Source organism: Cricetulus griseus, chromosome 3, assembly GCF_003668045.3.
Source record: "Cricetulus griseus strain 17A/GY chromosome 3, alternate assembly CriGri-PICRH-1.0, whole genome shotgun sequence".
NCBI lineage: Eukaryota > Metazoa > Chordata > Mammalia > Rodentia > Cricetidae > Cricetulus > Cricetulus griseus.
Genome location: NC_048596.1, coordinates 53,397,941 through 53,538,764, shown reverse-complemented (window position 1 = coordinate 53,538,764; position 140,824 = coordinate 53,397,941). Strand labels below are relative to the sequence as shown.

The 140,824-nt window shown below is 48.3% G+C and overlaps 6 protein-coding genes, 1 long non-coding RNA gene and 1 other non-coding gene across 13 annotated transcripts in view; 1 reads left to right on the top strand and 7 right to left on the bottom strand.

The window, feature by feature from the left end:
• Positions 1 to 34,441: 34,441 nt before the first annotated feature.
• Positions 34,442 to 37,784, bottom strand: LOC113834936. The gene is made up of 2 exons (XR_003483976.2): positions 37,219 to 37,784; positions 34,442 to 37,048 (listed from the first exon to the last, which is right to left on the bottom strand). It is a non-coding gene; the product is annotated as an uncharacterized LOC113834936 (long non-coding RNA).
• An 11,693-nt stretch (positions 37,785 to 49,477) lies between these two features.
• On the bottom strand, positions 49,478 to 69,221 carry LOC100768591 (FERM domain-containing protein 8). 4 transcript variants are annotated; one of them, XM_027408548.2, is made up of 11 exons: positions 69,057 to 69,217; positions 68,693 to 68,790; positions 67,035 to 67,199; positions 64,120 to 64,221; positions 63,790 to 63,848; positions 63,510 to 63,676; positions 60,122 to 60,346; positions 58,013 to 58,136; positions 56,634 to 56,777; positions 54,013 to 54,217; positions 49,478 to 50,968 (listed from the first exon to the last, which is right to left on the bottom strand). In XM_027408548.2, the coding sequence occupies exons 2-11, from the start codon at positions 68,775 to 68,777 to the stop codon at positions 50,847 to 50,849; spliced, it is 1,398 nt and encodes a 465-aa protein (XP_027264349.1). In that variant the 5' UTR covers positions 68,778 to 68,790; positions 69,057 to 69,217; the 3' UTR covers positions 49,478 to 50,846. The 4 variants fall into 4 exon arrangements, with proteins under 4 accessions (XP_027264349.1, XP_027264348.1, XP_027264351.1 ...); XM_027408547.2 differs by having other exon boundaries at positions 67,035 to 67,202; positions 69,057 to 69,216; XM_027408550.2 differs by having other exon boundaries at positions 67,035 to 67,202; positions 68,693 to 68,862; positions 69,057 to 69,199.
• Positions 69,222 to 72,505: 3,284 nt separating this feature from the next.
• On the top strand, positions 72,506 to 80,586 carry Slc25a45 (solute carrier family 25 member 45). Of its 2 annotated transcripts, XM_027408545.2 has the most exons (6): positions 72,506 to 73,455; positions 74,526 to 74,569; positions 74,750 to 74,821; positions 75,062 to 75,247; positions 79,256 to 79,514; positions 79,628 to 80,586. In XM_027408545.2, exons 1-6 carry the CDS (start codon positions 73,419 to 73,421, stop codon positions 79,894 to 79,896), a joined length of 867 nt encoding a protein of 288 aa, XP_027264346.1. In that variant the 5' UTR covers positions 72,506 to 73,418; the 3' UTR covers positions 79,897 to 80,586. The 2 variants fall into 2 exon arrangements, with proteins under 2 accessions (XP_027264346.1, XP_027264347.1); XM_027408546.2 differs by lacking the exon at positions 74,526 to 74,569 and having other exon boundaries at positions 72,507 to 72,852.
• A 4,188-nt stretch (positions 80,587 to 84,774) lies between these two features.
• On the bottom strand, positions 84,775 to 90,021 carry Tigd3 (tigger transposable element derived 3). 2 transcript variants are annotated; one of them, XM_027408543.2, is made up of 2 exons: positions 88,374 to 90,021; positions 84,775 to 87,498 (listed from the first exon to the last, which is right to left on the bottom strand). In XM_027408543.2, the coding sequence occupies exon 2, from the start codon at positions 87,477 to 87,479 to the stop codon at positions 86,067 to 86,069; it is 1,413 nt and encodes a 470-aa protein (XP_027264344.1). In that variant the 5' UTR covers positions 87,480 to 87,498; positions 88,374 to 90,021; the 3' UTR covers positions 84,775 to 86,066. The 2 variants fall into 2 exon arrangements, with proteins under 2 accessions (XP_027264344.1, XP_027264345.1); XM_027408544.2 differs by having other exon boundaries at positions 84,775 to 87,495.
• Positions 90,022 to 91,445: 1,424 nt separating this feature from the next.
• On the bottom strand, positions 91,446 to 106,986 carry Dpf2 (double PHD fingers 2). Its single transcript, XM_027408542.2, has 11 exons — positions 106,837 to 106,986; positions 101,812 to 101,972; positions 100,986 to 101,093; positions 99,961 to 100,124; positions 99,065 to 99,157; positions 98,852 to 98,930; positions 97,220 to 97,357; positions 96,787 to 96,915; positions 96,537 to 96,649; positions 95,272 to 95,353; positions 91,446 to 92,693 (listed from the first exon to the last, which is right to left on the bottom strand). Exons 1-11 carry the CDS (start codon positions 106,866 to 106,868, stop codon positions 92,617 to 92,619), a joined length of 1,176 nt encoding a protein of 391 aa, XP_027264343.1. The 5' UTR covers positions 106,869 to 106,986; the 3' UTR covers positions 91,446 to 92,616.
• A 2,400-nt stretch (positions 106,987 to 109,386) lies between these two features.
• Positions 109,387 to 117,922, bottom strand: Cdc42ep2 (CDC42 effector protein 2). The gene is made up of 2 exons (XM_027408540.2): positions 117,804 to 117,922; positions 109,387 to 110,864 (listed from the first exon to the last, which is right to left on the bottom strand). The coding sequence occupies exon 2, from the start codon at positions 110,536 to 110,538 to the stop codon at positions 109,894 to 109,896; it is 645 nt and encodes a 214-aa protein (XP_027264341.1). The 5' UTR covers positions 110,539 to 110,864; positions 117,804 to 117,922; the 3' UTR covers positions 109,387 to 109,893.
• Positions 114,052 to 114,157, bottom strand: LOC113831558. The gene has a single exon (XR_003484048.1). It is a non-coding gene; the product is annotated as a U6 spliceosomal RNA (small nuclear RNA).
• Positions 117,923 to 133,584: 15,662 nt separating the features above from the next.
• Positions 133,585 to 140,824, bottom strand: part of Pola2 (DNA polymerase alpha 2, accessory subunit) — a 24,338-nt gene continuing 17,098 nt past the window's right edge. The window contains exons 12-18 of the mRNA XM_027408539.2: positions 140,667 to 140,705; positions 139,711 to 139,784; positions 136,506 to 136,614; positions 136,164 to 136,270; positions 135,161 to 135,220; positions 134,818 to 134,944; positions 133,585 to 134,053 (exon numbers count right to left, since the gene is read on the bottom strand). Of these exons, the coding sequence (XP_027264340.1) occupies positions 133,898 to 134,053; positions 134,818 to 134,944; positions 135,161 to 135,220; positions 136,164 to 136,270; positions 136,506 to 136,614; positions 139,711 to 139,784; positions 140,667 to 140,705 (672 nt within the window). The 3' untranslated portion in view covers positions 133,585 to 133,897. The remainder of the gene's footprint in view (positions 134,054 to 134,817; positions 134,945 to 135,160; positions 135,221 to 136,163; positions 136,271 to 136,505; positions 136,615 to 139,710; positions 139,785 to 140,666; positions 140,706 to 140,824) is intronic.

Here is a 140,824-nt window from a genome sequence, read left to right as displayed (position 1 = left end):
TACTTCCTGTATCTCTGGAGTCTGATCTCAGCTTAATGAAGTAGTTCTGCATACGGCTGCTGTGTCATCCACATAGCCACTCCTTGTGTGTGACCTGGTGTGACCTTAACCTAATGCTGGGGACTTTCAAAGGCTCTCATAGGTTCCAGCCATTTCCCACAGATCTCCCAAGTGCAAGCCAGCACTGTAGCCTGCAGAAGTCAGACAGGAATGTTTATAGTCAGCATTATCCCAGTATGGCCAGTTCTACAGGCTGAATGGTGGGTACTGAGCCCTAGATAGGGGACTTGGGTATCTTGGAGCCAGTAGGAGGATCAGCTCTTTCTTCTACACAGCCTGAATGTCACCATCCTCCACGCTTGTACTTTGACAATTGTCCATCCTATCCTGGATGACATAGGGGGGTTCCATACAGAGTCCCCAAGAGGCCATCACACATGATGCCAGGCTGGTTGTTTATTCCCCCCTCAACTGGGATGATGGCATGAGGCCGTAAGCTGCATAGCACAGACCCTGCCTCAAGGGGTGTGCTCCTGTAAGCCGTAGCTGTCACTACTGTATCCTGCCACCTGTCCAGCCGTTTGTAGCACTAAGCAGTGTGGGGCACACTCCTGATAACAGCAAAAAGCTGCAACCACGGATCATCAATAGATGCCCAATCCCTCCCAGGTCGCCAGAGCTGACTGGAGCCAGGCACACCTTAAGAAAGGGTTAAACATTTCAAGTTACTTTATCTACCTTGAAGCAGGAGGTGGCTGAAAGGTAAGATGAAAATTCAGGCTAGATTCTGGGTGGAATTTTCCTGAGTTCATAAACAGGACCAGTTAGGGTTGCTAAGGGAGAACACCATGGAAACAGTCACGTGTGCCTGACATCTGATTAGTCCAGCCTGGTTCGGGGACCATTACATAGGCTGCTGGCTCTTTCATTGGCTGTCATTGCTCTCGCCACTGAGAGACGACAGTAGATTGGTCCAGGGCAGGACGTACTGGAAACTGTTGTTCTGAGCCAAGGAAGATATAGCTGCCAAAAACATTGCAATAGCAACTGCTTTCCTTTCTGACCCCTGGGAGTGGGGAGTTACCTTCTTTGTAGTTGAAGTACTTTTCCTAGCCTGAGGATGCTGGCTAATTTCCACTGCCTTACCATGATTTCAAAGGCTAACTTTTTCATGTTCCGCAGTGGACAAGGGAAGCCCCAGCTTTGACTATCTCCACACCCCTTGGGATCTTTGCTGTCTTTCTGCCAAGAGATGATCATTCCAAGACTCACATCCTTTCAGGACTGATGGTCTATCTGGACCAAGTTTACAAACCTTGTAAACTATAAGGCTTGTTTGTCCTTCAGTGAACAACTTTGGTGTCAGATGAAGGCAGAACTGACATCTTCAACAAAGTGCAGAGTCCCTTAGGAGTCATATGCCTGCTCTGTGCCTGGGACAATCAACAGCCTCCACAGCCTTCAGGGACTCATTTTTTTTTCTCCTTGGGCTAAATGATTTCTCTTTAGATATCTTCGGAAGTGCATTCCAACTCTGACATTACATAATCCTAACCAAGGCTGGGTGTAGTGGGAACATCTGTAGTCCTAGGTGCAGAGAGCTGGCAGGAAGGCCACCGAGAGTTGGGAGGCAATCTCTGTCTCAAATAACAACAGGCCAGGCATGGTGGTAGACACTTTTAATCCCAGCACTCAGGAGGCAAAGGCAAGCAGATCACTGAGTTTGAGGCCAGTCTGGTCTACCGAGTGAGTTCCAGAACAGCCAGGACTACACAGAAACCCTGTCTCAAAAAGCCAAAAATAAAAGAAACAAAAAAAATTAAATAAAAATAAAATTAAATACCAACTCCCCATCTCTAGCACCTGTTTTTTGGTGTTTTGTTTTGTTTTGTTTTTCAATACAGGGTTTCTTTGTATTGCTTTGGAGCTGTCCTGGAACTAGCTCTTGTAGACCAGGCAGGTCTTGAACTCACAGAGATTCGCCTGCCTCTGCCTCCCAAGTGCTGGGATTAAAGTCGTGCGCCACTAACGTCCGGCTTCTTTTTGGGGGGGTGAGAGGGGAGGGAGTGTGAGCCTTTAATCCCAGCACTTGGGAAGCAGATGCAAATGGATCACAGTGAGTTCCAAGCCAACCCGGTCTACAGAGTTCCAGGACAGCCAGGGCTACCATAATGAGAACTTCTCTCAAAAATAAATAAATAATGATCTGGGGTGTAACTCAGGGACACTGCTTACTTAGCATAGGTGAAGCAAAATAACCAAGCCGTCACCAGCTCTGTAAACCAAAAGCTAGGAACACACCTACCTGACAGGTCCCCTGTGCAGCCTTCCTCCAGTCCCACCACAGCCCTGAGTCACTCTGCACTGAGTCATCCCCTGGCTTCCTGCTCAGAGCTGAACTGCTGATGTCAACAAGCTCCAGGACTAGGGCTGCCTTAGGAAAGCCACTGTCAGTGATTGACAGCCCATTGCACCCCTATGTGACAACATGCTCTAGGGTTTCTTACTCAAACCGGCCAGAACAAAGCTGCCTCCCATGGCACTGGGATGCTTTTTCCTTAAAGATGGGCCTGCTTTTTCTGCCTGCGTGTGTTTATATGTACCATTTGAACGCAATACCTGAGAAAGTCAGAAACAGGTGTCCTATCCTTTGGAACTGGACTTAGAGATGTTTGTGAACCACCATACAGTGCAGGGAGCAGAACCTAGATACTCTGCAAGAGCAAGAACTACTCTTAATTGCTGAATCATTCCTCCAGCCTGCGATTCAGGTTTTGTTGTTGTTGTTGTTGTTTTTGTTTTGTTTTGTTTGTTTTTTTGAGACAGGGTTTCTCTGTGTAACTTTGTAGGCCATGCTAGCCTTGAACTCACAGAGATCCACCTGCCTCTGCCTCCCGAGTGCTGGGATTCCAGCTTCGATTCAGTTCTTGTTTGCTTTAGATGAATTGAGACAGAGCTTTGTGCAAGGCACAGCTGCTAACACTGAAGCAAGAGAAAGCTAAGGCTGCTGCTTCCCTGGAGCTTAGATTCTCACAGAGGAGCCAAATAGCAGTCCCAGGTAGAGATCAGCATTGAACTCACAGAGATCCTCCTGCCTCTGCTTCCCAAGTGCTGGGATTAAAGGTGTGTGCTACCACCACCTGGCCTGAGGAACTGATTTTATGTACTAGTTGGAGAGTCTAAAGACTAGAAGGAAACAACACTGAGAAGGCAGGAAACCCTGACAGAAGAACTAAAGCGGGAAGGCGGGGTCTGGAAGTTGAGTCACTTCAGGTGGGGTCCCAGAGATGTCCCTACGGTGGATGGGTTGCTCCTCAGGAAGGCAGAGGTATTTCTTTTCTTTGTTATTTTGAGACAGGATTTCTCTGTGTAGCTTTGGAGCCTGTCCTGGAATTCTCTCTGTAGACTACAGTGGCCTTGAACTCACAGAGATCCACCTGCCTCTGCTTCCTGAGTCCTGGGTTTAAAGGCATGAGCCACCACCTCCCCTGCTGGCAGAGGTGTTTCTAGTCCATCAAGGATATCCTGGGTCTGGCTCCCCTATCCCATGGAACAGGGGTGAGGGCCTGGAAAAGCCCAAATCTTTCTATTACAGGATGATGTGAGAATAGCCCTAAAATAACCTAGATGGCCGGTTAAGGCCCAAAGCAACACCAGTTCACCGATGTTTTGGATTTATTGAACCCCAGACTCTCTCTCTCCCAGGATTTTGTACACCAGGCTTCACCCAGCTCAGGCCAGCACTGATTTACTGCAAGCATCACAGAAGCCATGCAAGCTAGGGATGGAGAAGGGAAGAAATCGCGCCTGGGTTCCCGGCTACCAGTCTAGAGCGCCAGAAGGAGCAAAGCCCCTAAGCCTTTCCCAAGGCACCAAGCATTAGGGAAGAAGCCAGCAAAAAAGGGTGTGCCCTTCCGCCACTAGGAACCGCACTGCAGAGGGGTGTCGAGCGCCCCTGTCGGGCAGCCAGGGAAGGCTTCGCAAAGGATCTAGGAGGAGCAAAGGATCTAGGAGGATACAGCAAACCGAGCTGTATCCCAAGGAAGGAGAGCCACCTGCTCTGGACAAGAAATAGTGAGGGATGGGGCTGAAGAGATGGCTCAACAGTTGAGAGCATTGGTGGCTCTTCCAGAGGGTCCAGATTGAATTCCCAGCACCCAGCATGCCAGCTCACAGGTATCTGTAACTCCAGTTCCAGGGAATCCAACACCCTCACACAGAGATGCATACAGGCAAAACACCGATGCCCGTAAAAAGAAATACTTATAAAGAGAAAGAGCTGGACATGGAGGGATTGTTGGGAGCCAGCTCGAGGCACTGAGATCCCACTTGAGGTACCACAAGGGTACAGGGCCAGTGCTGGCTAGAAGACAGAGCAAAGGTTCAGCAAACATATCTAACCTGTAGGTCACTGGCCACATGCATCCCAGGATAACTATGAATGTGGCAAAACACAATTGTAGATGACACCTTCATGTCATAGTACCAAAAGGCTGGACACTACTGCCTGAGTCTTACTCTCAAGCTTAGCCTTACAACCCATTCTCAAATTTGGAAAACTCTCCCTCCAGTCACTCCTGGCCACTCTGGGTTTGGAGCCTCCTCAGTTTTCTCATACGAGTGGTGCAGCCTGGTCTGGGGACTCCAGGGTCACTCCTTCTAGAGTCCCTTTCTGCCCCAAGGTATCCACTCCCCAGACTGGAGCTCTCTGTGCTGCAAGGGCAGAAGCCTGCCTACTGGTGGTAGAACTAAGCCTCCTATTGCACCCTGCACTGAGACCTGAAAGACTGGCTCTGTCATCTGCTAGATCTCAACAGGTGATATCAGGCTGCATATCCCCCACTCCTAGTGACTCCTAGTGACTGTCCTATAGACACCCTTGGGCCACTTGCACAAAGCCAGATACCTCCCCTACTTGCTTTGGTCCAGGAAGAAGGAATCTGCAGCCATGCTCAGGTCTCAAGGGGCCAGATCTTCTTAGGCTTGAGAGCCATATCAGGCTTGTCCCCTTCAGGAAACCGGATCTGGTCTGACAGTCAGGGTAAAGCAGTGATATGAAGAAGCCAGAGAAGGCCAGGCCCATATGGCAGCACACACCTTTAATGCCAGCACTTGGGAGGCAGAGGCAGGTGGATCTCTGTAAGTGTGAGGCCAGCCTGGTCTGTATAGTGAGTTCCAGGCTTGACATAGCTACACAATGAGATAAGACTGTCTCAAAACAAAACAAACAAACAAAGAATACTATGAAGGTGACAACCCTAGGGACCTGGGGGGGGCACTGGGGAGAAATAGGGTCCCCTTCCCATCCTTATCCATTAAGTTCTCCATGTCTCAGCTCTGCTGATTGTGCCATTATTCCTCTTCTCCTTCCCTAGGAAAGCCCTCCTCCCCAGGTGACACCCTCCTCCCCAGGTGACACCCTCCTCCCCAGCCTTGGGCCCCCTAATTCTGTCTCTGCTATAGCCACTACTTTCTTCCTTGATCCCACACTGTCTGCCTCCAGGATACCTCCATAAGCAGCTTAGGTCCTGCTCCTTCCATGGCCTTCTGAATAAACTCGAGACTCCCTTGGGCTCCTCAGGCCTCAAAGGATTTGGCTGCTCTCTCTGCTGCTCTAGCCTAGAGCTGCCTGAAAAGGCCTTAACCATGTGACTATGCCTGTCCCTAGCAGCAGCCTAGCATGGCCACCCATTCCCTGACCTTAGGGAGCTCTGGTCTGTTCTGCTCTAAGATGGGCCTCCTGTGTGAAAGGCCCATGCTATGTCCAGGTTCACACTGCTGCCACCAATGGTGTGATTAGCCTAGCATCGGCTCAGCTCAGACCAGGAACTCTGTCTGAGAGCCCAAGATACCAAGAGTATCAAAAAATGCAGAAAAGCTTTTGATATAAATACTTCTTCATTAAGTGAAATATCATAACCAAGATATTAAAATAAGAAACTGGGCTTAGTGGCCCACACTTTTAACTCCAGAATTGGAAAGGCAGAAGCAGAAGGATCTTGGTGAGTTCAAAGTTGGCCTGGTCTACAGAGAGTTCCAGAATAGCAAGGGCTACATAGAGAAACCCTGAAGAAAAAAAAAAAAGACAAAAATATGAATTCCAGTCTCAAGGTGGGCCAAAGGGGGATCTTTGGAACTTTGGGGAAGGTATCACAATGATTCATTCACCACTGAGGAGTCCAGATCACAACAAGGGGACTGATAGAATGTAAACAGCCCTGTCAATCCGAAAAGGAGACCAAGATTAAGGGTTTGTCAGGGGGTGACAGTAGCTATTTTTGTATGTGATTTGACTATCTTATTCTAGCACTTAAAAAAGATCTCACTTATATTTATGTGTATTCATTTGTGTCTGTGTGTGGGTTTGGGCATGTACAGCGCCCTCAGAGACCAGAAGAGACCCATGTCTGGAGTTATGACATGGATGCTGGGAGCTGAACTGTCCTCTTGAAGAGCAGCGAGTTCTCTTGACTGCTGGGCCATCCATCCCTCAACCCCCAACACTTTTTTTAGTGTCTCTAAGTGCTTGTCTCTCTAGTTCTATTTACGTTAGCATTTCACTGCAGGTATTTTCTGATGGATGAAGTAATCTTTGACATCTTAGTCAATGTAAGCATTGAGAGAGGTTTTTGGTGGTGGTAGTTGGTATGTGGGGGGGGTGGGGGGATTAAGACAGGGTCTGGCCTCGAACTCACAGAGATCCACCCACCTCTGGCTCCTGAGTGCTGGGATTAAAGGTGTGCACCACCAACAGCCAGCTTTGTTTTGTTTAGAAATAGGGTCTCATAGTCCACAATGGCCTGGAACTGACTGTGTAGCCATGAATAACTATGAACATGGTCTTCCAGTTTCAGGCTCCTGAGTCCTGGGATGACAGAGATTCAACACCAAACCTAGCTGAGAGTCATGTGTTTAGCTTGAAAATTATATCGTGGGCTGGAGAGATGGCTCAGAGGTTAAGAGCACAGCACCAACTGCTCTTCCAGAGGTCCTGAGTGCAATTCCCAACAACCACATGGTGGCTCACAACCAACTGTAATGAGATCTGGTGCCCTCTTCTGGTGTGCAGGTATACATGGAAGCAGAATGTTGTATACATAATAAATAAATAAAATCTTAAAAAAAAGAAACTTACATCATAACACATTTGGACATCGTCCCACTGAGATCTCAACTATTCAGCTGCCACTGGTGATTAGTTTTGCTGCCTGAGATGGGGTGCACCAGCTTCTCAAAAACTCTCCCTCTCTAATCTACAGGTTCTGTCCATGATCTATTCTTGTTTACTTAGAATTGCCAAAGTAGGAAGCTAGGAATGGTGGTGTATCCCTTCACTCTGGGTGGTGAGGCAGGAGGATTGCTTCAAACTCTTTTATTTATTTACTTATTTATTTATTTATTTATTATTGCTTCCAATTCTAAGTAAGCTGGGGCTAATATTGTGAGGTAAGACCTTGTCTTAAAAAAAATTGTTTTTTTTTTTTAAGAGAGCTGGGTAGCCGGGCATTGGTGGCACACGCCTTTAATTCCAGCACTCGGGAGGCAGAGGCAGACAGATCTCTGAGAGTTCGAGGCCAGCCGGTCTCCAGAGCGAGTTCCAGGATAGGCTCCAAAGCTACACAGAGAAGCTACACAGCTCTCGGAGAGAGAGACAGAGACAGAGAGAGAGAGAGAGAGAAAAAGAGAGAGAGAGAGAGAGAGAGCTGGGTGGTGGTGGCACACACCTTTAATCCCACTTAATCCCAGCACTTGGGAGGCAGAGGCAAATGGATCACTGTGTGTTCAGTACCAGCCTTGTTTACAGCATAAGTTCCAGGACAGCCAAGGCTGTTACACAGAGAAGCCCTATGTCTGGGAGAAACAAATCAAAAGGAGAGCTGGAGAATTGGATCAGCAATTAAGAACACCTGTTGCTCTTGCAGAAGACACAGATTCAATTCCCAGCACCCACGTGGGGGCTCACAACCCTCTGTAACTCCATCCTCAGGGAATCTGAAGCTCTCTTCTGATCTTTTCAGGCTCCAGGCACACACATGATGCACATATTTACATGAAGACAAAATACAAATACACATTAAATAATAAACTAATTAAATCTAAAAAATAAAAATATAAAAAACAAAACAAAACAAAAAAACTCAGGAGGCAGAGGCAGGCGGATCTCTGTGAGTTCGAGACCAGCCTGGTCTACAAGAGCTAGTTCCAGGACAGCCTCCAAAGCCACAGAGAAACCCTGTCTCGGAAAAAACAAAACAAAACAAAACAAAAAACCTGGTATGGTGCTGTATGCCTTTAATCCTAGTATGGGGGAGGCAGTCGAACTCTTGTGAATTTGAGGCCAATCTCATCTATATAGTGAGCTCCAAGCCAATCAGAGAGCTACACTGAGACCCTGTCCCTTCTCCCTTACACCCAAAATAAGAAGGCAGTTGGGGATGTAGCTCAGTTGATAGAGTCCTTGCCTAGCATGCATGAAGCCCTGGGTTTGATCCCCAGCACTGAATAAACCAGGAATGAGCACATACCTGGAATCCTAGCACTCAATAAAAGGTCTGAATTTTCCCCATTTACAACTGGGCCTGAATTTCAGTTTCCTAAAAGGACAACGAGAGAGATAGCACGCACACAGAGACAAAGGAGATAACATGTACCAGGCCTGAGTCAGCCTCCACAATACCCCAAGGCAATGACCAAATAGGGACAGGACTTGTCCAAACATGCTCAAAGATGGAAAAACTATAGCCTTAGCCTGTCTCTGCTAGCCCTAGCCAATCAGAAATGAACTGATGTGACTTATGCTTGCTTATCCAATTACATTTTGAGATGACCTAACTGTCCCTGAAACTCCCCCTAGTTGCGCTTAAAAGGAGCCTTCTTGCTCTTCTTGGGTCACCATTTTGCCTTTGTGTTGGATGTGCAGCCCCGATATGCTGACACTCTTATTCTTGAGATGAGAAGTGCTCTTGTTGATTGCATACTTGGATGGTGGTCTTTTGTGGGACTTCTCCAGGACCCTAACACTCAAGAGTAAAATGAAGATACCCTCATGTAAAATTTAAATGCTTGGTCAGTAGGATGACTCAGTGGGTAAAGGCACTTTCTGCGAAGCCTGGGTTCCCTCTCAGGAACCATACAGTGGAAGGAGAGAATAGATTCCCTCAAGTCCTCCTATGACCTCTGTTGTGGGGTATCCATCAGAAAAGACTGCTCAGACATGGGATTTAAGCCAATAGAAAGCCTTTATTAGGGGCTGGAGAGATGGCTCAGAGGTTAAGAGCACACAGGCTGCTCTTCCAGAGGTTCTGAGTTCAATTCCCAGTTCACACGTGGTGGTTCACACCATCTATAATGAGATCTGGTACCCTCTTCTAGTGTGCAGGCATACATGCAGGCTGAATGCTGTATACATAATAAATAAATCTTTAAAAAAGAAAAATAAACTGGGCGGTGGTGGCGCACGCCTTTAATCCCAGCACTTGGGAGGCAGAGGCAGGTGAATCACTATGAGTTTGAGACTAACCTGGTCTACAAGAGGTAGTTCCAGGACAGCCTCCAAAGCCACAGAGAAACCCTGTCTCGAAACGCCCCCCCCCCAAAAAAAAAGAAAAAATAAGGGAAGTTTTTATTAGCTGGTTGACAACTATCCTGGGTGTTTGAGATCCCAGTGTAGTCCCAAGCCTTTCTCAGGTGAACTTTAAAGCACAAAACCATATTCTGGGTTGACATGCTTCAAATAACAAGAACAATTAACCAGAAGCAGAATTACAGAAGCCAAAAAGCAAGGTTAGTACACTGAGAAACTTTCACAGAACTATGGACTTTGATATGTTAGGTCTTTGTTTTTGTTTTGGCAGATATGCTGTCTGCGTGCTGAGTTTTAAGGCCTGAATGGTATTCCATCATGGTCCCAGTTGTGCTAAGGTCCGGGGCCTGTTACAATCTCCACATGTACCACTCACACATACAAACAAATATATATCATACAAATAGATAAATGAAATAAAATAATAGTCCTTGGATCACTGTCTTCTTTCCTACAAGTGTAATAAATAAAGCTGTGATTATTATAGAGACCCACTAGTGAATGGTGCTGAGAAATTGAAGTCAAATTTGAGATTCAACAGAAACAAGGGACTCGGGCTGCTCAGGAGCCCAGCTCTGAAGCTTTTCTTTCAAGGTAACTCAGGGTTCAAAGGGGGACAGAGAAGAATAATAAACACAGAGTAGCTCTTATCACTTTCATCTGATGTGCTCTGTCTGGGGTAGAAAGTCTTAGAGCCCAATGGAGTTGGTTGCATAATGTCCTAGACTGTGCTGTGCTAAGGAAAGGAAACCCAGGCACTCCTCCCAGGGAAGTAAACCAATACCTAAGTAAGCAGGCTCACACAGCAGGAAAATGTGGGGAAATCTATACCCTATGTATGCTACAGTTATCCTGACACATACTCAAAATGATGTTTATACACACACCATGTGACTTATGTGGTGATATTTTGCTTGTACAAATAAAGCCTGTCTTGCCGGGTGGTGGTGGTACATGCCTTTAATCCTAGCACTGGGGAGGCAGACGCAGGCAGATCTCTGTGAGTTCGAGACCAGCCTGGTCTACAAGAGCTAGTTCCAGGACAGCCTCCAAAGCCACAGAGAAACCCTGCCTCGAAAAACCAAATAAAATAAATAAATAAATAAATAAATAAATAAATAAATAAAGCCTGTCTGAAGGTCAGAGAATGGAGCTTGCCACTAGTTAACCATAGGGGTCTGGAGGCCTGCACAGACAGACAGGAAGTGAGGTGGCAGAAACAGGATATAATAGCAGGGAGAAAGAGGAACTTGCTCTCCTGTTGCTAAGGAGCTAAGGTGTGGCAGTGGTTTGCTCCTTCTCTCGTGATCTCAGCATTTTCCTTTATATCTGACTCCAGGTTTTTATTACTTAGATCAGTTAAGAACTCCATTTACAGTTTTAGTTCATCCATGAAGGAATTCAGGGCAGGAACTCAAACATGGCAGGATCCTGGAGGCAGGAGCTGACACAGAGACGATGGAGGGGTGTTGCTTACTTGTTTGCTTCCCCTGGGTTGCTCAGCCTGCTTTAGAACCCAGGACTACCAGACTGGAGATGGGTATCAGATGGAGATCCATCATGAACTGAGCCCTCCCCCTTTGGTCTCTGATTGAGAAAATGCCTTACATGAATCTCATGGAGGCATTTCCTCAATTGAGGCTCCTTCCTTTCTGATGACTCTAGCTTAGGTCAAGTCGACACAAAACCAGCCAGTATATCATCCATATGTTGAAAATTATGCCTGTGTATGTACATACAACACACTCAAATATACGAATACTTAATATGCACAAAATAAAAATTATTTAGTTTCTTTAATAAAAGCTGTTTTTTAGAAATATTGGTCTGTTGGTTTTTGTTTGTTGTTTCTTTTGTTTTTTTTTTGTTTTTTTTTTTCTTTCAAATTTTTTTTTATTAAATTATTAATATTTTCACATGTACTTTCCCTCTCCCTCTCCCTCCCCCACCCCCATTCCTTCTCCCCCACCTCCAACCTACCCCCCACCCCATCCACCCGCCACTCCCCAGGCAGGGTAGGGACCCCAACCAGGGCTCCACCAAGTCCACCAAATCTTCCTGTGCTGGGCCTAGGCCCCTCCCCATGTGTTCAGAGACAGAGCGAATCCCTTCAAGTGGGATGGGCTCTCGAAGTCCCTCCCACCCACCAGGGCAAAATGCCAGTCCATCTCCAGAGGCTCCCAGGAGTGCAGGGGCCTCCCCATTGGCATCCATGATCAGGGGGCTGGATTAGTCCTGTACTGTCCTCCCAAAGAGCATCTGGGGTCGATATGCTTTCCCTTTTTCAGGCCAACTGTTTCTGTGGGTTTCTCCAACCAGGTACAGACCCCTTCGTTCTTCATTCCTCCCTCTCTTCAACTGAGTTCCAGATTTCAGCTCAGTGTATTTCTGTGGATGTCTGTCTCTGCTCTCATCAGCCACTGGATGAGGACTCTGGTCTGCGATGAGTCCACGGAAAGGGGTTCTTTTGTTTTTTAAGGAGAGGGTTTCTCTGTGTAGCCCTGGCTGTCCTAGAACTTGCTCTATAGATAAGGTTGGCCTCAAACTCAGAGATCTGCCTGCCTCTGTCTCTGGAGTGTTGGGGTTAAAGGCATTCACCATTAAGCCTGTCTTGAGATAATTGTTTTCAGTTTGCCTTTTTTTTTTTTGGCCACAGTCTTCCTGTATAGCCCAGGTTAGTTTCAAACTTCTGATTCTCCTGCCTCATCTGCTTTTTTTTTTTCATAAAAGAAGGGTAAGAAATCTGTTTTAGTAATGAGACCTACATCAAACATTTTAAACCACTAACATTGAAACACAAACTACAAAAGAAGCACAAATTGGGACTGTACTTCAATTGGAGCATTAATAGAGGAAAAAGCCCTTGTGCCCAAGTTTGATGACCTGAGTTGGATTGCCGGAACCCACAAGTGGAAGGAGAGAACCAGCTCTGGCAACTTGTCCCCTGAGCTCCACAGGCCTCACATCGTGCTTGTATACATACCCAATGAATGATCATTATTAATTTTTTAACCAGGCATGGTAAGCCTGCTCTTAATCCTGGCACACAGGAGCCAGAGACAGGTCCATCTCTGTGAATCCCAGCTAGCCCAGTCTATCTATACAAGGAGATCTAGGCCACCCAGAGAGACATAGTGAGACCTTGATAGTTCAGGGGTCAAGAGCACTGGCAGCGCCAGGCAGGGGTGGCGCACACCTTTAATCCCAGCACTTGGGAGGCAGAGGCAGGCGGATCTCTGTGAGTTTGAGTCCAGCCTGGTCTACAAGAGCTAGTTCTAGAACAACCTTCAAAGCAAAACAGAAATCCTGTCTTGAAAAACCAAAAAAAAAAAAAAAAAAAAAAAGAAAGAAAATTGCAAAGTCAAGATCTGTCTGGACTATGGAACGTGCTCAAAGTCAGGCAAGCCAATGGGCCCCTGTCTTGAGGAATTAAAGCTGGCTAGGGAATGTAACTCAGTGGTAGCGTACTTGCCTAACATGTACAAGGCCTTGGGTTGAATTCCCAGTATAGCAAAAGATGAACAAAATAGGCTTGTATCTAAAACCTGACAACTGGTACATTTTATAAACAATGAAAATGGGGGGGGGGCGCTGCATTGGTGGCACACGCCTTTAGTCCCAGCATTCTGGAGGCAGAGGCAGGAGGATGTCAGTGAATTTGAGACCAGCCTGGTCTACAGATCAAGTTCCAGGACAGACTCCAAAGCTGCACAGAGAAATCCTGTCTCGAAAAACAAAGAAAAAGAAAACGGTGTGTGTGTGTGTGTGTGTGTGTGTGTGTGGTGGCAATCAAAGTACAAACATACCCTGTCCCAGCAGCATGTTTCCCCAGGGTTCTGTCTTCCCCAGTATAGTTCTGGAATAGGCTTTTGGGGCAGAAAGAAATGCTTCTAGCATTAAGCACAACTATAAATATCTGTGATGCAGCTTGATATGACTGTGGCTAAGGCTCCCAAACCTGCGTCATGGATTGTCATCAGCTGAAGGCGGCTTCCGAGAGCTCTGAAGTGTGTGGGACTTTAATTAAGTCTGGAAGGATGAGTTGTTGGGTAGGTTGGACAGGACATTCCTGGTGGCAGGGTGGTGGTGGTGGTGTCTCTGCCTGCAGGTAGGACAGTCATTTCCTTTTTATTTATTTAATTTCATACATGTGAGAACTTTGCCTGTATGTTTGTACATCATGTGAGTGCCAGGTGCCTGTGGAGGTCAGACAAAGGCATCAAATCCCCTGGAACTGGAGTTGCAGATGGTTGTCAGCCACCCTGTGGATGCTGAGAACTGAACCTGGGCAGTTCAGAGCAGTCAGAGCTCTTAAGTGCTGAGCCATTTCTCCAACCCCCAGGACAGTTATTTGTAATTGGCAGGATCTTGACCAGGGTTAGATTGGGGGCTCACACAGTGGAGAGGCACCAAAAGCTAGAAGCCAGGGTCAGAGCTAGCCCCTGATTGGAGTTGTGGCTGGAGTTCCAGCAGCAGAAAACTATTCAGGCTGTGGACCTTGTGCTCCCTCCAGATGGGAATCAGAAAACTGCCCTTTGTTGCATGGAGAGGTGTATCGCATCCTGACTAGGTCTTTCCAGAAGGTTGAAGCTGGGATCCCACAGGTACAGGAAGCCAGGGCTGGCACTGTGCTGGATGACACCCTGGTGTCTCTCCCATTTCATTAATTGGTAACTAGATTCCACAGCCAGGGTATCCTGAGTGCTGCAAGTCCAAGTTGTGATTCTAGAGTTCCTTGGGGAGGGCCCCTACAAGAGTGAGTCAGTCAGTGGGGAGGCACACTGCCCCTAAGAGTCCATGGGGAGCTGCAGCGGGGTCACAGGCCTGCTTCTGAGCACTTGTGCTCTCTGCAGAGCCAGTGTGGCAGCCCTGCTTGCCTGGAGGGAGAGGCTAGGGAAGCTGAGCCTGGCTGAAGCTCCTCAATGAGCAGGGGAGAGCAAGCAAGACTGCGATTCCCATTTCTTCCCCTCTTGCTTGAGCCAGGTCTTCTGCTTCTGTTTTTCATTTCCTCTCAAAAGATGGTTCTGATATGGCTCTGCCTGAGACTTGGCCAGTATGGTGAAGCCCTGGCTTCACCCCAGCACTACTGAGGGTGGGGAGCAGTGGGGCTTAGCCTGAAGACCTTTATTAATTTGCTCTGTCACACAGTGAAATGTCTGCATTGGACAATGTAGCACCATGTCAAATTTAGGGTTCATGTGAAGCCAATACCCCAAAAGACCCAGGTCAAAAAGGAAGATTCTTTCAGCTTTTGAGAGAGAACTTCTGTCTTTAGGGTGACTGTTGCTGTGTGAAACACCATGACCAAAACAACGTGGGAAGGAAAGGGTTAATTTGGCTTACACAGAACCCACTGAGGGAAGCCAAGGCAGGAACTCAAACTGGGTAGAAAACTGGAGGCAGGCACCTGATTCAGAGGCCATGGAGGGGAGCTGCTTACTGGCCTGCTCATGACTTGCTCAGCTTGCTTGCTTTTTTTTTTTTGGAGACAGGGTTTCTCTATGGCTTTGGAGGCTGTCAGCTTGCTTTCTTATAGAACCCAGTACTACCAACCCAGGTATGGCACCCATAATAGGCTGGGGCCTCCCCATTAATTACTATAATTAAGAAAATGCCCTTCAGGCCTGCCTGTAGTCAGATCTTATGGAGGCATTTTCCCAATTGAGTATTCCCTCCGCTCAGATGACTCTATGTCAAATTGACATAAAACTAGCCAGGACATCTGCCTTCTGTAGTCCAGGCTGGACAAGAATGTTTTATCCTCCTGCCTCAACCTCTAGGTACTTATATCCACCATGCACAGCTGGGTCCAGGTGTTCTCTTTCTGTGGCTCTCTGAGGCTCCGTTATCCTCTGCCTTTGATTTCAAACACAGTAAACAGGAAGCTTCGTTTAAGGTGGTTGAGAGCAAGGCCCATCGGTACTAGCTTGGGGCCCTTAACTGGGAATCCCTGGATTTTACACAAGTAGCTGGTCGTGGTCCTATGTCAGTAACCTCAATGCTAGGGCCGTGGGAGGGCGTTGAGGGGCAGGGAGTGAGGGCAGGTGAATTCCCAGGACTTAGACAATTGGTGAGCTCCAGGTTCATGGGAGAGCCTGTCTCCAAAGAGTGCCATGGAGTGCGATAGTGGAAGTGAGCCTCAGCCTCAGCCTCCCATGCACAAGGTCCCTGAAGGCATCGAAAGGATTCCAAACGTTGTATACAGCAACCACAAACCAGTCTGCAGGGAAAGGTCAGAGGTGAAGACCCAGCCAAACTGTCAGGCCAGGAGACATAAAGAGGGATGTGCCAAGCAAGGAATCAAAGTTCTAAAGAGAACTGAGGTGCTGAAGGTCACTGTGAGCTCAGGAAGTGGGTGACCTGCTGGGGTCTTAGGAGGGAGAGAAGGACAGAGTGGACTTCGGCCTAATTCAGCTGTGAAGCCAAGGTGAGAACAGCCATGGCCATGGCCGTGCTTAGTCGCCGCACTCTGAACTGCAGGGCTAGAAACACAAGCTGTTAAACAGCTCACAGCTGCCTCCTGCTTTCCCAAGCTCCCTTTGTGTCTTGGTTTTGCATGGTGTCTACATACCTTTTCTCATTCTTCGTTTATTTTTTTTTAAGAATTTATTTATTTATTATGTATACAGTATTCTTCTTCCATGTATATCTGCACACCAGAAGAGGGCACCAGATCTCATAACGGATGGTTGTGAGCCACCATGTGGTTTCTGGGAATTGAACTCAGGACCTCTGGAAGAGCAGTCAGTGCTCTTAACCTCTGAGCCATCTCTCCAGCCCCCTTTTCTCATTCTTCTACTACACCTTGTAGGCATTTTCTATAATTTGTCCTGATATTTATTTGGTTTTTTGAGACAGGGTTTCTCTGTGTAACAGCCTTGGCTGTCCTGGAACTCATTCTGTAGACCAGGCTGGTCTTGAACTCACCGTGATCTGCCTGCCTCTGCCTCCGGAGTGCTGGGATCAAAGGTGTGCATCATGACCACCCAGCATTTATTTATTTCTGGTGATACGGTCTCCTTGCATAGCTCTAACTGTCCCGGAACCTGCTGCGTAGAACAGGCTTGTCTCTGACTCACAGAGATCCACCTGCTTGAGCTTTCTCAGTAAGTGGAGAGACAGAATTACCAAATGTCAGGAGTGACTATGGCTTGACATTTTCTTCTAATTCAGCCTGGCATGTGCTATGTCAGTCATCTGACACTAAGCCACACTACTGATACAAATACTGACTGGAACCCAATCACAAAAATAAATAAACTACCCATAGAGACAGAAGTAGGCTTGGGGTTAACAGAGGCTGGGGGTTCCAGGAAGTGGGACCTGTAGCACTTAAAGCCCAGGCCACACTGCAGGAGGAAAGGGACAGAGAGGGGATCAGGAGTCCCTGGCAGAGCCCTGAGCATCTGCTAACACCTTTCTCCTAGTAATTGCTAGGTCCTTTAGGGGACTGGGAAAAGGCCTGAAGCCAGAGCAGAAAGGAAGCAGGGTACTGCGGGGACTCGAACCCCGGCCCAGAAGCATGGGCGTGCCACCACCAGTGCCTTTTGCTTTTTCCTGCTCACACTCTCACAGACATAGGTGAAAAGCAAAACCTGAGCGCGACCATGGGCTGCACTCAGGAAAAGAAACACCTGCGGCGGTTCCAAGTCCCTCCCAGGCTCACTCCTGCCTGTCCTGACACCCTGCCAAAGGCTCTGGGGGACTCAAGTCCCCTTGCCTCCCAATACATGTTCCCCACCCAGATGAGAAGAGCATGAAATCAGACCTGAAAGGTCAGCTACAGGTCATGGCCTGTTTGCCCTAAGACAGCGTAAGTTGTGACAAGTTTTGTATGAGTAGACATTTCCAGAATGTCTATGCCACCTGAGGGGTTGCCTGTGTGGTGGGGCTGGGGAGGAGAGGCCAAAGGATGCTACTTTTGTTTTATACTTTTTCCATAGCTCAACTTTATGCTGATAACTCACAATTAAACAGATCTAAGAACTAGGGAGCCTTCAACATTTGGGTTAGCTCAAATCCTCCAGGTTTGCGGGGTCCCAGCCACCTACATCATACAGATGGGCCCACCTGCCTTCCAGTCTCTGAGCCTGCGGTCAGCAGCAGGAGTCCTTCCAGGGCACTGTCATGGTTTGGAAATGAAATCAAGCTGGAAGCAGTGTCCCCACCAGCTTTCTTGTTGTGATCTCTAGCAGGCCATCCAGGTTCCAGTGAGGGAGTCACTAAGGTCCCAGAGCGAAAAGGTGAACAGAGCGCCCCCGTAAATCCTGCAGTCCTCTTCATGTCATGGGGGACTCCAGATCCCCTTCTGTGAATTTAGAGGCTAAGGAACCCATGTCATCAGCAAGGTCCTGAGAGTCTAAGGGCTGTAAGCTGCCCAGAGCACCTGGGCCAAACCAAGCTGAGAACAGGGTCCTCTCAACTCATGCCCAGGTATCTGACAACCTGTACCACAGGTTCACATGCACACACATGCAAACACACAGTGGCTCACATACACCACAGGTTCACATGCACACACAAACATACACCACAGGTTCACATGCATACATATACAAACACACAGTACACACACACACACACACACACACACACACACACACACACACACACACACACACGTTTGTGGAGAACCATGTAGTCTGGCCCCTGCAGACTGCACCATTTCCATCTCCTCCCCCATCTCCCTGTGTCCCAGCTCTGGCTGGTACCCTTTCTCTCCCAGCCTCCCTTCAGCTCCCCACTGGGCAAAGAGCACTTACTGTAGCAGCAGAAGAAATAGGCATGGTCATCTAAGTCCCAACCTGACTCCTAAAGCTTGGGCCTTACAAGCCCACGGAAATGGGGAAGTCAGAATATACCCTGTAAGATGAGCAAAATATTAATGCAACATGGTGGTGACAAGACCCTCAGCTGTGACTGCAGGAACCCCAAGAGTTGAGCCACATAGGGAACGAGACTGCTGGCTAAAAGGTGAGTGTTGAAATGACTTCTAGGAGCTCCTAGTCAGCCAATGAGCAGAAAGTGAAAGGGTGTGGAAAAGAAAAGAGTGGACAGAAAACAGCCTTCAAGATGGCCGGAGAACCATTCAGAAAGCAGAGAACAAAAAGGCCCAAGAAAGTGCTGTTCCCTTTGGCCAGTAGGGAAGGAAGACCAGGGAACAATGGGAGTGATAAATGCTGGCACCTGCACACCATCTCAGTATGAGTAACTAGGCCCCAAATAACCGCAATCACAGTAGGGTAAAAGAGACTTCAGCTCACTGCAGTCAAGACTGGGTGCATGTGTGGGGTGTGTGTATGGGGACTGTAGCTGATGGCACGGCACCTTAGCAGCACTGATAGAATGCAGGTCAGACCTTTCATTTCACAAGGGTGCAACCATGGATTTGTCCCCAGAACACGGGGGAGGGCTTTATCCAATGTGACAAAGACTGTCTCCTGACATCCATGGAACATTTATAGCCATTAGTGGCTGAGTATGATGGCATATGTTTGTGCTGCAAGACCAGCACTTGAGAGACCAGGGTATGAAGATCATGACTTCAAAGCTCGCCTGGGCTACAAAAAACCCATAACAAATAACAACAGCAAAAACAGGGAGCAGGGTGTAGAGGCACATGGGAGGCAGAGGCAGGCAGATTTGAGTTTGAAGCCAGTTTTGAGACCCTGTCTCAAAAAAAAAAAAAAAAAAAAAAAGAAAGAGAGAAAGAAAGAAAGAAAGGTAGCCAGCCATACGTTCTACAATACAGAAACTGCATTACTACTTCCTTGAGCCACTACACATTGCACCATTTGTGGACTTCAGGAGCTGAGAAATAAAAATTGCTAAGCCCTTGAAAGCTGGAGGGCTAAGTTTAAACCACACAGCAGAATTAGGACCACAAACAGAACAAAGGTAGCAAATCTGTTTCTTAATATAAAAGAGAAACCCTTAGGAGCCCAGGGATCACAGCCAGCCTTGCCCACTTGTCACCTTCATGGCTTAGGCTGTGGCAGGCACTCAGCTGAGGACTCCAGGCCTCCTAAGCCTGGGGAGGCTTCTATTCTCATTCCTGGATACCCTGCATTTTGTTAGAGGGCGACTGTCACCTTTACTCCTGGCTGTGCCTTCATTCACCATATGAGGCCTGTTCCTGTGAAAATTATGGCAGGGCCAGTCACCTGGCTGTGTTCACAGGTCTGCTCAGTGTCTAGGCAGAGGGACTGACGGAATCTGAAACCATGGAAAACAGCTCACTATTTTCCCTTGCTGGAAACCCCAAGCACTTGCTTCCTGGTGGTTTCAAGTGGCCTCCTCAGAGATGCTCCATCAATCAGCAACTGAGAGCCTTCCTGTACCCAATGACCAGAACCAGAGCAAGACTCCGCAACCGCTACCTCCCCTTTCTGTTGACAGAAGTGTGTGACCTGGATGGGCATAAATAGGTTAAACATAAGAATACAAAATCCAAGGAGACCAGGGGAAGAATTAATGAAACTCAAGTGGAACCAACTCTCCACATTAGCAGAGGTCTGGGGACAGAGCTGAGCAGTGTGCCTCATGTGGCCAAGACAAGACCCTGGGTTTCATCCCCAGCACCAAAACAAAACAAAAACTGGAGAGAGCTGCTTGCTTCCTGTAAAGCTTGTAGGGAAAGGCCAAACTGGATGTCTTCAAAGTCTATTCAAGAGAAAGAAAAACCAGGAATTAAACCAGGAGAAAGGCCATTCTTAAGGGGGGTGTCAAACTATGTGTTTATAAAAAACAAAACAAACCACTACATTAGCATGCATGAAATGACAATTTTCTTGAAAATCAAACTTTATAAAGATGACTTACAATGAGATAGAAATATTGAGTAGTCCAATAACCCTAGAACAATGACTTCCAGAGAGCCTGGCCTCTGAGAGAGTGCCAGGCAGGCACCTTGGTGTCACAGGATACCATATGCTGTGCATTGCGAGGACGAAGAGAAGGCTGAGTGTCACAGAGGCATTATTGTTGGCCCCTCCCCAGCCCTGTCACTGTGCTCCGAGACCTCACACTGTATTCATCCCCACTTCATTGTTGAGAAGATGCCTTCAAGAACTTAAGAAATGTAGACTAGGGGTGGTGATGGTGGAGAAGTAGCTTAGCTGTTAAGGGCACTAACCACTCATCCAGGGGGACCCAGGTTCAAATCCTGGCGCTCAAATGACAGCTCATAACCGTTTGTTACTCTGGGGAACTAATGCCTTCTTCTGGCCTCCATGGCCACTGCATGCATGTGATGCACAGACAGACATACAAACTCCTATATACGTACCCAAAAATAAATAAATAGAAAGAAATGTGATAGGCCAGTGGCACCCTGTAGTCCAGATACTTGGAGACTAAAGTAAGAACACTTGAGACCAGAACACTTGAGACCAGTCAGATTTTGTCCCTTAAAAACCAAACAAAATTAAAACATCAACAACTTGAGAAACACCTATGGGCTGTTCCAAACCAGACCTCCCAATTGTCTCTAACAACACCCAGATCCTAACCTTTCCTGGCAGTGTCCTGAAGTCCACGTAGCCTTCAATGTCAGCAAAATAAAACTCCAGGACTGGTGGGGCATGGTGGCACACACCTTCAACTCAGGCACTGAGGTGGCAGAGGAGACCAGCTTGGTCTACAAGTTCCAGGCCAGTCAGAGCTGAATAGTGAGACCCTGTCTCAAACAAACAAAACGGTAGGCCTGGGAATGGCTTAGGTTGAGCAATCATAGATGAACTGGTACATACAGCTGGTACATACAGCCTATATCCCCATGCAGCTGTACCTAAGGAGACAATCCTGTACTTAGGAGCCTCATCCCCAACTCAGTTGTTGCTCAGACAACAAAGCATTTGAAGTATTGGACATTAACTCAGAGTCTTGTTTCAGGGCTAAGGTGCATGCCTGAATATGGAAGCATGGAAAGTTGCTGTTTTTGGAACATTGGTTAAGCTCAGGAATTTACCATTTGAAGAAAGACAGATCCATCCTACAGCTGTAGCATTCCAGTGCTCCAGCATCATAACCACCCCAGGTACTCACCTACCTCCCAGAATAAGCATGGGAACACCCTGATGATGGCACAGCTCAGTCTTAAGAGCCCCGAGGGCTATGTCCAGCATTCAGAAGACCAGCAATAACACACTTGGTTCAGGGATCCAGGGTCTCACATGGAACCCAGATGACTAGAGGGAAATTAAGTGTCTTTGCTCAACTCTAGAAGTGAGGTTTGAAGAAAGAATGAGGGGTACACAAATAGAGCCCAAGTCTAACAGCGTATCAAGACAGGGCTCGACCTTTCTACAACCCAGCAGTTCATGATAGGATACAATTCTTTGCATTTTCCTAATAAAGCTGTTCTTAAGTTTCAAAAAAATAAGTACAAGAAAGGCTGAATAAATCCAACATCACGGTTTTTAAAAATTAAGATTTTTCTGATCAATCAAGTAAAAAAGTGGGTATCTTCCCAGGACTACCAACATCACAGGGCACTGCAGGCAACAGTGTCAGTCACAAAGGTGTTGTCTTTCCTTGCCCTAGACCTCTGGTCTCTGGGACACAGCAGTATGAAATCTGAGCAAACCAAGCGTTTGCTTCCTCTACAGTCAGTCACTTTATTATTTGAGCTATATTCCTAGGCACCAAATGGCTTACAGAACATAGGTTTGGGCCAGTAACATGGCTCAGCAGGTAAATGCACTTGCCATCAAAGCTTGACTTCCTGAGTTTGATCCCTGGACCCATATGGTAGAGAATGAAAACTGGCCCCCACAAGTTGTCCTGTGCCCACACACATATATATATACACAATATATGCATTAATTATGTTAAGACACTATCTGGGGATGTGGCTTGAGAACAGAATGCTTGCCTGGCACGCAAGAGGCCCTGGATTCAGTCACATGGTGGCGGCAGCTGTGGCAGCTCACACTTTGAAAACAAAAAGAGGTCCTGGGTTTAATATCCGGTAAAACACACAGAGACAAACAGACACAGACACACACACCTACTTGAAAAACAAAGGTCCAGGGTGCTGAAGAGATGGCTCAGTGATTAAGAGCACTGACTACTCTTAACCTGGGTTCAATTCCCAGCACCCACATGGCAGCTCATAACTGTCTAACTCCAGTTCCAGGTGATCTGGCACCCATGGCAAAACACCAATGCACATAAAAAAATTACAAATAAATAAGTAGATAAATTAAGAAAAAAACCAAAAAACAAAAAACAAAGGTCCAGCACAGGCAGGGCCTCAAGGCAGACATGCTCCTGGCTGACAGTGCAGCAAAGGGTGCTGGCCCTCATCTGTGCTGCCTCTTCACTTCCACCAGGATGGCCAGAGAGTCAGATAATAACCAGGGCTGGTCAAGTGTCAAGAGCTGGGACCCTCGAATATTAGTAATGACATGGAAACTGGAACAGCACAGGACACAGCTGGCAGCTTCTCAGAACAATTAAGTACCAAGCTACTGTATCATCTGGAAGTATCTCCTCCTATGTACATGAACAATGGAAACATAAAGACTTGAACACAAATGTTCACAGCAACTTTGTTTACATCCGGCAACAAGCAGAAACACTCCAAACCTCCAATGGAATGGATAAACAAAATGCGTAAATCAATGCAGTGGAATATTATTCAGCCACAAGGAGGAATAAAATTTTATCATACACTGCAATACAGATGAGCTTTGAAGATACTATGCCATGTCAGGTAAGATACGAGGAGACAAACATTGCATTGCACTTACATGAGGTACCTAGAGCAGGCAAACTCACAAGGTGGGAAGCTATGGGGACTAGAGGAGGAATGGATAGGATGAAGCCTCCACAGTCAAGCAAAATAGAATATACCCAACCATAGAACTACCACCTCACAATCCCAGATTGTATGAGTTCTATTTTGAATTATAACTCAATTTTCCCAAAAATTAATAATTTAAAAGCATCACAATTTTATCAAAATATAAAACCCTGTAAGTAAATCAAGCCACTGATCCTGTGGACCAAACAGAACAAGGGCTTCTCAAAGCACCATGAATTGAGGGCTGGTATGCAGCTCCCAGGGCTGGTGTGGACCAACACTGGTGGGCTGCGTGGAACCTGCCTGTGATGTTCATGGCTTCTTAGTTATTACAGTGAATCCCAACAAAACAGGAGGACAGATGCATGGAAGATGGGCGGGTCCCATGGGTGACATAACCACCGGAGACTGGAAACCCAGGAGGACAGGCTGCTCCCATGTCAAGAGTGCCAAGCACAGCGTGTTATTTCCCTAGATCTGAGGTAGATGATGGTTAACCTTACAGATGGAGCGGCTGTGGCAGAAGGAGGGTCATGAAGTGACAAGAGACAGCCAGGGTAAGAGCTGGTGTCCTGACTCAAATTCCTGTGATTTTAGCCAATACACTGTTTGCCTCCCCGATGGCGAAGTCAGTGTCTGCACTTCCAGGATGAGTATGTTCGGAACACGTCTTTTCATGTGTTATCATCAGTCCCTTTTACAGAAAAGCACACACAGCCACACACCATAAAAAGTTGCTTCAAGGAACAAATTTCATGAATGCACAAAACCTACACAGAGAGGCCTTGACTCTACCTTATCAATAATGGCTTTGTCTGCATCAGGTCCTGGTGTACTCAGGTTTACCAAGAGATTTGGCTAGCAGTAGGATGTTGACTGACCTTCGTATTTGTTGAAGCAGGAGGGCTGATAAAGAAAACGCCAAGGCTCCTGTCCTGTGCCTGCTCATTGGCATCAGGAACCAGGAGCCCTGAACACATGTGAGCTGCCTGTGAACTGAACAAACTGTGATAACACAGATCGCTGCACACTTCAGCATCAGCACCATTTTCTGTGTAGCAGGAATAGTATCTGTGAGATGCGCACACTGACAGATACCTTTATCATGGTGTAGTCAAAACAGTACCAAGTCAAGAAAGGCACTGGGATAGCCTTGGTAAAGGCAGCTCCAGGCATCTAAACCAAAGACACTCATTATTTAGCTAATAAGTCATAGTGCTGAGGAATCAATCATCTTGAAACAACCAAATTAGATTCTTACCTGATACTGTATCCAAAGCAACTCCTGGAAGCTTAAAGGTTGAACATCAAATGGATCCAGAAGAAAAGTATGGCATGCATGACATGCTAACAGCAAGAACTGCCAGGCCTGTTTCAAAATTAAGAACTATCGAGTGCAGTCTTCAAAGACAAACTGCAAACCTGATAAACACTCTAAAGAACAGCGTCCACAGAGCACCAGTTGGTTGAACTCTTGCTCTCTAACACACACACACACACACACACACACACACACACACACACACACTTCCAGAAATTAGTTGGAATGTGAGATGTTGAGTCCTACTCCACCCTCAGCACCAAACCAAAAGGAAACACAGGAACTTTGTTCATTTTTAAAGCCAGGGAAGAGCAATATCAAAGATGGAGCTGCCAGGGTGAGGAGACCTATTTGCCTGTCATTTGTACACCTGACAACTACAGTTTAAAGTTTTCCAATGGCTCCTAAACTCTGAACCAGTAATTTCACTCCTGAGAACGAACTTCTCCCTGCCCTTTCCCAACAGTAAGCCAGAGAACATTCCAAGCAGAAACAGACTGTTAAAAAGCCCCACATCTCTGTGAGGCACAGACACTCAATCTGACCTCCCAGTGTCCCACTAAGGGAACTGAAGAATCAGCTTGGCCTGGCCCTCTTGCTTCCAGGCACACAATGAGGCTCAGAGAAGAGTGGGTCACCCTAGGAACTGACAGGAGACCCCTACCAGTTAGGGAGGTGACCAACAGTCCCTCCTAGAACACTGGACAAGGTTGTTCACAGTGGCAGGCTCAAGACACCAAAGAGCTGGTAATTTGTAGCCTCAGAAGCTTGGCAAGCACGAGTCCATTTCCTCCTGTATGACTCAGTAAAATGTATGATCACAACAGACTCACCGTCCCCACTCATTACACAAAAAATCCAGATAGAGACAAAGTAATGGGACAAAGCATGGAGTTTACTAAAGAACAGCCTTGATTTAGACCAAGCTTTCTGAGTCAGAAAATGCAGAAAGCAAGAAAAAATTAGTAATAAATGGGTATATATTTATATATCTAAAACAGCAAATAGCAAAATACCATCAAAGGTAAAGATCAGAGAGAAACAGAAGTATTTGCAACACAAATGGTTAGTTTTCTTAGTGTATAAAGAACACATATAAATCAGTAAACATACCAATCAAAACTACAATTAAATACTATTTTGTTCAAAGTTCTAGCAAGCTGGGTGCAGGAAAAGGCGGGTCAGAGTGGAACACAGCAGTCATGTGCTTGCTCTAAAACAACAAAATTCCATTTAGACAACCCAGGTCCACCCAACTTCCCATGAGGGATTAAGGGTACACAACCACACCTGGCTGTTGGGTGCAATTTACTGGGTTTGCATAAACTCATTGGCATTTTTATCAGAACAGTGTGTTATGGAGCATGTCAATAACAAAGGCCACCAACTGGACACTGGCAATAATCGACCACCAAAAATTAATACATAAAAGTGCTCTGTGGGCCACTGAGATGGCTCAGCAGTTAACAGGGGCCTGCCACCGAGTCTGACAAGCTGAGTTTGACTCCTACCACCCACACAATGGAAGGAAAGAGAAATCTGTCTAAAAGTTGAGCCACCATGTGGTTGCTGGGAATTGAACTCAGGACCTCTGGAAGAACAGTCAGTGCTCTTAACCGCTGAGCCATCTCTCCAGTCCCTACAAGTTGTCTTTTGATCTCCACATGTGCCTCAACATGCACCTCATGGCACTTACAAACACCCCGTCCCTCCACACACAATGAGCAAATGAAGAAATTTAAAAGTATTCCATGATAGAAGTAACTGTTTTGGAAGAGACAGGACCTGAAGGGGACAGGATAAGACATCTAGATGCAGAGGTGGACAGACCAAGGTGAATCATGGGTCCTCTAACTGTATGGGCTAACACTGATGATCACATACTTTTCTGTTTGTTTTTAAAACAGGGTCTCTCTACACAGCCCTGGCTGTCCTGGAACTTGCTCTGTAGACCAGACTGGACTCAAACTCATAGATCTGCCTGCCTCTGCCTCCCAACTGCTGGGATTAAAAGCATATACTACCATATCTGGCCCAATCACACGCCTTTTGATATAATACAAAGTTAGGGCCACTGCGATGGCTCAGCAGGTAAAGGTGCTTGTCGCCAAGCTTGCCAACCTATGTTCAATCCCAGAGCTGAGGGGTGGAAGGAGAGCTGATCTGACATCATTGTCCTCTAACCTCTACACTGCGCTCACATAAACACAAGTGTGAAAATATTGAAGTCAGATTAGGTTACGCCAGTGGTGGCAAACAAAAAGACATACCTTATTCTTGTACAGGAAGAAAATCAAGACACCACAAATTAAGGGAAATGATCACACATTAATGAACTCTAGAAAGGTGGAGTTACGGGGTAGGACTGCCCTCACCATACATCAAGGCACTGACTGCAGCATTTAGACTTAGAACTGACACAGGAACACACCAACCAGTGCCCAATGGCTGAGCTAGTCAGTTAAGTCTATCAGCAGGGACTTCCTGTGCGCACATCACTCATTACAACAAAACTAAGTCCAGATAGAAGCAACAGAAGTAAAAGCAAAACCTTAAAAGGAGTGGGATATAGCATGGGATTTACCAAAGAGTAGTCTTGAATTAGATCAAACTTTCTGAGCTCATCATCAAATGCAGAAAGCAAGAAAAACACCAATAAATGAGTGCATGTGTATATTTTAAAAGCTGAACAGCAAAATATAAAATTTAAAAGTCATAGAGTAATGGAAGTTAATTTCCTTAACATACAAAGAACACTTATAAATCAGTAAACATACTAATCAAAGCTATAATTAAAAAGCTATCCTTCACTTCACACATTCATTGACAAATAACCAGATTGAACGACAAGTATTGGTAAAGGTGTGGGGAAAGAGGCCGATTGGAGCCATCTTCCAGAATGCTAGCTGGTAGCATCTTTGTGTGCCCAAGTTCCCCCATGAACATACTTGTCTACACACATGAAGACACATGTAAACAGGTATTGAGCATTTGTAATATGAAGTCAATATTCACTGAAATGGCCCAGTTGTTCAAATGTGCCCACAGCTCCTAACGCCCAACAGCCTAGGACGCAAGACAAGATATGGTGAGCCTGTACCCCTGCTGCACCATGCACCCACAGAATTATCTGGAAAGCAAGCGTCACCGTGTCACCTATGCATTTGCAGTTTTAACATCGAGTATCACTTTAACAAAAAAACTGCAGGAAACTTGCTGAGTGGTCAAAATAACAGCAAGGCCTCACTCAAACACACAGTAGGGTCATATAAGCAGCAGAGGGGACAGTGTGCTGGTCACTATGGGGAAGGGAGGAGCCCAGCATGGCCTTCTGGAGACAAAGAGGCTGCCAGGCAGAAGCTGGCCCCACTTTGGGACCCTGAGAGGCAAGGAAGAGCCAGAGGGAGCTCACACCTGTTCTCCTGGCACCTGGTGGCCTTAGAGACAGAGTACCCTTAACCTAGAAAGTGGCATGAGTGTATTGAGACAACAGCAGCTCAGAAACAAGCCAGATTGAATGCAGCTTTTCACAAGTGCCATGGCGACCTTTAGAATAGTTATCTTTTCAGGTAAGGTTTTCTGTAGCCCAGGTTGCAGAAGCTGGTCTTAACTATCTGGTCTCCCTGCTTCCAGTCCCAGGGCTGGGATGACAAGTATGGATTCTCATGTCTGCTTTGACTTTTGTTTTCCACCTGCTTGGGCTAAGAACCAGGAAGCTGCCTGGGACTGGAAATCCATTATCATCCCACTACAACCTGAGAATTCTGGTAGGGACATGCAGTGGTAAGCACTCACCAGCCCTAACAAACTCCATGGCTGGTGGGAGACCAGGAATTGATTTTGATGAGGAGACAGAGCATGTGTGGAAGTCTGGAGCTGCCAGCTGGGAGACTTCAGCTTCCTTCAGGCCTAGCTCTGATACCCAAACCAGTGTCCCAAGGAATAAAACTCACTGACCACTGCTTGCAATGACCAAAACCCTGGAAATAGCCTGAAGGCATCAGTAGCAAAAGCATCAAAATTACTGTGTCTACATGACAAGATTAAATATTATAGGGCAATTATAAATATAGTACACATTACATAGTTCTATTTAAAAGCAGTAATATTAGATACATTCATGAAGGGGAGATGTCTTAGGAATATAAATCCTGGCAGTTTTCAGAGAGGGACCTCAAGATGACATGTTGGACTTTTTAAGTATTTTACTTCTAAGTTCATGACTAGTGATTTATAAAAGTTGCCACAATTGTACTACACAGCCCCATCCATTACAACAGTAACTATAGAAACACTGGTCCAGGCTTACCTAAATCTGAAAAATTTTGGTCCCCTTAGAAGAGATACTCTGATGCAAGGATAAACAGAGAATGAGCCACAGTGTCACGTGGACATCAAGCTCTAGGCCCGGTGTGCCTAGCTGTCTCATGATGTAAGTTAAAGCAATTATACATCGGCAAATCACATTCTTTTGTATCTTGGACCATGGGGTCCCTATGGTAACTAAGCCACAGTTATTAAATTTACACAGATGACAAGAACCTAACATAACAGGTAGTGCCCATGGGTCACTGAGCATGTGTGACAGAGCCAGGAAAGCAACCGGTAGAAATGTCAAGTTTCATATGTAAAGTGTCTAATAAGACCTAAAACCACGACTCTTAACACTCAGGTACACAGCCCTGCCTATCATTTTGGAGGGCAACAGAACAGAGCACAGCAGATGCCTGACCCACAACTGCTATCCACTCAGACACTGAGGCCAGGGGGTTGTCTCTCAACTGTCAAGTCCATAACATTAGGGGGAACCCTCCCATCACTGGCAAGAATTTAATTTGTGGCACAGCCAGGGTAAGAATGGGGTAGCTGTATGTTCACAGGACTCTATTACTAAGCAAAATTGTGTCATCATGATATAATGGGCAGTACCATTTTAACGTTATACACAAGAAAATATGCAGCCTCTCTCCCATAAAGATAAAGGAACAGGAGGTCAGCAGGACACAGCATATCTGTAATAATGGTCACCTCTGGGTTGTGAGAGCACTCAACTAGGGTTCTGTTTGAGTTACTTCTCTAAGATTCTGTGGAAGAGGCAACCCAGTCAACATCAAGGGGACTCAATGAATTCTGTACACAGCAGGAAAGGGATGAATTCTATCCAATTAAAACAGTTCCAGAAGATTATAGGCGATTCAATTCTTCTACAAAGTAACAAAATAAATGCTTTGAAAAATCATTTGGATAAAGGCTTTTTCAGTGTGACATCGGCCTGAGAGGCCCCCGGGGTGCAGTATGACAGGCACAGGAGGGAAAAGCCTCTCTTCCCACTGCCTTAGCTTTCACATTGATAGAAGAGTCAGATATGTTGACAAATTATTAAAAATAAGGAAGCAAATGAAAGAGCCAGACTATTAACCAAAGATTAAGATTAGCCTCGTCTGTGCATTCAAGTCTCAACAAGAGACAGGGGAGCCCTGAGGAGTGTCACAGTACCTTCCTACTAGCTTTTAAACAGTGCAAGATTGTTAAGATTGTTATTTCATTTGTAAAAACAAAAACTAGAGTCCGAAGTTCCCAATGCTTTAGACTCATAATTATGAAAGACTGGTACTGGGGATATTGGAGCAATAGCTTACCTACCATCATTCCTGGCAGCACGAGTGACTATCTGTGTCCACAGATCAAGCCCAGGCATGAGCAGCTGAAGGAAAATGAGAAGGGACTCCAAGCAACATCAGTTACGGCCAGACTTACACGACCTAAGTCCTTGCATATCACACTTAAGAGGAAAATAAGAATATGTGACAGTACTGGTCAAAACTGACCCTCCGAACCACACAAACACTGCAGGGTCCTTAAGGCCAGAAACAGAAAATGCAGACAGTGGGTCAAGTGATAAAAGTCCCAGAATAAGCAATAATTACAGAAATGCAGATTACAACAAAGCACTTTTAAGGCCCGAGGATGTAACTCAGTGGTAAAAAGTATTTGCCTAGTGTTTGTTTCATGTTTTAAGAAAAAAAAAAAAAAAACAGCAATAACCGAAGGAACAACATACTTTACAATGTTGAATTTGGGAATGATTTGGATATGACACCCAAAGTCCAGGCAACAAAAGCAAACACACATCAAAAATTTCAAAACGTAAAACTTCTGTGGAGAAGACGGTTCAACGGGTAAAGGCACTTGCTGCCAAACATGATGGACAATTGAGTTCAATCCCCTCAGATTCACAGGGTGGAAGAATCTACTCCACAAGTTGGTCTCTGACCCTCAGGGGTACTAGCACAGACATGCCTATATGTGTGAATTCATGCATAGCATAAACATGTACAAAAAACAATACATGTAAATATAAAAAAGAACTTAACAGAACAAAAGGCAACTTTATGGAATGGGGGAACTATCAGTCAAATCATATCTGATAAGACTTAATATTCAAAATACAGACAAATACTGCAGGTCAACAATGGTAATAAATCCATAACCTTTTAAACACAAAAAGGACTTGGATGGACATTTTCCTCAAGAAGCCTACATCAGTAAGCACATGGAATGGAAGACCACAATGAAATGTCACCTTACACCCACCAGGATGGTTATGCTGTATCCTAAATAACTGAAAATACAGTCTCAGAAAGATGCATCTACAGTGAAGTCATAACAGGAATAGGCCAAGGGTAGAGCAACACAAGTGTGCTTATCAGCACAGATACCAAAAAATATACAAATATCCATTACTTAGCTTGTATGAAAGCAAAGAAAATCACACAACCAAGATAAACTGTAAAGATACTGTGTAAGCAAAACAACCCGTCAAGATGAATACTGGCTTGCAGTGGATAAAGTTGCTGGTAGTGCAAGCCAGATCACTTGAGGTTGATCCCCGGGATATACATGGAGGAAGGAGAACACGGACTGCTGCCAATTGTCCTGTGACCTCCATCACATGCCTACACAGTAAAAATAAATGTAATAAAAGGTAAACACTATGAGTCTACGTACATGTGTCTCCTAGAACAGTCACTCATAGAAACATAAAGGAAGGGACTGGGAAAAGCAACCCATATTGTAAGTTGCCTGGTAGGTAGTTTCAGGTTTTGCAAGGTCTAGAGGTCAGTTGATCAACTCAGTCTGCTTAACACCACTAAAGTGTACACTCACAAATGGCTAAAGTTTCTGTTGAGTCTATCTTATCACAAAAATGTTAAAGCCATCAATGGACACATTCAAATAACCTGCTAATGATAACTAAGAGAGCAAAAGATATACACACAAAAATTGGAATTGTAAAACCACCTGTGCATACTGGTCAGCCATACCACTTGGAGTACACACACACACACACACACACACACACACACACACACACACACACACACACACACACCAGCTTCACAGAAGTGCCCACAGAATAGTAACTCAAAAATTCCCTCTGGACAACAACTGAGCAATATGAACCTAACATTAAGACTGGAAGTCATTTCCCTCTAGAAAGCGACTTGGGTATCTCAAAGAAATAAGAGATATGATGAAGCTTGTGAGCTCCAAGTCAAATCATCATTACCTAAAAGGAAAACAATAGCTAAAGGCAGGCAGGTGAGCCTGCCCAGCAGTAAAACGTGCCTGTTGCGAAAGCCTGATGGTTTCATTCCTACAACCAGCTCCTAAAGTCATTCTGGCCTCCCTTCATTTGTCCATATTCAAATGAGATTGTTTAAATCCACAATCATGTAACCACCAAGATGATTTGGCTATCAAGACAAGGTTTTCACTATGTATCATGGGAATCAAGTGGAGGACAGAATTTAAGTCAATCCCACTTTTCATGTAAAGTGCACACATAGTTGATGCCCAGGAAAAGAAAAATGTGAAAAAATATGCCAATAACGCTTGTTAATGGAACATAAATGACTTTCTCCCCCATTTGCTTTTTTGCTCAGGATCCCACCTGAATATCTTTATTTTGGTTTTATTAGTTCTCTTCTCCTTGACCACCCCAGTTTGCACCCATATTTGAGATGAATATACAAATATTAACCTGTTGGAAGCCGCCACATTTCTTCCCTCAATAACAGGAGCTAAGACATGGATACCACCCAAGGTTAACGCTTCTGCGGCCCTTGGCAAATGCTGACAGGTTAGCCCACACTGAAGGTCCTTTTGCTCTATTAACATGTCATAAGACAAACCCAATTGCAGATGTCAGGGTTGAAGTGTCATTCCTTTTTCTAACACGCTACATCTAAACAGTCAACCAACGGCTGCTGTCAGTCCTGTTTATCTTTAAAAGAGTAACACCCTCTCAGCACTACCCAATTCCAGGTCAACTGCTGCCTCTGGGAATGAGCCCATACCCAGACTTGAGGTTGAGGATTTGTGATATTTGTGATAACCCCAGGGCAAAGACCAGTCCTTACAGGACACCATGGTTCATGTCTATATCTCCCAACACCTGGGAGGCTGAGGGAGGAGGATTGCTGTAAGTTCCATACCAACCTGGTTGTCTCAGAAATAACAAAACCCAAACCAACAGCCCTCCAACTCTGTACACAGGGTTGCTCAGCCTCCAGTTATCCTGTCTCTATAACACTTCTAACCAGCCCATTACCACAGAACATCGAGAAGCTTTTAATAGTCTAAAACCAAAGGGTTCTGGAAAGGGGATGGAGGTGCAGAAACCAGGTAAGAAGCCAGGGCAGGGAGACTGGGCGAAGCAGTGCACACACCTCTAATCCCAGCAATTAGTGGATCTTTGAGCCTGGGCTACATGGTGAGACCTGGTCTCAAAATAAGAAAAAAGTGTGGCAGAGAGAAGCCACTCTCATCTGCAGCAGCCCCTACTTTTGGTAGTCCCACAAGTCCAGACACAAGCTCCTGAGACACCCCACTCGGCTTCTCAATACAAGGGAGAGGTCACTGAGGACTAAGGAAAAGTTCGATACACACTAGAGTAGCTGGGACAGCAGCCAGCCTCCCTGATCTCAGGGAGGACAGAAGACCTCCTCACCCTTCGCTTGGACCTCACCCCACTCCAGTTCAAGACTCATCCTTACCAAGACCACAGTTGACTTCACAGTCACAGGCTCCAGTCCTAGCCAGAGGCTGGTCATGTTATATTCTATTTCAAGCTCAAAATCTAAGCAGCAATGTTTTCCAGTTGTAATGATACACCACAGGCCAATTCATGTACAAGTTGGTTCTCATGATGGATGAATCAGTTTAAAGGCATGATAAACAGTTGACACTCCCTGAATTCCAAGGGCTTTTAGTCTTGTTACCAAGATAAATGAAGCCCAACTTCTTAGGTAGATGACAATTACATGTTCTCAATGTAATTCTCAAGCCCACACCAGCTTCCAAAAGAGTGAAGATATGGAAAATTCAGACCATATCATTAAGATGGTTTTCCCCAAACAAAAACCATACCACTTGAAATACAGCCTGGAATGTTCTGGATTACCATGTTCAGAGGACTCCCTTACCTGGACACTCAGACATCAACCTATTGGATTCAGCCTTGCATTTGCAGCCCTTAACAGCTCCCAACAGTGAGCAGCCCCTCCCTCCTGCTGGTTGACAGGCTGCTCAGCCCAGTTATGTTACCTGTTTTAACTGCTTCAAATGATGAGAGGTGGTGCATTGAGTCTAGGCCTAACTATAACATGAAGGCATAGACTTCACCATGTAGGCAAAGTGACAGAGGTGAACAGCCATACAACAATTCTAAGTTTTGATCTCAAACCTTTATTTTGCTGTAAAGGAGAAAAATGATTAGTGGCTATGTACATGTACACTTGAGAATACTTTAGTACAGAGAACAAGTAGTTACTGTTACAGCTCTCTTCAAATTTCCCCATTCCAACGTGACTAACACTGCTGTTCCCATGACAGTGATCATTCCCTGGTCACACCATCTTAAACCACATATACAAACAACACAAAAATATCAATCACCAACCCATAAGTCAAAGTCCCCTAGGTAACAAACAGTATTGGTGACTTGATTTTAAGGGGAAAGACAACACAAAAAGCCATTGACTGCTACCTTTACCACTGCAGACACCCAATGTTTTCAGAGCCGATTTTTGCAGACCATTATCTAGTAAGATGTCCCCGGCAACACCCAGTTTGACTTTTTATTTCCCAAACTCTTTTGACAATTAGATTCCCCCCTGCTCAGGGATGGTTTGAAAACGCCATTCAAGTTAAAGGCACAATGTATTCACTGCAGCCTTAGCAAAGGTACACGGATCATGTTTTCTGCCAAACATCACAGCAATCTCATAGTAAGTGCAAGACTATGTCCCCTTGTCACAATGATTTGTTAGTCAAATAAGCAATCCCTGTCGTGTCCTGACAAACCCCAGAAATTCAGGATGTGTTTCATAAGGCATATTAAATTCCTCAATCAGTTGTATAAGGCATGACTCTCATATTAAAATTCCTGTGTTGTATAAGGCATGACTAAATTCCTTTATATATAACAGCATTAGAATTTAACCACACAGTAACTGATAGGATTTGAATTATAAACCTAGCAAAGTCTGTCAACTTCAAGTGCAAAGGCCAATGCTTTAAGAGCCCACAATGTAGGCATTTACAAGCCCTTCCCCAGAATTCCTCCACAGCCTGACATGTGTTTTGGTATTCTTGATTTGAGTTTGACACCATCTTTCGAGTAAACAAAAAAAAAAAAAAAAAAGATTTTCAGATACAACTTCAGTATTGTCCTTTTTAACAGTAAATCAAAACAATTTTGCTTTTCCTCTTTGTCTTAGGGCAACTGTTACTGCACCTCAACAATTCATTCACCCACATTAAGGATTTACTATCAACTTTTACATTTTCTTTATGTGAGCTATTTAGTTCCCATCAACCCACACATTTCCAACCGCATTCCTGGCCAGCACCCCCAGCCTGTCATCAAGTCTCTGGCCAAGAGACCAGTGCCAAGCTAAACCCTGCTTTCTCTTTACATGTCCTACCTCTGGTGCCAAAAGTATTCTGAAGCCTGATCCAGTAAAACTCAAGTGTAAGCTGGATGGTGAGATTTAGAAGACATCTGTAAACCCAACAGGATGGAAAGCTGAGGCCAGCCTGATACACAGTCAGGCCAAATCAGAAAACCAAAGAACAAAAAGGAGCAAGAACAGGTGGGCTATAAGGGCTGTCACTCAGTGGGGTAGCACTAGCCTACCAGGTATCAAAACCAAATCCACCCACAGAAAAAGACCACTGCAGGCCGGTGCACCATTGCTTAATACCAGTTACCACCCCAAAGCCCGAATTAGATATGCCATCTACAAATCCCATCAAAACTTGTGGCCAACGTGCCCTCCCGTACTTTTAAAACGACACCCTACCCATTTAACAATCGGCTTCATCTCATACTCTTCCATTTGTCATTTACAATTGAACAGCTTTCCCCAACACCCAAAAGTTTTCACACTTAAGAATGCCTTTGACCAATGCAGAGGCAGGCAGGCTGCAGAAGGAAGGTGGGCGAGGTCACTGGGCTCCTCCTGCAAACACCATCTACAAGGTGCTGTGTTGACGACATCAAAGTTAAGTGTTCTACACCTTAAGCAATCTTCTCAAAGCCAAGTTCGTAGCACAGAACTAAAGACTGGAGGCTTGATTTAGAAGATGCAGCAGCTGAACGAATGAATGCCTCTACTCCCAGGAAAGGGGGTGTTGGCTGGCATTCATGCATCCGGAGACTGGTGCTCCCAGAACAAGACATTCATCCGGAACATTCACCGCCGACAGCCCCTCCAGCTGGAAGCATCTGCCAGTCCCCACCCCCATCTGAACCACTTAAACGATGGCCTCCTGAACACAAGACTTCCTGAGTAAGGCCTGGACACATGGCAGTGCAGAATTTCCTAAGCCTCTGGCATTCACTGCGTAGGCATCAACTTAGTTGTCTGTCTCCTCCAGGGTCTGCCCTCCTGCACTGCTACGACTCACACTGGCAGGGGCTCCATTTCTCCTGGTGCCATCTGCTTGCCATGATGAACACTACAGCAATAAACCACGTCCATGAAGCATTTGGGTGACTGAAACCATGACTGTGAGCCCACCCGAGGTCCACATTCAAGCCCCACCCTCTGCAAATCAACACCAACCCTCCCCACCCAGTCAGTAATACCAAAATGCTGAGTCCAAGACTCCACCACCGACTCTATACCTTTCCCAGGCTTACCAGATGACCAGAGGCAAGGTTAAGTGAATGCATAACCTCAGAGTTAGAAGGAAGAGAAGGGGAAGAGTGAGACCACAGAACAGGGAACCACGGAACCTAGGGAAAGTCCAGGGAGGGGACTGCCACCTGAAAAATAAAGCTGTGATCAATGTGGCCCCAAGATGCGCGCCTTCAATCTCCGTGGCCCCAGCCTAGCAGACCATAAACACAACTCCTTGCCTCTACAACCACACCTCAGGCCACCCCTCACACCCAGAACTGGGTGCTGTCTGTCAGGCCAAGCCCAAATTACATACCACCCAGGGCCAGAGCTGTCAGCCCGTGAAGCTAAGTCCACTTTCCATAAGAGCAGGCCTCATCCCCAGGCAGGTATACAACCCCTATCTGAAAAAAAAGGGTCTGCTGGTATTGTCAAGTTCAGAGTTGACCCCTACTGCCCACCTAACCCTGCCCTCACTGCCTAGTTTTCATGAGGTCCAGGGCCTCAAGGGCCCGAGTCCACCTCTCTTCACCACCTGCTCTGCCACTAAGTTAGAGCGCGGCCCATGTAGGACCGTGAGACTTGTGCCCTCCTGGAGGTTAAGTGTCCCCAGTCCAGCAGACCGCAGGGCCAGCCAGGTCTTGAAGGTTGCTGCCCCTATGTGGGTTGTTGAAGGCACTTTGGAAGCTGCCATCCACACGACCACCATCCCAACACCTTGTCTTATTAGTTAATCGCCCTTCTCCCACCCCCAGACTAGTATCTGCTTCTAGCTCTACCATCTCTCTCATCTGAGCCCTGAACTAGCCACTTCCTCCCCACAACTAGAACCAGAAGGCGGCCCTTCTTGTCACTAACTCCTGCTGGTGAGGGACACAACTTTTGCTTTTATAGCCTTGGGTCGCATCACCCAGGCATCGCTCAACGGAACGATTCCTCCACGGACACTTAAAAAAAGAGTCCCAAAGGAGCCCCCGAGGGGCGGGTCACGGCCTCCATGGACGGCCACTCCCTCTGATTGCTCAATGATCCTTAGCATTGCGTCATGGGATGGAGGACATAGCTGGAGGTATTTGGGAAGGGAAGACCATCAGGGACAGATCTCCTTTGCTGCTGGAGTGGGCAGGCCTGACTGCTTCCAGAATGGTCGGGTGGGATGGTTGGGGGGGCATACTGACTGGCAGGGCGGAAGGAAAAGTACAGGTCACACCAGGTCACCACGCCCCGCCGAGGCCCGAAAGAAGGGCCGGCAGAGCGCCTGGAAAATTCCACTGGGTGGCGGAGGGATCTCTGCAGAGGCGCGGGAGACTTGGGGCGGGGCTGGGCGCGTGACTCCCCGGGCGTTGCCGGCGCTTGCTCAGCCGGTGACGTCAGTGCAGGCACCCGGAGGGCGGGGGAGGGGAAGAGCTAGGCCAGCAGCCTAGGGCAGGACCTTTAATATGGTGTTTGGTGAAAAAGTGATCACAAACTCAAGGTTTTTGTACCAAACACACACAGGATGATTGTGTATGTAATGTGAATGGTTACAGGGCAGCCTGAACGGATAAGTGATTTTTAAAATCATTTTCCTTTGGGAGTGAGATGGTGAGAAAAAATGGCTTTTTAAAGCTGCGTTTCTATGAGACAGTTTCTGGCCTGTGGTGGCGTCCAGGGAGTTTGAAGACCACTGGGGGTGCAGGCTGGTTGTCCACTTGGGGTGGGGCCCAGCCCAGGTTCAAAAGCAGACCTGGTCCGCAAACCTTAGCACCTTTCCCAAAGCTGAGCAGGGGGAGACTGGGGTGGTTAGTGAGGGTTTGAAGAGGAAAAATGCCAGTGAAGGGCCCTCATCGGCCCTGGTGCTGCTCCCCCCAACCCAGAAAAATAACTAAGGACAGTACAAGCAAACCGAATTAAAAAGGCAGCTGGCAGGATACCTGCCGGAAGTCTCCTCCCAGGTTCACCACCCACACTACAAACAAAACCACCCTATGACAACAGGCTTCCTTGACAACCAGGAGGGGAAAACCAGGGAGTGGCGGGGGTAGGGGATGCAGAGCGGGGGTGGTGATGTTCTGCCAGTGGCAGATGGAATTTGCAGGCGTGCACCCTGCCCTGTTCTCGGAAAACTGGTGACTCTCTCTCATATGACCAGCAGTACAGAGGGTGATTATGTGGCAAGCGCTGGCTTGTTAACTGATTCGTGCTTAGCCTGGTTCTTATGCCACGTAGCTTCCTTCCCCAGGGTCTGTCCCATCAGTCTTTTATTGATTTATTTTCAAAATATTTTCTTAATTCCAGACATTGTCACCCATACTGGGCTGGAAATCACTGCAATACCCCTGCCCCAATCTTCCCAGTGCTGGGACTACAGGCATTTACCACCATGCCCGCCTTTGTCCCGTTTGCTTTATCCTGGCAACATTTCCGGGCGTGGGTGGGGGAGGGAGGTGACTGTCTTAAAGAACAATGAGTTGCTTGTCAAAATGTTCTAGAAAGCTGGGAGGCGTCAATGCAACCAAGCCGGAGAAACTTCCTCGGAGGCTTTGCAGGACCAGGCTGTGGAGTCAGCCCTTTCTGTCTTTGAGGAGCTCAGGCATTCATTGTTCAGCTGCCTCCAGAGACCATGGTGTTTCCCTCACCTCTAGTGTCAGTCTGTCCTTCAGGAGCCATTCCTCTATCCCAGGAACAACTGGGACTTACTCTTTTGAAATGTAGGTTAGGGCTAATTGGTGCCACACAAAACTAGGGTTATATAAAGCCTGGTTGCTTGGTCACACATAAACAGGGCACTTGTGTGCCCTCTTGTCTGCTGCTGCCCAGTGATTGTCCCCAGTCCCCATGGTCAGTATGGCAGGTTCAGAGGTTCCTGGTCTTCAAGGACAGTTTTCCTTAGGAAGACAATGTATTTGAGGGAAGAGATGAGGACTTGGGGGGCAGGTGCTGTGACCACTCTTTCTTGGTGGACACGCTCTCTTTCTCTTTCATCCCCCTCCCCCCCCAGGTTCTGCTTGCTTGCCCAGCAGAGATAACCTCCACCATGCTCAAGGGCAAGGCTGCACTGCTGCAGCCAATTTCTCGGGATCAAAACAAGCTGTTCTGGAGACTGTTGTAAACAAGGCTGTGGGTGGGGCTGAATGGTGCCTGCCTGCTGAGCTGATGGCCTTACCATGGGATTTTGGGTTACAGGGCAAACAGCAAAAAGGGATCCTTTTTGTGACCTCTGGTTCTAGGTGGGGGCCACTCTCTCCCAAGCCTTTTCTCAAGGACATGGCAGACCTCCCATTGTCCCCGCCCCTCTTCGGAATTCAGCTCAGCCCTGTTGATTCCAAACACAGCCACAACCCAGGGAAAGACCTCAGGGTTTCCTACAAAAATTCTTCGACTTGGGAAAGGAGTGAGATGGGATGGTGCTTCAGGTGTGCCCTAAAGGCAAGACCATGCCGCCAACATTGCTGTTACCACTAGAGAATATTCTATAACTCCAGCCCCCTCCTTCATCCTCCACGAACCCAGTTCCTGGGTTGTAGCCTCTTGGGTTCTCTTGGGTTTTCCACCTCAGCCTGGGCTCCTTCACATTGAGTCCTGAGATGTGGATCAGGAAACTGCACAGTCACTGTGTGCTGGCAGGAAGCCCTCTCTCCTAATCTGGCTTTGCAGAAGCCTCAGCAGGAAAAGAATCTAGGCTCTGCCCCCAAGCCTACTAGGCTCTTCCTGTGTGGCTGGGGTACCTGGAAGGGGGTGTACTTCTCCAGCCTTGCTTTCTCCATCTCTTCCCCCCATTTCACAAATCCGGAAGCATATTGTTTTTATGGAAGCATCTCACCCAGTGGCTTCCTATCCACCTCTAGGCCAGGGTCACAGTCACCTCTCAGTGAGACACTTGGCCCTAGTTATATATCTGTGCCCCCTGAAGTTGATCCATGGGGAGTGGAGTTTCTGTCCATTGTATTCTAGATCTCTGGGCCCACAAGAGTTCTGGCAGGAGGTAGCTCCATGTTGGTAGCTTCACAGTTCATGTTTTCTAAAGGTGACTCTGAATCCTAGGAGGCTCTTGGTAAATATTTATGGATTGGCTTAGGTCACCTGCATCCCATTTTAAGGATTCAGGCATTATGCTGGCCTGCCCCTGTCACCTGGCAGAATGCACTCAGTCAGTACCCCCGTCAGCCCAGGGTTCCATGGTTGCATACTCTGTGTGAAGGTGCAAAGGACCCCTTTAAAGGACTCCCCCCACTTACACTCTTTCCCACTGTTCCCCTGGGGCAGACAGGACTTTTCCTGTCTCCCTCTTCTGTCCTCTGTGTCTCTTTACCTCTTTTCACTTCCTTCCCCCTCCCTCCCCTTCCTAATAAAACTCACTTAAGCTCTGTCTGCCTGGCTTGTTTGTCCTCGCCTCGGTCACCCTCCCCTGCCATGGAATCCCCAAGGTCCCCATGTGCTTTATCATAACAACCATGAGGTGGTGACAGGCTCAAGGATTGGGGTGATTGGGGGAGGGGTACTTTGAGAGGCAATATATTTTTTTAAGGTAAAAATACTCATCCTTTAAAGAATAAAAGCTTAAACTCAGAAAGGTTTTCTTTTTTCTTATTTTTCGAGACAGGATTTCCCTGTGTAGCTTTGTAGAACATGTTGGCCTTGAACTTACTGAGATCCACCTGCCTCTGCCTCCCAAGTGCTGGAATTAAAGGCATGTGCTACCAACGACCAGCTGAAAGGTTTTATTTATTTATTTATTTGGATTTTCGAGACAGGGTTTCTCTGTGTAGCTTTGGAGCCCATCCTGGCACTCACTCTGGAGACCAGGCTGACCTCGAACTCAGAGATCCACTTGCCTCTGCCTCCCGAGTGAAAGGCTTAAAGGCGTGCGCCAGCCACCAATGCCTGGTGAAAGGTTTTATTTTTAAAACAAATGCATTAACACATATCCAAATGCCATATCAAGCATTTGTTGGGTTTCATGAGAGGAGAAAACTGCACTTGGTGACAACTAAAAAGTACAATTTTAGAACAACCACTGGTTATGGTGACATGGATAGACGAACACCGAAGAAGCCTTTTCTGTTTGCAACTGGGTGAAAATGCATGAGCGATGTGAAGAGATGGAAAGTGGATGAGAGCCAAGTTTAAGCGTAAGGGATTTGAGGGAGAGGTCACTGGAGGGTCGGGGAGTTGGGGGGTCTGTTGTCCAGGTTTGTAAGGCCAAGGAGACTTGCCTCTTTGCTCTTATTTTCTTGCCCCCCCCCTCAGGTCTAAAGGCAGGAACGGGAGAGAGAAGGGGTCCTCAGACACCCCAGGAGGCTGCTCAGGTGTGGGACCCCGCCTTTCCTGGGCTTGTGGGAGGACTGTAGGCTCATCTCAGAAGCTCTTTGCCAGGCTCTGGGGGTTGGCAACCCCTTCAGCTAGGCCTCCTGCCATGACTTGCAGAAAGTAATTGGATGATGTCAGCCCCAGATACTCAGAGCTCTTTGGACTGTGTTCCTGGCAGGCCCCACATACATTCCTACATTCTGGAGCACTTAGCCTGATCCAGCCCTAGGTTCTTGGGCTCCAGGCCTCATGGTGTCCTCCTTTCTCAGCCCCTCCAGATGGAACTGGGAGTCTAGCCCAAAGGCCTTTCACCCTGGGCCCAGTAACCCCCATGACCCTCTGATGGTTACCTACTAACAAGGCCTGGCTTTTCCTCAATTGCCTGGTGCACCCCTTCCCAGCCTCCTCTGAAGAAGTCCACCAGAAATCCTGGCAGGGCGGCACGTCCCTCTGGGGCCATCTGCTGACATCCTGTCACATATCACCACAGGTTTCCAAACGCCCTTCTGTTAGGAATTTTGGGTGAGGGAGACCCTGGGGATTCCATGGTGGGTGAGGGACAAACATGGCAAGGCAGACAGAGCTTGAGTGGGAAGTTTTATTAGAGAGGGAAGAGGGGGGGAGAAGAGGAAGAGGGAGAGAGAGAGAGAAGAGGGAGGCAGGAAAGGTCTTGGCTGCCACTTCAGAGGAACAGCTGGAAAGAGAGCAGAAGTGGGTGGGTTCTTTTTTGTTTTTGTTTTTCGAGACAGGGTTTCTCTGTGTAGCTTTGGAACCTATCCTGGCACAGGTTCTTTTCTTTTTAAAGGGTCTTTTGCACCTGTATGAAGACTATGTTGTGACCGCAGCAGCCATGGAACCCTGAACCGACCAGGGTACTGCCTGAGTGCATTCTGCCAGGGGACAGGGGACAGGCCAGCATAATGCCTGAATTCTTACACCTTCTCCGGGACCAGCTATGCGCACACAGGTCACTTAAACAGGAATGTCCTCTTAAACAGCATTGGACCAAACCAAGCCCTCTGAATGTTGGTGCCAGTTAGGAGGCCTGAGCCAGTTATGGGACCTCTGACAGTGAAACCAGGTAGTTATCCCTAGTGTACAAATGGATTTTGGGAGCCCATTCCCCATGGAGGGATACTCTGTCAGCCCAGATACAGGGAGGAGGGCCTAGGCCCTGCCCCAAATGATGTGACAGACTTTGTTGATTCCCCCATGGAAGGCCTCACCCTCCCTGGGGAGTGGATGAGGGGGCTGGGGGTGGGGCACAGGAGGATGGGCGGGAGAGGGAACTGGGATGGATATATAAAATATGTCTCTAAATTAGAAACAAAACAAAAACCCAGGAATGTCCTCCCGCAGGATGCGCTTGCCACTATAGGGACCACACACACTGGTACACTAGGCTACCCTTGAGCTTCCTACAACCCATGAAGTCACAAGGCCAGGGCTTCTCCCAGCTGCACAGTGGGCGGAGTGAAAACCCTCTGCTGATCTTGCCATTGTAGAAGAGGCCTGTACTTATTGGCTGAAGGTGTGTGTCCTTACTGACACCACCACCCAAATGCCAGTGGTGGAGACAGAAGTCCTAGAGTTGAACTGGGACTTTAGTCTATTGTAAATCATATTTATGTAAAATAATTTAAATTTGGGATCAAGTTCCCTCAGTAGTAGAGTGCTCAACTGGGTTCACAGGCCCTAGGTTTGATCCCTGGCATTATTAAAAAATGAAAAAGCTGGATTGAAGCTTGGGGAGGCCTGACTTAGAGAGGGCTGATGCTGGGAAGCAGCAGGTGTGGGGGTGGGAACTGGGTGGAGCACAAGGGAGGTGATTATCCCCAAGGTCTGCCTGCCTCTGGATTTCCCCAAAGTCCTGCTGGCTTTAATCTTTTTGTTTTGTTTTTTGAGAGGCTTTAAATATTTTGACCGAGTTGTCATTTTACAGAAAAACAAACATGTTCCAAAGCAGAATCCATTTCAAGGTCCTGGAACCTGGGGTTCTTGGATGCCTGGGTTCCAGAACCTAGAGGCAGGAGGTAGGTCCTGGCTATCAAGATTCAGTGTATGGGTTCTGTACATGGAGGCACTACTCTGTTGCTGGCCGCTTGGTCCTGCCCAACCCAGAAATGCTGGCTCATGATGCCTGAGATCCAGCAGAAAGAAAGGGAAGGCTCAGCTGCCCCCTGCTGGTCACAGCTGAGCCTGCTGTTCCTCTGAGGACACAGGAAAAAGGTTCGTTCATCCACCCTTTGGCACTGAAATTGCTGCTGAAAACTGAATGTGTGAGACCCAGGCTCAGCCCTGTATTTCAATTCTAGGTGCAGCTGGGTAATTCACCTGTGTTCTCTGAAATGTGGGATGTGTTTGGATAGAGTAGAAATGCCAGGGACTTCTGAAGGGCTTCCCAGCCAGGGACAAGGATGGCACTGGGAATCTGTGCTGAAATCTACTCTTACCTTGGGCCAGGCTGCTCATGTCAGCCATGCTCCTGGTCAAAGCCAGGCTTTCTTCGTCATCTCTCTTCTCTAATTTTTTTTCTATTAGTAGTGTAAAAGAAATTTATTGAGAGAGAATTGATTAGTGTGATATTCCACTAATAGAGGAAGAAATAAAATCCTTAATAATAAGGGAGAAAGTCACACGAATCAAACAACCGAGTGAAGATGGGGCATACCATACGTCACCTGGCCCACAGAGCAGGGCACCCGAACCACTATTATTCGCACAGCTTCCTCCTCCAGTAGCCCTTCCCTGTGTCCCTGAGGACATGCACACTGACTCTGAGTCTGCACTGGTGGCCTCCACACTGATCTCTATGTGCTTGCGCATTGAGCTGTGCTAGCCTGTCAAAGCAAGGGTACCATCAGGCACTCCTAGACTTGGACATCTGGAATTAAAGGCATGTGCCAGCACCACTCGGATAAGCCACAAGCCCGGCATAGGCTGGCTTTTCTTCAAGGGGCTGGAGGTCACTTCTGCCCTCCTCAACATTTTTGTTTTTGAAGAGAGGGGAGACAGGGTTTCTATGTACCTTTGGAGCCTGTTCTAGGACTTGCTCTGTACACCAGGCTGGCCTTGAACTCACAGAGATCCTTCTGCCTCTGCATCCTGAGTGCTGGGATTAAAGGCATGTGCCAGCACCACCCGACTCCAGTGCCCAATTCTTGGGCACTCAGCACCCACAGGTAAAGGTAGAAAACCCATCACCTGCACATGTGAGTCTAAAATAAGAATGAAAAGGACGAATGCACAACTTAGTGCTAGAGCACTTGCCTGGCTTAGTAACTTTCTCCTTAACTGTGGCAATATGCCTGAGAGACACAACACAAAATTGATTTTGGTTTGGTTTGAGGGTACAATCTACTGTGGTAAAGCTATGGTGGCGGGAGGAGACAGCTGGTCACACTGTGTCAGAGATGAACCAGGCTTCACTTGCTTTTTTTTCTCACTGTTTTTCAAGACAAATTTTATCTGTGTAGCTGTGGCTGTCCTGAAATTCATTATGTAGAAGAGGTTGGCCTCGAACTCACAGAGATCCCCTTGTCTCTGCCTCCAGAATGCTGGGATTAAAGGCATGTGCCACCACTGCCCAGCTGCTTTCTCTTTTTTAGTGAACACCACCTGTCAGGCAGCTGTGTGTGAAGAGGCAGCCAGGGTCTGAAAACTCTTGAGAGAACTGGCCATCAATGGAATCATTCCCTATGTAGGGTCCTCCCTAAGTCCCCTTTGGCTATCTCAAGGAAAGGTGCCTGGAATTGATCTACCCTCAAGGCAAAGCACCTTAGCATTCAGCCTCTCATTTGTGCTGTCCTTCTACCTCCATTGTTCTGTCAAGGCAGAGTTGGTATAGTACAGAGTGGGGTACAATGCTCTCAACCCTGCCATCAAGAAAGTGGGTACAGAGAGAGCTTCAAGGTCTTGTGTGGTGCCTGTGTGTATGGGAGACATATTTTGCACTTATACCATGAAACAACCAGAGACCTGGATTAGGTGCTTGGGCAGGACCTAATTGAACTGGGCTGCAACTAAGCCCTGCCAAGGTTCTGAGGTAACTATGCTTCAGAACTCCACATGGTCAAATCCCTCTTATCTGGTCCCTGGCAGTCAGTCCAGCCAGCCCAGTGCAGGGAGTGTGACAAAGCCTGATCAGAGACAATTAAGAGTGCAATGTTGCTGGGTGTAGTGGCATACACCTCTAACCCCAGCACAGGGAAGTAGATACTGGCTGATCTGAGTTTGAGGGTAGCCTATGTAGCCAGAACTACATAGTAAGGCACTGTGTTGTGACGTAATCTCTTTGTACACAGGGGAGATGTGTCACACTGGTTGGTTTAATAAAAGAGCTGAATGGCCAATAGCCAGGCATGAACTCCAGGCACAGAGGATGCTGGGAAGAAGGCCGGAGTTGCAGGGAGACACAGAGGAAGTATGACATGTAGATGAGGTAGCAAGCCATGAGCCACGGGGCAGCACATAAATGAATAGAAATGGGTTAATTTAAGTTATAGTAGCTAGTTAGAAACAAGCCTAAGGTATCAACTGAGCTTTTTTTTTTTTTTTTTTTTTGAGACAGGGTTTCTCTGTACAGGTTTGGAGCCTGTTTGTCTTGGAACTCACTCTTTAGTTCAGGCTGGCCTTGAACTCACAGAGATCCACCTGCCTCTGCTGGGATTAAAGGCATGCACCACCACCGAGTATCTTGAGCTTTCATAATAAGAAATCTCTGTGGTTATTTGGGAGCTGGCTTGTGGGGCAGAGAAAGACGATACAACTCTGTCTCAAAACAAGGGGATGGGGGCTTTGTAGAATACCCAGGCAGTGTAGAGGATGAGTAGAGATAGAGTGGGCACAGAGATGCCCTCTAAGAAGTCTGAATTCTGGAGTCTCTGGTTCTCCCGGGCTACCCGGCTCTTAAAGGTTAACAATCAACTTGACTAGAAACCTCTGAGTAGGCCAAGTGTTGGTGGCACACGCCTTTAATCCCAGCACTCGAGAGGCAGAAGCAGGTGGATCTCTGTGAGTTTGAGGCCAGCCTGGTCTCCAGAGTGAGTGCCAGGATAGGCTCCAAAGCCACACAGAGAAACCCTGTCTCGAAAAACAAAACAAAACAAACAAACAAAAAGAAACCTATGAGTATGCTTGTGAAGGAGCAGTTTCTAGATTTGCCTAAGTGAGGTTGGTGGGCAGCCCCATCCTATGGATTGGGTCCCAGAGTGAACAAAAGCAGAAAGCAAGCTGAGGACCAGTGTGCATCTGCTTCTTGACTGGGCGCGATGGCCCACTGCTCAAGCTTCTGCTGCTGAGTTCCCTCCGTGAGGGCCTGGACCCTGAAAGTGTGAGTCAGACAAACCCTTCCTTCCTCAGACTGCTTTGTCAGCAACAAGACAAGTAACCAATAAAATGGCTAAAGGCAACTAGAGCTACCCAGCTGCTGACTATAGGGACAGCACCTGTCCCCAGCATCATCACAAGGCCCCGAATCACAGAAAGATTGGCAAATGGAAGGTCAGAGTGTGTGATGTAAGGACTGTTTGCCATCACTAGATCTAAGAATGAAGGGGCCAAGAGTCAAGGCATGTAGTGTCCTCAGACACTGGAAGTTAACCAACTGTGCCCTAGAGCCCCAGGAAGAAGTGCTCCCTGCCCACACCTTCATTTAGCTCGAGACTGTGACTTTAAACCTGCACAATTATGAGATACTGAATGGCTAGACTGGGCCACTATGGTAATGATGTCACTGTAGCAACAGGAAATTGACTCTGGTGGCAGGGAACTGTTGTGGAATATTTAAGATGTGTTACATTCATTTATGCTATGGAATATTTGTCTAATGATGCAAAGATGTGTTGCATTCTTTTATGTTGCATTTAACTCTGATAGAAAAAGGAGAAGTTAAAAAGCCCAGAGGCTAAAATCTTTAAAAAAAAGAAAAAGAAAAGAAAAGAAAGTTCGTGTGGACTGGAGAGATGGCTCAGAGGTTAAGAGCACTGACTGCTCTTTCAGAGGTCCTGAGTTCAATTCCCAGCAACCACATGGTGACTCGCAACCATCCGTTATGAGATCTGGTGGCCTCTTCTGGTGTGCAGATATACATGGAAGCAGAATGTTGTATACAGAATAAATAAAATCTTTAAAAAGAGAAAAGAAAAAGCCCAGAGGCAAAACATAGTTAAGAGAAACAGGATAACTTAAGTTAGAAGAGCTGGCTAAAAACAAGCCACGCTAAGCCACCTCCCAGTTTGCACACACCTTTAGTCCCAGCACTTGGGAGGCAGAGGCAGCTGGATCTCAGTGAGTTCCAGACCAGCCTGTTCTATAAGAGCTAATTCCAGAACACGCTCCAAAGCTACACAGGGAAACCCTGGCTTGAAATACAAAAACAAAACAAAGCCAAGCTAGGGCCAGGCATTCATTAACTAAAAATAAGTCTCCCTGTATTTATTTGGGATCTAGGTGGTGGGCCCCCAAGGAGAAAAAAACAAAACCAACCTGCAGAGAACAATGGGTCTGTGTAGGAGGAAGGAGTACCAGGCACCCTGCCATTGTGGCCCAGGCCACCAGTGTGGTTCTGGCCATCCTCCCTCCCAGGTCCCCAGATGCAGAGGTCTAAGGTGCTAATAAAGTATTGCTAACAGCTGCCAGCACATGGAGCAGGCACTGTAGTACCCAGAATCTTTGAGGTCATCCTTGTCAATCAACCTGCTTGAAAGATCAAGAAACAGAGCTCTAAGACTGTCTGTCATGGTAACATCACTAGTCACAGCAGCCTGGCAGAGGGCCACACAGAGTACAGAGCATCATTCTGGCTGTTAGGCATGACAGGTAATATGTCCCAGTTGCAAGATCCATGCCTTAGGAACATATGGCTCCCTTCCTCTTAAATCTGAAAATGTTCACTGAGAAGCTGAATCTGTAGTTTCTGGTGTTTATCCCACAGGGCCAAAGCTCCCATCATTGCTGCCTACCCCACCAGCTTGCTGTGGGGGCCACAGAAAGTCTGGTGCTGTCCCTGTCCTCCATACTGGGTATTCCCATAGTTCCCCATGGAAATAGCCAGTAACCAGAACATCCTAGGAGGCCAAGGGATAGCAAAGGATCCACAGAGCTCCTCCTGGACCCACCTGAGCCCAGATTGTCCTAACCACCTCTTCCTAGACCCTAACAAGTGGCCCCAGGAGATAACAGATGAGACTTTACTCTGGTGAATTCCTGAGACACTATATTCTAGACACACAGGCCATGTGTAGTTAGGATACCCTGTCTATTCCCTATTACAAACCATTCCAAAGTGTGGTAGGCACTGATTTTATTAATAAGTCAAATTGATAGGAAAGACTGAGGACACTCGGGACATTTAGTCACAGTGCTCTGTCCCAGAGGGTTAAGGCACAAGTGATGCTTAATGAAAATGCATAGTTTGTGTACCTACATGCACGCGTCCTGGCCCCTCACATAACATCCGTGGAGCCATCAACAGCAGTGGAGATGACCAAGGCTGTCACCAAGAGAGTGGGCTGGTAGCTCTGGGAAAGCATATGCTACATCACCCTACAGACAGACATTCCAACAGCAAAGCCAGCCTTTTCTTTCTCTCTACTGCCAAGAACTCACTGGGCAGGTAAACTGCTCTCACTTGGAGAAATGTGAGTGAGGCTTTGCATTCCTGTGGCTTTCCACTGTGAAGACAAAGCTAAGTTCTTCGTCTCTGGGACCCCCTGAGAATTCCCAGGAAGTACTGAGAGCTGTGTATGCACCACGGAGGGGCCTGAGAGCTTGGAAAGCTCCCCTCCCTGGACCAGCTCCTCTTGAGAGCAGTCACTGCTGCCAGGGGGGCAGAGCTGGGCCCCCTTTACAATATCCTTAGGAGAGAAGGCTTGAGTTAGTGTGGCCAGCCTCAGGGAAGCCCAGTGTAGTGCTGAGGCTAGCAAAGGGTGAGTGAGTGGCCAGGTCCTAGGCTTTAACCACTCTAAGCAGTTGAAAATCTAACACCCTGACACCCACATCACAGGAAAACAATGGGGATGGCAGGTATGTGACAGAGCCATTCAAGCCCAGGGAGGTGTAAGGGCTTGCCAGGGGGGCTTTTCCTGTGTGGAGTGTGGAGTCATCCCTAGGACAGTTACCATTCAGCACAGAGACCGGCAACACAGGCCACAGCAAGGCAGCCCAACTGCTCAGTCTCTGCCTGCAGAGACTCCCTCTAGTCCCACACAACCTGGGAGAGAAGGTGGCAGCCTGTCCTGGTAGTGTGGGTGGAATGTCAGCAGAAGAAATACAAGATACGGTCACCAAGGTCCCAGAGACCAAAGGCAAACACTAAACTTGGAGGTCCTGAGCTCTGACTTCAGTCACCTGCCACTGGAACTGCCAGCAGTTCCTTCAGAGAGAGGACACAGTTCACTTGGGGTGCACAGAGGAGCAGCTGGGGTCTCTGTCAGCTGCTGGGCCTGGAGTTCAGGAAGAGACAGGCTGTAGAAAGGGCGGCAGGCCAGCTCTTTCCAGTCAGGTTCTGGGCAAACTTGGACAACCCTTTTCCAGCAGACCCTGAACAGCACGGCCCTAGACCCACAGCCTCTGGGACTATTGTGGCTTAGTCCTGCCTAGGGCAGTGCCTATTCAGTCAGATCTAGGGCACCCAGATGTCAGGCATGGCTTCCCTCAGCTCTGCTCCAGGCTGTCGTCAGTGGGCTGTACCACGGTGTAGCTGCCCTGGCTGGAGGAGAGCTGCCGGCTGAAGAAGGACGTGGTGCGCTTTGGTTTCACCCTCTTGATCCCCTTACCTGTGAAGGTGAGAGACACAGGCTGAGAAGAGGGGCTGGGTGGGGAGGCTGGGACAGCTTCTTCTAGAGTTTGTTTGAACTGTGCCTTCCCCTCAGAGCTGTCATCATTCTGAGCCTGTCTCCACTCCTGATCCATCATCAGTGGCAGGACAGGGAACCATGGTCACCCTCACCAATCCCAGACAGGGATGACTCCAGACTGGCTTTGCCCAGTGATTTTCACTAAGTACAGGTGACAATGGGAAGCAAAACAGATGACAGAGGGCAGTGGCGATAGTCAGGGTGTGATGACAATGGCACCTTGGTCTGCCTGCTCACATCCCTAAACCCATCAACTCATGAGGGAAAACATCCAATTCCAACAACAGGCCTTTTACAAAATACTCAGCTAGTATCCCCTCAAACATTCTGGCCAAACAAAGGCATGAGAACTACATGCAATGCAAGGCCAGGGTGTCTGAGAGCCATTTCAAGTTTTGGGTCAGCACAAGCAACAGTGAAGACAGTGTGTATTATACCAACATTAAAAAGAAATAAATGTTGGGGCTGGAGAGATGGCTCAGCGGGTAAGAGCTCTGGCTACTCTTCCAGAGGTCCTGAGTTCAATTCCCAGCAATCACATGGTGGCTCATAATCATTTGTAACTCTAGTTCCAAGGTATACGATACTCTTATTTTGTCTTCCTTAGTAAGTGTAAGTAGTACACAGACACACATGCAGACACTTACTGACATAAAATAATAAACTAAGCTGGATGGTGGTAGTGAACACCTTTAATTCCAGCACTCAGAAGACAGAGGCAAGCAGATCTCTACAAGTTCAAGGCCAGCCTGATCTACAGAGCATGTTCCAGGACAGCCAAAGCTACATAGAGAAATCTTGTCTCAAACAAACAAACAAAAAAATTCTATCAGGGTCTAGTATGAAGCCTTATCTCTTATTTGGCCTGGAACTAACTTTGGTTTTGACTCAGGCGTCCTGGGAAAATTCTCTATCGCTGAGCCACCTCCCCAGCTCAAGATACTTAAAGCTCTGAGATTATATGTACCACACCCAAGTAAAATATGCTTTTTCAGATTATGAAAATGACTTCATCTGGATGTAATGGCACTTAACCTGTAATCTCAGCGCTTTGGAGATAGAGGCATGAGGATCCGGAATTCAAAGTTGTCAGTTATATATTCAAGTTTAAATCTAGTCTAGATAAGAAGGAAAATGTCCAAAACAAGCCAACAAATAAACAGGCAGGGAAGGTGGCTCCCACCTTTACTCCCACCAGTCGGGGGACAGAGGCAGGCGGGCGGTTCTCTTGAGCTCAAGGCAAGCCAGGTCTATACAGAGAGCTCAGAGATACACAGGGAAATCTTATCTAAAACAACAAACAAAAAACTGTTTGTATGTTGGGGAAATGGGGTTCATGCACCACAGGCATGTATGTGGAGTCAAAGGACAACTTTGTAGAGTTTGCATTCTCCTTCCATCAGTGGTTTGGGTTCTGAGGCTGGAACTTATGTCTTTGGCCTTGGTGGCAAGTCTCCTTACCTGCTGAGCCACCTCACCAGTCCCTAGCCCCCAAAACACTTTTTATCTTGGAATAATTCTAGGTGTACACACTCACACCTATCATCAAAGATATTGGATGGAGCAGTCCTCCCTTGTAACCCTTCCCATTCTCAGGAGCCTTCTCATTTTTCCTTAATATATCTCAAAAAAAAAAAAAAAAAAAAAAAAACCGAGATATTAGCAAGCTAGGAATGTAGCTCAGGGGCAAAGCACTTGCCTAAAATGACTGAAGCTCTAGGTTCGGTTCCCAGTACATTTAATTTTTTTTTTTTCCCCCGAGACAGGGTTTTTCTGTGTGGCTTTGGAGCCTATGCTGGCACTCGCTCTGGAGACCAGGCCGGCCTCGAACTCACAGAGATCCGCCTGCCTCTGCCTCCCGAGTGCTGGGATTAAAGGCATGTGCCACCAACGCCCAGCTTTGTTTTTTTTTTTAAGATAGGGTCTCAACCAGGCAGTGGTAGCGCACGTCTTTAATCCCAGCTCTCTGGAGGCAGAGGCAGGCGGATCCCTGTGAGTTTGAGGCCAGTCTGGTCTATAGGGTTAACCCCAGGACAACTAGAACTGTTAAACCAAGAAACTTTTTTTGGGGGGAAGGGGGTGGTTCGAGACAGGGTTTCTCTGCTTTGTTGACTGTCCTGGAACTAGGTCTTGTAGATCAGGATGGTCTTAAACTCTCAGAGATCCACCTGCCTCTGCCTCCTGAGGGCTGGGACCAAAGGCATGCACTACACCAAGAAACTTTGTCTAGAAAAACAACCACAAAAAAAAAAAAAAAAAAAAAAAAAGGGTCTCACTGGGTAGCTCTTTGATGGACTGGAACCTGATTATATAGACCAACCTGCCTTTAAACTCACAGAGATCCTCCTACTTTTGCCAAGGTGTGTGCCACCACACATGGGTAATTTTTTTTTTAAAGATTTATTTACTATGTATACAACATTCTGCCTCCATATATGCCTGCACGCCAGAAGAGGGCGCCATATCTCATTACAGATGGTTGTGAGCCACCATGTGGTTGCGGGGAATTGAACTCAGGACCTCTGGAAGAACAGCCAGTGCTCCCAACCGCTGAGCCATCTCTCAGCCCGGGTAATTTCTTTTTAATTACGTGTTTTTTTCTTTGTGTGTGTCTGGATATATGGGTGTGCCTGACATGGTGTATGTATGTGGATGTCAGAGTCCATTCTGTTCCCTACCCTGTGGTCCAAGGGATCTAACTTACCTGTAAGGCTTCATGGCAAGCATATTTACCCACCAAGCCATCTTACATTGGCCCTAGTACTACACTTAAGAAAAAAAAGGCATGAAAAGTTTCTTTCCTGTTTTCCATGTTCCGGAAGACGCTACTATGGATATGTTTGTCAGGGCAGCGGTAAGATGGGACCAACAGGAAATTTCCCTGAGGGCTGAGGCCCCAGCTCTTCTCCCACCCTCTGGAGTCCCTGTGCATGGTGTGATCAGGCACACCATCAGAGGCTTACCATCTTCCACATAGTCAATGGTGGAGAGATGCTGAATCCGGCTACACACCACACTACCCTGCCTCCGCAGCTTGGGGCGCTGAGTGGGTGGTGGAGAGGAGCTGGGAGCTTCCTGAGGTCCAGATGCACTCTCCTGGGGCAGAGTGGGCTCAGAGGCCTGGCTCAGCTCAATGCAATACTCAATTAGGCCACTCATCAGCTCAGCCTGGGGAGAGGAGAGGGGCTGGAGTGAGGTCACAGAGCAGCAACTGTTGAAGGACATCACGCAGACCCACAGTCCTAAAGCCTTTGTTTCTGGTGAGGGCTGAGGGGAGGGGAGGGGAGGGGAGAACAGGCAGGCTTTCTAAAGACTAGAAAGCAGGGAAGATGTCTGGTGTGACTTCAGAGGTAAGGTCTAGAAAGGAGGGATGTGCTGGTCAGAAGGCACACAGCTCACGGGACTGTGAGGACGTGCTAGTCAGAAGGCACACAGCTCAGGGAGCTGTGAGGACGTGCTGGTCAGAAGGCACACAGCTCACGGGACTGTGAGGACGTGCTGGTCAGAAGGCACACAGCTCACGGGACTGTGAGGACATGCTGGTCAGAAGGCACACAGCTCAGGGAGCTGTGAGGACGTGCTGGTCAGAAGGCACACAGCTCACGGGACTGTGAGGACATGCTGGTCAGAAGGCACACAGCTCAGGGAGCTGTGAGGACATGCTGGTCAGAAGGCACACAGCTCAGGGAGCTGTGAGGACGTGCTGGTCAGAAGGCACACAGCTCACGGGACTGTGAGGACATGCTGGTCAGAAGGCACACAGCTCAGGGAGCTGTGAGGACGTGCTAGTCAGAAAGCACACAGCCAATTTGGCCTGTATACTAAGCTCCAGGGCTATATAGTGAGAACTTGTCTTAAAAACAAAAACAAAAACAAAAAAAAAAAAAAAAAAACACCAGGGAGGTGGAAAGATGGCTCAGGGGTTAAGAGCACTGGCTGATCTTCCAAAGGACCCAAGTTCAATTCCCAGTACCACATGGCAGTTCACAGCTGTCTGTATCTCCAGTTCCAGGGGATCTGACACTATCACAGACATACACGAAAGCAAAGCCCCAATGTACATTAAAAAACAAAACAAAACAAAACAAAGAAACCAAAGCAAGGCTGGAGATGTAGCTCAGATCACAGAATGCTTTCCTAATATGCATGAAGCCCTGGACACTCCTCAGCACCACATAGACAGGGCACGGTGGCTCATGTCTGTAATCCTAGCACTCAGGAGGCAGAGGCAGGCAGATCTCTGTGAATCTGAGGTCAGCAATTCTACAAAGCAAGTTTCAGGACAGCCAGAGCTGCAGAGAAACCCTGTCAAAAAAAAAAAAAAAAGGAAGAAAGAAAGAAAAAAGGAAAGAAAAGGAAAAGCCAGCCAGGCTTAGTGGCACATTCCTTTAATCTAGCATTCAGAGGCAGAGGTAGAGGCAGAGGCAGGCCCATCTCTGAGTTTGAGGCCAGCCTGGTCTAGAGAGAAAGTTCCAGGACAACCAGGGCTATAAAGAGAAACCTTGTCTCAGAAAGAAAACAAAAAAGTGGGGGTGGAGGGGTGGGGGGCATTGCTGGAGAGATGGCTCAGTGGTTAAGAGCACTGGTTGCTCTCCCAGAGGACCTGGGTTCATTCCCCAGCACCCACATGGCAGCTCACAACTGACTGTAACTCCTGTTCCAGAGGATCCAAAGCCCTCACACAGACACACACTCATGCAAAACACTGATGCACATAAAATTTAAAAAAGGGGGTCTGTTTCCACATAAAACCCTATGCAGAAATGTTTGGTGTAGCTTATTGGCAAAGTCAAAGTGGGAACAACTCATATGCTCTTTAACAGGTAAGTGAGCTGTGCACCTGTGCAGCTGATCACTGAACAATAAAAAGGGATAATGGGACCTCGGGGTGGGGGCCACTCAGTGACAGAGGATTTGCCTAATGTGTATGCAGTGGGTTTCATTGCCCAGCAGCAGAAAGCAAGAAAGGAAAAAGAAGAGAAATATGGAGGAATCTATATGGAGGAATCTAAAATATGTTGTTTAGTGAAAAGCAGCCACCCTCAGTGACTGCCACATTACACAGTGAAGGGCTGAATACAACTTGTGTCTCTATTTGCTGCTTAGTAGGTATCTGGGTATTCAATTTTTTGGAAGACCAGACGGAGAGGGCATGTGTTTTCAAAGATAGGAGTCCTGCAATTAGTCTATGTACTAAAAGAAGAAAGAGAGGCAAGAAAGGCTCAGAGCAGGGACAGCTCTGACGTGGCCTGAGGGGAAGAATGGGTGGTGGGTGGTGGGCAGAAAGAAAGGATATCTCCTTAACACAGGCCCTCGGGGCCTCTTCTCTCTGCACCTGTTCCTCAGCGCAGACATTATGGGCTGGCCCTCAAGGGACAGCCTGCAGCTGCCACCCCTGGAGTGATCCCAGAACAGGTGCAGAGCTCACCAGAGCTGCTCAGGCCAACCGACACCAAGCCAGACACCCTGTTCCCAGGCCCTGGGCAGCATTCCAACCTCCTTCCTGGGCACCCGAGAGCTCCCATGGTTTGGTATTCACTGGACCCAGCCTTTCTGTCTAGTGTGTATGACCACACATCACTACCTGCTTGGAGTAGATCCTCAGTAACTTGTTGACAGGCATGCCCTCACTGTCACCATCAAACTCTAGCCACAGGACAGGCTCCTCCTCCTCAGGGGAAGTGTGGTCCCAAGACAGCTCCTGAAAGCCCAGGCCCAACAACACATGCTGGGCAGTGGGAAACAAAGAACAAGGCTTTAATCCCAGCACTCGGGAGGCAGAGGCAGAGGCAGGCGGATCTCTGTGAGTTTGAGGCCAGCCTGGTCTCCAGAGCGAGTGTCAGGATAGGCTCCAAAGCTACACAGAGAAACCCTGTCTCGAAAAACCAAAAAAAAAAAAAAAAAAAAAAAAAAAACAAACCCACAAAGGACAAGGCTTAAGCTTCTATTTCCCACTGGGCCCCCATCAGGCTCCACCTGAAGAAGACACTTAACCAGGGTGCTTGCCTCTCCACACTGGTGTATTTTCCTTTCTGAGAGAGGGTCTCGTTATGTAGCGCTGGCTAGCCTCAGGCTCACAGGGATCTGCCTGCATCTTCCTCCCTCTGCTGGATTTGTTTTGTTTTTTTGAGACAGGGTTTCTCTGTGTAGCTTTGGAGCCTATCCTGGCATTCGTTCTGGAGACCAGGCTGGCCTCGAACTCACAGAGATCCGCCTGCTTCTGCCTCCTGAGTGCTGGGATTAAAGGTGTGCGCCACCAACGCCCGGCCCCTCTGCTGAATTTATTTATTTTCTTGTTTGCTTTGTGGTTCTGAGAACTGAACTCAGAGCCTCATACATACAAGGTGAGAATTCTACCACTGGGTAGAGCCCCAGTCCTCCACACTAAGTCTGCATCTCTTCCAGTATGACGCCAGGAATCCATATCCTTCAATGCTCCCCTCCAGCAGGTTAGGCCCCTGATGGCCAGGGAATCAGCCAGGGCAAGCAAGGGTTTTGCCATGAGAACAGCGGGGATCGTTATGCCAGGGCACAGGTGTAGGCAACTACAGTACAGGGAAGGCTGCTGACTCCACAATTTACACAGCAAGCCAGAGAGCTCAGCCAGCCCAGGGAGCTCCCAGCAGGAATCTTTGTGGAAAATGGCCAGCCAGCCTCCACCACTGGCCAGGAGCAGCAGCCAGGTGCTGCCAGACACTACACTCAGAGTCAGAATCCCAGCTGCCACCCCTAGTCGTGGCTCTGAAAAGCAGACCCAGAACAGACTCAGAGAAGGTCCCAGAATGCATGAGCACAACTCCAGGGACATTTGAGGGAGGCAGAGTCACCTACAGTCTACTCAATCTGTTCCTAGGACGCTTGCAGTCCTCAGGGAACCAAGAAGACATGGACAAGACCCCCACTGCCATCTGCCCCACCAAGGGCAATTCAATCCCACCCTGAGGAGCCAGGCTGAGGTGGTACCTTCTCCCTGCTGTCGATGACATGCACACCTTCCAGACTGATGGCCACGGTCACTGGTTTGCGTCCGCCTCGATGCAAGAAGCCCTGGGCTGGCTTGTCGATCTCACCATGGAAGAAGGCACACCTGGGGAGGGCACTAGTATCAGCGGTTCCCTCCAGCACCCAGCACCCAGCACCCAACACCCAACACCCACAGGAACACTACTCTGGGTATCCAGAAGCTTAAGCTGTTTGGATGACTGAAGGAAAAATAGAGACCTGCCAGGGGGGTGGGGGGTGGTGGTGGTGGTGGGGTGGTGGCAGGAAGTAATAGGGAGGTATTGGGGGTGGTAACACCTGATTGGCTGTGTAGGACTAGACTGAGCAGGTGGAAAGAGGGCCTGGATAATGCTGGGCGGACACTGTGGGCAGAAGGAAAGCACAAACCCAGGAAAGAGGACAGAGCCAGCTGCATCAGGGACCCCAAGGAGCCTGGGTGCCTCAGGTGAGGGGGAAGGTTGAGCCTGCTGCACTGTCCATGGCAAAAGTCCTTTAGCAGCAGGGACCTGCAGGGGCACTTGGGGAGTGAGGGCTGCCGAGAATAGTGGCATCTGGGCTTAAGACTAAAGGGAAGGGTGAGGTGGTTTCTGGGTGATAAGACACCTAACTACTGTCTCCTCTATGTTAGGCCATGCTTTCACCCATTCTGAGGCTCTCCCTTGCTGCTGGCACTTGCCTAAGCCACAGCCCAAGTCAAAGCTGGTTCTCTCCATGCAGGAGGGGACTAGGGGTGAGTGCACTCCCCTCTTCTGGAGAATTCTACACCCCTCCTCGGCTCTTAGGTTCAGCTGATGAGGAAAATGAAACTGTCATAAGACCCCCCCCATTTCCATTTCACACGCTCCTGGGTCTCTCATTAGTGAGTATATGCACACCCATGCACCACACAACACACACACACACACACACACACACACACACACACACACACACACACACACACACACACACACACACGTCACCTCATCTTATATAAAAACCGAAAGTTTGTCCCTGCTAGGCCTACATGTCCTGCTCCATTGTCCAGTAAAACTCCATAAAAGCCAATCACACTCGCTGTCTCACCCCACCTCATCTCCCCGCCTGTTTTTTTGAGACAGGGTTTCTCTGTGTAATAGCCCAGGCTGTCCTGGAACTCCTTGCTCTGTAGACCAAGTTGGCCTCAAACTCACAGAGATCCGCCTGCCTCTGCTTGTGGAGTACTGGGGTTACAGGTGTGCGCCACCACCGCCTAGCTGGTTCACGCTTGTTTTCTAACCCTCTTCTCATACTACCTACTCTCCCACTTCCAGCAGGCTGAGGCCAAACCGCCGCACACAGATGAGCTCAGTGGGGAACAATGAACAAAACATTGAGGAGGAAGGACTGGCGCACGAGGCACCTGGCATGAAAACACTCCTGCCGGAGAGTCTCCTCCACACCGTGCCTCTCCTCCACTCATCTCCCAGGCCATTTCTCAGGGTTCCAGATTTGAAACAATTCACCAATCATTTTTTTCAGCCCCAGACTGGGAACCCAAATGCCTGTGTGGAATCACCACTCCGGCATCTATTAGGCATCTTTCAGCGGGCACATTCAAAGCCAAGATCCCGCCTACTCCACTGAAGCCCGCATCCCAGCAAAGGACAACTGGTCCAAACAATAGGCTATAAGTTTGGAAAACCATCTGTGTCTAGATTACAGCTCCCACCTCCTCTACTCTCCTGGCTGCTATTTACAGTGGTTCCCTACCTCTGTTCTCCCACTCAAAGGGCAGCTTCTTCACTGTGTGGGGTATGCCCAGCAAGAGAGAACTATCTGTTACACACTGTGGATGAGCAAGAGCACTAGCTGAAAGGGCAATCAGCCAGGCCGATAAGTGGCTGTGGTGGGTAGGAGAGGACCGAGAAGGAGTGCTGGCTGGAGATGGGAGGAGGAGCAGATATTCCACCTGGGGCAAGTATCAAGCCAGCTCTTAAAGAGGATGGTGCCACTGGAGCACAGGTGGGGTCTCTTGCTGCCACACTGTCAAGCCTGGGGGTGGTCTGGAGGATAAAGAGGGGACAGGAGCTCTGGAGATACACCACTTACCCGTAGAAGGGCAGCTCATGGCACTTGAGGAGGTAGGCACGATAGTGGGAGCCCAAGGTGGTCTCATGCTCACTGTCACTGCCTGTGGCTTCCTTTACCTGGCGGTAGGCATTCAGCAGACCTTGCTCTCCTGGCCCAGTCTTGGACCCTCGGCCCCGGAAGGCAGCAAAGAGGCCATGGCCTCGTTTGCAGAGGTGGGCAGGGAGGAAGGAGTCCAATTTCTCCCTGGAGTGGAAGGAAAATGGGGTAGAAGTGGCTCTTCCAGGGGTGTTAAGGTCCCCAGGGTAAGTACCTTGCTCATAGGGTGGACAAGGCTTGGTAGGTGGCATGGCTTAGGAACCCTTCAAGGCACGACTATCCAAGGCCCTCTGTTGTGCAGTAGGGTGGCTGAGTGTTTCTCTGTTCTACCAGCTCCCAAATAACAACAGAGAGACTTCTTGTTAATAATGAAAGTTCGGCCTTAGCTTAGGATTGTCCTTCTAGCTCTTATAAGTTAAATTAACCTGCTTCTTTTCACCTACATTTTATCATGTGGCTTTTTACCTTTCATTTTGTATGTCTGACTCCCTCCATGTCTCCTTGGTGTCTGACTTGCACCTGGATTCATCTCTTACTTCCTCTCTCTCTGCTCCAAGTCCCACCTATACCTCTTGTCTAGTTATTGGTCGTTCAGCTCTTTAGTAAACCAATCACAGTATTCTATTTGCACACAGTGTACAAATAGCTCACAACACAGTAGGGGTGACAGAGGTGCTGAACTGCAGAGATTCCCCACTATCCCCACCCAGCAATGGCCTGCTCAGCCTGGCTCAGGGTCAACCCTGCCTGATATGCAAGAACCACTGTTGACTGGGGGTAGGGCGCTCTTCCTCTCTAAAAAAAATGGGGTTCACAGAGGAAGGGAACTTGTAACAACGTCCAAGCCATGGAGGGGATAACAGACCCAGAGGATTCACGGGGGAGCCCAGGGCAGCAGGCCCAGGTATGGTCAGTCAGTCTGGAGCCTCTCCACAGGACAGGCTCTGACAATGTAAGACCAGCCAGGGGCACCTGCCTATCTGCAGAGTAGGGAGAGATGCCACACCTATTCCTTACACTAAAACATGAAAAAGCTCTGCAAGCCTAGGCCCAGGACTTGGGAGGAGGTCCCACAAGAACAGGCTATAGCTACCATCTAAGGCCACACCCTGATCCTGCTCTCCTGCTGCACCAGGCAAAACCTCCCTTCCTGTTAGCACCATCGTTCACCCAGGAAACTCAAGAGAATACTTTAAGCTGACAGAGACAGGGTGTCACCAGGACCAATCTTCACCCAAGAGGGAAGGAGACAAAAATTTTAACACCCACTCCACTGCACGCTGGGCACTATGGGGAACCCTTTTCCCATCAAATGAGGTGTGGTGACTGACACTCAGGACCAAGGGAGGCTTGGGAGGTGCTCTGGTCAGCAGGATGGGAAGCTAGAGAAGGGCAGAGAACAGTCTGGCTGGAGCAGATATCAGAGCAATGTCTGAGTCCTGAGGCTGGACAATTGAGTCTTCTGAGTGAATGAGACTTTTTCCACCCAAAATGATATGAATGGTGTGATGCTCTGTGCTGGGTCACCCATTAGTGAGCATATCCACACCCATGCACCACACACACACACACACACACACACACACACACACACACAATGTCACCTCATATATTATAAAAACCACCCTGACAGGGGGCTGGAGAGATGGCTCAGAGGTTAAGAGCACTGACTGGTCTTCCAGAGGTCCTGAGTTCAATTTCCAGCAACCACATGGTAGCTCACAACCATCCGCTATGAGATCTGGTGCCCTCTTCTGATGTGCAGATAGATATACATGGAAGCAGAATGTTGTATACATAATAAATAAATAAAATCTTAAAAAAAAAAAAAAACACCCTGACCATCGGGATTTGCATGTCAAATGAGCGAACACAGGAATTTCCTGTGCAAATGAGTTAAATGAGTTGAGCTGGTCTTCTTTATTTATGTGGGTTTTTGTTTTTGTTTTGTTTTTTTTTAAGGTATGTGTACTCTCCCAACATGCCAGAAGAGGGCACCAGATCTCATTATAGATAGTTGTGAGCTATCATGTGGTTGGGGTGGGCGGGGGGTGGGGTGGGGGGAGGGGTGGTTGAATTCTCAGAACCTCTGGAAGAGCTCTTAACCACTGAGCCATCTCTTCAGCCCCAGAGCTGGGCTTCTTTTCAGGCACAAGAAAAACAGACTTGCTCATCTTGAGGTTCAGGACACCATGGCCACCAGCCTTAGACAGCTTGGCTGTAGGCTTTCAGGGGACTTTGAACACAGGGTAGTCCTGCCAGGCTCCAATCACCAGCATGGGGTCTCTCCTTGATGACTTACCTACTCATCACAGGACTGGGGAAACAAGGAGCCCTGGTTAGAAAAAGACTGGAATGCAAGTTTACTAGTCACCAGAATTTGTCATAATTTTTGTTTGTTTGCAACAGGGTTTCAGGTAGCTCAGGCTGGCCTCAAACACACTATGTAGTTAAGAATGACCTTGAGCCAGGTGGTAGTGGCGGCGGTGGTGGCGACAGACGCCTTTAATCCCAGCACTCAGGAGGCAGAGGCAGGCGATCTCTGTGAGTTCGAGGCCAGTCTACTGAGTGAGTACCAGGACAGGCTTCAAAACAATTCAGAGAAACCCTGGGGGTGGGGGAGATATGACCCTGAACTTCTGATCTTCCTGCTTCATTCCCTGAGTGTTTATGGAAATTGCCAGCATGAAACTCCATGCCTGGCTCACAACTCTTTACCCCAGGCTGGCTTGGAATTCATGGCAAGCCAGTCTCAGCCTTAAATGCTAGGATTACAGGTGTGAACTAGACCTTGACCCTGGAATTATTTCTACACCTCTACGGAGGCAGAGAATGACCTGGTCTGCTGTTATGGGAGACGCCACTCTCATCTTTCTAGACATGAACCAGAAGCAGGTATTGGCTTGGTGAGTATCTGGGGAACAGGATTCTCTTCTTGGGGTTTGGAGTTTAGCTCAACCTTAGTGGTTACTGGGAGGGTCATGTGGTTACTTCCTGGCTGGGACTCTAAAAAATAAAAGCACAACTCCCTCCAGCCTTCAGCTAGAGGTAGGGCTCCATCCACATGATCTGTGGCCCCTTGTGCTGAGGACACCTCTTAGACAGCATTTCATGTGTATCCACTGCCCACAGATTGAGGAAAAAGGTGCTCAGAAAAGTAGAGAGCACACCAAGGCCACCCAATGAGTATGCATGCATCAGAAGCCGGACTCAGGACTACCCACCCACCTTGTGGGACCTAGAACCACTTGTAGATTCTTGCTCAGCGATTTTCCCACCGAGTGCCCATCTCAAGTCTCACTGTCCTTACCTCAGAGTGCAGGCAGCAGGCTGGCCAGGCTGATAAGGCCCAAGCTGCACACGGCACACGAGGGCACCCAGCACCTCACAGTCCTCCAGGTCACAAGGGTATCGAGCAGTCAGCACATTGCCCTTGGCTTCCTCATAGAACAGCCGCAAGACCGCCTCATCGTGGATCTGCAGGCCAGCGTGGCATGAAGATAATGGCTCAGAGGAACTGGGCATGGTATGATTGCCTAGGCATCTAGGGGTTCGGGGGAATGGGCACTGGGCATGCGTTACCACCTTACCTGGAGCTCTCGGCGCTTTGGGAAGAACACATTCCTTCGGAACTGAAGGGAAGGCTCGTCTGGGGAGAGGGGCTAGAGTCAGTGCCTGGTCCGCTTGCATTACACAGCCCCAACCTGTCCTGCCCTAAACGGCCACCCCATCTCCCAACCTTGGAGAAAGCCCTCCTGAATGGGGGGTGCTGGCTAGACAGTGAGCACACAGCGTCTCTGTTCACAGCCTCTCCCAGCCTAGCCCTCCCAAGGCTCCCTGCAGGTACCCCCTTAAGTTCTTCTGTTAGGGATGGCTGACAAACCGCCGGGTAGGTGGAATCCCGCCCCAGCAACACTGACCCATGGCCACATCGTCATCGGAGGCATCGGTGAAGCGCAGCAGCAGCTCTGGCCACTGGCGGCCCAGCTTGTAGGGCTGGTGCTTGGGTTTCAACTGCACCTCTGCAGGGTAAGAGAGGAGATGGCCATGAGGCTGCTGACCAGGCCAACAGTGCCGACTCACCCATCAAACTGCCCGCCAACAGTGAGGACAGTCACAACTAACAACTGAGCAGGACAAGAGTCATGTCAGACAATTTAAGTGCTTTCACCCTGGAGCAGCCCTGACCTGCACTCTCACTTGGAGAGAAACAGGTTCAGAGGGATTGGGTCACCTGTCTCACAGCAAGGGACAGATTCAGCTTGTACACTGGGCCCTGTGAATTAGGTTGACAGTGGTCCCGAGATGTTGCTTGAGAGGTGAGGTGGTGTTGAGCTCACCCAGGGATGTGCTGAGATGTTTGGTGAGGGTGCCACCATGTGTGTGCCAGATAGATACCAATGGTTCTTTGGATCACTTAGACCTTCTGGACCCTGATCTTGACTACATAGCAGCCCCAGCCTCCAAGTGGCCTTCTTGCCTCAAGCCTCCTCCATCCAACCTTTGCATCTAGCTCCAGACCTTTCTTGTCCTATTTTTCTGACCCAAGTTTCCTAGAGAGGGCCCACGTTCCTCCTCCCTCCCATCCCCCACTCTCCACAGGCTCCCAAAATGGGGCTGAGGAACAAGATTACTCACTTCACCTGAAGCCCATAAGAGATGACAATTTCACAGGGCCACACACAGCAGCTAGACAGGACCTGAGCTTAGCTTCCCAAGTCTCCGGTTAGCACACATTTGACTCTAGAGTAACACACTCTGAGTCCTCCAATGGAGGATCCCATGGGTCTGATCTCTGTCTGTCCCAGCACTGAGAAAATCCAGAGTGGGATGGTAGGCCTGGGGACAAGAGTGTGTTCCTCATGCCTTCACTCCCAAGTCCCCGAGATCCCACCATCAGACTAGGGCTATGCCAACAGCACAGCTTCAGACTTCTGGGTGGGACCGTCTTCCCTAGTGGCCATCATCCAAGTAAGACAAACACACTTCCTGGAGCCAGTTCCATGCAGATGATGGGGAGAAGGCCAAACACACCAAAATGAGGAGCATGAAGCCTATGCCTCCCAGGCACTCACAGCTGGGAAGGCAGGTCCCTACTCTGCTTTGTATGGGTGTGTGTGGAGGGGGAGTGTCCTGGGGTCTGAAGTAGCCTTTCAGCCTCCTACCCCAGCCTGGGAAGAACGTGGGTGTTAAGTATCCTGCAGCCTCAGGCACTCTCCTCCTGGACAGTCAGTCCACACAGGCAATGCATTCAGTTCTGGCCACGAGCAGGCTATGGGAATGCGAGGGAGCAGGGTGAATAGAGTGAGGAGGAACAGTACAGGGAGCCTCTTGTGAGAACAGGAGCCACCCACTAGGACCCGATATCCCCAGCTTTCCACATATCCAAGGGGCCCACAGCCCTGACCAGCAGCTCAGAGGGCAAAGGAGGGGCTGGGCCAGCAAGAAGAGGGTGGGTGTGAGCCTGGGGCAGCAGATGCAGGAGGAGCAAGGATGGGGGCTGGAGCTCCACCCACAGGGCAGAGGCAGAAACCCTAGGGACCCCAGAAAAGGAAGGCACCAATTCTAATCCCTGGGGATGTCAAATTCTTGAGGCCAAATGCCTTCTTCCACAACAAGGGGAATAGTCACTCTTTTTGTTTGTTTGTTTTCCGAGACAGGGTTTCTCTGTGTAGCTTTGGAGCCTATCCTGGCACTCGCTCTGGAGACCAGGCTGGCCTTGAACTCACAGAGATCCGCCTGCCTCTGCCTACCAATTGCTGGGATTAAAGGCATGAGCCACCAATGCCCAGCTGGGGAATAGTCACTCTTGCTGTTTTTTTAAACACTGGGGACTGAACCTAGGGCCTTGCATAGGCTAGGCGAGTACTCTACTACTGAGCTGTATCCCCTCCCTCAAAGGGAATTTTTAAAAAAGACATACTCTGGTATATGCTCAACCTAAATAATAATAACATGTGCGGTCATGAATGTGGAAATCAGAGTGCTATTTGAAGAACTTGTTCTCTCCTTCCACTACATAGGCTCCAAGGATCAAACTAGGGCCACCAGGTTTAGCAGCAAGTGCCGTTACCCACTGAGCCATCTTGCCAGCCCTCAAAAGAAAATTTAAGTTCAGATAATATGCCTGGTGCCAGCACTGATTTATTCCCCAAATGATGACAAGGATCCCCCTTTAGTCACTTTCCTTCTGTGTCAACATGCTCAGGGACCATAATGAGGGACTTTATTTACCGGCTCCAGAGTCTATAAAACCCTGTCTCCATTCCTATCCCACTTTGAGGCCCCAGCCTGCAAGGGCAGGAAGTGTGTGGTCACAGGGCCAGAAACCAGGTAGGGTGGAGAAAGCCATGTTCCTCTTCTTCCTACAGCCCCACTCCCCACTCCTAAGCAAAGGCATCCCTGTCCAGGGCCACTTGCTGAGCCATGTCTACACTCTTCCTTACTGCCAGCCGTCCAGAGGCTCGACACTGTGGTCAGCCTTGGTCCTGACATCCACTAGCCTACAGCTCCAGGACACTCATGGGCAGACCTGAGCCATAGGAAAACACATAAGTTATACTCTCAGGGTGTGGCCCAGATTGCATGCTCTGTAAGCAAGGGGCCTTCTGCTCTTCTGAAGGTCAGGTCGAGGCTCCAGTAGTACTGCACCAGAACAAGAAAAAAAGGCAGCAAAGACAAAGGATCCACAAACTTCCTCAGGGCTCTGGGACACACCAGGTCCCATCCTTCCCTGACAGGAAGAGGACACAGGTTCTGATAGCTAAACCCTCTCTCTGCACCCCCCAATCTACCCCTACCAGCCTTCTCAACCCCTGCTCTTGCCAGACCTTACCTAGAAGAGGGGAGACAAGCCAGAGTGCAAAGGCATCCAGGGCCACATCTGGGAGCTGCAGGACTTCATGGACTGCGCGGTGCAGCTCCTGGGCACTGATGGAGGACAGGTTCTCCACAGCCAGGGGCACTACTGTGTCATCAGCCAGGTACACCAGCACATCAGCTGCTGGAATATAAGTCAGACAGGGACAGTTGAGGCCCACCACCAGGCCAATAAGGCATTCTCCACCCCCTTTGCTCCTTTTTATGGCCCAAGATATACTGACATATCCCCTCAAGACCCCATTAGCAGTGAGGGTGCTTATGGCCAGGTATGGGGGCACACACCTGTAGTCCCTGGAGGATTTCAAGTTTTAGGCCAGCCTGGGCTATACAACAAGACCCACTATTTTAAAAATAAATAAATAATAAAAGTGCTGCCTTTATGGACTTTTTGAGACCTCAAATTACCCAGAAACTGTAGCTCAGATACTAGCCCCATTTCACCCAAGACCCAAAAAGTTCCGCTTATCATGAAAACCACCTCCCTTCCTCTGTGACATCAATACTACTGTATTTCCAACAATATTTCTCAGGTGGAAAAGTAGGACAGGGGTAACCCATCCTGAGGTCACAGTTCCCCATCAGGCTGGGAGCAGGGCCAACTAGTGACCTTCTGACTCTGTCTGGGTCAGACTAAGAGGGCAATGGCAATTTCTGAGGCCACCCAGGGTTACAGGATGTCCAGGTCACAAGCTTTGCTAGGACTCTTCAAAACTCTAGGGATCAATACTGTGACTTTTGCAGAAAGCTTTAAGTAGACTAGAAAGAAAAAAAAAAAAACAAAAAACCAAACAACTCAAATAGCCAAGTGTTCCCTTATAACAAGCTTAGGTTTGGAGCCCAGAGCCAGTGGAAGATGGTTGGCAGGGTACTACAGGCCCCAATAAAGGAGAACTGAGTTTGGGTGCTCAAATTCGCAACTTGCAATCCTTGCCTGCTTTCTACTTATTGGCTGAGTCCAGTGGGACTCTGTGTCAGTTTTAAATCTGTAAAAATAGTTAAAAACTCTTCTTCAAAAGGTCACCACCAATCCAATAAGCCTGTAAATGTGCTAGGCACAGCACCCAGCTAACACACTGAAGAGATTTCTTAAGATTCTGGTCTCTTCTGGTCCAACAGCTACTTTAAGAGATCAAACAGTCTCCTCCAGGAGACTGAGGTTCAGATTCATTTTATAGGCAGGAAAACAAGGCCCTGAAGGCTCAAGTTCATGATCACTCTGGCCCGTTCCAGTAGTCTGGGACCTAACAACCTCTCTGGGGCCAAACTGCCTTCCAATAAAACAAAGAGGAAGAGAATCCCTGCTTTCAAAAGGCTGTCTGTAAGAAAGAAATGGTATAAAAAAAGTGGTGTCACTTTCTATTCATGTGTCTTCATTTGAACACAAGCCTTTTCACAATGAGAGAAGATTCAAGAAGACTATGGCTTGCTCACTACGCCAGTGACAGAGCCCAGCTAGGTCCTTTGACTTCTATGAGTGTGTCACACCTTAACACATCTTATTTCTTTCTTACTATAACGTTAACTTACTGAAAAGAAGACAAACTGGAACCACGTCCCCAGGGCTAGGACCAAGAAGGATAAAGAAGAGACGAAAAAAGGGTAGAGACCTACCTCGGGCTCCCACGGAGGAAACGCTGCTTCGGTGGGACCGCTCCGCAGGGCCGGGCTGCCCCGCGTTACCTTCTGCCCCATCCATCTGCAGTAGGAACCTAGGCAGATGGTCTCCTCAAGCTTTCAGCCAAGAAGCAAAGGGGTCCCGGGCTCGGTCTACAGGTCTTAATCTAAGTACAGGATTAAGTGCGGAGACTGAAAGTGGGGCGTGACCCTCGGCCGAGTGCAGGTCGGGGTGGTGCTGGGTCAGGGCAGTGACCGTCAGGTGCAGGGGTCGCAGGTCGCTTGCAAGGGATGCCCGGGCAAGTCAGGGCGCGTCCCCGCCTAGGGCGGAGACCCGGGCAGGGAGTGGCCGCACTCTCACCTCGCAGGGTCGCGGAGCTCGCTGCCTCGGCCAGAACGACACCCGATTCTGGCCTTCAACTCTGGACCCACCGCCACGCCCGCCAGCGGAGCCTCAGACTCCCGCTGAGGGTCGAGACGCCGGCGCGCGGAAGCTACGGTGGGAGGAAGTTCGGACCCGAGGCCTCGCCTCTCAGACCGTGGGAGCCAATCGGAGCCCGGAGCCTCGGCGCACGCGCGCTCACTCGTTCCGTCCTTCGGCCCCTTCCACCAGCCCGCCCCCACCCCAGCTCCGCGGGCTCTGCGCATCCCAAAGGCCCCTGGCAGGAGTCCAGTCTAGCCCTGCCCCTTGTTGTGTCCGGCAGAGCCGCCTACTTGAATGACCTGTGTTGCTCCGTGCACAAGACCCTTGATAGGATGTGGCCATGAAAACCGAGGATGAGGGCGCGAGCTGTGCCGCTACCTCTCCGTGTGCCTTGGCTGGGCCCCTCTCTGAAATGGAGATGCTTCCCTGAGACCAGTGCGTGTCTAGAGGGCAGTGGGTGGTGTCGCACAGTCCTCCCGAGCCTGTAGTGAAGCGCCCTTTCGGCCCCCAAGGGAGACTGGCTCTTGGCCTTGGACAGGAGTAGGGCCCTTGTCCTCTAGATCTGTTTTCACCTGTAACATGAGGAACTTGGACTGAATGGTTCTCAATATTCCCTTTACCCTCATATTGTGTATGTATGTTGGAAACAGAACTTGCTGTGCTTCCAGGGTGCAGTCACGTTAGCCTGGCTGTCTTAGACGCAATCTAGAGGCATTGCGGTCCCAAAGAGATAAATGCAAAATCACCTGGCCCCTAGGTCTGACAAATGAGCATGTGTGTGCCTGAGGCCTGGAATGTGTGGAGAAAAACAAGTCCATGGGCGCTACTCTAGCCACATGAAAACGAGATTGGCTTAGGGATCAGGAGCAGAACTTGAGTTCCCTTTGTCATCTTATTTCCTTGCTGGAAAGCAAACATAAGCTCCTGGCTGGTCTTCAGCGTTGTTTTTGTTTTGTTGAGCTTGATGGCACCCAAGCCTTTAATCCAAGCAGAGGGAGACAGAGGCAGACAGACCTCTGATTTCCAGGACAGAGCTATACAATGAAAAACCAAAAAAACAAACAAAACTACAGTAGGTGGGCCAACCATGGTGGTAAATGCTGTAATCCTAACACGTGGGGGATGGAGGCAGGAGGATCAACAGGAGTTCAGGCTCACACTTGGCCACATAGCTAGGCCAGCCAGCCTGGGCCATATGAGACTCTGTCTCAAAAAAAAGCAAAAACAAAAACAAAACCCACAATAACAACAGTAAATATTACACAAGGCTACAGTACTGCTATAGGAGATACAAAACACTATAGGCAGAGAAGGGAAGGTCTTCAGTTCCTGCATACCTACTACGTGCTGGACATGGGCCAAGCCCTTTCCTGCGTGTCTCATGAACATGTTGTATGGATTCTGAATGGAAACATTTATGTGCCTGATACTTTAAAAGTGGTAGTGGGTGTGGGTGTGTGTTAAACCCAGGGTCTCTGCATGTGAAGCAAGCACTCTAATCCTGGACAACACCTGAGAGAAACCGTGGACCCTTTTGTCTTTCTTCCCTGCACCATTACTTCCTCTTGTTCCCCCACTGTTTGGACTTCTCTCTGGACCCACCGCCACCTTCCGTGTATAGTCTCCCTTCTATTTCCATGTCCTCTTTGTGTTTGTATGTGCATGTGTGGTGCATGTGTGTGTGTGTTATGTGTATACCCATTTATTCTAGATGGCTCAGTGAGTAAAAGTGCTTGCCGCACTCATGAAAACCCACGTTGATATGATGTCAGGCATCTGTAGTCAAAACACTTCTACAGCCAGATGGGAAGCCGAGACAGTAGAGTCACCTGAAAGCTGGCAGGCCATGCATGCAGCATCAGAAACACGAGAGACCTGCTGTAACCAGTTAGAAGGTGGGAACCCACTCCCAAAAGTTGTCCTTTGATTCTATGAGGGCTGTGCCGCCACAAGTGTGCACACACTTGCTTTTTGTCTCTGGAACACACAATTAATTCGTTTTTTTTTTTTTTTTTTTTGGTTTTTCCGAGACAGGGTTTGGAGGCTGTCCTGGAACTAGCTCTTGTAGACCAGGCTAGTCTCGAACTCATAGAGATCCACCTGCCTCTGCCTCCCGAGTGCTGGAATTAAAGGTGTGCACCACCACTACCCGGCTTTTTGTTTTTTGTTTTTTTTTTAAGTGGGCCTGAAGAGATGACACTGGTTAAGAGCACTGACTGTTCCTGCTGAGGACCCAGATTCTGTTCCCAAGCACCAAGCACACATGTGGTAACTCACAATCCCCTGTGACTGTATTTCTAAAAGACCTGACACCCTCTTCTGATCTCTATGGGCTCATGCACACAGGTGGGATACATATATACACTCAGGCACACAAACATACACACAGAAAAATAAGTAAATGAATATTGAGGCTGCCTTTCTCTCTCTCTCTCTCTCTCTCTCTCTCTCTCTCTCTCTCTCTCTCTCTAGACAGAGTTTCTCTGTATAGCCCTGTCCTGAAAATCTCTTTGTAGACCAGACTAGTCTCAAACTCAGCATTTACTGCTCTTGCAGAGGACCTGGGTTTGATTCTCAGCACTGACATGTTAGCCCATAACCATCCTTAACTCCAGCTCCAAGGAGTCTGATGCCTTCTTGTAATCTCCACAGGCACTGGGCATGTATATGGTACAAACACATACATGTAGGGAAAACACTCATACACATAAAATAAATCTTAAAAATTGAAAGTTTTTGTTTTGTTTTTCAAAACAGGGTTTCTCTGTGTTGCCCTGACTGTCCTGGAACTTGCTCTGTAGACCAGGCCGGCCTCGGACACACTGGAATCCGCCTGCCTCTGCTTCCCAGTGTTGGGACTAAGGATGTGAACCGACACTGCCCAGTTTATTTTTAATTTTAGATTCTGCGCATGAAAGAAAATGTGATAATGTTCTTTCTGAAGTCTGCTTATTTTGTTTAGCATGATGCTCTATCCCTATTCCCTTTTTGCGAGTGATGTCATTTTGTTGCTCTTTGCACCTGAAACTCCACTGTGCACATGCATCACACTGTGTTTTGTCCTCTTCTCTGTTGACGCACTGGGACCCTTTCATTCTTCTGGCCACCGTTCATCCATCCACCATCCATTAGCAGGGAGTATGTTTACCCTGTGTCACATTCTCTAATCCTTTAAGCATGCCAGTGGATAAAGCCCCTACCGGTCAGTGACAAGCTTGAGGAGGGACGGGTGCAGACTGCGGGGTTTGTCCATGAGATGACTTGGGGGGGTACCTCACTGAGAAGGTGATGTTTCAGCCTCAGCTGGAAGGAGTCCAGGGAGAGTTATGCCCAGGAAGAGGAAGCAGCCTGGAGGCTGAGAGCCTGTTTACAGTGGGGCAGGAAGCAGGACATGAGGTCACAGAAGGGAGGTACTGAGAGGGCTCAGACAGCAAAGAAGCGATTTCGCCTCTTTCTTTCTAAGTTTTAAAGAAAGAAAATTTGTTTGTTACAGTTTGGAGACAGGGAAGTCCAAAATCTAGGCCCTGGCATCTGGTGAGGCCTCCCTAGCCTGGCATCTGGAAGCAGAGGCCAGAGGCCAGAAGAGCAGGGTTTTGGTTTTGATGCAGTGTAGCGCTGGTCTCTGTGCAGTCAAAAGCCCATTGTTTCTTCCCCTGGGGAAGAGGAGGCTGCGGTTCTGACTCACGGCTGTAAACAACTCCGGAGAGAGCGGACAAACAGGCTTCGGGGCCTGGTGAGTCACTTCTGGGGGCAGGGGCCTCTCTTTTTCGACTAGTTCTCATCCTGCCCTAGACTCAGGTGGCTGCTGCAGGCCACTGTAGCACAGGACTGCCACCTGGTGGTCACATTTTTGACTTTCTATAGTTTCACAGCATGTCAGGGTAGGTGAGGCTTATGCTCCTTGGGAATTTGCTCTGGACTGGCTGGTCAAGCAGGGCTTTGCTCCTCACTCAATAAAGCAGCCTGGGAGTGGCTCACCAGGCTAGGACTCAGTTGCCATCCTCTGTCACACAGCATGGTTGTCACTGTCCTGGGACAGGATTCAGGCTAGCTCTGTCTGTCAACCTGCCCCTAGAGATTTCATACTTTGTAGACCTCCTCCAGGCTCAGGATCACTGAAGTTGGCTCACTCTCACTAATGGTTGCCTGAGGTCTGGGCACTGGGCCACTTCTCACCCTCCAGCCAGGGTTAAACATTAGTGGGAGGTTATCGGGTTCGGAAAGGGGGTGGGGATTTCACTCGCAACAGTCTTCTCTGCGGCCCTGCCTGGAACACCAGTTCCCACCCAAGCCCATACAATGCCTGTGGAGGAGTTCGTGGCTGGCTGGATCTCTGGTGAGACATTTTTCTTCTTTCTGTCATATCACCCCTTAGGGTGGGTTGCTTCCCCGGGAGGATAGGCTGTCAAGGGTTGTTCCCTCTGGAGTACCCAGCAGCTACCTGGGAATGGCCAAGGAATCAGAGGGGAAGGAAGCCAAGAAGAGACTACTTCTGCATCCAAGGCCATGCTACCAGAGAACACTAAGGACCTGACAGCCAGGGAAACTCACCCAAGCCCCTTCTCCCAGACCATTCACCTTTAACCTCACCAGCTGTCCTGACTTCCCCTTTGGAAATCTGCCCTGGGCCTTGAGAAAGGACACCGTGAATGTGCCCCTGGTGATACACCCCGCACCTACCATTTTCTGTGGAGAATAAGACTAGATAGTGGGTAGCTTTCTCCCCTAGGGCCTCAGGATTCTGAGAAGTTCTCCCAGCTCTGCACTGATAATTGTGACAGGTAGAAGGCAGGAGAAAGGAGCCGGCAGGGCCTGTTCTTATTCAAGGCCACAGAACTCTGAGAGGATGGCAGAAGAACAGCTGAAGGGTTAGGAATAGTAGCCATTCCCTCTAGAGCAGTGGTTCTCAACCTCTCTAATGCTTTGATCCTTTAATACAGTCCTCATGTCCTGGTGACCCCAACCTTAAAATTATTTTTGTTGCTACTTCATAACTGTAATTTTGCTGCTGTTATGAATTGTTATGTAGATATCTGAATGCTACCCCAAGGGGGTCACAATCCAGAGGTTGAGAACCACTGTTTTAGAACTCCATCCTCCAAAGTCAGGGTTGGGGAAAGTATTACAGGTGGTTCTTCTCTGTGCTGTATGTGTGTGTCCTCAGGCGAGGTCATGGATCGGCTTTTTTTTTCCCAGCTCCTTTCTGGCCCAATGCCAGGTGTGGTGGGGCAGGGTAGGGCAGCTGGGATCTCTGTGGAGCCCCAAGAATGTGGATTGTGGGTATCTGAGTATACCCAGCCTCCCTACTCCTCCCTGAACCCTTCTTTACTCTGGTGGAGACTTACTTCTTAGATTTGACACACAGGCCTTCACTCATAACACCTTCTCATCACCTTGTCACCACAGGAGCCGTGGGTCTGGTCCTGGGGCACCCATTTGACACTATAAAGGTGAGTGCAGCAGAGGTACCCGAGGAGCAGATGGCCTGCCTGGAACCTGGCTATGAGACCAGCTAATTGGGTTGGCTCACTCGTGCCTGCCAGCGTCTGCTGCGTGGGTGAGCTGGCTACCACTATGGGAGCAGCCCTGGCTTGCCCATTTGTCTCACACGCCCAGTCCTTTCCATCCAGGTGCGGTTACAGACCCAGAACACATACCAGGGCATTGTGGACTGCATACTCAAGACTTACCGCCATGAGTCGGTAGGTAGCCCACTTCTTTGGGGTAGGAGTTATCTGGGCACGTAGTGCCTGTTTCCACCTGGCAGTCGCTTGGCACCCCAAAAGTGGAGTTGAGGCCCTCCCAGCCTCTTCCATCTGCTGTGTGTGCCTGGGACAGGGCTCGAGCAGAAGTGATATACAGATCGCAGAGGCCTGGCCAGAGCTGGAAGTGGGAGGGAGAGCCCACCATGCCTCACACGGTGTCACTATGTCGCTCTGCAGGTCCTGGGCTTCTTCAAGGGAATGAGCTTCCCCATTGCCAGTGTAGCCCTGGTCAACTCCGTCCTGTTTGGAGTGTACAGCAACACCCTGCTGGCACTCACAGCCACCTCCCACCAGGAACGACGGGCCCAGCCACCCAGCTACACAAACATCTTCATAGCAGGTTGTACTGGGGGCCTCCTGCAGGTGAGAGGGTCATGTATGAGCACACGTTCAGGTGACACAGCGATGGACCCAACCCTTACACACACACACACACACCTGGGACTCCCAGCAATGCATGATAAAGCCTTCCTAAGGGGTACTTGTAATCATTGCTCTAATTGACCGAGCCATGTTGTGCCTTACCAGCCAGGTTGTGCAGGCCTGGAGGTGGAAGGTCATGGAGACCAGGGAGACAAAAAGCAAAGAGTGTGAAGAAACTGCCAGGTAGAAGCAGCCAATGTCTCCTCTTGGGCTTGTCTACCTTCAAAAGGATCTACTAGCCCCAGAATTTCGTGAATACTAGGCAATATGGTGACCTTTGACTCTGAGGAACTGTCATCCCCAGTAAAGCTGAGTTTTACCCTGGATTAATCCTAAAGTGGTCCTGGTCCATTCTACCTGCTCAGCCAGGCCTTTGCCTATAGTACATGCATAACCATAATCTCTGAGCCTTGCCTAAGGCCACAGGTCACAGCCCTCAGGGTCAGCCAGTCATCAAGCCACTACCATCAATTGTTTTGGTCTTTGTTCCTAACACTGTAGTGGCCAGGCTTCTGTGGAATATGGTGGAGACTAGAAGAGCTTCCAGGCCCTAGAGGGGACCTGACATAAAGGGGGTATCTGAGCAGAAAGGGACAAAGGGAAGGGACAGGTGCCAGTTCAACCCTACACCCCAGATAGGCTCCTGGGTGATCTCTAATGGGTACCTGCCCTGATGCCACTGATACTTCATGGGGCAGAGAGCAAGATCAGAGGACAAAGTCAGGGTGTGCACACCAGTGGTTAATGATTAAAGAGACCCCAGAGAGTCCTGGCTATTCTTCTCTTCTCCTCCTCTTCCTCCTCTCCCACCTCCTTTTACTTATTTGTAGGTTTTATTTTGTCTTGTTTTTAGACAGGGTTCCTCTGTGTAGTCCCGACTGTCCTGGAACTCGCTCTGTAGACCAGGCTGACCTCCAACTCAGAGATACGCCTGCCTCTTCTCCCGAGTGCTAGAATTAAAGGCATGCACCCCCCACCCCTGCTTCATTCTTTTCTTTTTTTTAAAAAAAGATTACTTGTTTTTTATTTTATGTATATGAGTGCTTTGCCTATATATATGTATGAGCACCATCTGTGTGATGTGTGTACAGCGCCTGCAGAGGCCTGAAGAAGGTGTTGGATCTTCTGGAACAAGTTACTACAGATGTTTTTGAGCTACCATGTGGGTGCTGGGAACAGAACCCCAGCCCTTTGCAAGAGCAATGAGTTTTCTTAACCACGGAACCATCTCTCTAACCCCGCTCCTGCAATTCACTATGTAGATCAGACTAACCTCAAATTTATAACAATTCTCTTGTCTCTTCCCCAAATTCTGGAATTGGGAACTATAGTTATATGCCACCAAACCAAGCTTTATGTTTCTTATTATAATGATATGTGCCCACATATTTCTGAAGCCTGGAGGCCTGTACCCCTAAAAATAGTAAGAGACCTAAGACCTCCGGGAAAATGGCTTGACTTAGTCAGGCACTACTTCTCAATTACTTTCTCCTCATCTCTTAGAAAAGAAGAACAAGGGATTGTTAGGCCCATAAATGGTGACTTGGTCCAGGAACCTGTTAGAAGCCAGGGTCTCCTGGAACATCTGTCAACAGGGTTTTGAAGCCAATTGTGTACCAGTGAGGAGATGGGAGGGTGGGGCAGGAGCTGACAGCTTCTGGTGGCACAAACATTGCCTGTGGCCAGGTCAAAGCTGCCCTGATTAGCAACCCTTTAGGTTCCATGGTTCCCACCCACAAGATCCCCTGCTTCAGGCCTGGAGCTCCAGGTCAGGCGCCCACCCCTCTGAAAGTCTCAGCTCAGCCCTGCCGGCAGGCTCTGGGAGGAGCATCACCCCATCTTATAAAGGGGCTCCACCTCCCACTGAGGCAGAAGCGTGCAGTGTGGCCTGTACCTGCTAAAGCCCACCACCAGACCCTCTACCAACCAGGTCTCTAGAGCTGAACATCAGGGTACATGTGCTTCTAGCCAGACAGACGCCAAATGCACACCAGTGGCAGGCCATCTCCAGTCAGAGACCCTGCCTCCTCCTCCGCCTAAGTACTCAGGTGATAGTATGTGACACTGTGAACAGTTTTCTTTGTTTTTGCTTTTTGTTTTTGTTTTTCAAGACAGGGTTTCTCAGTGTACCTCTTGCTGTCCTGGAACTTACTCTGTAGACCAGGCTGGCTTTGAACTCAGAGATTTGTCCTGCCTTTGTCTCCTGAGTGCTGGGATTAAAGGTGTGCGCCACCATCATCCGGTGTTTTCTTTGATTTTTCAAGAAGATTAATTTTAATCCTAAAATTAAATTTAAATTCTGCCTGTGGAAGCTAGAAGAGGGTATATGATCTCCTGGAGCTGGAGTTACAGGCAGTTGTGAGCCGCCCCATACAGGTGCTGGGATCCAGACTCAGGTCCTTTGGGCAAACAGTATTCTTCACTCTTACCTACTGAGCCACCTCTCCAGCCCTGGTTGTTTTTTTTTGTTTTGTTTTTGTTTTTGTTTTTCTGAGACAAGGTTTCTCTGTGGCTTTGGTGGCTATCCTGGAACTAGCTCTGTAGACCAGGCTGGTCTCGAACTCAGAGATACTCCTGCCTCTGCCTCCCGAGTGCTGGGATTAAAGGCATGCACCACCAATGCCCGGCTGTTTTTTGTTTTGAATAAATGTTTTTAAATTAATTTATTTTTATTTTATGCATATGAATGTTTTTGCCTGCATGCATGTTTGTGTACCATGTACAACCCTAGTGTCTACAGAGCAGTGTTGGATCCCCTGCAACTGGAGTTACAGATTGCTATACACAGCCACCATGTGGGTACTTGAAATTGAATCTGGGTCCTCTGTAGGAGTAGCCAGTCCTTTTGTTTTGTTTTGTTTTTTTCAAGACAGGGTTTCTCTGTGTAGCTTTGGAGCCTATCCTGGCACTCGCTCTGTAGACCAGGCTGGCCTCAAACTCACAGAGATCACCTGCCTGTCTCCCGAGTGCTGGGATTAAAGGCGTGTGCCACCAACACCCGGCTGAAGCCAGTGCTTTTAACTGCTGAGCCTTCTGTCTAGCCCTATGACTATTTTATTGAGACAGTTTCATTCTGCTATAGCCCACACTGACCTGGAACTCACTATGTAGCTCTGGCTAGCCTTGAACTCTTTGTAGTCCTCTCTTCGAAGGCATGAGCCCCCGCACACCCAGATGGAACCTCACCTGAGCTTCAGTAGCTTCTCTCACTTTTTCTGGAAACAGAGTCTCACTATGTAACTCTGGCTGGCCTGGAGTTTGCTATGTAGACCAGGCTGTCCTTTAGCTAACAGAGATCTGCCTGCCTCTGCCTCGTCAATGTTGAGATTAAGTGCATGATCACCCTGACCAGCTAGCTGCTTGACAGCTACATGCCTACCCTCACTGATGTGGTGACCTCCTCCTCTCCATATCCTCCCAGCCCAGTCCAATCCACCCCAGGTCTGCATCCTGGCTAAGGGCTCTAGGGCCCACCTTACCGATCATCTCACCCTTACAGTCTTTTTGTCAGAGGCAGGAAGGGCTGCCCTGGGGCCTCAGAGAGGTATGATGCTGAAGGGAGGAAGGAGACTCTATGATGCTGGGTCTGTTTTAGAACAATGCCAATGGCCTTCCCCTGCAGCATGAGCTCCTCACTGTTCCTGGCTGAACCAGCCACTGCAAACATGTGTGCTCCTCCCTGGAATCAGGGAGCCCAGAAGCCCACTCTCACTTGTCCTTGAGCTCCTGTGCCTGCTATCTCAGGAGGAGGGGCCAGTGTTGAGCCTATCAGGCCTGATAATAAGGGAGGCAGTCTGTTCTCAACTGTACCCAGATACTTGGCCAAACCCAGCCATGTATGTGGGAGGCTAGGAGCTGGTGGCAGGAGCCTCTCTGCCCTATTGTGATGATAAGCAGATTTTCCCAGGCAGAAGTTCCACCCAGTCTCCTCCATGTCTTTCTCCACAGGCCTACTGCCTGGCTCCTTTTGACCTCATCAAAGTCCGGCTACAAAACCAGACAGAGCCAAGGATGCAGATAGGGAGTTCTCAACCCCGGTACCGGGGGCCTGTGCACTGTGCAGCCTCCATCTTGAGAGAAGAAGGACCCCAGGGACTGTTCAGAGGATCCTGGGCCCTGGTGCTGAGGGACACCCCTACGCTGGGAATGTACTTTGTCACCTATGAAGGGCTATGTCGCCAGTACACACCAGAAGGCCAAAATCCCAGTAAGTGGGGTGGGGTGGGTTGGGTAGAGGTACAGCAGAGGCTAGGGAGGGGACTAAAGGCTGGGGAGATGCTCTGTTCTAGTCTGACTCCCTCCTGACTTCTTCTGCCCCAGGCTCTGCCACAGTACTGGTGGCAGGGGGCTTTGCAGGCATAGCCTCCTGGATCACAGCCACGCCTTTTGATGTGATCAAGTCCCGGATGCAGATGGACGGGCTGAAGGGGAGAAAGTACCGGGGGATGCTGGACTGTATGGCAAGCAGCTTCCAGCAGGAGGGAATCGGAGTCTTTTTCAAGGGCATGACCCTCAATAGTGCCCGGGCCTTTCCTGTTAATGCTGCTACCTTCCTTAGCTATGAATATCTGCTGAGCTTGTGGAGATGAGCCTGGCCAGGTGACGCCAGCAACTCCACAACAGGATCGAGGCTGACTGCAGCTTGGAAAATCAAGCTAAAGAACACAGCTTGCAGGTACAAAAGCAAGAGGTGTCATTCATCACCCAGAGAGTTAAGGAGTCAACTTGTAAGAAACCAATGAACCTGGCCCTGTACAGACTCCAAGTCATATCCATCTCCAGTCCACCTCTTTCCAGAAAGCAGGGACACACATCACATCTGCCCCTCTGAAGGACCAGTCACTATCCTGGTGCCACCCAGCCGTGGGGTTCAAACCATCCCTGGACAGGAGAATGACTTGTCTCCTTCATGTATAGCATCCTTCAGCAGCTTCCACTACCTTCAGGAAAGCCCAGGTCCCCAGCTTCTGGCTGTCCTGCCAGATTCAGTGGTCCTCTCTCTTGGCCACTTCCTGCTATGGTCCCTCATGTCCCAGGAGTGCCCAGTGGGGTGTAGTTATTGTCCCTCCAATGGCCTACTGTCCTCCAATCCCTCGGGTCCTTCCAGCCTTGACTGTGGGAACCCAAGAACCCCAGCCCCTGCCTACCTCAATCGTAGCTGTGTGTGGTGCTTCATGGTTAGTTGTTCTGCTCCTGAGTCATTAATCTGTGAGAATCTCATGGTGAGGATGTACTTGTCTCTTGAAGATACAGGCAATAAAGTTTCATTTGATGAAGTACTGGTGGTCCCCTTTAGTCTCTGCTCCCACCACATTCTTCCAACCCCAAGTCCATACCCTGGCTCCTCTCTAGCTTGTCTCTCCTTGCCCACATCCTTCCATCTCAATTGTTAAATTAGATTTGTTTTTTTTTTTTTTTTTTTTTCGAGACAGGGTTTCTCTGTTAGTTTGGAGGCTGTTCTGAAACTTGTTCTAGGCTGGCCTCGAACTCACAGAGATCCGCCTGCCTCTGCCTCCCGAGTGCTGGGATTAAAGGTGTGCACCACCAACACCTGGCAGTTAAATTAGATTTTAAAACTGCCTGAGGGGCTGGAGAGATGACTCAGTGATTAAGATGACTGGCTCTTCTACCAGAGGATCCAGGTTCAAATCCCATAACCCACAGGGCAGCTCACAACCATCTGTTAACTCCAGCTCTACAGGATCTGGCTTCTGTGGTCATTGCATGTATGCAGTTCATATCCATACTTGGGGGCAAAACACCCACACACATAAATAATGATGAAAATATATATAAAGAGAGGTGGCATAGGCCTTTAATTCCAGCACTCAGGAGGCAGAGGCAGGCAGATCGCTGAGTTCAAGGTCAGCCTGGTCTACAAAGCAATTTCCAGAACAGCCAGGACTACACAGAGTAACCCTGCCTGAAAACCCATAAACAAACAAAATAAAATAGTCGCTTTTTCATGACTTCTCATTACTTAGTGCTCCTTCCTCCAGCAGGGAAGGTCCTTAGACATTGGCTCTTGATAAATGTCTTTTTTGTTTTGTTTTGTTTTGTTTTGTTTTTGGAGACAGGGTTTCTCTGTGTAGCTTTGGAGCCTGTCCTGGCACTCACTCTGTAGACCAGGCTGGCCTAGAACTCACAGAGATCCATCTGTCTCTGACTCCCAAGTGCCTCCCACCCCTGCCCGGTGATGTCTTATCCTACTTTTGCTAAACACATCTGACTCTCCCACCACAAGACATTTGCACATGCTCTTCTCACTGAGGTGTACCTCCCTGGCATCTTTCAGCTCTAGGCTCCTCTGAGACATCTTTTGGTTTCTCTGGGCTGTGCCCATGGTTCAGAAGCACCTAGAGGGTTTGTTCAAGTACAGCTTGCTGAGTCAAACTTCATAGTTTCTGACTCAGTAGGTTTTTGGAGGGTAAGAGGATGTATATTTCACTAAGTTCTCAGATGTGGCTGAAGGTATGGGTCACACACTGAGAATCACTGGACATGCTTTTCATGTCACCCCTTTTCCTCACTCTGTAATTACATGTTCCCCTCCTGAGTGTCTTTTCCGTGTGATTCTATCTGTCTCTCTAAACCATGAACTTCATGGAGCAAAGACTCCACTCCTAACTCCTTATCATCAAAACTAGAGATGCATAGATGGTTGTCCAGGAAATGATGTTAGAGCTCAGGTGGTAGAGGACTTGTGTGCACTGATTGCCAGTACCACATACATCAGGCATAGTGACTTTATACCTGTAACCCTAGCACTAGGTAGGTGGAGGCAAGAAGATCAGAAATTCAAGGTTGTCCTTAGCTAGATAAGAGACCATGTCTCAGAAAAAAACTAAAAAGTTTTAACAAAATGAGTGAATAAGTTAATGAAAGAAAACTGATCTTCCTACTTTCCTCTACGGAAGGCCAGTACTCTAATAGCGCTGCCTTCTATAAGCAACTAGATTCCAGATGATTATTACATACATAGCTGAAAGCCTTGCTAACTGATCAAAGAATGAAGGAACTTTTCCCAGAAATAGAGGATGTAAGGCCAGGATTTGGGGCCAGGGTGCCTCCTAGGGTGAGTGCTGACTCCATGACCAGGAACACCAGAACTGGGGGGAAGAGAACCTGGTTGGGAACAGCATGCTACACCTTGAGTTGTCAGTCATGGGGAAGCTGCATCTAAGACTCAGAAACTGAACCATGATCCCCAAGGGGCTCCACCAGTAAAGGGGTGGACTGGAAACCTCCAGCCACCAGGAAAAGGAAAAGAAAATGGCCTTTTTCCACAGAGAGTAAGGTCTGGCTTCCCCAGAGAACCGGGAACCATATTGTTCCCTGGAGCCAGCCTCTGAGAAGCTAACGTTGCGTCTTCTTTGTGCCCCCTTGTGTCCAGAAGAAGCAATTACGCATTTTTCTAGAGGTGAGCCGCCACACACCATAGTGTGTGTTTAAGTAGGAAAGGTGAAAATTTCCCCAAACATAATAAATATGATGAAGATGAGCAGAGTACCCAAATATATAGCCATCTATCTCCTTTTTTTCTCTGAGACAGAGTGTCACACCCAGCTTTGAGTAGATATTTTTTTCCCAAAAAAGACACAGCCAGCAAAAGCTGGACAAGGAGCTGGGCCAGGTGTAACAACACTTTAATCACAACACTCGGGAGGATCTGAGTGAGTCCCAGGTCAACCAGAGCTACATAGTGAGACCCTGTTCAAACAACAACAACAACTAAAACTGATCAGCCAACCAAACAAAAGAGCTGGGCAAAATGGCTGGAGAGGTGGCTCAGCAGGTAAGAGCAGAGTTCCTGGGTTCAATTCCCAGCACCCACATGGCAGCTCACAACTCTCTGTAACTCCAGTCTCAAGAGACCTGACATCCATGGAAAAACAACAATGCACATAAAATAAAAATAAATAATTTTAAAAAGTGGTACACACCTGTAATCCACCATTCTGGACACTGTAGTAGGATTGAAAACTCAAGGCTAACCTGGTTCAAACACAAGGATGCAGGACTCTAAAAGGTTTTCCACATTATTAATTATAAGAGAAGTGAAAACTATAGTGAGATGTAGTGGAATCTAGTAGTCATTGTAACTAGGATAAACATTAGAATGTAATGGTTGTTTGTCGCTGTATCTAGGGTAACAGTAGCATGGATTAGTGCTTGTTGATGGTACCTAGACCATGGAGAAATCTTAATAGAGACAGTGATTTTTTTTTTTATGATTTATAGAGTTATTTTTCTGAGGAAGTTTTCCATCCATTATATGACTTTGGTCACAAGGCACACTTGGAGATCTTGAATTAGTGGGTACTGTTTGCAGCACACAATGTAAAAATAAATCTTAAAAATGTAACAAAACCTCCTAATTTTGGGGGGTGGTTCTTAAGACAGAGTTTCTTTGTGTAATGGTCCTGGATGGCCTTGAACTCACAAAGATCCACCTGCCTCTGCCTCCCCAGTGCTGGGATTAAAAGTACCATGCCAGGCAACCTCCCAAATCTTAAAAAACAAACAAACAAACAAACAAAAAAACCCAAAGCAAAGGGGCTTACTGGTGTGGTCCTGGTTTCATTCCTAATATTGAATGAATGAATGAACTGACCTACACCCTTTTTTCTTATGTCATGCTAGTGTATGCCATTCCCAGACTGCCCACTCTACTCACAGGGAGAACTTGGTCTGGCTCCTAGTGCCATAGTGATTGATAAACTAGACACAAAATAGATAAGAGCCACAGGGTGTCTGCCAATATAAACAAATTGTTTATATTGTGTAAAGAATGACCTGGTCAGAGTGCTAGATCTCAAATGGCCCTCAGTAAAGTAACCCATAGAGTGTCACACTGTAAACACCTATAGTTAGCCACTGTTAAGACTCGGTTACTACCTGTTCAATTACCAGGGGCTCTCAGAACATCTCACCTCCATACATTCCATACTAGGGGTGCTCCCTCACCTCCATACATTCCATACTCAGGGGTGCTCCCTCACCTCCATACATTCCATACTCGGGTGCTCCCTCACCTCCATACATTCCATACTCAGGGGTGCTCCCTCACCTCCATACATTCCATACTCGGGTGCTCCCTCACCTCCATACATTCCATACTCAGGGGTGCTCCCTCACCTCCATACATTCCATACTCGGGGTGCTCCCTCATCCCTGTCATCCTCACTTTTCTCTCTATTCAGCGGTCTACATATCAAAACTCACCACTGGGAGGGTGGGATGGCTCAATGGGTAAACACACTTGCCACAAAAGCCTGGAGACTTGAGTCTGATTCCCAGAACCCACAGAAAGGTGAAAGGAGAGAAGAACTCCACAAAGTTGTTCTCTGGCCTCTATACACGCATGATAGCATGTCTGTAGGTGCATGCACACTCCCCCCATCATACATACTTTAAAAAATTTAAAAACAAACAACAAGGTTGGGAATGGTGGCACATGTCTTTAATGTAACACTCAGAAGGCAGAGGCAGTAGATCTCTAGGAGTTTAAAGCCAGCCCGATCTACAGAGTGAGACCTTGTCTCAAAAACAAAAGCAACACCCACACACAAACAACAAAAACAGCTCACCTCTACTGGGTTTCACCCAGCTTTGGGGCCAAAGTACTCTGCACAAGTCTGCCATAGCCTTTCCGGTCCTGCTTAGCAAAGATGTCACCTTTGGAATCTTGTCACATAGAAGGCCTTGATGAAAGGAACTGTGGTGAACGAACAAGTGTTTGAAAAATTATAATGAGTGAATCCAGATCTTATTTCCCTGGCTTGCCTCTGTACCACACATGATCTGATACTGAAATGATAAGAGCTGCCAAATATTTGGGTCAACTTTCCTTCTCATAGGTGTGGCCCACGAGGAGGGTCCATGTGTAAAGTCTGAAGACTTCACCCTTTTCTCATGTAAACCATGCCCTGAGAAACTGAGACGTGACTCAGTTGGTACAGTACTAGTTCAGTACGCTCAAAACCCTGGGTTGGGTTTAACCTAGCACCACATAAATCAGGGTATGGTGGAAAAATCCCTATAACCCTGGAACTTGGGAGTGGGAGGCAAGCAGATTAAGACATTCAGAATCAGCTTCATTTACACAGCAAGTTCGTGGCCAGCCTAGACTACATGAGACCCCATTTCAAAAAGAAAGAAAGAAAGAAAGAAAGAAAGAAAGAAAGAAAGAAAGAAAGAAAGAAAGAGAAAGAGAGAAAGAAAGGAAATCCACATCCTGACCTCCTTCCTGGTTAAAAATTTTATTTCCAGAAGCAGACTTGGCTTTGACAAAATTTTAGGGATTGGGGCCATCTGTTAGAAGTCTACCTTTTGCTGGGCAGTGGTGGCACACATCTTTTATCCCAGCACTTGGGAGGCAGAGGCAGGCGGATCTCTGTGAGTTCAAGATCAGCCTGGTCTACAAGAGCTAGTTCCAGAACAGACTCCAAAGCCACAGAGAAACCCTGTCTTGAAAAACAAACACAGAAGTCCACCTTTCTAGGCTCCAGCCTCTCTAGACTAACTGCCCCCAGAGTTTGCCTAGAAGCTACACAGTCCAGATTCCCACTCTTGAGGCCCCAACTGTAGAGACAGACTGGGCTTAACCAACTTTTACCCTGACCTTAGACTTTTTGTCCCAAACTCCCTTCCCTTCTACACCCTCCACATGCTGTTTCCACAGGAAAGAGCCAGTCTGCCTCTGGAGGTGTTTCCATGGGAAACAGGAGAGGGCAATTCTGCAGGCTGCCACATTTCTTCACAGACAGCAGAGCTGCTCCACCTCCACCTCACAATCATAGAATTTTTCAAAGGGCTCTGGAGAGGTGCTGTTACATTCAAGCCACCTCCTCAAGGTACACAGTGCTCTCAGGGCATCAGCTTTGGTGGGCAGGGACTCAAAGCCATCTTCTTCCCTCCCGATGTCTTCAGTACCAGTCTCCTCTTTGCATACTCTAGGCCCTGGGTCCTCATCCTCCAGGTCTACAAAGTGGGAAAACTCCTCCTGACTCAGCCCACTTGGGACTGGTGACATCTCTGTGTCTTTGTTCAGAGACGGCGCTGTTTTGCCTGGAGCGAGCCCTTCATGAATGAAGCTGCTCAAAATGAGCTGAGGAGACACCTTGGCCCAAGCTGCAGCCACCATATGCAGAGCATCTAATACTGTGATGTTGGCCCTGGCGTCAGCCAGTGAGGTGCCCTTTCTCCCACGCTGCATGGCAGCCAGTTTGCTCAGCAGACGGTGACGGTAATGGGCCTTAAAGGCCAAAACCACAGAGCCAGGCAGGGAAGGTGTGGTGCTGGAGGCAGAGAGAGGCAGGAGTCGTACATGGTGGAGTCCAGGAAGGCTGGCCCATTCCTCGGCCACTCCCGCAGCCAGAAGCAAGGCTACCTGTCGGCCCTGCTGTCCCATGTCCTGGTCAAACTGTGCCAGCCACTCTGACCAGGGGATGGCAAGATCAGGGTGATAAGAGGCAGGTAGTGCTTCACTGTTGACTCCAAAGAAGCATCTTGGGGCAGCCTGGAGCCCACCCACAAATACCCTTCGCTTTTCTGTGCCTCTGCTGTTGGCACACAGCAGTACCTGCAACCGATCACATGCCAGCACTCTGCCAGGCACTGCCCGATACAACAAGGGCACTTCAGCACAGCCAAAAACATCTTCTGGTGAGAAGTCTTTAAGGGAAAGAGGTGGCTGGACCTGGGATAGAAGCCCAGGGGGCGGTGGTTCAGGAGGGAACAGAGGGACAAGGACCTGGCGAGCCCCAAAGCCCACATTGTTTCGGCGTTTCCAGCGGACCAGCCAGCCAATGCTGGGCACGAAATCCTGGCCCATGATATCGGCCAGCTCCTTGGCCTTGTGGAGCAGCATGGGCCCTGTTACATCCCAGGCCTTGGCTCGGGCAATGTGGTACCAGCAGAGCAGAGCCTCATCGATCCCACTGTATTTGGATTCCCGCTTCCGCTTGCGCTCATGGTTGGCTGTGCCACTACACCAGTCTGCCAGCAACTTCTCCTTATTCTTGCAGATCCGTGAGATTTGGGGCTGGGAGACCTGGAAGCGCCGGGCCACCTCTGACTGGGACATCTTGGACTCATCCAGGAGTTCCAGCACTTGGATTTTCTCAGCCAAGGACAGGGCATGAAGCTTCTTTTTTGTGTTCAGCTCCATGACTCTGCCAGGGCACCTGCTGGGGAAGAAAAGTAGGAGAGGGTGCCATAGGCTGAGGACAGGACATAAGAGGACAGGGTAACCTGCTGGAATGGCAGGCTAGGAGAGACCAGACCAGGAGGAAGAGAAAGGGGATGAGCAGGCTGAGGGAGACGGCTAGGCCCCATCCTAAAGACTGCCAGAACAGAGCTGGCAGGGTGTCTCTGGTCATAGGCAGAGGGAATTCTGGGCTAGGGTTTGTCATTGATGGGGTAGAAAAATATGACTAGAGGTCAAGGGACTGCGGTAAGGACAACCAGGAGACAGCTGTAGAAGACAACAAAGGAGCAATGACAGAGAGGCCTGGGGCTAAGGCTGAGTGAGGCAGGTGTAGAGGACATTCAGAGTGACCATGGAGGAAGCCCCTGAGAGGAGATGGGGAGGAAGGCCTGGGTTGAATTTTGGTGAGGATGTTGAGTGGAGGTGGGTGGTAGACTGAATGGACAGAGTTGAGATGAACAGGTGAGATGATGCAGATGACAAAGCCAGATGGATGGGTCTGAAGGCGCTAGTCTAATTTGGTGCTGCCGAGGCAGGGTGGTAAGGCTAGTCAATATCCAGCCTGAAGGAAAGTGCTGGGCAGGGTGGAGAGTGAAGGTGCCAAGGCGACAAAGGGCGACACAGGGAGGGTGAGGAGGCTACGGGCAGCAAAAAGGGGGAGGAATGTCTCCCGCCGGGTGGTAAGTAGTCTGGAGGGATATCAGGGAGCAGCGGTCGGGAGCAGGCAAGCCCTAGAGCTGGCCTCTGCGTCCGGGCTCGACCCGCCTTGACTCCGGGTCAGTCGGGTAGACGGACCCAGGCGTCGATCCAGCCCACCCGCCCGCCCTCCCGCCCGGACTCCCGCTCCGCACCCACCTCCAGGCGCCGTCCCGCGGCTCCCGTCCCTGCCCCAGCCCGGCTCCCGGGCCCGGGTGTACTAGGTTACAGCAGAACCAGAGAGGGACGGGCGCCGCGACCCGGAGGGCAGAGCGCTCCCAGGAGGTGCACGGGCGGAGGGCGGGCAGGCGGGCGCGTGCACAACAGGGGCCTGCGCGCGGTGCCCGCGCCGAGCTCTCTTGGGGCTGGGAAATCCGCGGCCCGGCCTCTCAGCAGCCCCGCCTTGGCAAGTTTGATTGGCTATCAGTTTCACTTGTCCCACCTCCGACTGCATTTCATTGGGCGCTGAGGAAGTGGCGGTTCGTCGGCCGTCTGGAGGAGGAGCTTTCCGCGCTGAGGGGCGGGAAGCCGAGCCTCCAGCGAGGGTCTGGCGGGAGGACCCGGCCTCAGAGCCCGATTATCTCTCGGGCGAACGGCGTCCCAACAGGTGGCTTCGACCCCATCCTCACGGGGTGCCAAGCAGGGATACCGGCCCTCCCGGAGTTGTTTTGGAAACCAGATGGAACGAGAAAACGAACAGATGAAAGCTTTAAACCACAAAACTCAGTTACCATGGACAGCGCTGGCCTTCGGTCTCACCAACCAGCTACAAAGCACAAGCCGCCAGGCCGTTGGGGGCAAGAAGGGACCCATTTTTACCAGTTTTGTTGTCTCATGGCAAGTTCTAAGTTTCTATGGTGGTCATTTCCCTCCTTAACATTTGGTCCTGAACTAGGTGTAGATATCTTAGCCTCCCTGAGCCTTAAAGAGCCGGGACCCCACTTTTCTGTATTTTCGGTTTCTCCAAGTGTCTCTTGTGAAGCCAACACTTCCTCCTAAGTCTATTTCACTGGTCTCATTTGCACTTTCTTTTCTGGCCCTCAAGACTACTCAGTTGCCAAGGATAGCTGCCTGGCTCCCTCTACTTCTGCCCTACTTAGCAGGACAGGCAGAGCACATCTCAGAGTCCATAGCACTCTGCCAATTTACAGAATGCAGCGCTCAGGCTTTTCAATAGGCCACAATGACCTCAGGATGTACCAGAAAAATCTGAGGACACTCTGGTGACACATAAGTATTTAACTGAATCAGATTTAAAAAAAAAAGAAGAAAAAAGCCAAGCATGAGGCTCACACTTGTAATCCCAGCACTCAAGGAGGGTGAGGCAACATCACAAGTTTGAGGACACCGTAGGCTACATGTCAATAACCAAAGCCCCCCCCCAAAAAAAGCCAAATATGTATATGTGTGTAGGTGCACACATGCCATGGGATTAGTGTGGAAATAAGGTGACAACCTTTGTGAGCATTTTTTCCTCCTTCCTTGTTGAGGTAACATTTTGCATATTCCAATCTAGTTGGATGTTAAGCAGATTATGTCTCCACCTCCTATGTCTCTTAAGAGTACTGGCATAACAGACACACAACACAGCATCCAGATCCTTACCTGGGATTCTGGGACAGAATTCAGGTGGTCAGGCTTACACAGCAAGTGTCTTTACTGCCAGGGCCATCTCTCAGCTATATAGAATTAAACCCAGCAGTTTGAGTTTGTACCACTCTTACAGGAGACCTCAACTGAGGAGCTGAAGGGATGGCTCAGCTGTTAAGAGCACTGGCTCCTCTTCCAAAGGACTTGGATTTCATTCCCAGCACCCATAAGGTGGCTCAAAACCATGTTTAACTCCAGTTCCAGGTTATCTTGTGTACTTGGTACACAGACATACACATAGGCAAAACACTCAAAACAAAACTAACCAACCTACCCCCTCCCCCAGACCAGAGTTAGTTCCCAGCACCCACTTCAGTAGCTCAAAACTACTTGTAATTCCAGCTCCAGGGGATCAGATGTCCTCCTCGTCCTCCTCGTGACCTCTGCACTGATGTACACATAACCATACATTTTTCTTAAAATAGGGTCAACCTGTGTAGCCTGGCTGTCCTAAAACTCTCTTTGTAGCCCAGTCTGGCCTTGAGCTCCACCAGCCTCTGCCTCTAGAGTTCTGAGACTAAAAGCCTGTGCCACCACTGCCAGCTCACATTCTTAAAAGGTCAATATAGTCATGAGAGCTATACAAGATCCACTATGTAATATGAAAATACTAATGTTCCTGGGGAAACTGTCAATATATAAACAGCCTGGGAATGCTGGAAGGCTACATTATGGACAGTTCTGGCCCTGGAACCCAGCTCTGGCTCAGCAGTATTGCAGGCAATGAATGTACACGCACACCAGATGACAAGACTTGAGGTTACTCTCCTCCTGGCTGCTCTCATCATCTAAAAGCTTTCCTTGTCCCATGACTGTTTTGCACATGTATAGAGCTGAGAGGGTAGGCATTATGCACATTGAATGCAGATGACCAGCCTAGCCAGAGGAAATCAGATCACCCTGGAACAGGACTTATGGGTGGTTTTAAGCCACCTGATTTGAGTGCTGGGGAATTGAACTTGGTCCTTTGCAAAAGTAATAAGCACTCTTGCCTGCTGAGCTATCTCTCCAGGCCCTGCTTTCATTTCTTTTAATTTATACCAAGAACAAGCTTCTGTGCCCACTTAAACACCTGGCATCACAATGCCATAGACTTGCCACACCTCCATCTACATAGCTGTCTTCCCAACCAGACAAGGCACAGAAATAGGGTGCTAAAGTTGATTTTAACTCACTTTTTGTATTAATTAAAACAGCTTCATTTTTTCTTTACAATAATAAATGGTTATAAACTTGAATTTATGCCAAAACTAACAAAAATTTTATATGGCGGTGCTCAGCAAAGATTTTGATTTTGGGAGAAAAGGCTGTCAATTTTTCAAAAAACCATTCTTACTAAGAAAGTAAGTTTGAGCCGGGTGTTGGTGGCGCACGCCTTTAATCCCAGCACTAGGGAGGCAGAGGCAGGCGGATCTCTGTGAGTTCGAGGCCAGCCTGGTCTCCAGAGCGAGTGCTAGGATAGGCTCCAAAGCTACACAGAGAAACCCTGTCTTGAAAAACCAAAAAAGAAAAAAAGGAAAAGAAAAAGAAATGAAAGGACTTTTCATCAAGCAGTTAGGAGACAAACCATCCATCAGAGGGCTCTGTGTAAAAATGTTTATTCTTACTAATGTTTTGGATACAGGAACTAAGGATAGGAGGAGGGGCCTCAACTTTGCAGAAAACAAGTCAGGGCCTGCCCACAGCCAAGGAGGAAGGCCATTCCAGAGTGTTCTGGCATGGACTGTCCCCTCCTACTTAATGTCAGTGCCACTAAGCAGGAAACAAAAATCAGAGTGTGAAGACTTTACCAGCTGCTAGCTAGTGTGCAAGGAAAGGGGGACCTCCCTGTGACCCAGAGTCAGGATACACAGGTAGGAGGCAGAGGCTCCTGATTCAGTTAAGGGCAGGAGGCTGAATGCCCAGGTCCAGGAAGAACGAAAAGGGGATTTTGGAGGTAGGCATTTTTATCGAGTTAAAAAACAGGCACATTATCCAACTTCTTGTGGTCCCCAAGCTTCTGGCAGGGCCCCCTGACATTGTCCCTCTCCCCCACAAAACCAAAGGGAACAAGGAAGGAGGCAGAAGACTCAAAAGTCTGAGGATGGGAAATGTTTGGATTGCCAGAGACCACCTGTGAGCGCGCCAGCCAAGCACGGGAAGGGCAGGTGAAGCTGCTTGTCTCTTTGTGGGACTGGGCAGAACAGGACAGAGCCAGGAGGTGCCTGAGAGCATCACAGTGCAAGCACAGGACCCCATGTAGCATGACAGAAGACACAGGACTGCTTTGGCAGAGGCAAAGTGAAGCAGAACAAGGGGTAGGAAAGGGTCCTAGCAAGTGCCACCTCAGTCTGATCACTCCAGGTGCTCCAAGCAAAGGTTAGGCCTGGCTCACCCCTGGGGTAAAACTCTGGACACCAGAGGGGGAGGAGGGGTAGGCCAGGCTTGAGACAAGTGAGCTGCTCTCATACTTCTTAGAGGAACCCATTTGAACCCTGTGATTACCAGGGACTTGGGCCCAAGGCAAGCAGAGTGAATGCACTTCTTGGAGAGCAGAGAGAAGCTGGGCCCACAGGTCAGCCTGGGGCAGCATGCTGCTCCTTACTCCCTGAGGGCTTGGGACCAGAGGCAGTCAAGAGTTGCCACCTCCCTGTGCTGTTGCCAAAGGCAGTTGGGCAGAACTACCAGAGTGAAAGAAGAAGAAGAAGAGGGGTATGAAAACCAAGGTAGAGGAGAGCAACAGCCTTAGGTGTGTGGGGAGCCGGGTGGCACATCAGGAGGAGCTCTGGTTCTGGTAGATGGACGCTTTCTCCTTCAGCAGATCCAGACACAGGTGGCAGCTCCAACTTCCTACAGAGACGCAGAGTGGTTAGGGGATCCCACAAGAAACCCATCTACTGTCTTCCATTCGATTTTTCACACCTCTCCCCAGGCAGGACGGGACAAATTCTGTAGCAGCAACTTCATGGTTATCCTGAGCTGAAGGAAACTGCTTGGTCTTTAAAGCTATGAAAACTGGAACTGGAGAGATGGCTCAGCTCTGGGTTCAGTTCCCAGCACCCACAGGGAGGTTTACAACCATCTATAACTCTAGTTATAGGGGATCTGATACCCCCTTTTCTGATCTCCAAGGGCATCAGGTACTCATGTAGTTCAGTGACATACATGCAGACAAAATACTCATACACATACACTAAAAATAAATACAGGGTTTTTCTGTGTAGCTTTGGAGTGTGTCCTAGAACTTTCTCTGTAGACCAGTCTGGCCTTGAACAATAATGTTCTCGTTTTTTTTTTTTTTTTTTTTTTTTTTTTTTTTTTTCCCTGAGACAGGCTCTGTGGCTTTGGAGGCTGTCCTGGAACTAGCTCTTGTAGACCAGGCTGGTCTCAAATTCACAGTGATCCTTCTGCCTCTGCCTCCCGAGTGCTGGGACTAAAGGCACGCGCCACCACCACCCGGCAAGAAGCAAAACAAAACAGTAAGATAATCCAAAAGTATAAAAGAATAAAAGAGTCTTTCTAATCCTAAGGCCAATATGCTAGGGTTGGCAAGTGTTCCAACAAAGAGCCAAGCAGAACGTTATATATTTATATTTATAAATTTAAGCTTATGAACCACATAGTCTCCTATCTTCATGTTCCTGTGAGTTTGAGGCCAACCTGTCTACACATCAGTTCCAGGACAGACTATAAAATACAGAGAAACTCTGTCTTGCAAAACCAAACGAAACCAAACCAAACAAAACCAAATCAAAACAAACAAACAAGACAAAAAACCAAGACAAAACAAAACAAAAAAAACCATGATTTAAATGTAAAAGTCACTGTTGATTTGCAAGCTATGTAAACTGACACAGCTAGATATGGCCCATAAGGCATGCCATGCCAACCATGACCTAAAGAAGACGACCTCCTGATGTTCCAGTGAGGAAATACTTGGCCTGCAACTCTCCACTACCCAGTGTCTCACAAAATATCAATGGGAAAGCCCTTGGGCCATCAATGCAAGTTCTGTCTATAAGGTGCTATTTGGTCATTAAACAAAACACAAGGACTACTTTCTTCAAGCTGATTTGGAGATGGATGTGGCATTCAGTAGCACTGTGTGGTCCTGCAATTGTTAAAGTACTCACCAGTTTTGCTAGTGGCCTCATTTTCTGCAGTCTGACCTACATTACCAGTCAGCTTCTGGAAACAGTAAACTACTCCCACTTGAAGGCTGGCTCCTGTCTGTGCACAGCAGAGCTACTAGGTACTTAGGCCCTCCTGGACAAGCTTTGAGTCTCTTGCAGTGGTTCACAACCTTCCTAATGCTGAGACCCTTTAATACAGCTCCTCATGTTGTAGTGATCCCCCAAACATAAAATTCCATTGCTACTTCATAACTGTTAATTTTGCTACTATTATGAATTGTAACATAAATATCTGTTGTCTTTTCTTTTTTTCCGAGACAGGTTTCTCTGTGATTTGGAGGCTGTCCTGGAACTAGCTCTTGTAGACCAGGCTGGTCTCAAACTCACAGAGATCCACCTGCCTCTGCCTCCCGAGTACTGGAATTAAAGGCGTGTGCCATCATCGCTTGGCGAACTGTAACATAAATATCCGATATGCAGGATATCCAATATGTGATCCCTATGGGGATTGAGACCCACAGGCTGAGAACTACTACCTTAGAGGAAGGAGCTAGGCACAGAAACACAGTTGGAAGGGACTTGTGGAAAAGAACCACTCCTTGATGTCACCATTGGTGTTGGTGTAGCACTTCCATGAACTTGGAGCATTACTAAGTGAACCACAAGAGATGCAAAAAAATACCCCAAGCTCCAGGGTCAACTCCCTCCCGAATGGGGAAGAGAGGAAAGAAACAATCCATCAGAGTAGGAGAGCGACAAAAGAAATATCATGTTAGATAAGCTCCAACTGAATTTCTGGACTATACAAAGGAAGACAGCTTGCAAACATTAAGTTCTTTAAATTAAAATTCTGGGGGCTGGAGAGATGGCTCAGCGGTTAAGAGCACTGACTGCTCTTCCAGAGGTCCTGAGTTCAATTCCCAGCAACCACATGGTGGCTCACAACCATCCATTATAAGATCTGGTGCCTTCTTCTGGTGTGCAGATGTACATGGAAGCAGAATGTTGTATACATAATAAAGTCTTTAAAGAAAAAAAAATTCTGGGCCAGGCAGTGGTGATGCATGCCTTTGATCCCAGCACTTGGGAGGCAGATACAGGCGGATCTCTGTGAGTTCAAGGTCAACCTGGTCTACAAAGTGAGTTTCAGGGCAGTCAGGGCTGTTATACAGAGAAACCCTGTCTTAAGAAATCAAAAAATGCTGAAACCACACAATTAAGACCTATAACAAGTCATGTTTTACTTGGGTGTTATGGATCCTTCTGGGATAAAGTATTTTGGGTGGGCCACTTACCTTCAGGAGGCTCCGACATGGATGGGGTGAGACAGTACATGTGGTAGCCACGGTCACAGTCATCACAGAAGAGCAGCTGGTCCTGCAGAAGGTAAGGAGAAAGAAAGAACAAGGATCCAAAGGCTTATGTACCCAAGTTGTGACACTGCTGCTACTTTTATGAGGGACTAGTAGCTGCTAAGAAGAGATGTAGAGGGGCTGGAAAGATGGCACAGCAGTGAAGAACACTGACTGTTCTTCCAGAGGCCCTGGGTTTAATTCCCAGCACCCACATGGCAGCTCACAACTGTCTGTAACTCCAGTTCCATGAGACCTGATACCCTTACACAGACATACATGCAGGCAAAACAACAATGCACATGAAGTTAAGTAATTAAAATAAAGAAGTAAGACCTGCCCATCTCAACCTATCCAGATTCTAACTGATCACAAAGCCTACTATTTCCCTACAATCTCTTCTCTACAAAGCTGCCAGTTACCTTCTGAAAATATGAGACAGAACATATCACACAACAACCACCCCCAAATAAATGGCCTCTGTCAACATCCCCAAGGTCCAAGCACAGGGGTGGAGCTTAGCAGCAAAGCTCATGCCTAGTGTTCACCAGGTCCTGGGGTCAATCTCCAGGATTCCTCACTGCTCACAAAAGGACTCAAGACCCATAGATCAAACAACATCCACCTCTCCGATTCACCTTCCCCCACATGAAAGATCTAGTGGGTAGCAATGGCCTTGTTACAGCGGGCTTGCCAATCTCAAGGTCTCTGCACTGGCTATACCTCTTTGGAAATACACTCATTTTGTACCTTTTTGGACTGGCTCTTTGTGTTATCAAAACTCCAACACCAACTTCATTTCCTCCAAAAGCAAATCTAACTAGAAACCTCTATCAGTATCAAGTTAACTCTTTTTTTTTGTTTGTTTTTTGAGACAGGGTCTCACTGTGTAGCTTTGGAGCCTGTCTTGGAACTTGCTTTGTAGACCAGTTAACTCTTTGGCTCATCAAGGTATATCATACAAAACTCTGTTACCCAAGTACACAAATTTGATGAAAGCATGGTCTTCTCTGTCTTACTTAGTGACCTGAGAGCCAAAAACACCGACTGCTGGTGCTCAAGAAACAGATTTTTTTAAACAAGTGTAAAGTTCCCCAGGGGAGGCTAAGGAGGGGCGTGGAAGGAGGGAGGCCCTTGCTTGTGCTGACAGAAAGCTTGCTTTGGGGGAGCTGAGGGGAGAGCCAGGCAGGCTGAGAGGGCGCACGCACGTCATTCTCCGAAGTGCCGCAGAGGTTGCAGCACTTGCACTCGATGCACTGCCAGCGGTAGGTCTTCACAGCCGCCATCATCACGGGGGTGAACTGCAGGCAGGACGGGTGCCCTGTGGGGGAGGCGAGTCAAACGGGGGCTGGAAACCCGTGGGGAATGGGGATGGGAGGCTGCCTGACAGCACTGAAGTAACCAGGCCAAGAGTGTCCTGGGCACTGAGTGCAGCCTGCTCTTTGAGAATGGAAGTACCTGAGCGGCCACAGTCAGAACAGGACACTAGCTCCTCAGGCTGCCCTGTCTTCTTGTTGATTTTTGAGTCTCCCAGGCAGAAGTCACAGTAGTTGTTGGGCAGGGCTAATCCATCAGGTCCTTTCTTGGCTACAGGAAAAAAAGAAAGGAATTTTGATGATGCCCCACATTCCCTACAAGGAGGACTTTTATTTTAAGTATTTTTTTAAATTTCATTTTACATTCCAACCAAAGTTCTTCCTCCCCTCCCTCCTCCTGCTCCCCTCGCCTCCCCTCCCAGCCCACTCCCCACCCCCAACAGGTAAGGGCTCTCATTTGGACTCAACATAGTTTGGTACATTAAGTTGGGGCAGAATCAAGCTCCTCCCCAAAGAGGGTTTTTATAACCAGGCTGGCTCCTCTCCTGTTTGCTCATCCTGACACCTCAGCTTACATTTCTGCTCCTCAGACCTCTGGGAAACAGGAGTAGGTGGTTGAGAGTCTTCTTTGTCCTCTCCCTCCTCCTCAGCCAGGTGGGAATGGGCATAGTGGTAACTGAGGCCAGGTCGATTCTTGTAGCGTTTTCCACAAACTGGGTGGAAGAAGATTGCAGAGAAATGTTAGGACACGAAGGTGCTACTCACCCAGTCTGACAAGCTGTAAAGCATCATGGAAAATACTTATGTCCCCAGCATTTCTAATCTGGGACAAACCTTAGTGATGGCCCCTGTCCCTTATCCAAGAACATCAGGCCCTGGATCTCTTCAGTTTCTAGGATTCTCTCCCCTCTCTAAAACCCAACCCCACACCTACTAACATTTTTCTACATTGGCTTTTGGAAGGACTCAGCCCAGGATGCAACAACTAGCCCTGGGAATAGCAACTGTCTGGGAGTTCCAGGTCAGGAAAGTTCTATGGTCTTGCCTTATGGCAAAGGGGGAAAGGTAATACGGAGACGTCAGACTTTTTCTGCTATGTAAATGTGGCATGCTCATTCCACCCCATGTATACCACGCAGCCAATCCCAATTGAATAGGCAAAGGGCAAAGGGTGGGTTTCTTAGGGAACACCTATCAACTGAGCAGCCAGAATAACTGTTCCCAAAGAATTTGAGGTACATTCCCATACTAGAGTCCTGCCCAGCCCCTGCCAACAAGCAAGGAAAGATGGCATCTTGAGTGATGACACCAAGAGGGGCAAGGGGGCCAGCAGGAAGGAATTGTGAGGAGGATGGTAGTGGGTGGTGGCATGATAGTGGGAATATTAGCTGACCACCTGATGTCTTTTTTGGGGAGCATCAGATGAATCTATTCATAATGGGTTCCTGTTAAGACTTTGAAGCTATCCCACATACTAGGCCAAGTAAGACTATGGGAGACAAGCAACGGTAAAGACAGCTGCTAGGACTCTGAGAGTGGAGCACAATTGGGGCTCCACAGCACTACCACCATACCATTGCAGAGATTCCAAAGCTAGCATCACAGGAAATGAGAAAGGCAGGAGGAACAAGGGAAGAGGGAAAAGGGACAGGAAAACCACAAGTCTGAAAAGTTGAGAGAGCTACCTCTCTGGGGCGCTTTCGAGGTATGCTTTTGTTTGAAACTATCTGAAAGACAGAAAGAAAAGTCATGAGAAGAAGGCCTTGGTACATTTGAGACAGGGCAGCAACAGCAGGAAAACAAGAGCAAGTGAGAGAGAACCCCAGCAGCGGTGCTACAGGCTGGAGGCACGGAAGTAGGGTGAGCCAAAGCAAAGGGAAAGAGGACAGACACTGACCCTCAGGGCTGGCCCCCTGTGCCCTGCCTTAATGGGTCAGCAGGTCTGGGTGCTGCCCACGATGAGGCCAACCCTGCCTCTGTTGAGTTCTCTCATCCTCCCACCCCAGGAACCACAGAAATCTCTCCCACAGCATGCAGGTCCCACCCACTATGAAGCAAAGGCCAGGGCTTCTCAGAGGTGGGCAGGTAGAATAAGAACCCAGGCTTATTTTTACCACTCAGTGCAAGAACATGATCCCCTTACTCTAACATCCAGAGCAGGAGCGGGGTCCAAGACAAGAACTACCCACCCCTTAGGGGGCACTCACTGTCACAGGCATAGGGCTTATCACGGTCCTCCAGGATGGAAGCATCCAGTTTCTTCCGGGCACTGCTCACACCCTTACTCTGCCAAGAACAGCAAAAAGATGATGCCATTACTAAGGTGTCTATGCCAGAAGAGCAAGGCAACTACAAGAAATAAAGCCTGGCCTTCCTGGACCAGCCTGCTACATCCTTCAGGAAGCATACTGGCTCCTTACCTTGGATTTCCCCTTTCCCCGACGTTTTGGAGTATCTTCTTCATAGTCTTCATCATCAAGATCATCTAGGAAGTCATCAGGTTCAAGGATCCGCTGAGTGGACCAGAAGATTTGAATGAGCACAAGTCAAGCACATCCAAAAGCTCCCTCACGATGTAGAATTAGCCACATGGAATTACCCAGAAGCTTCTCTGGGGGTTATCCCTACCTATAATCATTCTTCACCCTACAATCCCATTTCTGCTTCCTTTCCTCTGAGCTTCTTCAAGTTGCTTTCCCCCATCTCTCTGTTTCCATAAAGCTTTCCCTAGTATCCCAGGCAGCCATGCCCAGTCCTGCTCGTTCTGCTTCCAAAACTCATGTCCTAGTTTAAATGAGTTTTGCTGCTTACTTGTGTGACCTTGAGGGAAGTTCTAACTACTTTGCTTCTGCCTCCCTGTCAGTGAAATGGGAACCACAGGACCTACCTCATAAGGTTGTACAGGAGGAAGCATATGGAAAAACACTTAGCACAGTACCTGGCTTATCTGTAGCTCTTCTCATCTTTAAACTTAGCATTAACTTTCCAGTTGATAGGTGTAAACCAGGTGTGCTTCACCTATGTAACACCAGGCACCTAAAGTTTCTAACAAAATCCTTGTGTGAAAGAGAACGAATGAGTTAGCCTGTACTGAGAAGACAGCAAGGAGTGTGAAAGATGGGACAGCAGCAGAGCCGGTGGCCAGTAGAGCCACAGGATTGCAGGGCAGCCTCAGCTTCTGTTTTGGCTGTTTTTCTTTTTTGTGCTAAGGCTCACACACCAATCTTGGTCAGTTCTGCTAACTGGGTGCACCCTTCCCATCCATAAGGAAGAGGCTGGTCCTTATTAAAGTCCTCTAGCCATAGGGATAACATACCTTCCGTGCTCGACTGTTGGTGACAGGAAACTCGCCCAGGCTGTCATCATCAACACGGGGATCTGGAGCACCTCGTTTCTCCAGAGGGTCAGTACGCAGTAGAGCCTCTAAACTGCTGCCATCCTGAGATATAAGCCCCTCTTTCTTCAGGGTCTGGTCTGTGTCTGGAAAGAATCAGAATAAAGCAAACTCAGAAGGGCTGAAGATGAGCCTACGACATCTGGGGCCAAGTCAAAGTCAGCCACTAACTTCTGTTCTACAGGAACCAAGATATCTTGGTTCAGCCAGCACTGGAATATAGCTATTTACCTGTTTCCCTAACACAGTGAGTTCTTTGAAGGATGTTATCATACCTCATTTAATTTAGTATGTGCAAGAGCTAACACAGAGCCTGGGAATAGCAGGTGATAAGCAAGCTTCTTGCCATGTAATAGACCATGGCCCTGCTTAGGAAGTGGGCACCTTACTTGGATTATTTATTTACTCATGATTATTGTGCATATGTGTGTTGTATACATCTGTGTGGTGTATGAATACGTGGGTTCACATGTAGGAGAAGGACATTGGATCCTTGATTTAGGTTGGGATTACAGGAATACGCTGGTCACATCAGCTTTTTATATGAATGCTAGATTAGAATCTAGGGCATTATGCTCACATAGGAAGCCCTGGGACATCTCTCCAGCCCATATTATTTTGAGACAATTTCATGTTTGTTGTTTGTTTTGTTTTTTTCGAGACAGGGTTCTCTGTGTAGCTTTGGAGACTGTCCTGGAACTCACTCTGTAGACCAGGCGGCCTCAAACGCAGAGTTCTGCCTGCCTCTGCCTCCCATTGCCCGGCTAATTTCATATTTCTTATTTTGAGGCCCATGTAGCCCAGGCTGGCCTCAACCTCCTTAATGCTGTGATTATGTAGGAATACACAACCATGCTTAGTTTATACAAAGCTGGAGATAAAACACAGGCCCTGTGCATGCTGGGCAAGCACTCTAGAAACTAAACTACAACATCTCCAGCCTCTACCTGGTTTAATAGATGGAAAGGAAAGCCTGGGATCCTCAGGTGGGTGAGCTCGACGCTTTTTACGCCAGCGCCGGGCAGGGTAGGAGTACAACTGTCCAGAGGCCAATCCTGTGGAAGGAAGAAAAGAACAATCAAACCCTAATCCAGACCTAGAAATGGTAGCAAATATTCTGTGGATGAGAACTCCTGCTGCACTCTAAAGCAAGGGAGTGGTACAGAATATGTGTGCCTGGGTTAGATGAGGTATTTCACAGAAAAGGAAAACAGATATGAACTTAAGTAACATGGCTAGTATTTCATCCTCCAGAAGACTACTTGCTTCACTGTTGTGGAAAATTCCTTAACACTGTGTGAAGATGTGTCACTGTGACTGCTTTAATAAAAAGCTAAACAGCCAGTAACTAGGCAGGAGGTATACGCGGGACTTCTGAACAGGGACAGGACTGAGAGAAGAAAGCAGATTTGCCAGCTAGATGTTGAGGAAGCAGGATGGGCAGAATAAAGGTAACCAAGCCACACAAAAGAACATAGACAGGGGTTAATGTAAGTTATAAGAACTAGTTAGGAACAAGCCTAAGCAAAGGCCGAGTTTTCATAACTAATAAGTCTCTGTGTTTTGGGTGAGTTGGTGGCCCAAAGAAAAATCTACCTACATGACCGAGGCCAGAAAACAAAGGTGCTGCTGCTTCAAGTTCCCCACTTATCACAAGACCACATCCATCCACCCCTGTGAGCAGTAGAGGAACTTCACACTATCCCATCTCCTAAGTGAAAAAAGACACTTCCTTGTGCTCCTGAGTCACTTCCCCGAAGCCTGCAACCTTACCTGGTCCTCGGTGTCGCTTTTCCATCCAGATATAACAATTGCTCTGGGCTACTCCAGTCTGTGAGTCCAAGAAAGGCAGACGCACGCTACGCTCAGCACAGAGGCGGGCATTGTAATTGTGGCACTGTTCCATGGCATCTTTGTAGTACTGTTCCCCAAGGCTGCGGGAAGATAAGACATAGAGGTGTAGGGTGTCAAGTCATACTTCTTCCCTGTCAACTGCTTTTCTAGAAGACTCAGGAGTCTGGGAGAATCTCTTTTCTATTATTTGTCTCCTTCTCTGCCTCAAGGAGCATAAAGAACCTTCACTAAGCCATCACACGAGGAAAGACAAGTTGCCATGAGCTGGGCCATAGCCCTGCATAATAAATAATAAACCATCACTGTAAGGCATGATTTTACCAAGTATAGAATCTGACATGAGCCTTTTCAAATATTTGTTCTGTTTTGAGACAAGGTCTCTCATTCTACAACCCAGGTACTAAACTCTTAGAAATCCTCTGCCTCAGCCAGGCGTTGGTGGCGTACACCTTTATTCCCAGCACTCGGGAGGCAGAAGCAGGTGGATCTCTGTGAGTTTGACCCCAGCCTGGTCTACAGAGAGAGTTCCAAGACAACCTCCAAAGCTACACAGAGAAATCCTGTCTCAGAAACAAACAAACAAACAAACAACAACAAAATACCCCCCCCAAACACAACAACAGAAAAGAAATCCTCGGCCTCAGCCTTCCAAGCCAATGTTTGTTTGTTTGTTTGTTTGTTTGTTTGTTTGTTTTTTCCAAGACAGGTTTTCTCTGTGTAACAGTCCTGGCTGTCCTGGAACTTAATTTGTAGGCAGAGGCACTAGCCTCTGCCTCCCAAGTGCTGGGATTAAAGGTGTGTGCCACCATCGCCGGCTCAAATTTAAATCTTAATCCACAAAGAGTGAAAAAGGAAGGAAAAAAATAGCTCTGTGGTAAAGTGCTTTCTCAGCCCACACAAGGCTCGGGACTCAATCCCTAGTATTGGGGGAAGGAGGAATAGGGAAAAATGAATTGTTCGTTCTGTGCTTGTTAACATGTTATTTCTTTTAGCCTCAGTATCCTGAGCTGCAGACAATATTGTAGATATTAACTTCCTCTAACAAATGGGGAAAACAGCTCTAGAAGACTTACCACAAGATTTCTAACAAACTAGATCCATCTCCCAAAATACTATTCAGTTCTAAAAAATGAAGCTCTTAATAGAAATGGTGGTACACACCTCTAATATTAAGACTCAGGCAAACAAATTACCCTGACTTCATGGACAGTTGAGCTCATTAACAAAATTTTGCCTCAAAACCCAAACTAGCCATGCAAGGTGCTACACACCTGTAATTCCAGTACATGGGAGGTGTAAGCAGAAGTCATGCTACGCTAGACAGCAAGTTCAAGGACAGCCTAAACTGCATGAGACTACAAAACAAAACTACAAGAAACTATCATTGAGCTGGACTTGGTGGTACACACCTTTAAACCCAGTCAGTGTTCAGGAGGTAGAGGCAGGAGGCTCTCTGTGAGTCTGAGACCCACCAGAGTGAGTTACATGGTGCAACCATTTCTTTAAAAAAAAAAAAAAAAAAAAGAATTTGCAGTGTTCCAGGTGGAGAAAGTCCCCAAGTCCCTCAAAGCCTTTACAAAGCACCAGTACTAACAGAAAGCCTGTTTACACTAGAAGGCCCATCTCAGGCCCTTCCTAACTGCCACACAGCTGACACCCAGAATTTTCTGGCCCTGGAAAATCCATTTGAAATCTGAAGAGGATTCCCTAAGTATTTAAGAAAATAGGAAACTGCAAGCATGTTCAATGACCCAACACTGTTTTGGTAAAGGAGAGTAAATTAACTGTAAGGACTTATATTTATAATTAATCAATCAGCCTTTTTGTTGTTATTCTGGGGCTCAAACTCAGGACCTCCTAAATGCTAGATGTATTCTATCACTGAGCTATATCCCAGCCAAATATTCATTTTTTAAAAAGTAGAGGCTTGTTTAGCTCATACTACTCTCAAACCCAGTATGCAGTTAGTTAACAATGACCTTGAATTTCTGATTTTCCTGCCAGTTTTATGTGCTGTTAGGGAATCAAACCAGGATCACTTGTATGCTAAGCAAGTACTCTACCAACTGAGTTATATCCCTAGCCTTCAATCAACCTTAAAAACAGATATACTGAGTACAGAGGAGACTTCTTTCCCATAGCATCCGAATTACCCATGAAGATGTCTGGATCACATCAGGATGGATTTGAGAGTAAAAAGACTGGTTTGGCTACAGTTACCACATAGACACAGACATGCAGTTAACCTGTGTGGACCACCAATCCTCTCTTTCAGATCGATGCGGTTACACTAAATGAGCTCTAACCAACCAGGATTCTGAGTAAGGAGGCATGGAAAGCAGGCGGGAGTAGGTCTCTCTGGCTAATACCTACCACTAAAGCTATGCCAACAAGTCCTGATGTAGAATCTGATGGGGACCCTCACTGAGCATTCACAATAGACCACTGCATAGCTTAGTTTGTGCCCAGCAAATGAAAAGGACACACACCACACACAGCAACACTACAAGTACAGTCTGACTCGATTCAATGAGCAGTAATGACTGTAATTAAGGTACGAATGTGTTGGAAAGCACAGCACAGAAAGAGAGCAAGCTCACATTTGCTGCCTTTAGGAGGCAGCCACGTCCTTACCACACAGGAAAATTGGATAAACAAGGCTGAGTGCAGCAGCTCCTTTGTTTCTGCTGATGGGAATTGATACTGACACTGGAAGTCAAACGGAAGGAAGGACCAGCCCACGGGGCTAAAGGCTGTAAAGCCAGAGCAAGGAGATTGAGATGTCTGGTCAGGGCTCTTGCAGGTTAGGTGCAACTCTAGAAGGTGGAACAAGTGGTCTAGTAGGTAAGATGGCCAGAAATGAAATGTACGTACATACCAGAGCACACTCAAGGTATGTGTGTGTTTTAAGAGAGCAAAAGGGGAGAGTATACTTATAAAGTCAAGACTCCTGTGGCAAAAAAATTTCAAGCTTCTATTATTCTATGGACCTAAGGACATTCTATTTACCTAACTCATGAAGTTTTTAAAACTAGTTAGCAGCCATGTTTATTTTAGAGTAGTATTTATCCTAATAAGATCACCATAAAGACTATTTCAATTACGACATCATAGTTGAGAAAAACAGATCATTAAAATGGAAGTCTTCTCACAGGAAAAATGAAAGAAAAGATGAGCCAGTGGTCTTGCCCTCAATGTGTGATGTCAGCTGACAGAAGACTTAAGCACACAATAATAATAATAATAATAATAATAATAATAATAATAAATAGCACCAGAAGAGCATCTTTCAGGGTGAGAATGGTATGAGAAGCCCCTCTGTAAGGGGAAGCTCTGAGGAGGCACGTAATAGTGGTGGTCCACAGTCTTCTATACAACTGGGGAGAAGCACGCTGGCATCTCACTGACACTCAGGAACCAGTGGGCAGCCACCACTTAAAATCCATACCCCCCCCCCATGGGCTGGCAATTCCATTTTCTGGAAGACCATCTTTCAACACAAACAGTTCCATTAACATGTAATTCTGAAAGCTTAGGCAAACACATTCCTCTATAACAGTAAGCTTTCCAGGGGTAAAAGCAATGACCCTTTTTCCACGGGAAACTTGTCTACCCCCCTCCCCAATGGCATAGGGAAAGTCAACAAAGAAAAAGGCAGGGTAACAAAGAACTAACATCTGAGTCCAGAAGGAGAACTATAAAAATGTTAAATCAACAGCCTCATTTACGAATTGAGGGAGATGTCAGACTGAAGAGAGCTGGGGAAACTGGAGTGGGCAGATCAGAAATAAAGATAATCGTGCCGGGAGGAGGGGTGGCTGAAAGAAGCAGCAGGATAAAGCCAAAAGCAAGTTAAAAAAAAAAAAAAAAAGTCACAAGAGAAGGCACTTAGCTTAATGGAAGTGGGAAAGCATTTTCGAAGAAAAGGGCTCCAAGCGGCGGCGGGGGAGAAGCAACTTAACCTTAACGGGGGGAGGGGGCTCTTGCGACGACTGGGAGTCTGCCCACGACAAAGACGGGCGAGAGAAGCTGTGAAAAGTCCCCCAGAATAGTTCCCAAACCTTTACTTTGTCATTCAGAATCCAAAAGCTTTGACTGGACAGCTGAATACTTCAATTTTTCTCCCCTTCTATCACGCCCAACATGGCTATTAAAGAGAAGGTCATTTTTTAAGTCTAATGGGCATTAACCACCCCATTCCAAAAGTCGCTCAGATTCTTCTTCGAGGAGGAAGGAGGATGAAACACATCAAAACCCCAAACATCTGTAACTCACGGGAAGCGGCTAAGAGGCCAGTCCCCATTCCCAGTGTTTCCCAATAACCGTTAACTTCAGCACAATGGCATCTACGGTACAGAGAACGCCCACCTAGGGACTCCTGCTAGGAGATCAGGGGGGTTCCGGTCTGGTTCCCCGCTCCCCGGAGTTCTTTCCCTGCCGGATCTATCTACTCTTGGATCAATTCTTTCCAAGAACACTTAGTCTCCGGCACTCCGGATTTCCTAGTTAATGTCACCGGACTGCTCAAGTCTCGGGACCCCAGGGAGGGCGGTGGGCGGGGAAGGGACCGCGACCTCCAGGGCCGCTCGGCCTCGGCTGGCTCCGCGAAACTGACGCGTCTCCGGAGAGGGGCCGAGAACCGTGCGCCCCTCGGTCACAGCCCGTAGCTACGCTCGGGACTCGGCTCGCGAGGAGGACGCCCGTCAGGGGCTCCCGTGTGCCCCCTCCCGGCCTCCACAAGTTTCCTAAAGAAGCCTGGCGTCTTCTCCGGAGTCTTCTGTTGCCCTCCCTACCAGGAGTCGCACAGCAAGGACTTCCCGGGCACGTCCTTCCCTCTGTCTTGTCTCCTCCCGCACCCCCGTCTCTACTCCCAGGCCCCTCTGCATGACCTCTGGTCCGGGAGGGAGGGAAAAAAAAAGAAAGAAAGAAAGAAAGACCACTCACAGCTTCACTACATTCTCCACCACAGCCGCCATCTTCCCTGCTCCTCTCCCTCAGGCCGGGAGGCCCCGAAGCCCGCAACGCGCAGGCGCTAAGCCTACTCAGGGCACACAGTACTCGACTCTCTGCGCAGGCGCAACCGAGGGTGCGCGCACGCACTAGCCCACCCGCTCAAGAGCTGGGAACGAGCGCGAGGGAGCCCAATGCGCAGGCGCGGCTGGAGAGACGAACGCGCACGCTGCTTCTCCGTCTAGAGGATCCGCCTCCTCCGTTTAGCGGAGCCTCAGAGAGGGGGTCTGCCGTGGCTGGAAAGTGAGAAAGGTAGGCGAAAAGGCTACGGAGACAGGTGGCGACTGTTAGCCGCAAGGGAGCGGCAGTTAGTTGGGCAGTGAAAAGCCACTAGGTACCAGTGTTCCCAAACATCGACCCGTTTTAAAAGTGAACTCCCAGGGTAGGATGCTCGTTGGCCTGACTCCCGCGTTCTGGCAATTACCATACTTTCCTGGCAGTAATCCTCGTCCTTGAACTTCACTGGTACCTACCTCTTCTCTCTTAAAATAATAATAATGCTTTCCTTTAGTGTGTATGCTTCTCCGTGTGTGCGTGTATGTGCCGTGGTACATGTGTGGGGATCAGACAGCAATTTGCAGAGTCCGTTCTTTCCTTCCACTTTGTGGGTTTGGGGGTAGTCAAGGTTGTCAGGCTTGGTGGCAAGTGCCCTTAGCCGCTGAGACATCCCACCAACCCTTTGCTTGCTATATTCCTAAGCACATTCACACCAGTGAAAATTTCCAATGTGATGAATGTAGATAAATGGAGGAGGCAGATCCCTCAAATACCACAATCGAAATGAAGTCCTAAAATACAAAGAGGCATTATTGGACAGCCAACAATGTCAAGTGTCCCTATGGTACACTGTCTTTTAAATTTTTACTTGTATTTTTTGTTTTGGTTTTTGAGACGAAATTTCAAGCTGGACAATATGGTGCATCCTTTAATGTCAGCACTCAGGTGACAGAGGTAGGCAAGTCTCTGAGTTCAAGGCCAGCCTGGCCCACAGAGCTACACAGAGAAACCCTGTCTCAAAAAACAAACTAACTAAAAAAGATTTGTGTATATGTGTATATATGTATTCCATATGTGTTCTCTGGTAGAGCAGCAAATACTCTTAACCACTATCTCCAGCCCTCAGGTGTAATTTTCTTTTAATTTTTAAACTATGTTTTGTTTGCAGGTATGTCTGTGCACATGTGTGCTTGGTGCTAGGATGAGGCCAGAAGAGGGCATCAGATCCTCTGGAACTGAAGTTATAGATGATTGTGAGCTGTCCTGTGGTTTCTGGGAATTGAACCCTGGTCCTCTGGAAGAGCAGCTAATTCTCTTGTTAACATCTGAGCCATCTTTCCAGTCTCCTGCAATTTTAAAAGTATATTGTACCCATGGTTGGCTGAATTCATGAATGTAGAACCCATGGATACACAGGGCCAATTGTATATCGCATCTCTTTTTGTTAGAAAATGCAAAGTCTTATTATTGCATCCACTCTCAAGTACAGAATTTCTGTCCATTCTCTTACTAGTTCATCTCAATCTTTTGCAATATAAAAACTGTTATAGCATTAATTGAAGGGCAAAGATGTAGCTCAATTGTTAGAGTGCCAACCTAGCATGCAAGAAGTCCTGGGTTTGATCCATAGTACCACATAAACTGAACCCAGGTCCTCTATAAGAATAGCCAGCGGGCTGGAGAGATGGCTCAGCGGTTAAGAGCACTGACTGCTCTTCCAGAGGTACTGAGTTCAAGTCTCTGCAACCACATGGTGGCTCACAACCTCCTTGAATGAGATCTGGTGCCCTCTGCTGGCATGCAGGCAGAAGACTGTGATAATATGTATTATTATATACATAATAAATAAATAAAAAATCTTAAAAAAAAACAAAGCCAGCATTCTTATCTAGTGAACCATCTCTCCAGCCCCTTCCAGCCCCTCCCCTGCCAGACACCAAAGTCAATGTCCAGTAGCCACCATTGACACTTGGTTAGTGTGGTAGTAAATCTTGGTGATCAACTTGGTAAAATCAGAGTCATCATGGAAACACTCTGGAGGGGGTCTATGAAGGAATTTCTAGATCTAGTTAATGTCGATGAAAAACCCTAAGTGTGGGTGGTACCATCCAGTGTGCTGGGGTCGCAGACTGAATAAAAGAAAGCGATGAGTGCACCCACATGCATTGCTTGACTACGGACACAGCATGATCAGCTGCCTCGAGCTCCCACTCTTGTGATTTCCTCTATGTAATGGGCTGTACTGTACCTGGAACTGTGAACCAAGTTAAAACTTCTCTGAAGCTGTTTTGATCTGGTATTTTGTCATAGCAACAAAGTATCCAACCCAGGTTATTCTTGTTTCATTTTCATTGTGGGTGCAGACTTAAGCACAAACTCCTGAATGGAAGGCCCAGCCGCTGGAATCTTCTAGGGTGTGGCTTTTCTCATATGAGCCTACTGTTCATGGAGACTGGCCCACCTTTGGAAGGAACCCTGGAACAAGGGTACAGGATGCTCAGCCACCAGCAGCAGCAAGTTTTATTGCAACCAGAATCCCTGGTCATGTGAAGAAGGGACGGGAGAGGACAGAGCATACCATGTCTGGCTGTGGACAACATGCTCCCAGACCAGGACACAGACAGCTGGGAAGGGCACCAAATGATGCTGAAGTGGAGGGTAATTGGGAAGGGATGGAATCCATTTCAGCAGCGTTTTCCTGAAATGGGACCTTGAGGGAAAGGGGACAATTGGAAGTGAGGGTTCAAATGACCTAAGAGGATCAGGAGTGTCTGGGGCAACTTTTGCATGTGTCCCCTGTGGATGTTGTTAGAGGAAAGCAAAGATGCACTCTGTCCATTGGGAGGAGGGAAGGGAAGAAAGGCTCAAAATGACAGTCACTGGCCAGCACCCATAGGTGGGACCTGGGATCCTGACTACTAGATCAGGGCCACGTCCATAGATGTCTCCAGGCATCACCATAGCCTGGGTGACCTGTCTGCTCAGCCAAGAGTCCTATGTGGGGATCTGCACACGGCCCAGGTCCTGATCCATGATCTGGAGGACATCATCCAGGATGGAAGGCCCCAGGTCCACGTGCAGAGACAGCAGGGAGCTGGCATGGGACAGGAAAGGCTCTTCAGCCTCAGGCTCTGGGCTCATCCCATTGTGGGGTGAGCTGGCCTCTGGAATCCTCCAGATGTCCACATTTCCTGCCTCCTGCGGGGAGGACTTTGGAGAAGGCTGTGGTGACTCCAGGTGCAAGCGAGGGGGCTTAGGGGGAGCCTGGGCTGTGGGTAGGGTGAGGGCCTGGGGACCACCAATGACAGGAAGGGAGATGGCGTTTTTGAGCAGAGGTGAAAGCCCATCAGGGAGCTCTCGCCCACACACTGTGGCAGTGCGAGCGAACTGGAAGGGAAGGTCAAAGCTGCCATCCTCCTCTGCCTCCTCCACTGCTGTTCCTGGAAGGAGGTGGAACTTGCCCTGCAGGAAGGAGATGTCCCCAAACATGTCATCACCACCACCACTGCCAATGTGAATAGTGTGACGGAAGTCCCCAAGTGGTGGGCTAATCATGTCTGAGGACAGCAGGTCCCGAAGCTTCTCTTTCTTGCCTTTGCGGCTGCCACGTTTCAGATAAATGGGGACCTTGGTGGACATGGTGACTGCAGCACACGCCCTGGCTGCTCAGTCCTCAGTACACTCTCAGTACCCTCAGCCCAAAACACTGGCTCCAGAGGGTGGTGGTCAGATGTCCACACTTGCCAAAAACTAAAGATTAGAGGGCATATGTGATCAAAGTTGACCCAAGGAATTAGAAAAAGTTAGATTAAAGGCCAACGAAGACAGGGTATGTGGGTACACCTCACTTTCTTCCCAAATGGACGAAAGCCTTTTGGAGAACGGAGGCAGAAAGGTGCGGTCTCCTCAGCAGTGATGTGTTTTCCTCTTGTTCAAGATTCTTTCCTTAGTCCAAGGTTGAGAAGCTGAAATGAAAGAACACATAAACCAGGGGCAGGAAGACAACAGACAAAGCAATGGTTAAGTTGAGGTGAAGTGCATGTCAATAATTCCAACATTCTGGAGACACAAATGAAGAATCAGGAGTTCAAGGCCAGCCTAGGCTACATGAGACCCTGCCTCAAAACAATACACAACATAAAAGAATTGGGGATGTAGTTCAGTTATAGTAATTGCCTAGCATGTAGGAAGCCCCAGTTCAGTCCCCAGCACTGAATAAACACATGTGTGGTGGTACAGCCAGTATCCTCGGCACCTGAAAAGTAGAAAAGATTAGGAATACAAGGTTACCCTTGGTTACATACCAATTTTTGACTGAAACCAGCCTCAGATACATAAGGCCCTGTCTTTAAAAAATGGAGAAAAAGGCGGGCAGTGGTGGAGCATGCCTTTAATCCCAGAACTCAGGTGGCAGAAGCAGGTGGATCTCTGAGTTCCAGGCTAGGCTCCAAAGCCACAGAGAAACCCTGTCTCAAAACAACAACAACAACAACAACAACAACAAAAAAAAAAAAAAAAAAAGGAGAAAAATAGCTGGGTGGTGGTGGCACACACTTTTAATTCCAGCCCTCAGGAGGCTGAGGTAGGCAGATCTGAGTTTGAGGACAGCCTGGTCTACACAAAGAGAAACCCTGCCTTGAAAAAAAAATGGAGAAAAATAAAGGGGAAAAGAGGCAGGTGAGATGGCTCAGTGGATAAAAGCACTTGCTGTAGAAGCCTGTAGACCTGAGTTTGATCTGCAGAGGCCACAGTGGGAGAGAACTGCATTCTAAAAGTTGTTCTCTGACCTCCTCATGCAGGCTGTGGCATGTGCCCACCCTCACAAACACACAATAATAATAAAATAACTTTTAAAAAAATCAGCTCTCTTGTGGGGCTTAGTGGATTATACCTTTAATCATAGCAGGAAGGCAGAAGAAGGTAGATCTCTGTGACTTTGAGGCCAGCCTGGTCTATATAGTGAGGATCTATCTTTTTGTTGTTTTGTTTTTAGAGACAGGGTTTCCCTGTGTAGCACTAGCTGTCCTAGAGCTCTCTGTAGACTAGGCTGGCCTGGAACTCAGAGAGAGATCCAACTGTTTCTGCCTCCCAGAGCTGGGATTAAGACCTAGGTCACCCCCACACACACCTTGTTTTTTGTTTTAAATAGTCTCACTATATTGCTCTGGTTGACCTAGAGCTCATTATGTAGACTAGGCTGATCTGGAACTCAAAGAGATCCACCTACCTATGCCTTTCAAGTGCTGGGATTAAAATTGTAAAAGACAACACCCCTCCCCAAGTCTCTTGAGGGGCAAATGGAGGCCCAGAATCTTAACAGTAAGTCCTTAGACACCTACAAATTCCTGCCCCTGATCCTTTGCTTATTGCTCTTGCCCAGGTATTCGTTCGTTCTTTTTTTTTTTTTTTTTTTTTTTTTTTGGTTTTTTTCGAGACAGGGTTTCCCTGTGTAGCTTTGGAGGCTGTGCTGGAACTAGCTCTTGTAGACCAGGCTGGTCTCAAACTCACAGAGATCCGCCTGCCTCTGCCTCCCGAGTGCTGGGATTAAAGGTATATGCCACCACTGCCAGGCCAGGTATTCACTCTTATCCCTGACTCCCATCAGCTATGTTCCACCACACAGGAAGTGCCTCATTGTATGTGGGTTTCATATCACCATTGGTATCAACTCCCTACTCAACAGAGGATGGGGAGTTTGGAACCTGCCTCTCCCACCCAGGCCTGGTACAGTGCTAGGAACCCAGCCAACGATGCTGAATGGCAAAAGCCTCACACTGGATCCATCACTTCCCACTTGGAGGTTTCCCTTTCCTCCTCCCTCAGGTTAGGCGCAGAGGCTGAGTCTGGTGTATCTGTCTGACACTGCTCCTTGCCCCCTGCCCTTTTTCCCAGCTCCTCCACCCTGTTCCCTGCCCCTCCTCCCAGGCCGAGCATAGAGATGGAGCAGGATATACAATACTTTTGGGGGATTGGCATTCTTCTGAGAGCTTTGTAAACATGTTACTACAAAACTCCTATGATCCCCATTTGGACATTAAAACTCTCAGGGGTGCCACATAGCTCCTGGCAGAGTACACTTCTAGCATGAGAAACAAATTGAAACAAGCGGGAAGTATCAAAAACAGTTTGGATTTCTACAAGACACTACACAGAGAGGCAAGCAAAATGTGGAAACATAGTCAGAAGGATGCCATTAATTTTTTAGCTTTATTTATGTATATGAGTACTTTGACTGTAAATATGTAAGTGCACCATATACATGGCTGGTGTCTACATAGAGGTCAGAGGCGAGCATCAAATGCCCTAGAACTGGAGTTAACAGTGGGTTGTGAGCCACCACGTGGGTGCTGGGAACCCAACCTCTGCAAAAGCAACAAGTGTTTTAATCACTGAGCCATCTCTCTAGGCCTGAGAGGGTACCATTTATTAAAAGCATTGACTAACCAATGCTCCTGCCATCCATACTCCATATATGCCAGCCTGTATAGGATCCTATCTTAACATGAGGAATGAGAAAGAAACAGGAAGTGTGTGGTCACTGGTTTGGAAGGAAAGGTGTTCCCAGCAGGTGATCTATAATATACGTGTGTGTGACAGGGTGTTGGCCTAAATGCTGGTGATGTTATAATTTCAGGCTGACTTCTCTCTTGTTTAGACATTTTTGAGGGGGGACTGAGTCTCACCTTGACTGGCCTGGGACTCAGAGATTTGTCTATATCTGTCTTCTGGGTGCTGGAATTGAGGGTGAATGCCACTATGCCCAGATTCTTAAAAAAATAAAAGGATACGGTGGAAGACACTGAAGAGATGGCGTAGTGGTTAAGAACATTTACTGTTCTTCCAGCACCCACATGGCAGCTCACAACCACAAGTAACCATGGATCTGATGCTCTCTTCCGGCTTCCGCAGGTATCATGCATAAAGGAACATGCAAACATATATAGGCAAAACACTTATACACATAAAATAAGAAATTAAAAAAAAAAAAAAGCAGGGCAGGCCGGGCAGTGGTGGCATACGACTTAATCTCAGCACTAGGGAGGCAGAGGCAGGTGAATCTCTGAGTTGTTCTACAGAGACAATTCCAGGATGGCCAGGTCTACACAGAGAAACCCTGTCTCAAAGAACTAATAATAATAATAATAATAATAATAATATAATGGATGATTCACAAATTTGAGTGTCATCCTTGCACAGGACCTACACTAACCATCTCTGTATTGTTCTGATTTAATGTATGTGCTGTTACAGTGAGCACTTGTTCAGTTTTATATAAATGTAGTTTTCTTTTTTGAGGTGCTGTCTAAAAACACAAAACAAATAAATAAAAATCCAAAAAACTACACTCCAGCTATCAGTTTCTTAATAAGCATGTATTGTTTATGTAGTCAGGGGAAAAAAAGCAAAACTGTTTTTAAGGTGGAAAAAATACCCTGTGAATGGGGGTCATGCTGGTTCAACGAAGAAGGAAGCAGAAGTGGAGCCCATATACCCTCCAGTCCCTTGGTGGGGGTTGGTGTGTGGAGGGCCTGGCTGGCCCCCTACAATCTCAGCTGACTCCATGTTCAGAACCCAGTACAAAAGGCAAGGAAACTTATCCAAGCTCAGATCACAGCCAGGGGCAGGGCCAGCGTTGAAGCCAGATGAGCCCATTTTCCTACATGAAGCCTCCTCTAGACTAGCCCATACCTGAGTAAATGAGACATCCCCCATTTCCTCTGCCTCAGTCTCCATCCTGGGTAGGCTAAGGGTAATCAGGAAGGGCAGGAAGGAGGCAGAAGGATGCAGGCAGGGCACAGTCCTAAGTGACACCATCCCACACAGGCCCTTGTTCAGGAAACCCCACCCCAAGGCCGGACACCCTAGGCCAGTCATGGTGAACCATGGAGGCTGGACATCCCTAGCCTCCAGAGCACCTGTAGCCAACAGGAAACAAAGGAATGATTCCAGCTAATTCTAGCGGAGCTGTGGGAAAAAAAAATGCACCCTAAATCTTACAATCCCATCACTGATTTATGCTGTGAGAGAGAGCTGGGATGATTGGTGAGATCTGCCTATAGCCCGGGCCAGGTCCTTCCCCCATCCTCACTCCATCACACTAGAGCTCCAAGACAGCTTGGGTGTTTCCACAGCAAATTGGGCGTCCCTGACAGCTGTCTCACTCTGAGCCAGATGTACCCACCCAAATCCAGATGTGAGGAGAACAGAGGCTAAAAGGAAGGGTGGGGCCAGTATCAACCACCCAGGAGAAAGCTGGGAATAACAACCAGCAATCCTAAATAGAAGATCTAGAAACCACAGATCAGAGGCTCCAGCCTGCCATGGGGGTTCCTTACACATTAACTCTCTAAGCCACGTTGGGGTGGGTGCCATTACTGTCCTAAATAGCCACCAGAGTGTAACCTCAGAGATATTAAGGAGCTTCATCAGGGTCATCCAGCTAGTAAGAAAAGGCACCTGGTACCAAGGCTAGCCACGTGGCTTCCAGGCAGTGGACCATACCATGGTGCTATGGATGGGAAACAGAAGAGGCATTAGCAAGTCTCCAGGCTTCCTCTATGTAGTCACATCCCTTGGCTGCCACTTCCCCAACTTGCAAGTGTTCAGAGCTACAAGAATGAGCTCTGATTAGATCAAGGCTGCCAGGAGGAGCTTCCTCCAGCAATGGGGAGGAGCAGATGGAGGCCATCCCAGCTCTGTGGGTTGCCCTGGACAGCAATACTGAGCCTCCCTCAGAGAAAATGACTTCCTGGAGGCAGATCCCTTCTGGTCATGGAGAATATTTAGCCCTGCTCACTCTGGATGTTCATGGAAATTCCCCTCCTTCCATACATACTTCAAAACTAATGGCTTTTTATCTTTTGTCACAGGATCTCACTATGTAGACCAGGTTGGCCTTAAACTCACAGACATCTGCCTACTTCCATCTCCCAAGTACTGGAATTAAAAGTGTACCACCTGAAGCTGGGCAGTGGTGGCGCACACCTTTAATCCCAGTGCTAGCAAGGCAGAGGCAGGCAAATCTCTGTGAGTTCAAGGCCAGCCTGGTGTACAAAGTGAGTTCCAGGACAGCCAAGGCTGCTACACAGAGAAACCCTATCTCAAAAAACCAAAAATAAAAGTGTGCCACCTGGCCTGGCAGGATAATGTCTTTAATCTTAGCACTTGGGAGGCAGAGGCAGGGACAGGTAGATCCATGCAGACCAGCTTGGTTTGCATAGTGAGTTCCAGGACAGCCAGGGCTACATAGTGAGTCCCTGTTGAACATCCAAGTCTCAAAAAAAAAAAAAAAAAAAAAAAAGAAAAAAGAAAAGAAAAGAAAGGTATGCTACCATGCCCAGCTCTAGGTGTGATTTTTGCCCTTTCTCTTAAATGCTTACTAAAAAGGGGTTTTTGTTTGTTTTTTCGACAGGATTTCTCCATGTAACCAGTTGTCCTGACAGTCCTGGCTGATAGTCACTCTGTAGAACAGGACAGTAGAACTTAGAAATCTGCCTTCCTCTAAGAACTAAAAAAACTGCCTCTAAAAAACAAGCAAACAAAAATTTAAAAAGTTTTATTTATTGTTATTGTGTGAGTATGCATGGTGTGTGTGTGTGTGTGTGTGTGTGTGTGTGTGTGTGTGTGTGTGTACACGCGCGTGTGCACGAGCACACACGCTCATGCACAAGCTAGTATGTACTATGGCATGCGTGTGGAGGTCAGAGGGCAACTTTGGGGAGCCGGTTATTTCCTTGCATCGTTACAGGTTTTGGGGATAGAACTCATCTCCAAGCTTGCTCAGCAAGCGACTTCTGTTGAGACATCTTGCCAGTCCAAAAGGAATGGTTTGGAATCTAGTTCCACCTGGGACTCTAATGCACCTTTCCTCTCTGGAACTGGGCTCACCGTCCCCATCTTTAAAATGGGCTGACCCATTGCGATACTGGAAACAAGAGGCTCTGTATAAATAGATGTGTATGTGGACAGCCACTATCAAAGGATATTTAGCAAATATCTGCAGGGGCTTTCTCAAACCCTTCAGCTCTCCTTGGTTGCAAGAAAAACGAAAATTGAACCCTTCTTAGTCCCCAGGTATGGGTCTCCTCTTGGCCACCTCCTCTTGGTCTCCTCCAGGGCCATCTCAGAATCTGGTTCTCCTGCAGCAGACCACCTCCCTGGGTCCCAGTGCAGAGAAGCGCTAGGATCCGTGGTCGCTAGGTGGCGCGAGCGCCCCCGCTATCACCCAGCGTTTTAGGGTCCCACCGAGCACACCGGCTCCAGGCAGACGCCCACCGAGGAGCTGCGCGCTCAAGTTCCCGAGGTGTATCACCCACAGGGCCTTTTTCTCTGGGTTGCACAATCAGACCACGGTGAGGGCTGAATTGCGAGGATCGGGGACCTTGTCCGGGTCCCCAAGCTCTGGGAGGAGCCTTGTCTGAGCTTCCCGGCCTGGGCGAGGTCTCAGTGTCTGTTTGGCGCACCGCCAGGTTTCGGACGTACAGGCCCCCGCCCTCCCGCCGAGTCCGGCTGCTCAGCCCTGACTCGTGTTCCCGCGCGGACCCCTCCAGTTCCCCAGCCAAGAGCTGCCCAGCGCGGCCCGGATCCGTTTCAGTAACACTGCAGCTAAAGATAGGAGGACACCTCACCATTCGCTAAAAATACGGCCTCCAGCCCAGGCGGGGACGCGGGCCAAGGAGAAGATGCTCCCTGGTCCCGGAGTTTCAGCAGAGAACACTGTATGCAGCCCGGAGCTACGAAACTGACAGCACAGCGCCCTGGGCGCTGTGGGAGGTCATGGGTACCGGGGCGGGGACCCCGGCGCCTGCTAAGGGGTCTCTGGTCTGGGCCGGGACCGAGCGCCACCCTGGATGGGACTCTACAAGAAGCCACCAGAGGCCTGAAAAACCTCAGCCCAAACTCACCTTGAGGAGCGCGGGCAAGGCTGCAGAGCTGCGCGGCTGGGGTAGAGCGCCAGGGAGGACCTGGGAACTTACAGCGCGGACCTCGGGCCTTAAGCCCCACCCCCAGCGCCCGAGGCCAATCCCGGGCCGCTCCTCTCCAGTCCCCTCCCACACATCTCCTCCCACCGCGGCACCGCCCAGGTTCTCAGTTCTGCAGACTCCGCTGCAAGATTCCAGAGCCTCAGCCTTCAGCAGCTCAGGGCACTCGCCAAGAGTAGCAGTGGTGGATTTGAGGACTCCAGCTGTGCATGTTGGAGTTAAAACTTTAGGCTAGAAGAAGCGCTGGGCCAGCAAAGGCCGGAAGAGCGAATTCTTGAGAAATCTCTTGAGCGTCCTTGGATGGGTTTCCTTGTCGGAAGGACTCTTGAGACCCGGGAGGCGTCCGCACTAGTGTATTCTGTGACTCTACGGGAATGAATTGGGCTTTGCAAGTGTCTTACAAACTTAGGAACACTTTTAAGAGTTTGCTCTAAACTAGGAGAGACAGAGTGATGGAAAGAGGGAGAGAGAAAGTTCGGGGAGAGGGCGGCGCAGAGAAAAACAGAAACACCGAGACAGACCGAGAAAGACCTAGAGAGACTGGGCATGCCTGTGTTTGCTGTCCTGCTAGGTGATTATCAGGTGGGCTTGAGCTAGTACAGAGATTCGTTCATTCATACAGGGACACGGGATCAGAAACAGTTATTAAAGGGCAGGTCCTAAAGTTGCTGAGGTAGACCGAGGGGAACTTGTCATTGCTCCGTTTTTGTAAGTAAGTGGAGTAATTTGTTGAATGTCTACTTGTGGTTAGGGAGGGGTCGGGACTCAAGAAAGTCAAGGTCCCAGGCACAAGATGATACCCTTTCAGGTGGATAAGTGCTAAAAAAAGGAGTGAGGTAAAAGAAAAGGTGGACAGTTCTGGGAAGAAAGGAGCCAGAATGCTTGGCTTCCAGATAGCAAACGGAGAAAGGGGGTGTGTATGTGAGGGAAGGATGCTGGGGTGGGGGAATGTGTCAGCTAAGCCAGGGGGGAGGGGAGAATGGGAAGGACTATGAGTCACGCTTCCCTAAAGATGTCCATGTTCTGGGCTAGGAAATACAGTTCTGAGGAGCTCCCTGAGTTTCCCCGTATGTTAATCCCTCTGTCTAATCCCCAGCCACACTTGCATGTATGCATATGTATGTGTGTACACGTACACACACACACCTAGATCAAGATCTCCACATTGTAACCTCTGGAACCTATGACCGCTTGTTATGTGGGAAGGGAGAATTTCAATTACCCGGGGAACTATGATAAGCAGAACTCCTGGGCTCAAGCAGTCCTCCATCCTCAATCTCCCAAAGAGTGGGGACTATATATGTAAATCACCACGCCCTGCTCAATTGACATTAGAACAGAGATTATCCTGGGCTAGGCATATACTTTATTTAGTTCATAGAGTGTTTTAAGTAGCATGTATGAGGCCCTGGGTTCCTTCCTCAGCACTGCATAGACAGGATGGATGGTACAAGTCTGTGATCCCAGCACTCAGAAGGTGGAAGCAGGAACATCAGGAATTCAAGGTTATTCTCCCCAGCCATAAAGTTAATTCAAGTCCAAAAATAAAAGAGGATCATTATGAGTTAGGACTCGGTAGCTAAGGGTGCTTGCTGTCATGCCTTACAACCTGAGTTTGATTTCTGGGGCATTCATAGCAGAAGGAGAGAACTAACTTTTAAATGTTGTTTTCTGACCTCCATGTCCAGCTTCAGCAGACATGCATGCCCACCACGTCCACAAAAATCAGTGTAATTTATTTTTTGAGTCAGAGTCTCACTATGTGTCTCTGGCTAGCATGGAGCTCACTATGTAGAGCAAGCCTGTGTCAAACTCACAGAGATCCACCTGCCTCTGTCTCCTGAGTGCTGGGGCCAAAGGAGTGAGCCACCACTGCTCAGCTCTGCTGTCAATTATTAAAGAAATAAAGATTGTCCTCAATGGGACAAGTTTAATTGCAAGGGCCCTTAAAAATAGAAAAGACAAAAGAATGAAAGAAGGTCCACAAGCTAGGCCTAGCAGCACATGCCTGCCATCTCAGTGCTAGAGAGCGGGGGAAGCAGAGGCAGAGTTTAAGAGCAGCCTGGTCTACAGTGAATTACACGCCAGCCTGGGCTGCATAGTGAGACCCTGTGTCAAATACAAGAAAAATGTGGGGGGGGAGGGGCAGGTAACAATGAAATAGTTCAGCTTCTGATCCTCCTGCTTCCACCTTCTAAGTGATGGGATCACAGATCCCACAGATCTGTCCTGTCTATGCAGTGCTGAGGACAGAACCCAGGGCCTTACATATGCTACCTAAGCACTCATGAACTAAAGTGCATTATCCCTAAGCCTGATGACCTGGGTGGAAGGAAAGAACCCATTCCCACCTCTACACATATCAATAAATAATTCTTTTTTTAAAATGAAAGGAAGGAAAGGGCAAGCCAGAAAGATACTATGGTGCTATTCTTAGAGGTGAAAGGAAGGCCACAAGCCAAGGAACTCTGAACGCCCCAATAGCTGGAGAGGACAAGAGCAAACAGACTCTCCTGAAGCTTCCAGAACATCTGTGCTAATTCCTTGACTTTAACATCACAGGGCTTCTAACCACACAACATGGTAATGAATTTGTGTGATTTTTAAATTATGTGTATATGTCTGCCCCTGTGTGGGGATGTGTATAGGTGGCCTCCTGGGTGTTTATAGGTTTGTGAATTGCCAGGAACCATGACCAGATGGCTTGAGCAGCCCAGTATTTATTTATTTATTTATTTATTTATTTATTCATTCATTTATTTTGGTTTTTCAAGACAGGGTTTCTCTGCATTGGTTTGGAGGCTGTCCTGGCACTCGCTCTGGAGACCAGGCTGGCCTCGAACTCAAAGCGATCCGCCTGCCTCTGCCTCCCAAGTGCTGGGATTAAAGGCATGCACCACCAACGCCCGGCAAGTTTTTATTCTTTTAAACCACCAACCTTGTGTTAATTTGTTCCAGTATCATTGGGAAATGAGTAAAAAGGAAGGTTTAGAATTTTAACTTTTTTTGCTGTTTCTTGAGACGGTGTCTTTCTTTTTTTCTTTTTCTTTTTCTTTTTTTTTTTTTTTTTTCCTGAGACAAGGTTCTCTGTGTAGCAGCTCTAGCTGTCCTGGAACTAGCCCTGTAGTCCAGACTAGCCTTGAACTCACACAGATCCTCCAGCCTTTGACTTGGCGTTTGACACCACTGCCTGATGAGATAGCCTCTTAATATATGGCCCTGATTAGCTTGAAACTCTCTACATAGACCAGGCTAGCCTCAAACTCAGAGAGATCCTCCTTGCCTCTGCCTCCCTAGTGCTGGCTTTGAAGGTGTGTACTACCATACCTGGCAGGATTTAATCTCCAGCTGGCTGTACTCCTTGCTCAGTGCCCCTGGACAGGTCAGGACTGACCTGCGTGGCTTAGAGGAAAACAGGACAGTCCTGGAAAGGAACCTGGGCCACACTGTCATATGAGTTGAGGGCTGTACTTTGAGTATGTACCCCAAAAGGCCATTTGTTGGCGATTTACTCCCCACAGCAACAGTGTTGGGAGGTGGCACATTCTGGAGGCTATTTGGGTCAGAGGGCTCTAAGCCCACAAAAGGATTGGTGCCAACTATGGAAGGGTTGAAGGATTCAAGCCCACTTTCTCCTTCTCTCCCCAATACTTGCTCTCTCTTCTGCTTCCTGTCAGGGGATGAAACAGTATGAGGACCCTCGCCAGATGCCAGCTGGTGTCCAGATGTTCTGAGATGTTCCAGCCTCCAGCACCAGAGCTGGCAACAGAGCAGGAACTAACAGGAGTGGAGGGTTGGGGGAAATCTCTTCCACAGAACTGCACTGCCTGCAAGCAGCCGGGGCTCTGTGGGGCAGTCTCTGTAGGGGGGTGACGGGGCGGGGCTGGAGGGGTATGTAGAGAACAGCAGAACAGATTGAAGCTGCCATCTGTGCTATGGGAATTGTTTCCAGCCACCCTGCCTGGATGGGAAAATTGTTCAGTGCCGACTGTCCATGACACTTGGATGGCTCCTTGGCTCTTGCTGTTATCCTGAGCAAGACAATGTCCTGGTCTGCACCCAGGATGGACTGACCCCTGGGTTCTTTCTGCCTGTGCAAGTGCTTGAGCAGGACAACTTAGCTTTTCATCCTAAAGACACAGCATCCTGAGGAGATTCCAAGTGGGTGGGATTGTGCATACATGGGATTGTGTGTGCATACCTGGCATTGCCATTTGGAATCTCACAGTTAATTATATATAGAATGGAATTTCTAATTGGGCACTGTGGTATATGCCTGTAATTCCAGCACTTAAAAGGTTGAGACAGGAGGATTGCCATAATTTCTAGATTAACCTGGGCTACATATTGAGTTCCAGACCAGCCAGGTCTACAGAGTAATACCCTGTCTCAAAACAAAGGAAAAAAAATAAGTAAGATTTCAGTTACTAGCCGGGCGTTGGTGGCGCACGCCTTTAATCCCAGCAGAGGCAGGTGGATCTCTGTGAGTTCCAGACCAGCCTGGTCTACAAGAGCTAGTTCCAGGACAGCCTCCAAAAGCCATAGAGAAACCCTGTCTCGAAAACCAAAAAAAAAAAAAAAAAAAAAAAAAAGATTTCAGTTACTAAGCTGACTTTTTACACAACTCCTCAGGCTACATGTAAAGACCTAGGGGTGTGGAGGGGTGGAGGCTGGAATGGCCTAATTCTTTGGGTGGCTTGTACTTCTATAAGAGACACACAGGTAAGGGCCTACAGTTCCCAGGCTGAACCCTGTGTGCAAGTTGGACATCCCAATGGGGATATAGAATGTGTTCATTGGGATGGTTTTTGGGCACTGTGGTGGCTAAGAGGCAGGGCCCAGAAGGCACAGAGAAGGGCTGTGCAGGCCATGCTGGATACACTAGAAGAGGGGATTTGACTTTTGTCTCAGCTCACAGCCTCCCTGACCTAGGATGGGCCTGCTAGGTCCAGCCCTATAGCTCCCCCCCCCCCATGGAGATGACCACATAGACTGACTCAGCCCTTCCTTCCCCTCCCTGCCACTTCTTCCTGGAAATTGCCCTCATCTTGGGCCCTGACCTGATGGGCCCTAGAGAATACTACCAGAAGTCCCCCACCCCCCCAAAGGCTGGCCAGAAGGAAGAGACTAACGGAGGGAGTCCCTCTCCTCTCCACTGGGCTGCAGCCAGCTTTCCACCCCTTGGGAATACAGGACCCTGAGAGGTAGAAGGGATGACAGATAACAGAGAGGATCACCTAGGGGCGTCCAGAGAAGGCACTGGGAAGGGATGAACGTCTCACAAGGTGTGTGAGCTCCCCTCCTGGGTCACTCTGGGAGTGATGGAGGAACTGTGTTCACCCCTGGGAAGCCTTGAAGTCCCAGCCCAGCAGGGCCTGCAACGACTGTGACCCAAGTCCACCCCAGGCCTTGGCTGGATTTTTTTCCTTGATTGTTTTGTGTTTCCTTCCTCCCCAGGACTCCTGCCAAGCCCCGCCCTCCCCTCTTCCCTTTGCACTCCTTTTGGAGAATTTGACCATCCAAGGTTGGGGTTCCAGATGAGCAGTCATCCATGGAGTCACCCCCAGATGGGGGCCTCTACCCTAGAGCCCTCCTTGGGAATTGGGTGTTAGGGGGACTTTCCTTTAGGTTTGAGTTTTTGGCTTCTAGCCCAGTGCCATGAGGTTTTCCAGAGTGGTGACAGTCCTGTCCTAGTAGGGACAAGCCCAGGCACTTCCTCCCAGAAGCCTTTGGGAGTGTTCTGGCCCCATGGCTGTCATTGGCCTAGAAAATAAGTTACATGAGCAGAGCCTGTCTTCAGGACTTGCCATGCCTAGGACTTCCTAGGTCCCTTGTTATTGTCATCATGAAAAGTCTTCCCATCTCAGGCTGTTTTCAAACTCTCCGTCCTCCCTCCTCTGTGAGTGGTGGTATTGCAGGTGTGTGCCAATATACCATCCTAAAAAGACTTTTGTTTGTATTTTGAGACAGGGTCTCTCTATACAGCACTAGCTGTCCTGCAACTCTCTATGTAGACCAGGCTCTGGCCTCAAATTCACAGAGATCTTCTTGCCTCTGCCTTCAGAGTGCTGATAAGGGTATGAGCCACCATGCTAGGCCCAAAAAGTCACTTTTGCTTGTGATCTTTATCTCAGAACCTGTTGGATGAGAAGTCACAGTGGGCAAGCTAGGCCAACCTCTGGAACAAATAACCCAGGTGAAAGAACAGTGATTCTAAATCAACATGGATGTGATGTTACAAAGTCCCCAGGACAACATCAAACTCCGAATCACCACCACTGGTTAGCAATCAAAACAAGGACAAAAGAGGGGGGCCCTGCAATATGGTTCAGTAAATAAAGGTACTTGCCACCAATCCCAGCAACCTGAGTTCAATACCTAGAACACACATGGTGGATGGTGGGAGAAAGAACCAACTTTCAAAAGCTGTCCTCTGACCTCCACTTGTGCACCATGAAAACACACACACACACACCACATTACACACATACACCACACACATCACACACACACACACACACACACACAAAGAACCACAGGGGCTGGAGAGATGGCTCAGCAGTTAAGAGCACTGGCTACTCTTCCAGAGGACTCAGGTTCAATTCCCAGCACCCACATGGCAGCTCATAACTGTTGGTAACTCCAGTTCCAGGGCTCTGACACTTTCACATGGATACATATGCATGCAAAACACCAAAGATCATTTTAAAAAATTCTTGAAGAACCACAGAGATAGATTTGCTACTAGAGGTGGAGAAGCAAAGACTAGGGTTAGCAAGGCTTCAGGGAAGGGGACACTTGAGTAGGTATTAATGACTGAGTTGGAGTTTGCTAGGTGGAGGAAAGGAAGGACATTCTATGGGGACCAGGAGGAAGCCTGGGGAGACTAAGACCAAGAGGACTTGGCACATAGAGGGTGTGACCATGAGATGAGGTGCACAAGAGCAGGGCACAGGAGGGGACAGGTAAGATGGTGTACTGGCTACATTTTTTTTTTTTTATCAACTTGATGCAACCTAGAATCCTGGGAAGAGGGAAGGAACATGAATTCAGAAATTGCTCAGATCAGACTGGCCTGTGACCATGTCTGCCAGAGACTGTCATGACTATTGGTTGGGTGGGACTGTCCCTTAGCAGGTGGGACTGGGCTCTATAGGAAAGCTAGCTGCTTTTATTCCACTGTGGCTTCTTGAGTTCCTTCCCTGACTTTCCTCAGTGATAAACGGTGACCTGGAAGTGTAAGCTAAAATAAACCCTTTCCTCCCCACATTGTTTTATCAGCTGAAGCAGCTGAAGGCAAACTAGGGTAAGAGATGGGTTCTTTCCTTGTGCACAGAACCCGTCACTCTTGTTCTGGAGGCTGCTTCCCAACTTTTCTGGCTCCAGTGTGATTGACCTTACACCTCAAACTCTAAAAGTGCATTTGAGGCTTGTACTTGGCCAGATTGAGCCATAGCAATAGTTCAGGGGCAGAAATGGTTTACCAGTAAACATGAACTTGGAAACTTCCTGGGACTGTGAGAGTTCCAAAGGCCAAGACTAGGGATTCTGGTGGTCAGGTTTGCTCCCCTAAGAGAAGAGCCTGCCTGAAAGTAAGAGCAACATAGGGAAAACAGAGGCACTTCCTGTGTTGGTGCACACTTATAATTTCAGTACTCGGGAAGTGGAAGCGGGAGGATCTGGAGTTCAAGGTCAGCTTGAACTACTCAAACCCGTCCCACTCTTTCCTCCACATGAAGAAGGGAGAGCCAAGAAAATGAGTCTATGGCATTACTTGTGCTCCTGGTCCCAGCTATACCCAAGGCATTTTCTATTACATTAGCTAACAAATTCCAGTATTTGCTTGGGGTTTTGGTATAGTTTCTGTCACTTGCCACTGAGAAGCAAAGGCTCACTACTGAGTAAAGGCCAGCCAGAGATAGTCATAACATTTGCTGAATGAACTGTGAAGGAAAACAAGGGTCTTACAGAGGTATGCTACTGTGGCAGTTTGAATAAAAACGGCCCCAATAGGCCTATAGGGAGTGACACCACTAGGAGGTGTGGCCTTGTTGGAGGAAGCGTGTCTCAGTCTCTTCCTGTTGCCTACAGATCCAGATGTAGAACTCTCAGCTCCTTCTCCAGCACCAAGTCTGCCTGTGTGCTGACATGCATTATCGTCATAGTCCTTGATGATAATGAACTAAACATCTAAAACTGTAGGCCAGACCCAATGACATGTTTTCCTTTGTAAGAGTTGCTGTAGTCATGGTGTCTCTTCACATCAATAAAACAGACAGACACAATCAGAATCTTTTTGTTTTTTAGAGATAGTCTCACTATGTAGCTCGGGCTGGTTTCAAATTCACTGTGTTGGCTAGTTTTATATCGACTTGACACAAACTAGAGTATCTGAACCTAAGGAGGTAACCTTAATTGGAAAAATGCCTCCATAACATTCCACTGTAGGCATTTTCTTTCTTTCTTTCTTTCTTTCTTTCTTTCTTTCTTTCTTTCTTTCTTTCCTTTCTTTCTTTCTTTCTTTCCTTTCTTTCTGAGACAGGGTTTCTCCATGTATCTTTTGGAGACTGTCCTGGAACTTGATCTGTAGACCAAGCTGGCCTCAAACTCAGAAATATCCCCCTGCCTCTGCCTCCTGAGTGCTGGGATTAAAGGAGTGTGCTACCACCACCATTGGCTGTAGGGCATTTTCTAAATTAGTGATTGAGAGCCCAGCCCACTGTGAGTGGAGCCATCCCTAGGCTGGGTTGGTGGTGGGGAATGTACTGTGTATGTTTATGTTATTGACTGTTAAATAAAATACTGTTTGGCCAATGAAACGGCAAGTTAGGCAGGACTAGGAGTCAAAGAGGATTCTGAGTAATGTAGTAGAGAAGTGATGATCCAGACAGGAAATGACATAGCAAGGAGACTCATATTTAAGCGAAGGAGAAACAGGAAGGGCCCCTTTTTCCCCTTCCTCCTCCAGCGGCAGGATGTGATCCACTGGCAAGGAGGATCACATAAGGAGGATCACAAGGACATCACGCCAATATCCCATAAGATAAGTCTTATAACATATATAGATTTATGATAATTAAGACTGAGCTAGCGGGCCGGGCAGTGGTGGCACACACCTTTAATCCCAACACTCCGGAGGCAGAGGCAGGCGGATCTCTGTGAGTTCGAGACCAGCCTGGTCTACAAGAGCTAGTTCCAGGACAGCCTTCAAAAGCCACAGAGAAACCCTGTCTCGAAAAACCAAAGGAAAAAAAAGACTGAGCTAGCAGATGAGAAGTCCTAGTTATTGGCCAAGCAGCTTTGAACTTAACACAAGTTTCTGTATATTCATTTGGGCCCTAACTCAGGTAGGCGGCTGGCGCAAAGCTCACACGTGGAAGTGGGGCTCAGGCAGCTTTGGAGGAAAGATTTATCGTAACAGGTTGGTGGTTCTGGTTTTTATAAGAAAGCAGGGTAGCCAGGCAATAGTGGCACACATCTTTATCCCCAACACTAGGGAGGCAGAGACAGACAGAACTCTGTGAGTTCCAGGCTAGCTTGGTCTACAGAGTTTGTTCCAGGACAGCCAGGGATGTTATACCTGAAACCCTGTCTCAAAAAAAAAAAAAAAAAAAGGGGGGGGGGCAGGCTGAGCAAGCCATGAGGAGCAAGCCAGTAAGCAGCATTCCTCCATGGCCTTTGCATTAGCTCCTGCCTCCAGGTCCCTGGCCTGTTTGAGTTCCTGTCCTGGCTTCCTTCAGTGATGGACAGCAACATGGAAGTATAACCCAAATAACCCCTTTCCTCCCCAACTTGCTTTCTGGTCAAAATATTTCATTGCCACTGCAATATAAGTCCTAACTAAGAAACTATGTAGACTGGCTTTGAACTTGTATTGATTTCCCTGCCTCTGCCTCCCAAATGCTGGAATTACAGATTGAATTCCCATGCTCAACCCAGACTCACATTTTTTTGAATTTATATTACTTTTTCAATAAGGTATCTTTTCATGTGGCTCAAAACTCAGAAGTTTGAGGGTTTCTCCGTGTAGCTTTGGAGCCTATCCTGGCAGTCTCTCTGGAGACCAGGCTGGCCCCGAACTTACAGAGATCCACCTGCCTCTGCCTCCCGAGTGCTGGGATTAAAGGCATGTGCCACCAATACCTGGCAAAGCTCAAGTTTTAAGTCAGTTTCTCTGTCATCCGGAGCTCCATGCGCCCACTTCTCCCAGAGATGGCATTATCAGTTTTCCCAATCATGCTCAGAACTGTTGAGTAAGCGAGGCCCTCCCATCCATTTTACACAAATGCTAAATATTTAGACAAGTTGAGCCCCCAAACCCTGCAAGCACAGATGGGAGTCACAGGGAGGGCAGGGCCCACTGTTGGGGGTGAATGACTGGGAAGGGGATGGAAAACCGTCTTCTGAGGGACCTCTGTTGTTTTCTGTTGGTATTATATTTTGCAGACTGCTTGCTGCGGTTTGGAGTATACCCATACTGAAGTCTCATTCCAGCCAAACTTGGTGGTGCAAAGCTGATTCCAGCACTTGAGAGGTGGCATGTGCCACACTCTAGCAGAACTGAGGGACAACTGCCAACAAGACTGTCCTAGTCCCTGGGAATCAAGAGTGATAGCATAGTGACAGGCTATGGAGCACTTTAGGAACTGAGGGGCAGGAAAGCTGTGATTATTTTTTGTTAAAGGCAGGGATTGGATGGGGCTGGAGAGATGGCTCAGTGTCTGAGAGCATCATCTGTCTTTCAGAGTACAATTCCCAGCATTCACATTCAGGTGGCTCATAACTGCCTGTGACTTAACTCCAGGGCACTCTGATACCTCTGACCTTCTAGGGAACCTGCATTCACATGCACATAGGTCCTACTCATAATTAAAAACAATAAAGAGCCAGGTGGTGGTGGTGGTGGTGACACACGCCTTTAATACCAGCACTCAGGAGGCAGAGGCAAGCAGACCTCTTTGAGTCCAAGGCCAGTCTAGTCTACAGAGTGAATTCCAGGACAGACAAAGCTACACAGAAAAACCCCATCTTGGAAAAAAAAAAAAAGAGATCATCCCCCACAAGAGATTATTTTATTAGTTCAAATTAGAAACAAGCCTATTTCACATGTCAATCCCTTCTCCCTCTCCCTCCCCTCTTCCCACCCTCCCACCTCATCCCCCCTCTGCTCCCCAGGGAGGGTAAGGCCCTCCCTGGGGGTCCCCCAAAGTCTGTCATATCATCCTGGGCAGGCCATCATGTGTCCAGGCTGAGAGAGCATCCCTCCATGTGGGATGAGCTCCCAAAGTCCCTTCTTACGCCAGGGGTAAATACTGATCCACTACCAGGGGCCCCATAGGGTGCTGAGGCCTCTTCACTGACATCCATGTTCAGGGGTCTGGATCAGTCCTGTGCTGGCCTCCCAGACATCAGTCTGGGGTCCATGCACTCCCCTTGTTCAGGTCAGCGGTTTCTGTGGGTTTCACCAGTCTGGTCCCGACCTCTTTGCTCTTCACTCCTCCCTCTCTACAACTGGGTTCCAGAGTTCAGTTCAGTATTTAGCTGTGGGTGTCTGCCTCTGCTTCCACCAGCCACTGGATGAGGGCTCTCGGCAGAGGCCAGGGCAAAGGACATTTTTTTCTTTTTTCAAGACAGGGTTTCTCTGTGTAATCATCCTGGATGTCCTGGAACTTGCTTTGTAGACCAAGCTAACCTTGAACTCACAAAGTTCACTGTCTCCTGAGTGCTAGGATTAAAGGCATGCGCCACCATGCCTCACCTAATCTTTAGTTTTGATAACTTTCTTTTAATTTATTGTCTTTCACATCATGCATCTTGATCCCATTCATTTCCCTATCCCTTTTTATCTGCCCTCTGCCCTTGCAACACCCCCACCATACACACACAAAAAAAAAAAAAAAAAAAAAAAAAAAGACGGTGGGATGGCTCAGCAGGAAAAGGCACTTGCCTAGAAAGCTCAGTGACCTGAACTCAATCTCCAGAACCTACTTGGTAGAAGAGAACCAACTCTCAGATTGTCTTCTTGACCTTCACAAGCACTCTGTGGCTCACCTGCCCCACCCAAATAAATACAAGTTAAAAAAAAAATCAAGGCTGGTGATGTAGTTCATTCGGCAGTGTTTGCCCAGCATGAGCGAGGCTCTGGGTTTTATTTCCAGCACTGAATAAATACCCATGGAATCCCAGCATTCAGGAGGAAGGAGGACCAGGAGTAAAGGCCAGTTTCAGCTATATATTGAGTTTGAACAGGATATGGGGGTGACCTGTGACACATATCCCCAGGGGCAACTTCTGTTACCAGAAATGTTTTAGGGGGCCTCAGGCACTCATGGGAACAGCAGACTTCAGGAGAAACCTGCCTGGAGTCAGGAATGACCTTGCTCTCCATCTCTGCTTGTCCTATGAGAGGTCACCTCTGGCCCCTCTCTGCTTAAGTGAGCTGTCAGAACAGGCTCAGTGCAGCATACGGGCTGGGCCGGAGCCCCACACTGTTCCTGCTGGGTGGAAAAGCCTCCTCTGACAGCACCAGGGCTGGGGATGACAGCCTTGGAGCCCCTGAGCATTAGGAGTGAGTGCAGTGAGCAGTGGGGAAGTGGCTGGCTAGAGAGTAGTGTCCAGGAACCAGGGTCAGTGGTGTCATGGACAGCAGCTGTTCTTGAGACCTCTGAGCCAGGGCAGCTGCAGGCCCTCAGCTGTCAGGGAGGCTCCAGGCTGAAGAGGAGCCTGGGGCTGGGAATGTGGAGCTGGCTTTGGCCCAACCTGGTCTGAGGGCAACCTACTCTAGGACCCTAGGCATTTCCAGGGCATTCTCACAGCAACCAGAACTGAGGGTATGTGAGAGGTGACCAGTTGCCTGAACACGGCTGACTGAGCCCACCTTGTGTGTTTGTCCTCTTTGGTGTCTGTCTGTTCTCTTGGAAATCTTTGGAAGTTTCCCAGTCAGAACGCACCTGCTTATCCCTACCATGCCCATCCAACCCTGACCTTTGCCCTGTGACTTTTAGTTCAAATGTTGCCCACAACTTCCTTTATGGCTGGATCTACAGCATGACGCCCAACCCCTGCCAAGCTCCCAGAACTGAATTTAGAATAGTGACTACCATGTCACCCTTTCCAGGCCCAGGTCCCACCAGATCAGCTCCTGGTATGCCAACGCTCCTTCCTTCTCCTCTCCTCCCAGGCACAGGGCTAGGCTGGCTCCCAGGACTCCTCCTTACTCTAGAGGGGTGGCTAAGTGCATGGCACAGAAGAGACAGATTCATGACTCAGATTCCAGCCCCCTGGAGCTGTATACATTAAAGCAAAACTCCCAGGTCCTCAGGAAGTCTTTCCGTGTTGTGTAGCCCATGTGCTCAGACTTCCTCCAGCTACGATTACAGCTATATGCTACTGTGTCATCATGCCTGGCTAGTCTAGTGGTTTAGTTTTAAAACTAAATAGTTATTTGGGATATATAACAAACTTCAATTTTCTAAGTGTTAAAACGCCATTTCCTCATGTGTTAGAATCAGAAATTCTGGGGTGGAGGGAGGAGCTGATGTGCGTGTGCAGCAGGACTATCAAGTGGTTCCGCCAGGCCCAGGGTCAAGGGAGGGCCAAGGAACCTGAGGTCAGGGGAGGAGATCTACACTCAGGGTGACTCCAGAAAGCAGGATGGAACGGAAGATCTGAGGACCCGCACCTTGGCGTTGGCCCAGCCCTCCCAGCCCTGGTGACCCTCATGGCCCCAGTTCCCTAGCTTTGCTCCTGGCACTCAACTAAGTTCCCATGAGTGGGAGCTATGAGGGGCTTTTGTTCCTCTCAGTGGCTTTGGGGCTTGACTCCTAAAGGGCAGTTATGCCTGAAAAGAGAGAGGGTGGCAGTTTCCTTCAGGGAGGGAAGAAAATGCCCTGGGCAGGAGGCAGAACTGTCTCTTCGGAGCGCTTGTGTCAAGGGCACACTGGAGACCAGACCTGGGAAGATGCCACCACTAAAGGAAGTTGGAAGGCAGATGGGACCCTGCCAGCCCATACCCTCCATCACTAGTACCTCAGTTCCAAGGTCATGCGCCCATGTGCAGGCGCACGGGTGAGCTCCATGGCTGACAGGTGCTGCAGGAGACTGGCAATGCAGTTGAAGTGAGGACCAGGAAAGTGAGTTGGCAGTCACTTGGCACCAACTTCCTGACAAGAGTAAAAAGGAGCCTTCTGGTGGCAGAGACACACATCTGCCAGACCTGTCTGCTCTCTGGGTCTTAAATGCCCTCCCAGATCATCTCTAGCTTCATTTGATTATTTGTATCCAGGTAACAGTCATAGGCTTCCATTAATGCCTAGTGACAGGGAGCCCTCGCAACCTCTCACTGCCAAGTCTCCACCTCTACCTAAGCCTCCAAATCTTCCTGAGTCTGGAAAGACAGGGGTTCTATCCATTGTGAGTCAGGGGCAGGGCACTACTATTCCCCACAAGCCATTAGAAGCAAATGACAACTGCTAAGTGCTACAGCTCCCCGGAGAAGTCTCATGGACTCCCATGATGAGGGTTAAGAGTGGGGGAGCTGCAGGATGTAGCTAGAGCTTGTTTATCATGGCCTGGGAGGTCAATCTTCCCATGCTGTCGCTAAGCCAAGGAGGGCCAGGCTGAGAGCTGATGTTTGGCTTGGTTAAAACACAAACGCGCTTGTGCCATGCATGCCACTTCTGAGGCTGACAAGTCATGTTGCAATTTAGACTACTAAATGTTTCCTATGGCCAGGTGTGGTGCTGCACACCTTTAATCTTAGCACTTGGGAGGCAGAAGCTGATGGATCTCTGAGTTTGAAGCCAGCCTGGTGTACAGGGTGAGTTCCAGGACAGCCAGGGCTACACAGAGAAACCCTATCTCAAAAAACCAGAAAACAAATACAAGTTTCCTGTGTTTAGAAGCCAGAGGACAAGGGTTATCAGTTCCCCAAGTTGGAGACTGTTTCTAAATCTTTCCTCAAAGATAATTTTTTTTGGAATTTACTATGTAGACTAGGCTGGCCTCAAACTCAGAGAGATCCACTTGCCTCTGCCTTTCTCATGGTGGGATTAAAGATAGCCTCACAAGCACTTTCACTAAAGGTTAAAGGAAGCAGTTCTCATGGAGGGCATGGTATGGCTATGAGGGCCTCTATTTCTGTCAGTCAAAGCTACTACTCCTCACGCTTCCTAGGAAAACAACTTGAACTTTCCCATCTGTCTTTGTCACACAAGGTAGGACAGCTTACTTTTATTGGGCAGAAACCTGTGACACTTTAGCTCTCTGCACTCTTTTCTCAGATGCCAGAACATATGGGCATGGCAATGTCCTAGGAACCCTGACCCTATCTGCTGGACCTGGCAGAGTGACTGACTGACCGGAGACTACAGCTATGGAAGAGCTCATCAAGGCTGCCTCCTCCAGATGGAGAGGTGGGGCTGAGACCACAGCATGCGTGTGAGACATGGTATACGAGACAGCACAGGGAGAGCCAGGCAGGCTGCCAGCTGCTTGCTCTGCAGCCCAGTTCTGAAGCCAGAGCCCAGTTTCTTCCTCAGCAACTGTAGTCTGGGGACTTTGGGAGGATGCAGGGTAGGGCTGGGAGAGTTCCAAGGGGCTGGACGGAGCCCAGTGTGACCAAAGCCTTCTCTGGACATAGGTCAAGTAGACAACATTCCTAGGACACTACTCAGGAAAAAAAAAAGTATAAGAAAGATTAAAATCAGTTATACTAAAAGTTTATATTTATTTCTCTAAATGCCATGTTTGATTCATATAGAAAATCATAAAGTTTTCCTGCCTTTCTGGGCAGGTTTTCTCCATAGATGGTTCACTTCTGGACACCCTATGTCCCTTGTGAAGCATGAAGAGAGGTGAGAGGCATGATTCAGATCAAGGCCCAAGAGCCAGGGGCCCCAGCTCTACAGCCCTGTCCCTATGGCCAGATCCTTGTCAAGTGTCCCAACAGTTTGGTCACTAGAGGGTCACACCTGGGCTCTTGGTGCCTGTGAGGCCACGTGACCTAGGCTGAAGACTCAGATCCTGACCACCTGCGCAGCCACACTCAGGCCCTGCCTGCCCTTACTGTCCATGGCCCTGGGTTGCCTCCTGAAGTAGAGGCGGCCATAGGTGCCACCCACCTGTCCTTTGGTGAGCCGCCCAGGATTCATACAGACACAGCCAAGGATGTCCTGGGAAAGAAAAGACACAGAGTTTAGTGGCTCTCAACTGGGCATGACAGAGTCAGAATCTTATACGAGTTTTAGAAAACAGAATGAAAGCAAGTACTCAGGCAAATATGTTCCGTGTGACTAGAGGCTCTCTAGGGCAGAATAAGGAATGCAGAGGCCTGGTGGGAGGAGCTCCTACGCTTGGGGACAAAATTGACTCCCAACAGTTTCTTGTTTTTCCACATGAAGAAAATACTTAGGAGGCCGAGGCAGGATAGTGACAGCTCCAGGGCATGCTGGGCTGTAGAAACCCTCCCTTGAAAAGCAGAAAAACCCTGTTTAAGACTGGACTGGATCCAGCTTTAAAACAAACAAACAAACAAACAAAAAACTGGTGTGGTAGATTCCCTGCAAGGGACTCAAGCCTGAGGCGGCTGCACCCTCAGATCAGATCAAGAGCTCCTTCAAGGCACTGCTGGCTGAGCCCATGGGGAAGTCAGATCAGAATTCAGGGGAAGACAGGCAGGCAACATGTTCCCAGGTCACTCTGACATGGCCTGAAGTCCTCACTCTTCGACACCTAGGCTCTACTCAGGTGGGCACACGCTGCTTTTCATGCTTCATTCCACCCATGGACTATTTGTGACACCCCCAACACTCAGCCCTTGTGCTGGCCCCAAGCAGACACCGTCCCATTCAGTAGACCCAGGTAGAGTGAGTGCCAGAGAATCTGGAAGGAAAAGTCAGGTTCTGATGTCTCTGGAAAAAAGACAGTTCAAACCTACCTTGACGAAGTACCTCAGCTCTGACGGTACTATGAAGACATCAGGGGTGACTGGCATCTGGGCATAGGTATAGAAGTTCTCATAGTCTATGGACATGTCCTCGTGGGGCGGGTAGAGTGGGTAGTAGCTGCAAAGACAGAAGAAGCTCTAGTAGCGGCCAATTCAGGAACCTAGAGGAGGTTCCCACTCTCAGTCTGCACACTGCCTGGTATTTATGGGCTGGACTTTTTTCTCTTCCATTTGAGGGGACAGAACTCAGTTTTGTCATCATAGGGCAAAATGTCCTGGTGGCCCCGTGAAGCAGCTGATTCAATGACTCATTGGGGTTGGCTGGCATACTTACCTTCTCTGTGTCAGGATATGCTTCAGGATTCGGCTGAATCTATCTGGAGTCCCAGAAGAGCTGGAAAGGAAGGGCAGAACTAGGTTTCTCAGTCAAGTCCTCTTCAGGGAGGACCGAGGACTCAAGACAACCAGAGAGAAGCTAAACAGCAAGGATACAACTGCAGGGGAAGCTTGGGGACAACCCTGCAAGCAGCTGGCTCTTTCTCAGGACAGGGCAGCAGGGCACAGGGCACAGGAAAGAAGAACCCAGGAATCAGGACATAGGAAGCCTCAGCACCAGAGCTGGCACCATCTTACACAGGAGGACACATTTTCTGCACCACACACAGCCAAGCCACCCCAAGTGCCACACCCCAGCCAAAGCACACACCCAACTTAACTCCCAGCCCGTCCTCCTGACAAGGAAGGTTTGATGGAAGAACCAGCTGCCTAGTCTAGATGCCAGGTCCAGCAGTGTCCAGTTTTCTGAGGGTCCCACATTCACTATGTAATAAATCCCTGGTAAGTCTACAGAGAAGACACTCCAAAACTCAGGTCACAAATTGGGAAGGTAAAAAAAAAGGGACTAGAGCCAAAAATATGAATTTTATTGCCTGGTGTCTCATGTAGACATAACAGAGTTGGCTCTTTGGGGTATGAGACATGACAGACTAGTGACAGCAACAGATACATCTATCTGTCTGATGCCTTTAGCAGACAAGGAAAGGCTTAAGTTTTTGATCTAAAGTGTGGCTCTCATGACTCCTTGTCAAGTAGCATATTGTGGTGGGGGTCAGGATGCAAGGAGCCAGTTCTCTGCTGTTGACATGAAATGTTTCTTTTTTTTGTTTTTTTTGGTTTTTCGAGACAGGGTTTCTCTGTGGCTTTGGAGGCTGTCCTGGAACTAGCTCTTGTAGACCAGGCTGGTCTCTAACTCACAGAGATCCACCTGCCTCTGCCTCCTGAGTGCTGGGACTAAAGGCGTGTGCCACCAATGCCCAGCGACATGGAATGTTTCTTACCTACAGATCTCCTCGGCCCCGATGTGGAACAGCAGGTCCGTGGATGTCAAGCCAAATATCACTCCATTTATGGAGAGGCTGCAGGGCTCTGACACAAACTGCACTCGCTGGAATGAGGAGGCACTGACATGAACATGTGCACAGAACAGCTAGAGCTCCTCCCCACCAAAGCTGGGAGTGGGGTTAAGGGCCAGAGACCACTGAGAAGGACCAACCCATGTGCAGCAAACTATGACCTGTTGGCAATTTAGAAGTCAGGCTCCTGAAAGGGACGCTCTGCCCTCACCCACAGGGCAGTCTTCACCCCACCCACTGCTCACTGGCCAGAGGGGGCACTGGTACCTTTTTGTCCTCTCGAGGCAGCTCAGAGAAGGTAAAAGGTGGCTGTGGGTATACCGGTTCATGTTGCACGTCCCTTAGCGATGGGACAAAGACAAGGTGGGAGCCAGAGCTGCTTTGTCAAAACACAAGCACAAGAGGGACAAGAGGTGAGTCAGCAGAACTGGGCCACAGGCTCAAGGTGTAAGCATGCCCTTCATCCAGCAGTCCTCCAGGGAGACTTGGATGAAAGGCATTCCACTCCGACCAGACACTCTCCCAGAACCCTTCCAGGGAAAGGCAACCAACCTGCTGTCCTATCCCATCCAACTGGATCTGATGCATATTGTTCAGGACACACGGTCCCTGGCTTTGTCTGGTACCCCACTACAGAGGGAACTCTTGTCTGGTGGGAGAAGGGAGGAAGCTGAGATCTAGAGCTGGGCATGGAAGGCACACTCAGGCAACCCTAGCCCTTGGGAGGCCAGAGGGGTGTTATGAGTTTGAGGCTGGCTTGAACTACAGAGTGAGACCATATTTAAGGAGGAAGTCTCAGGACCGGAACTGGAGCTTAAGCTTCACTCCACTCTAAAGGGTGTAGGTAGCTTGTAGACAATAAAGTTCACTGGACACATGGCTTGGGTAATTAAATGAAGCCAGAAGGAGTGAGGCAAACTGGTCAGATCCCAAGTCTGCTCCTCACACTTCTGAAGATCAAACCAAACCTTTCAGGCAGCAAGGGCGAGGCCAGGTCTACTGGACATTGAAGACAGAGATTGTCGGAGGGACATTCACCTCACCACTCACATCAGAAGTGACCCTGTTTCTACTTCTCAGCAAACTAATGTGAAAGAAATACTCCACAACAGAGGCAGCTGTCCCTTTGATGGAGACAGGAGAGTCTCTAGGGTTACAGCATGCAGTAGAGAAAAAAAAAAAAAAAAAAAAAAAAAAAAGCTGTGGCTCCCAGGGCTAACTGTCTCTACAACCACACAAAAGAGAAAGAAAAAACCAGCTTCTTTGGTTCCCTTCTCTATCCTTGGCAGAGGGGCCCACTGTAAACCACACAGGTGTAAAGTGTTGCTGTGAGGGCATGCCTGGAACCAGCCATTAGCTCTCACTTGCACTCCTTTACTTCTCGTGCTTAAAATTGGAACAGGTATAGATTCCCGGAGCTGGAGTTAGAGGTAGTTGCAAGCAGCTTGATATGTGTGCTGGGAGCCAAACTCCAGTCCTCTGTAGGAGCAGCAATAGCTTTTTTTATTCTTTATTTATTTATTTATTTATTTATTTTTGAGACAGGGTTTCTCTGTGTAACAGCCCTGGTTGTCCTGGAGCTCCCTATGTAGACCAGGCTGGCCTGGAGCTCACAGAGATCCGTCTCCCTCTGCCTCCCAAGTGCTGGGATTAAAGGTCTTTGTCACCAGCAGCCAGCTACAGCAATAGTTCTTAACTGCTGAGCCATCTCTCCAGCCCTGCACAGGGACTTTGGACATGTGATCAGATGCGGGAGCCTGGCTCACTGTAATAGATCATCATAATCTTGGGAAAGGTACTTTGCATATTATTCATAATCTCTTTGACACCAAGTTCACTGCCATTGTCCAAGTCCACCACGTGGGTGCTAGAGTCTAGTGAACAAGCCAGGGAGTGAGCTGAAAAGAATAACCTATGCTCCAGGTCTCCAGGAATGGAAGTCTGAAGGCACAAAGGACTGAGGTAAGGTTGTTTGTTCTCATGGGACTAGGCTGCTGTTCAGGACCAGCTTCAGGAGAGCAATGGTTAAGGAGGAAACAGCTTTTACTCATGGCTTGGAGCTGGCTACAGGGGGAGGGGCCAGGGAGAAAATTCCAACTATGTGCAGCGTTTCACAACTTCATACATCATATGGTGGGAGGGTCTCAGGGCTGCCTTTTGAGCAGAGAGGTGCATCAGGGCATTCTGCTGCCGAGTTGTGCTGAGAGCTTAGTGCTTCTTATTTCTGACCCAGCACCATTTATATACAGCTCTGGCAGGGCGGGGCTGTGCCCCTGCTTTGCAGCTCATACTAGCCACAGATGAAAGTGCCTGGTGGTGCTGGGCACTGGCTCCCAGAGTAACAATGCTTGGTCTATTCTTTGTTTGTGTCACTTCTATCAATAGCAACATGGGATGAGGAACCAAAATCAGAACCCAACCTCATGTTGGAAGCACCAGCCAGTGCTGGGTGCCACTCCAATGCTTGTTCCTGCTTTGGGAGGCTAGGGGATTTATCTCCTGAGGACTTTAGCATTCCCCAGGATTCCTGAATTCACCTGGGGCCCTAACTGATCTGGGGGAAGAGGAAAGGTATATGTAATCCTCCACTTGAGAAGGGAGGGGAATGGAAGCAGCTGAGGGCCCCAGTCTCCTGGCTCCAGGCCTGATGCCAGCACAAGGTTGTATTACAACTAATCAACCTGAGATCTGTTCTCAGGACAGAGGGCGGAAGGAAGACATTTAAAAAACCACCTTTGTTACAGTTTTGTTTTTAAATTTCAGTCTCAGTAATGTTTGTTTATCATGAGTTCAGCAACAGGCAGCAAATCCCAGGAGACCACCCACTACATTTTCTTTCTGACCTGGCCCAAAGAAAAGGGCTGGAGCTGAGGGGCCAGCTTCCTGATGCCTCTCTGCATCCAGCTTTAAACTCTTCCTGAAACCCCGAGGCCCTCATACACTAGAATCATAGCGCTTATGTCAGTGCTGTGGCCTTTCGGTCCTGTCTTCCAAGCTATGCTGAGGATTTAGGATCCACCCTCACTGGAGTCTCTCCCACCCACCACTCCAACCCTTGGCAGCCATCCACCACCACCGGGAAGCACTGACTCAGGGAAGGAAGTTGGGCTTACCCCAAAATGTTCCCTTTATGCAACAAGAGGCTTGGGGCCTCTCAGAATTTCATTGCCAATCAAATACTTCCCCAAACCACCCTGGGAATATTCCCATGGAGTAACAGTTTATACAAGGGCAAGTGAGAAGAGGAAGTAAAGAGAAAGAACGAAGGAGGAGAGTGTGTGAAGTTTGTCCTTTCAAGTTTGTTGTTTATCGGGCTTACAAAGATGCCTGTTTACCCACTGAGCACTGAAGTTCAAGGGCTCTATCTGACCTCTAAGTCCAAAAGGACAGAAAGGACAGGAACCCCCATGGCTTTAAGCAGCTTCAGTTTCCTACTGACATGTCCTGGCAGACCTGCATCTGGAACACTGACCTTCTTGTTCCTTCAATAACTGTTCTCAGGCACTGCTTGAAAACATCTTCAAATGGGCTTGTCAGCTGACAGTTCTGCAAGAATGGAAGGAGCTGCACTCAAAGAAGTGCCAAGGCCTGAGGGATGACCCTGAGGGGCTGGGAGTGGACAGAGATGTGACCATGAAAAAGATGGAAGCCAGGCACAGGGGCTCTCGCTTTGTAATCTTAGCACTCAGGAGGATAAAACTGCTGAGAGCTCCAGACTAGCCTAGGATACAGAATGAATTCTAACCCAGCCCAGTTCTGGTGTAAGACCCTGTAGCAAAAAAACAAAACCTGGGGGTGGGTTGGGCTGTCTGTCCATCTGCAGGGAGCTGAGTCTAGATAAGAGAATTAATCTTGCACGCACACTGATAAAGTCTAGGAGGAAGACAGCCTTGAAACCTCGTTTATGGAGGTGAAACACCTGGCAACAAGAGATAGGAGGCTCAGGCCCTCCACCAAGATCCTAGGAAGAACCACGATTTATGTACTAACGGACCTTATGACATGAGCTGCCAGCTGAGGGCAGTGGCCACACAAAGGATTTCATAGTACCTGCCTCTTTAGTGAAGTAGCTAGTATGTCTCATAGGAGACTTTGAGACCACAGCTGAAGCCCATCTGCTTTTGTTACTGTTTTTGTGCCTGAGCAGTAAGCTGGTGTAGATAAAGGAACCACCTATTTCTAATTCCCTCCCCGATTCCAGATCGTCTTGTGCACTGGAGGAATGGAGCCTTCAAATTCAAGGTGTTTTACTGAACACGGCCAGTAACAATGTTTTCCTCATTGGCCACAGGGTTGATGTAAACCTGTTGTAGACACAGATAAACTCCAAAAGAAGAGACTAAAAGAGTCTAGGTTGAGTGCAAGTGTGCAGTCCCTCCCCTCCTTCCCTCTCCCCTCTCCCCTCCCCTGCTCTCCCCAGGCACTCACCTCTACCTGCTCATGTTTAGCATCCAGGAAAGGTCCAAACTGCAAATGAGCAGATGGGGAAACAAAAGCACCCAAAGAACAAATCAGAATCTTCCATGTTTGCAAAAGCTTTTAGACAAACTGTCTAAAAGCAGTTCCCCGCCTGAGTTCACCTGTCC

Bases quoted from the DNA above. Each gene is read 5' to 3' on its own strand.
- LOC100768591 (XM_027408547.2), bottom strand. From the start codon at position 68,777: ATGGATGGGGCAGAAGGTAACGCGGGGCAGCCCGGCCCTGCGGAGCGG. The intron at 63,677-63,789 runs GTAAGGTGGTAA...GCTGGCCTGCAG, and splicing joins CAAAGCGCCGAGAGCTCCAG to ATCCACGATGAGGCGGTCTT. The intron at 58,137-60,121 runs GTAAGTGGTGTA...TGCCCTCCCCAG, and splicing joins CATGAGCTGCCCTTCTACGG to GTGTGCCTTCTTCCATGGTG.
- Slc25a45 (XM_027408545.2), top strand. From the start codon at position 73,419: ATGCCTGTGGAGGAGTTCGTGGCTGGCTGGATCTCTG. The intron at 75,248-79,255 runs GTGAGAGGGTCA...CTTTCTCCACAG, and splicing joins GTACTGGGGGCCTCCTGCAG to GCCTACTGCCTGGCTCCTTT. The intron at 79,515-79,627 runs GTAAGTGGGGTG...CTTCTGCCCCAG, and splicing joins ACCAGAAGGCCAAAATCCCA to GCTCTGCCACAGTACTGGTG.
- Cdc42ep2 (XM_027408540.2), bottom strand. From the start codon at position 110,538: ATGTCCACCAAGGTCCCCATTTATCTGAAACGTGGCAGCCGCAAAGGC.
- Dpf2 (XM_027408542.2), bottom strand. From the start codon at position 106,868: ATGGCGGCTGTGGTGGAGAATGTAGTGAAGCT. The intron at 101,094-101,811 runs GTAAGGTTGCAG...TTCCTTCCACAG, and splicing joins AAAGCGACACCGAGGACCAG to GATTGGCCTCTGGACAGTTG. The intron at 97,358-98,851 runs GTGAGTGCCCCC...TCTTCCACCCAG, and splicing joins TAAGCCCTATGCCTGTGACA to TTTGTGGAAAACGCTACAAG.
- Tigd3 (XM_027408543.2), bottom strand. From the start codon at position 87,479: ATGGAGCTGAACACAAAAAAGAAGCTTCATGCCCTGTCCTTGGCTGAG.